The sequence below is a fragment of the Amblyraja radiata genome, chromosome 5 (assembly GCF_010909765.2).
Source record: "Amblyraja radiata isolate CabotCenter1 chromosome 5, sAmbRad1.1.pri, whole genome shotgun sequence".
Classification (NCBI taxonomy): domain Eukaryota; kingdom Metazoa; phylum Chordata; class Chondrichthyes; order Rajiformes; family Rajidae; genus Amblyraja; species Amblyraja radiata.
The window spans coordinates 64,086,873-64,208,768 of record NC_045960.1 but is presented as its reverse complement, the minus strand read 5'-3'; the positions used below and the strand labels follow the sequence as shown (position 1 = coordinate 64,208,768).

The window sequence follows — 121,896 nt, the reverse complement described above, 5'->3', positions numbered from 1 at the left end:
GGCATAGGTCTGGGGGCGGAGTACAGAGTCATGCAGCTATTCAGCCCAACTTGTCCATGCTAACCAAGATGCTCCATCTAAGCTAGTCCCATTTGACCACATTTGGCCCATATCCTTCTCAACCTTTTATATTCATCCACCAGTCCAAGTGCCTTTTAAATTATATTATAATATCTGCCTCAACTACTTCCTCTAATAGCTTGTTCCATATACCCATCACCCTCTGAGTGAAAAGGTTGCCCCTCAGGTACATATTAAATCGCATCTTATATCCTCTTGTTTTTGATTCCCCTACCCTGTGTAAAAGAGTTCAGATTATCTATTCCCCTATAAGATCGCCCCTCCGCATCCTGCCCTCCACAGAATATAGTCCTAGCCTGCCAAACCTCTCCGTATAGCTCAGTCCCTCAAGTCCTGGCAACATCCACATACATCTTCTCTGCACACTTTCCAGCTTAATAACATCCTTCCTGTAGGTGTGACAAAAACTGAACACAGAATAACAAGTGTAGCACCACCAATGTCTTCTACAACTTGCTGGAAATTTTCAGAAAATTGTCTCTCTGCCACTGGATTCTTTGATCAGCCCAACTTCAGAGCTCCTTTGGGAAATTGCTGATGAACATCACGTGGTGGGGTGGGGTGCGAGGATCTAAGACCGATCTGTGCACACAGGGTTGTAAACCGTGTTTACAGTTTATTGACACTGATGGAATAAAACAGCTGCAGTTGCACATAGAGCTCCCAGTGATTTTCAGGAAAATTCAGACCAATAATTATTGAACTCCACTTAATTCTGTATTGCCCTCCACCCAAAATATTACAACTAAACTACTTTGGTTTCTGACTGGGGAAGTATGACTACTCAATCAAGAATAATTTGGCCTATTTTTGATACATTCCCATAGAATTTTTGCTTTGCAGAAAAGCATTGAGCTCCTATACCCAAATGGTGTAAGTTCAATGGCCGTGGAAGCTGTGCTAGATTTTTGGAAATCATGTAAAATACATAGACAAATGTACAACACAACAACAAATGGCACCTCCTGGGATCTTGGTTTTGACAATCTCAGTCTTTTGGATCTTGGCACTGGCTGCAGTCTAACATGTCCTCTGTGAACTTTTCAACTTGAATTGTTGTAGTGTGGAAGGAGAACTTGCTTCGAAGGATTTCAGTGGTTTCCTTAAGCACAGTTTGAGCATCTGCATTCTCCTCTGCAATAGTATGATTAGCAGAAAAGCATTACATAGGTGATCCACAGAAATAGAAATGTATTCAATTATTCATTTATAAAGTAAACCACTGGTACTTTTGTTCGACAACGCATTTAGTGATATTGGTGGTACTGTTGATACAAAATATGGTCTAAAATTGTTTATTTCTAATTCCCCAATCAATTGGGTGTATGTTTGAGTTAGACCACTCCAAACACCCAGAGCCCTGACCTTCTGCATTATTTCCAATCTGATTTGGATTTAGAGGCATACAGTGCAGAAACAGGCCCATTGGCCCAACTCGTCCATGCCCATCAAAGATTCACTACCTAAGCTAGTCCCATTTGTCATTGTTTGGTCCATATCCTTCTAAAACTTTCCTATTCATGTACCTGTCCAAATATCTTTTAAATGTTATTATAGTACCTGCCTCAACTACCTCCTCTCCTCCTCTGACCTTCCATATATCCACCATATAAGTCTTTTTTTTTTTTGAGGACCTCAGCAGCAAATTTTTCTACTTAGAAACTTCCAGACAACATCCTCTCCCTCTATAACAATATTTCAGCTCTAAATAGAATGATATAATTAAATGATATGATAATATGATTATAGCATTACTCACCTATGGCAATATGGACAGATAGCAGTGGCTGGTTCAATGTCAAAGCCCAGAGTTGGAGATTGTGGACAGCTTTCACTCCTCTTACGGAAATAAGTACTTCTTTCACTGAATTAAATGTCAAGCCTTTAGGAGTACCTACGCATGAACAGTAGGTTATTACATGTGTTTAAAGCACAACAACAAAGTTTATTCAGATTGGAAGCAATGAAAGGAAAATGTCTACAGTTATTTTTTTCATGAGGGGAGTAAGTCACAAAAGTCCCTATTCTTCTGAACCCACTGCAGAGAAAATGCAATTACTGCTGCAGCTTGTTGCTCAATTTGGCACAATAGCAGTCTCACTGTAAGCAAGCCTCGGGTTTAAAATTAGAATTCTATTGTTCTTCACAATTTTGACAGCACCTACACTTTGAGGATATAGTGTGAGACATTCTTTTATTTCAGCTGTCAGTATTTTAGATCTCTGAATACTACCCAGCAGCACTGTGGCAGTAACTTCACCGGAACGATATTAGCAGTCCAAGAAAACAGTTCATTATCACATTGTCAAGGATGGACAGTGTGTTTGTAAGTCCAGAGTTTTTGATTTGTTTCAGTATAAGCGCTCAAACTATACTTTATCTAGTAATTAACTATTTCTAATGTAGATTCTCTTGGCCCAATTTAATTAATTTCCCAGAATATGGGCATTGCTACTAAGGCCAGCATTTATTGCCCAAACGTAATTGCCCTTTGCAAGGTGATAATGAGCTGTCTTCTTTAATCATGACTGTCGGTCTGGTAAAGTAACTACCACAGTGTTATGTCTCCTGCAGTTGCAGGGGAAAGTACCTGGTGGATGAGGGATAAGGGTGGGAAAGGATGAGTGAACCAAGGAGTTGCAGAGCGAGCAGTCTCTGTGGAAGGCAAAAAGAAGATGTGACTGGTGGTGGGGTCACGTGGCAGAACAAGGTGGAGCTTCAATTTAGTCAACTGGATGCCAGACGACTGTGGCGGTCCTGAATACCATCACGAGCTACAAGCCGAAATTGGGGGCAATCTTTGGCAATAGCACATCTCTACTTGATGAACTCAGTGCATGTTATGCCTCTTTTGAACAGGCAAGCAAAGCTCCAGCTCTGTGTGATGCCCATCCCCCAATAACTCAGTCCCATACATCTTGGTGGCAGAAGTCAAAACTAATTTCACAAGGGTAAACTCTCGAAAAACTCCACCCTGGATGGCATCCCTGGACAGGTTTTGAAGTCAGGTGCTAATTTATTGGCCACAGTCTTCACCGATGTCTTCCTTCTCTCACCTCAACAGTCTTCTGTCCCTATACTGTAGTCTCCAAAGAAACGTCATTATTCCGGTGTCATTATTCCACATGCCAGCAGTCTGAAGAAGGGTCCCGATAAGAAATGTCTTCTGTCCATCATTATCTGTAATTCCTCCCAACAACGATGGTGTCATCAGTGAATTTAATGATGGAGTTGGAACTGTGACCGGTTACAGTCATGGGTATAGAGTTAGTAGAGCAGGGAGCTGAGTACAGTTTTGATGTGCTGATGGTTATCGAGTAGTAAGTGTTGTTGCCAATTTGTACTGATCGTGTTATATTCATGAGGACATCCAGACTTAAGAACAGCTATTTTCCCACTGCTATCCAACTGCTGGACCAGTCACCTCTTGCACATCCCATTCCCAGAGAAGCTGCCTTGTCGTCTTAACCTGGAATCTTCACTTTTCTGCCAATTTCTTCCATTTTTAGGGATCACCACAAGTTGCTGCAGTGATGCTGCATAAGTTGTGCTTTAAGGGCTGAGGCCTCTTCATCATTACCGCGCATCTAAATGTTCACTGCAAGGAAAAGATCCATTGGATATTTTCATCATTGCTACATTCACGATAAGGTCGTTTTTGGGAAAAGATGCATCTGCACTGTTTTTCTAAGATCACGGTTTACCCACATTGTGTATTGCGTACAATTGCATTGCTTATAAATTGTCAGAATAATAAGCAAAGCGAAGCCTGGATCTGGAAACACAAGTTCAAATACACAAATGACAACTGGAGAATTTAAATTAAAATAATTACATAAACCTGAATAAAATGTTAATGTCAATTATGATAACCATAAAAATACTCGATTGTCACAAAAAATCATGCAGTTGACGAATCTCTTGGTTAAAGAAAAATACTTTCTTCACTCCGTTTGCCCTTGTGTGACCCAGACTTACAGAATTGTGTTTTTCATTTATCTGTCAAGTAAGCCATTTAATTCAGGGCATTGAAGTATAACCAATGAATGTTGGCCAAGCCAGAGATCCTAACACAAAATAATGTTACAATTTAATGTTACAAACTGCTAGAGTCAGTTATTAAAGATGGGATAGCAGCACATTTGGAAAGTGGTGAAATCATTGGACAAAGTCAGCATGGATTTACAAAAGGTAAATCATGTCTGACGAATCTTATAGAATTTTTCGAGGATGTAACTAGTAGCGTGGATAGGGGAGAACCAGTGGATGTGGTGTATCTGGACTTCCAGAAGGCTTTCGACAAGGTCCCACATAAGAGATTAGTTTACAAACTTAAAGCACACGGCATTGGGGGTCCAGTATTGATGTGGATAGAGAACTGGCTGGCAAACAGGAAGCAAAGAGTAGGAGTAAACGGGTCCTTTTCACAATGGCAGGCAGTGACTAGTGGGGTACCGCAAGGCTCAGTGCTGGGACCCCAGCTATTTACAATATATATTAATGATCTGGATGAGGGAATTGAAGGCAATATCTCCAAGTTTGCGGATGACACTAAGCTGGGGGCCAGTGTTAGCTGTGAGGAGGATGCTAGGAGACTGCAAGGTGACTTGGATAGGCTGGGTGAGTGGGCAAATGTTTGGCAGATGCAGTATAATGTGGATAAATGTGAGGTTATCCATTTTGGTGGCAAAAACAGGAAAGCAGACTATTATCTAAATGGTGGCCGACTAGGAAAAGGGGAGATGCAGCGAGACCTGGGTGTCATGGTACACCAGTCATTGAAAGTGGGCATGCAGGTGCAGCAGGCAGTGAAGAAAGCGAATGGTATGTTAGCTTTCATAGCAAAAGGATTTGAGTATAGGAGCAGGGAGGTTCTACTGCAGTTGTACAGGGTCTTGGTGAGACCACACCTGGAGTATTGCGTACAGTTTTGGTCTCCAAATCTGAGGAAGGACATTATTGCCATAGAGGGAGTGCAGAGAAAGTTCACCAGACTGATTCCTGGGATGTCAGGACTGTCTTATGAAGAAAGACTGGATAGACTTGGTTTATACTCTCTAGAATTTAGGAGATTGAGAGGGGATCTTATAGAAACTTACAAAATTCTTAAGGGGTTGGACAGGCTAGATGCAGGAAGATTGCTCCCGATGTTGGGGAAGTCCAGGACAAGGGGTCACAGCTTAAGGATAAGGGGGAAATCCTTTAAAACCGAGATGAGAAGAACTTTTTTCACACAGAGAGTGGTGAATCTCTGGAACTCCCTGCCACAGAGGGTAGTCGAGGCCAGTTCATTGGCTATATTTAAGAGGGAGTTAGATGTGGCCCTTGTGGCTAAGGGGATCAGAGGGTATGGAGAGAAGGCAGGTACGGGATACTGAGTTGGATGATCAGCCATGATCATATTGAATGGCGGTGCAGGCTCGAAGGGCCGAATGGCCTACTCCTGCACCTAATTTCTATGTTTCTATGTTTCTATGTAAGCAAATGAATTTATGTGCTAGTAATCTATTAGCATAATACTTTATACTCCTATTATTTAATGAAGTAAACACAAATGACTGTTATATTTCAAATGTAATTTGACGATTGATGGTATATTTAATGCCTCATTTTCATGGAAGATCTGACGTGGCTAATATCAAAATTATCAATTTTTAGGCAAATTGCATTGAAATGTCCTACCTTCCAGTAACACACGGAAGACATCTCTTAAAATAGTAATAGTAGTGCACAGGACAAAAATGGAGAAGAAAAATGTAGAGATAGGATCCGCAATTTTATATGCAGGCTGCAATTGAAAAACAAAGAATGAACAAAGTGCTTATATTTAAAAAAAATGTAAGAATCATTTTTTAAATTTAATCTGCTACATCCTTAAGTTTGTTAGATTTGCTAAACATTATTTTCTATTATATAACCGCACTGGTTTTGCCGTATCATATAATACCTATTTTAAGTGTCCAACAGCCTCTTCCTAAGTAATGGGTTCTGGCAGTCTCATTAGTTTGTTTCCCTATTAGTCCAGAGTCTTGTTTCTTCCAAAATGTTGTTATATTTGTCCATAAACATCCATAAGTACCATTGGGGGGAGGGGGGAGGGATTGACAAATTGGGAGTATAAAGATGGAGTTGAAGGGGAAGTGAGTACAGGAAAAATTACAAAAGATTCTCGAATTAATGGGAAGTAAAGCTTGAGAATGGACAACAGAGTAAGGTCAGGGCCAATTGCGAGTGGTGCGAGGGGGGACGTGAATACGGAGGACAAAGTGTTGTATATGAATACGCGAAGTATAAGAAATAAAGTGGACGAGCTTGAGACTCAGTTAGAAATTGGCAAGTATGATGTTGTGGGAATTACAGAGACATGGCTGCAAGAGGGCCAGGGCTGGGAACTGAATATCGAAGGGTATACCTCTTATCGAAAAGACAGACAGGTGGGCAGAGGGGGTGGGGTTGCTCTGTTGGTGAGGAATGAAATTCAGTCCCTTGCAAGGTGACTTTGAAACAGGAGATGTGGAGTCAGTATGGATAGAACTAAGGAATTGTGAGGGTAAAAATACCCTAATGGGACTTATCTACAGGTCCCCAAACAGTGGCCTGGACATAGGGTGCAAGTTGAATCAGGAGTTAAAATTGGCATGTAGCAAAGGTAATGCTGTGGTTGTTATGGGAGATTTCAGCATGCAGGTAGACTGGGAAAATCAGGTTGGTTCTGGACCCCAACAAAGGGAGTTTGTGGATTGCCTCCGTGATGGATAGTTAGAGCAGCTTGTATTGGAGCCTACCAGGGAGAAGGCAATTCTAGATTTAGTGTTATGTAATGAACCGGATTTGATAAAGGAACTTGAGGTTAATGAGCCATTAGGAGGCAGTGACCATAACATGGTCAGGTTTAATCTACAATTGGAGAGGGAGAAGGGTAGATCGGAGGTGTCAGTGTTGCAGTTGAATAAAGGGGACAATGGGGCCATGAGGGAGGAGCTGGCCAAAGTTAACTGGAAAGATACACTAGCAGGGATGACAGTGGAACAACAATGGCAGGTATTTCTAGGCATAATACAGAAGGTGCAGGATCAGTTCATTCCTAGGAGGAAGAAAGATTCCAAGGGGAGTAAGTGGCGACCGTGGCTGACAAGGGAAGTCAGGAACAGTATAAAAATAAAAAGAGAAGAAGTACAACGTAGCAAAGATGAGCGGGAAGCAAGAGCATTGGGTAATGTTTAAAGAGCAACAGAAGATAACCAAAAAGACAATACGAGGAGAAAAGATGAGTTACGAAGGTAAGCTAGCCAAGAATATAAAGGAGGATAGTAAAAGCTTCTTTAGGTATGTGAAGAGGAAAAATTAGTTAAGACCAAAGTTGAACTCTTGAAGACCGATATAGGTGAATTTATTAAGGGGGACAAGGAAATGGCAGATGAGTTGAACACTAAGGAGGACTGTCTTCACTAAGGAGGACACAAACAATCTTCCTGATCTACTAGTGGCTGGAGGTTCTGGGGTGATGGAGGAACTGTAGGAAATCCACATTAGGCAGGAAATGGTGTTGGGTAGACTGATGGGACTGAAGGCTGATAAATCCCCAGGGCCTGATGGTCTGCATCCCAGGGTACTTAAGGAAGTGGCTCTAGAAATCGTGGATGCATTGGCGAAAATTTTCCAATGTTCTAAAGACTCAGGATCAGTTCCTGTGGATTGGAGGGAAGCTAATGTTATCCCACTTTTTAAGAAAGGCCGGAGAGAGAAAACGGAATTATAGACCAGTTAGCCTGACATCGGTGGTGGGGAAGTTGCTGGAGTCAATTATAAAAGATGAAATAGCCGCACATTTGGATAGCAGTAACAGGATCGGTCCAAGTCAGCATGGATTTACGAAGGGGGAATCATGCTTGACTAATCTTCTGGAATTTTTTGAGGATGAAACTAGGAAAATGGACAAGGGGGAGCCTGTGGATGTAGTGTATCTGGACTTTCAGTAAGCATTTGATAAGGTCCCACATAGGAGATTAGTGGGCAAAATTAGAGCACATGGTATTGGGGGTAGAGTGCTGACATGGATAGAAAATTGGTTGGCAGACAGGAAACAGAGAGTAGGGATTAACGGGTCCCTTTCAGAATGGCAGGCAGTGACTAGTGGCTTGGTGCTGGGACCGCAGCTATTTACTATATACATCAGATTTGGATGAAGGGAATCAAAGTAACATTAGCAAATTTGCAGATGACACAAAGCTGGGTGGCAGTGTGATGTGTGAGGAGGATGCTATGAGAATGCAGGGTGACTTGGACAGGTTGGGGGAGTGCGCAGATGCATGGCAGATGAAGTTTAATGTGGATAAACGTGAGGTTATCCACTTTGATATCAAAAACAGGAAGGCAGATTACTATCTAAATGGCGTCAAGTTGGGAAAAGGGGAAGTACAAGGGTTCTGGGGGTCCGTGTTCATCAGTCTATGAAAGTAAGCATGCAGGTACAGCAGGCAGTGAAGAAAGCGAATGGCATGTTAACATATAACATATAACCATATAACAATTACAGCACGGAAACAGGCCATCTTGGCTCTTCAAGTCCGTGCCGAAAACTTATTCTCCCCTAGTCTCATCTACCTGCACTCAGACCATAGCCCTCCATTCCTTTCCTGTCCATATACCTATCCAATATATTTTTAAATGATAAAATCGAACCTGCCTCCACCACTTCCACTGGAAGCACATTCCACACAGCTACCACTCTCTGAGTAAAGAAGTTCCCCCTCATGTTACCCCTAAACTTCTGTCCCTTAATGGCCTTTATAACAAGAGGAGTCGAGTATAGGAGCAAAGAGGTCCTTCTGCAGCTGTACAGGGGCCGAGTGAGACCACACCTGGAGTATTGTGTGCAGTTTTGGTTCCCTAATTTGAGGAAGGACATTCATGCTATTGAGGGTGCAGCGTAGGTTTACATGGGTAATTCCCGGGATGGCGGGACTGTCATATGCTGAGAGAAAGGAGCGGCTGGACTTGTACACTCTGGAGTTTAAAAGGATGAGAGGATATCTTATTCAAACATATAAGATTGTTAAGGGTTTGGACACGCTAGAGACAGGAAACATGTTCCCGATGTTGGGGGAGTCCAGAACCAAGGGCCACAGTTTAAGAATAAGGGGTAAGCTATTTAGAACGGAGACGAGGAAAGACTTTTTCTCACAGATAGTTGTGAGTCTGTGGAATTCTCTGCAACAGAGAGCATGGAGGCCGGTTCTCTGATTACTTTCAAGAGAGAGCTAGATAGGGCTCTTAAAGATAGCGGAGTCAGGGGATATGGGGAGAAGGCAGGAACGGGGTACTGATTGGGGATGATCAGCCATGATCACATTGAATGGCGGTGCTGGCTCGAAGGGCTGAATGGCGTAATCCTGCGTCTATTGTCGATTGTCTAAAATCAGGGGGGGGGGGGGGGTCACACAGGAGGCTTGGTCCCCCAACGCAATATTCCACCATTCACCCATAGCCCCCAATTGCACAGGCACAGCTCATTTCCCCTCATCCCGAGCACTTTCTCCCCCTCCTCTTCACCTCCCCTCTTCTTTCCCCTCTCCTCCTCCCCTCCCCCAATCCCTCCCTCATCTCTCTCTCCCACTCCTTTCCCTAACCCTCAGTCACTCCCTCCCTCCCTCCATAACTCATCTCCCCTCCTTATTTCCCACCTCCCCCACACCTCACCTCCCCCTATACCCCCACTATCCCTGCTCACCTCCCCCACTGCTCTCCTCTCCCTCTACACCCCACTCCCTACCTCCCCCACTCCCCCCTCCTCTACTCCCCCCCCATCTCTCCCTCTATTCACCCTCCTCCCCCACTCTCCCAGCTCACCTCCTCCCTCTTCTTTTCCCTCGCCTCCTACCCTCCCCCAATCCCTCCCTCACCTCTCCTTTTCCCTACCTTCAGTCACTCCCTCCCTCCTTCCCTCCCTCCATAACTTCTCTCCCTTCCCTACTCCCCTCCTCTCCCTCTATCCCCTCTCCTCCCCCACACTCCCTCCTCACCTCCCAAGGATCTCGAGGTTGCCGCTTGGCTCCCTTCATGCGTGCCCCAGAGGAGCATCAGCCGTCGGCGCCCTTAGAGCCAGGCCTCGGATCCTCAGCTCGGCCTGGAAGCACCAGCAGCTACAGTCGCGCCGGCATGTGGGTGGGGGGAGTGGGGGTGGGGGGAGAGCTCAGAGAAAAGTCAGGGGAAGAGCCATGGGGGAAGGGGGTATCACGGGCAAGGGGGCAGGAGCCAGCGAGGGAGACTAGTGGGGATTGGGCTGGAGCTGCGGGGCGTTGCATTGGCAGTGCGTTTGGGACTCACAGTGGGCACTGGACGTTCTCCTCCGCCGGGATCAGACTTTCTATTTGGCGACATCTCCGGGCCGGGCCAGGCCGTTTCCAGTCCCTCCGAAAATTGGTGGAGACCTCCGGTAAAGACGCAATGGCGCAGGAAGGCGCGGACCGTCCCGGGGAGTGACAGGAGAAGTGACAAATTCGTGCAGCGCTGACTGGCAGGAGAGGAGATCGATCTGCACACGTGCGGTTTTTACGATTTTTAAACCTCGCTAACGTTTACAATATACTACCGATCGGAATGAAACTTGAAGCACTCACAGCACAGGAGAACGGTGAGTGAGCTGATGAAAAATCGTAGCGCTATCGCGTACCGTTTTGGGGCAAATAGAAAAACCGCGCAAACCAGAAGAGCACAAGATCAGAGTTTTAGTTATGTATAGATAGAAGATGGATAGATGGATGGATGGATGGATGGATGGATGGATGGATGGATGGATGGATGGATGGATGGATGGATGGATGGATGGATAGATGGATAGATGGTGTATAGATAGAAGATGTATAGATAGATAAAATATAGATAGATAAAATATAGATAGAAGGATAGATAGAAGGATAGATAGATAGATAGATAGATAGATGGATAGATGGATAGATAGATAGATAGATAGATAGATAGATAGATAGATAGATAGATAGATAGATAAAGTTTATTTCTGCTTGGAGGGAAAAGCACATGGTGAAGCCAAAATCAGTAACCAAGAAATCCAAATTAGAAATGACAAGTAAATTGTTGGCTAAAAAAATTGTTAAATCGTGAAATGTACCACTTGAACATTTGAGGCAAAAAGCATAGATTTACTGAAGAGAAGGCTGGATGTGCAGATGGGTGAGAGAGCAACAGAGACTACACAGATGGTTAGATGAGCAAGGAACTGATGGAGCAAAAAAGTCTGTGTGACAGGTTGGACTGAATATGGCATAATTCTTTGCAAATTCTTTTGAGTGCCAGTTTGAGAAAAGCATTAATGATTAAAATGAATCAGTTATTGACCACTAACATAATGCATCTAGCCTTGGAGTGAATACAATTACCATTACATTATCTCTGACTACTTACCATCAAAAAATATTATTTTGTGACATTTATCATAATGCACATTTGATTTGTTGCAGTGGAATAAGCTCATAGAAATAACGCACAATATTAAAATAATATTTATAAAAGCAGAAACCTTAAAGAAGATGATCGTGGCTGCCACAAACACTCCAATACTCTGGAACAAATCTCCAATGACATGTATGAAGGCTGCTCTCACACTGGTGTTTCCCAGATGGTTTGGGTGAGAAGAGTGTTCATCAACTCTGCTGTTTTCTAACTCCTCATAGCCAGCTCCATAGTGGTGGCTGTGGCTGTGGAAAGGGGTTGATTGATGGAGTATGACAGCCATTCTGAAACAGAAGTGATTGCAAGAAACCTATCAGATTCATTTTATTTTCAAGGACTGTGGTGGATTAAAGTTTGAGTTATTTCAGTTCTTGAAGTTTTTACAGCCCACAAATAATGCCAATGGTGTGACACATTCAAAGGCGTTTGTGTTGTGTATACACTAGCCTATTGAATGACATTGTTTGTGATTTTGAGCCACTTTAAGCTACTGATCATGTCAGCTCAGCATTTTTACCGTCAGAAGGTTATGGGGGTGAGTCCTATGCCAGTACATAAAAGTCGAGGTTCACATAACCTTTTATAATGGAGTGAGTCACATCTTTCTCGTGAAATGTTAAGCCAAGGCCTCATCTGTTCTCCCAGATGAACATTAAAACATTTGCAGTACCATTTTGAAGAAGAACAAGTGAATTATTGCCCATCATCACCCTAATATTTTGCGCATTCTCAATATCATCAAGACACATCATGTGGTTATGATTGGATTGATGTTCGTAGTACTCAGCTGTGTTCAAATTAGTGACCATATTTCATACATCAAAGGTCAATGTTGTAATATATCATTGCTTATAAGGTGGTAAATACCATAATACTCGAGATGAAATATGTTCAAATTGTAAGTATTCTTTTTTTTGTTAGAAATATTGAATATTAAAACAAAGACTAATTCAAATAGATCAATCTATGAAACAAAATAAAGTAATATTTTCTGGCTAACATTTTGAGACATTTATCTGCATTTAATTTGTTATTAATAGATTCCATATAATTAAATATTATAATAATTTATAACAGATAAATTAACCAATTTAAATCTAACTTTTGGAATGAAGAATCATTTTATGAACACACGTCAGCCATGCTTTCCAGATAAGGAGAAAAGTGTAGCTTTTATCTTTGAATTGATTGTATGACAGCTGCAAATTATAAAACATGAATTATTCTTAGATTCATCTGTCTGAAACTAGACTATTGGTAGCTTGAATGTCATGTTTCACTGAGGGAAGCTTTTGACAGCAAATCTACTGCATCAGGAACAATGTCAACTTACACCTGTTGATCAACTCCTCAGCTCATTTGCTACCAAAATCCACAACTTTACCTTGAAACTACTAGACAATTCTCTGGCATGGTTTAATATATGTAATATAACTTGCAACCAGGTCATGGTTATCCTTTTAAATGTTGTAATTGTCACTGCCTCGACCAATTCCTCTGGCAATTCATTCCATCTACCCACCATCCTCTGTGTAAAAAACTTGCCCCTCAGATCCCTTTTAAATCTTTCCACTATCACCTTAAACCCGCACCCTCTAGTTTTAGACTCCCCTATCCTGGGAAAGAGACTGTGACTGTCTACCTATAACATATAACATATAACATATAACAATTACAGCACGGAAACAGGCCATCTCGGCCCTACAAGTCCGTGCCGAACAATTATTTTCCCTTAGTCCCACCTGCCTGCACTCATACCATAACCCTCCATTCCCTTCTCATCCATATGCCTATCCAATTTATTTTTAAATGGTACCAACGAACCTGCCTTCACCACTTCCACTGGAAGCTCATTCCACACCGCTACCATTCTCTGAGTAAAGAAGTTCCCCCTCATGTTACCCCTAAACTTCTGTCCCTTAATTCTGAAGTCATGTCCTCTTGTTTGAATCTTCCCTATTCTCAAAGGGAAAAGCTTGTCCACATCAACTCTGTCTATCCCTCTCATCATTTTAAAGACCTCTATCAAGTCCCCCCTTGATAGAGGTCTTTAAAATGATGAGAGGGATAGACAAGGGATTCTACCTTATTCATTCCCGCTTATAATTTTGTACGGTCACCTTCTGCCTTCTTTGCTCCGGTGACAACAAGTTTCAGCCTATCCAATCACTTCCTTATCGCTTCAGTCCAGGCAATATTCCTGTTAATCTTTTCTGAACCCTCCCTAGCTTAATGGCATCCCTTTTGCAGCGTGGTGAATGCATACCCCAAGTGCAGCCTGACCAATCATGATTTCTACAATGTGCCCAAAATTGATCAATCAATTATAACTATGAATGGCTGAGCTCTCAGGATTATTGAAGAATGGAAGACCTTGGTATACGTCACGAACCATGAATATTTACTTTCATTTTTCAGGGGCAGAGCCTATAAGAACGGTGGTACAACTGTTCAAAACATTGGTTAGGAATATTGTGTACAGCTCTGGTTGCCATACTGTAGAAAGGCAGTAACTGCACTGGAGAAGGTGCAGGGAAGGTTCACCAAGATGGTGCCTGGGATAAAGCAAGACAGGGTTGGCTGGGCAAAAAGAAAACTGCTGGAGGAACTCAGTGGGTCAGGCAGCATCTGTGGAAGGAAATGGACAGAAGATGTTTCGGATCGAGACCCTTCTTCAGACTGATTGTTTTCTTTGGAGCAGTGGCAGCTGAGATGAAAGTATTGGGTTGGAACTGATAGAGGGGTATGAGTAGGATAAATAGCAAAAAACATTTCCCATAGCAGAGGTTCAAAAACCAGAGGGTATAGACGTAAGATGTGTGTAGGAAAGAACTGCAGATGCTCGTTTAAATTGAAGGTAGACACAAAATGCTGGAGTCAGCAGGACAGGCAGCATCTCTGGAGAGAAGGAATGGGTGATATTTCGGGTCGAGACCCTTCTTCAGACTGATGTCAGGGGAGTGGGCGGGACAGATGGAATGTAGTCAGAGACGGTGGGAGAACTGGGAACGGGGAGGGGGTAGAGAGAGAGGGAAAGCAAGGGCTATTTGAAGTTGGAGAGGTCAATGTTTATACCACTGGGTGTAAACTACCCAAGCAAAATATGAGGTGCTGTTCCTCCAATTTGCGCTGGGCCTCACTCTGACAATGGAGGAGGTCCAGGACAGAAAGGTCAGATTGGGAATGGGAGGGGGAGTTAAAGTGCTGAGCAACCAGGAGGTCAGGTAGGTTAAGGCGGACTGAGCGGAGGTGTTCAGCGAAACGATCGCCGAGCCTGCGCTTGGTCTCACCGATGTACAGGAGTTGACACCTGGAACTGCGGACACAGTAGATGAGGTTGGAGGAGGTGCAAGTGAACCTCTGCCTCATCTGGAAAGACTGTCAGGGTCCTCGGATGGAGGCGAGGGGGGAGGTAAAGGGGCAGGTGTTGCATCTCCTGTGGCTGCAGGGGGAAGTACCCGGGGAGGGGGTTGTTTGGGTGGGAAGGTACGAGTTACCAGGGATTTGCCGAGGGAACGGTCTCTGCGGAAAGCAGAAAGGGGTGGAGATTGGAAGATGTGGCCAGTAGTGGGATCCCGTTGGAGGTGGTGAAAATGTTGGATGATTATATGCTGTATGCGACGGCTGATGGGGTGGAAGGTGAGGACAAGGGGGACTCTGTCCTTGTTACCAATGTGGGGAGGGGGAGCAAGGGTGGAGCTGTGGGATATCGAGGAGACCTTAGTGAGAGCCTCATCAATAATGCAAGAGGGGAACCTCCGTTTCCTAAAGAATGATATACTTAAAGGGTATAGGTGTAAGATTTCATGTATAAGGTTTAGATGGGATCAGAAGAATTATCTTTACTGAGAGTGTGGTTAGAATCTGGAACTCGCAACCAGAGGAATTGGTGGAGTCTCACAATATTTAAGCCTATTTGAATTACCGAGGTTTACAAGGCTACAGATTAGTTGCTAGTAAATGAGATTAGTATCATTTGATACTTGATGTAAGGTATGGATGTGATGGGCCAAATGGCCTGTTTCTGTGCCCTATGACTATATGCTTTTTAGACTGAGCTCTGTAATTACAATCCTGAACTTTATGTTTCTACAAATGTGTACAAGTGACTAATGGGGTACTGCAATGCTCGGTGCTGGGATTGCAGCTATTTACAATATACATTCATGATTTAGATGAAGGGATTAAAAGTAACAATAGCAAATTTGAGGATGACACAAAGCTGGGTGGCAGTGTGAGCTGTGAGGAGGATGTTATGAGGATGCAGGGTGACTTGGACAGGTTGGGTGAGTGGGCAGATCATGGCAGATGCAGTTTAGTGGATAAATGTGAGGTTTAAGAAAGAACTGCAGATGCTGGAAAATCGAAGGTAGACAAAAATGCTGGAGAAACTCAACGGGTGAGATAGCAACTATGGAGCGAAGGAATAGGTGACGTTTCGGGTCAAGACACCGATAAATGTGAGGTTATCCACTTTGGTGGCAAAAACAGGAAGGCAGATTATTATCTGAATGGTGTCAAATTGGGAAAAGGGGAAGTACAACAAGATCTGGGGGGATCCTTGTTCATCAATCACTGAAAGGAAGCTTGCAGGTACAGAAGGCAGTGAAGAAAACTAATGGCATGTTGGCCTTCATAAGAAGAGTAGTTGAGTATAGGAGCAAAAAGGTCCTTCTGTAGTTGTACACGGCCCTAGTGAGACCACACCTGGAGTATTGTTTGCAGTTTTGGTCTCCAAATTTGAAGAAGGATATTCTTGCTATTGAGGGAGTGCAGCGTAGGTTCACGTGGTTAATTCCCAGATATGTTGATAGAAAGGAGCGGCTGGGCTTGTATACTCTGGATTTTAGAAGGATGAGAGGTTATCTTATTGAAACATAAAATTATTAAGAGTTTGGACACGCTAGAGGTAGGAAACATGTTCCCGATGTTGGAGGAGTCCAAAACCAGGTGCCACAGTTTAAGAATAAGGGGTAAGCCATTTAGAATGGAGATGAGGAACAACTTTTTCACACAGAGAGTTGTGAATCTGTGGAATTCCCTGCCTCAGAAGGCATTAGAGGCCAATTCTCTGGATGCTTTCAAGAGAGAGTTAGAGCTCTTAAAGATAGTGGAGTCTGGGGATCTGGGGAGAAGGCAGGAATGGGGTACTGATTGTGGATGATCAGCCATGATCACATTGAATGGCGGTGCTGGCTCGAAGGGCTGAATGGCCTACTCCTGCACCTATTGTCTATTGTCTATTTTCTTTCATAGGGCTGCGGGTCTGCGGAGCGGAGAGGGCGGCGCCGGCTTTAACATTGGGAGCCTAGGAGCTCCAACTCGGTGCGTCCTTGTCGGCTCCGGAAGCCGCGGTCTCAAGCTAGGAAGCGGCCGTTCCAGGTGGCCCAGCCGCCGAGAGGACTCTCCCGACGCCGGGGCAAGACCACCCGGTGAGAACGGCCAGGAACATCGGGCCTCCGTAGAGGCAATTGCGGTGGCCTCAATAGGCCTGACTTTGGGGTGAACTGGGGATGGGGACTGGACATTGTGCCTTCCTCCACAGTGGTATCCATTGTGGGGGGATGATTTTTTTTGTCTAATGTAATCCTGTAAGTCTGTGTCCAAGATGGCTGCCGTGAAGAGAGAGTGGACGCTGGCACGAATTGGTTGCCGCTGCTCTCTCTTCACACTGTGTTTTTGATTTTCTGTTTTTGGAATGAATTCTGTTTTTAATTTGTGTCTCTGTGATGTCTTTATTACTTATTTTATTCTGATTATATGTTTTACTATGTAAGGTGTCCTTGAGATTTTGTATGAAAGGCGCCCATTAAATATAAAATTTATTATTATTATTATAGAATCATAGAAGTTCAGAGTCGGAATTCTAGACCTCAAATTGAAGCCTTTGTCATTCTTTAATATTCTCTTTAACCTACCTCTCTGTCCAAACCTTTGGTCAGCTTCCCTAATACCTCCTTTTCGAGCAGGCAAAGGTTCTGGCTGGATTTGGTTTGCTGAACTCCGTAAACATTTTAAGATTAGTCAAAGCCCTTCAGTCTAGAGAGGAAAATAAAATAAACTAGTGTTCCATTTTCTGATTTCTACCCTGAGGCTTCTGCAGCAACATGGATGACAGCTCAGAAACGAACAAACTTGACTAAGAAAACACTATTTAAAAAATATTATTAGAGCTATTTTGTTTCATCTGAATATCATGACATATCAGAAGTCTCAAGTACCTTTGCAACAGTGTCCCAATTTGCAAGTAAACTGTTATATTTGTTACCTGAGACATATAAACAGGAAATATTCTGATGAAGGATCTTAAAGCATGAATTCTCTTTCTCTTTTCACAGATGATGCCGGACCTGCTGAATGTTTCCAGCACTTTCTGCTTCTCTTTCTGATTTCCAGCATTTCCAGCTTTTTGTTTGATTAACTGACTCATTTTGTTAGAGTTTTCATTAAGACCTATTTTCTTGATGTGTAAATTTTGAAAAGTGGAAAAAGGGACAATTGAATGTAAAGACAGGCAGCATAGCCATTAAATTTCACCGATTTAATCCGTTTTATTATTTTATATTACAGTCTACATTTCCAATTATCAACCATTTTTGGCATGTTTGTTGGAACTCAGAAATCAAATATTGTGTGATTAAAATGTTCAAATAAAACATTAAGATTACTTACATGATATTGACTCCTACAGCACACCCAGATGTAATAAGCATTACATGGCTTTCAATTTCAAAGTCTTTGCTGATCAGTCGCTGGATAGCAAGGTAGACCAACACTGCTGTCACTGCCCAGATTGACAGTACAGAGAGGAAAGCTCCCAGAATCTCTGTGACACAAAGCAGAAAAAAAAGCACAAAGATTAGAACAAGGCAGTCTGTTTGTATTTTGCTGATCCCTGATGTTTTTACTTTTGGATTTGCTGTCAAAATGCAGAATAATATTCATCGTGACAATCAAATGACCTGTCTGTTCCCCCAAATATTTATAGTGAATCATTTTACAACCATTAGGCAAATTATTTGAGCAGAGATATTATATTAAAAAATTTCAAAATAAGTGCAGAGAATTTCATACAAGCAAGATAACATGTTTACATGGTTACAATGCAACCATTTCACACACCTGAGGTTCCATTTATCAGAATAGCCCAATTTTACCAGAATCCCCAAACAAAGCTTCGGGTCCTAATGGATAGAATTGAGTATAATTTGGATTTCAGGATATCAATCTAGGGGAGGACAATGGTATTGTTTCCCCATCCTGCCTGTTCATTTGGAGGATATTTTGGAGAGACAATTGCTGGTAACTGTCCAGGGCTTTGAGTTGCCTGACAATGAGATGCCAGGGCATTTATTTCTTAATGACATATGAAAATGGTGCCTCACCTGTTTGCACTTATTTTGAGCTGACCATCTCCTACCAGTTGTGTATCACAGTGGCTTTGCCATTGTCAAAGCATCCAGTTTTCTGCTGCATATGGGAGAGTGACGTTAATGTCTGTCACAGTGGGAACTATACACAAAGGTCATGGTGTTCCGTGCACCAAACCTCAAATGGAGGAGTGCTAGTTGCTTATGTATAACCTGGTTTAAAGGTGGATGATCCTTGCACACAAGCTACCATACAGACTTGACAAAGTGAGATTTTGATCCTGTGAAAAGGGGTTCCAATTGAACTTTGATGACAAATTATTAATAGTCATGAAGAAATGTCATTGACCTGAAACATTAACTTGATTTCTCACTCCACAACTCCTGAATTACCTTCTGGGTAGTTCCAGCATTAAATATTAATATTAAAAATATTGTACTTGATTTTCACATCCAACTAATTGACATTGATTGTAAATAGCCACAGTCCCAGCATCAATTCTTGTGGCACGCCATGCCTCCCAGCCCGAAACTGACCAATTTATTTCAAGTTTCTGTTGCTTGCTAATTATGAAATCTCTAAACCACACTAATAACTTAGCCCCATGGTTGTGAGCTTGCATTTTGGACAATTAATCTTTCATGTGGTGTCCTAACAAAGGCCTTTTGATAGTCCAAAGTTAACACACAGCAGATCATTTGGTTTGTCCTTATCTATTTTATTTCTAACAGTCCTCAAAAGTTCCAATGTCTTTGTTAAACTCGATTTCCCTTCCATGAATCCATGCCAATGCCTAGACCTATTGTTATTAGAGTGACTCATTATTCCTCGATAATAGATTCCATCATATTCCCCGTCACTGACTTCAGGCTAACTCGTCTGCAGATCCCTATTTTCTCTTGCCTTTCTTTCGAAAATAGCGGGGCTAACACATTCAGATTTACAGTAATATTGTTGTTACATGTTCGCTTGATGAAAATGAGCATGCATGTACCTCCATTGCTCAGCAGGAGATATTTAGCTGCTGCCGAGTGTCTCGTTGACACATTGTTGTAGCAATTGCCTCATTAGTTAAATTCCAGCTGTGAATGAATTAAAATGAACAGAGGAATTTGTGAAGAAACTGGCAGAATTCTCTGTCCCTTCTTCAAACTGCAGCTTTACAAAATACAACCTCAGTTTAGTAGGTTGAAGAAAAGGGATTAACTTTCTCCCTATGACTTGGTCAGTCCATTGTTCCACTACCTGGACATAAAGGGACCAGGATCTCCCCATCTTGCATGTGTGCTGTCGAGAACCCTTTGTTGAATCCATCAGGAAGAATGAGATATTGGCAGGCAGAGAGCACTCAGATCAAAGCCTCCCTGTACATGGACAGTGTTGCTTCCTCATGCTCAGATCCATGGTCAGTCTGCAGATTGATCAGCATCTGTGACTAGTTTGACCATCTGTGACCACTGTGACGATAAGGTGATGGGAATTTGGTTTGGGCGGGGTGCAACAAAATTGGCTGGAGTGGATAGCGGGGTCAAACAACGATTGGGGTGGTGGGAGCAGCACTCCCTCTTGATAACCGATAAAAACGTGATCATCAGGTGTGAGGCCTTCTTAGGGCTGCTGTACTTAGCACAGGTGTGGCCCATCTCCTACTCCTCCATTCTGGCAATCACTTGGGCTGTCTTCCAGTTCATCTGGGAATCAAAGATGGAGCAAGTCTGATGGAATGATGCATAAGACAATAGTAGCAAAAGCATATCCCACATCATCCTGATGGCCAACTTTGTTGTTTTATTGCATCAGGCTGTGCGTGGAGCCAAAGCCAGTGGGCAGCATGTATCATTACTTGCTGGTGTTCTACCTATCCATGGTGGTGCATAGGATCGGCCTGGCACCACTGCTGCGCAATGCGCCAGTCAGCTAGACATTGACCCACCACCTATCCTTCATGGTAACGTTTTTTCAGACCAACATCTTTGACCACAAGACCATCGGAGCGTGGTCAGCACAGAACATCCTGCAGACATTGAGGACCAAGGAATTGATGTATCCTGTGGGGTGGTTCCCTGAGCAGACTGCCCCATTCGTCTGGCAGAATAACTCATCACCAATACCCCATCACTAACAGGCACCAAGACCTAATTGGGCTGGCAGTGAGAGGGCCTCTCCCAGACAGATCCTTCCTGTATCATCAGACTCTAACTCCAAATCTGTGCTGCCCTCCAGATGGCTGTTATGGAGTGGAGAAGGTTGCCCACCTCTTTGCAGAGTGCGCATTTGACAAGCGGGTCCGGAGAAAGATGCAAGGGTCCTAGTCACAGTTCATCTAGAGCAGCTGCGTAACAGAGGACTCTCTGATCTATTGTTTAAGAAGGAACTGCAGAAGCTGGAAAATCAAAGGTAGATAAAAATGCTGGAGAAACTCAGCGGGTGAAGCAGCATCTATGGAGCAAAGGAAATAGGTGACGTTTCGGGTCGAGTCTGAAGAAGGGTCTCGACCCGAAACGTCACCTATTTCCTTCGCTCCATAGATGCTGCCTCACTCGCTGAGCCACCCTCTGATCGACGGTCTCTTCCCAGGGAAACACTCAGAGATGGACGTCAAGATCTGCTGAAAGTGCATCAATTCATTTCTCTGTCTTAAACGAATTGGTCCTCGAATCCCACAAAATGTCCGCAAATACAGTGTAATTGAAACAAACCCAAGTTTCTCCTCTCTTGCCTCGAAATAGGAGAAAGTAATTCTTACTGATGAGATATCCATTGCAATTTCACAAGCAGTCCATTGAAAAAGCTTGGAGCAGCATTACTAAACACAGGAGGGAGAGGAATGAAAGGCCAACACACCTTACAATGCTTCTCGTGTGGAATGTAATCTAGGCAGAAACCATTACTGTCCTAAACTCTATCTCTCATAGTGAGCATCGCACCAATTTTCCATCTTCTGTCCCTCGGAATACTTTACCTCATATTTTAATTGTGTTATGCTTCATTGACAGAACCAAGAGTGATTCTGGGTTGCTCAGTGAATATATTCCCTTTTGACTAGGCAGAGATTCAGTATGACTGGAGTCTCTTGGTTCAGTTTTGATCACTTTTAATGTTTCTTTATTTTGCCTTCCAGTTTTCTTATACTAAAACATTGAAAAGGACCTATATTTCTGCAGGTGCTATAACAGTGCAAGTTATTAACATTGCAGAATACATATTCAGATCTCAATTTTGTAAATCCAATACTGTAACATTGTGAATCATAAAGCAGGGCAATAATTCAAAAATATTTAGGAGGTGGGGTATTTTTAATATTTAGGTTTTTATTAAACAATATTAAGCATTTCATATAAATGATTGATTGAAAGATACAGCATGGAAATAGGTCCTTTCGCCCACTGAATTCACGTTAACCTTTGATCACTCGTTGATACAAGTTCTATGTCATCCCACTTTCACATCCCGTATACACTCTAGAGGCAATTTACAGAGGCCAATTAACCAACAAACCCACACATCTTTAGGATATGGAAGGAAATCGTAGCACCCGGACAAAACCCACACGGTCACAGAGAGAAGGTGCAACACAGACAGCACCCAACGACAGGATCTATCCAGGGCTCTGTGAAACAGCAGCTCGTCCAGTTGCGCCAATATGCTGGCCTTTATTTATTAACACCTTCGCTATTGATATTGCACAGTGAGGCCAACATTAATGACTGTTGTCAGAAATGAAAAACATTGAAGTAGTAAAGGCTACCTTTCCAAGACAAGGCTCCAAACAGTCTGCCTGTAAACCCAGAAACAAGTCTTAAATGGGCTTAAATGGCCCAATAAGCAATACGAATAATCTACTCATTGTTTTGGATAGATCTCTCTCAGACAAAAATGTCCCGATCTAGTATGGCAGTGGACAAAGAAAATATTTTTTTGGCCTCAAAGTGATGAGAACGTCAATATTTTCAACAATACAAAAATCATAGTGTGAAAATGGTATAAGCATCTCTGACACAGGAATGTTTCCGTGCTGTGCATTTAGAATATATCTTAATATTATCTGATCTTTTAGTAGAGGTTCTTACAAAAAATATGGTGTGGGTTTTCAGGTTCCTAATCTGAAAAAAATCTAGTTCATGGCTCCATAAGAAAGGTATTCTTCATTGTTCCTGCATTTTCATTCTATACCAGTTATCCCGAAGCCTGTCTGAATGACAGAGCCAATTAGTGTACAATATCTAGTCACCGTGGGGGAGAACTTGAAACGGCATCCCTTATATAATAATTATGTAAATTGTTCTTCAAAAAGTTATATTTTTTGCAAACTTCAAATAATAATCAAACTACTTTCCATTAATCTTTTTTTTTTGATGACCTGGCAGTCATTTCAAATCAAAATGCATTAGAAACCAAATTTAAAGCTCCCGTGTTAATTAGTTTTTTGTATAACAAAATAACTGAACAAAAAAGTCCATTAATTCAGTTTTAAAGTCAATGGTTCAGGTTGAAGTCATTGTAATTTTTTGTGATCCTTTACATTTTACGAAAGATTAACAAAAAAATTGGATTGTTTTTCCTTTTGCAATAATTAATTTAAGTGTTCAAAAGTTTGCTGAATAAAATACTAATGTGTGTTGTTACACTATCAACAAACACTGCTGGCACAGTAAATGTGTGGTGATCTGCATAAATTAAAATCTCTTTAATTGTCTTTGTTTGTGGTGAATGTAGAGTTTGCTTTCAAAAGATGAGGCACAAATCAAGATTCATACAGCAACTAAAAATTGCGCTGTCTGCTCAATCAGTAATTCGGGAATATAATTTAAATGAAAATCAACAAAACTCGAGAAGAAATATTTTTTACAATTGAGTGATTGCCTCCAGGTGAACGGTAAGCAGTGGTATTAAGTTAATTGAGGCGAAGATTTACAGGTTTCAGCTGAAGCAATTTCATAACGACATGGCCTTGGGTAACCTATTAAATCTTGCACAATCGATGACCATTAGTACTTACTGGAGTCTATTTTTCTCCCAGCCACTCCAGAGGTGACTATTATTATAATTCTGCAAGAATACTGTGTGAATGTGAATTAACTGACTGACATTTATAAAAATTAAATGGTGAACAAAGAATTGGGATTTAATAGTAATAATATTGTGTAATAATAAGAATTAAACTTTTGATATCTATTGGCTGATTGAAAGGTACAGTATAGAAACAGGCCAATCGGCCAACTGAATCCATGCTAGCCATTGATCACCGGTTCACGCTAGTTCTATGTTATCCTATTTTCACATTCACTCACTGCACACTAGGGGCAGTTTATAGAGGCTAAGTAACCCACAAACCCACATGTCTTTGAGATGTGGGAGAAAACTAGCACATTCGGAGGAAACTCATGTGGTCACAGGGAGAACGTGCAAACTCCACCCAGAGAGCTCCTGTGGTCAGGATCAAACCCAAGACTCTGGCGTTATGAGGCAGCGGCTCTACCAGCTGCACCATTGTGCCATCCTTGAGTGGAAGGACAAGGACAGTAGGTGCGTGGAAATAACCAACTTCGAAGTCTCCTCATTCTGAATTGGGAATACATCACTGTTACTACATTATCATTGGATCAAAGCCCTGAAATTCCCCAACCTAACAGCACCATGTGAGACCCCTATACCACACAGGATTGTAACATCAAGATGACTGATCGCCACCCTCTAAAAGCATTTAGGAGTGAGATAGAAATAATTTTAGATACCCTAGCAGGGATGACAGTGGAACAACAATGGCAGGTATTTCTGGGAATAGTACAGAAGGTGCAGGATCAGTTCATTCCAAAGAGGAAGAAAGATTCCAAGGGGAGTAAGGGGCAACCATGGCTGACAAGGGAAGTCAGGGACAGTATAAAAATAAAAGAGAACAAGTATAACATAGCAAACATGAGCGGGAAGCCAGAGGATTGGGTAACTTTTAAAAAGCAACAGAAGATAACTACAAAAGGCAATAGGGGGAGAAAAGATGAGATACGAAGGTAAGTTAGCCAAGAATATAAAGGAGGATAGTAAACGCTTCTTTAGGTATGTGAAGAGGAAAAAATTAGTTAAGACCAAAATTGGACTGAAAAGGGCAAATTTATTATGGGGAACAAGGAAATGGCAGACGAGTTGAACAGGTACTTTGGATCTGTCTTCACTAAGGAGGACACAAACAATCTCCCTGATGTACTAGTTGCCAGAGGATCTTGGGTAACGGAGGAACTGAAGGAAATTCCCATTAGGCAGGAAATGGTGTTGGGTAGACTGATGGAACTGAAGGCTGATAAATCCCCAGGGCCTGATGGTCTGCATCCCAGGGTACTTAAGGAAGTGGTTCTAGAAATCATGGATGCATTGGTGATCATTTTCCAATGTTCTATAGATTCGTGATCAGTTCCTGTGGATTGGAGCGTAGCTTATGTTATCCCACTTTTTAAGAAAGGTGGGAGAGAGAAAACAGGGAATTATAGACCAGTTAGCCTGACATCGGTGGTGGGGAAGTTGCTGGAGTCAATAATAAAGGATGAAATAACGGCACATTTGGATAGTAGTAGCAGGATCGGTCCGAGTCAGCCTGAATTTACGAAGGGGAAATCATGCTTGACTAATCTTCTGGAATTTTTTGAGGATGTAACTAGGATATTGGACAAGGGAGAGCCAGTGGATGTAGTGTACCTGGATTTTCAGAAAACATTTGATAAGGTCTCACATAGGAGATTAGTGGGCAAAACTAGAGCACATGGTATTGGGGGTAGAGTGCTGACATGGATAGAAAATTGGATGGCAGACAGGAAACAAAGAGTAGGGATTAACAGGTCCCTTTCAAAATGGCAGGCAGTGACTAGTGGGTACCGGAAGGCTCGGTGCCGGGACCGCAGCAATTTACAATATATATGGTGTGGTGTGGTGTGGCGGCGCCTAACGACAGCGACTCGACTGCAGTCCGTCTGTCTTTTTTTTTTAATTTTGTCTCGTTAAATGTATGTGTTGATTCTAGTTTTTATTATTTTTTAGCTGTGGTTAGGTGTGGGGGAAGGGGGGGGGTGGGGTGGGGCAAACCATTTAATCTCTTTCCTGTACAGGGGACCCGACCTTTTCCCTGTCGGGTCTCCGATGTCGTTGGGCCTAACATCGTGGAGCCGGCGGCGGCCTCCGGCCGGAACTAACCTGAGGGCTCCAGTCGCGGAGCCTGCGGACCTGCCATCGCGTAGCTGGCGGATTTCTGAGCGGGGAGAGCTGTGGTGGCGCGCGACTGCGACCCGACTTCGGATCTTCGGAAGCTCCGGCCGCAGGCCCGGTGGACTGGAACATCGGGAGCTCGCAGGTCCCTGGTGGGAGACCGCTTTTCGGAGCTCCCGCAACGGCAATTTCTCCTGCTGGAATCGCGGGGTTTAAATGACTAGGAGCGGGACCTAACATCGCCCGGCTCGGCTTACCATCGCCCGCCGGGGGCTTTAACATCGTGAGCCCCAGTCGCCTCGATGTTGCAGTTGGACTGCTGGACCGCGGGAGAAGAACAAAGGGAAGAGATAAGACTTTTGCCTTCGATCACAGTGAGGAGGTGTTGGAGAATCACTGTGATGGATGTTTGTGTAAATTGTGTTCAGTGTGGGTCTTGGTTTTTTTTTGTAATGTTAAGACTGTAGAAATGCAATTTCATTCAAACCAAGCTGTTTGAATGACAATAAAAGGCATTCTATTCACTCTATTCTATTCTATATTAATGATTTAGATGAAGAGATTAAAAGTAACATTAGCAAATTTGCAGATGACACAAAGCTGGGTGGCAGTGAGCTGTGAGGAGGACGCTATGAGGATGCAGGGTGACGGGCATGTTGGGTGAGTGGGCAGATGCATGGCAGATGCAGTTTAATGTGGATAAATGTGAGGTTATCCACTTTTGTGGCAAAAACGGTAAGGCAGATTATTATCCAAATGGTGTTAAATTGGGAAAAGGGGAAGTACAATGGAATCTGGGGGTCTTTGTTCATCAATCACTGAAAGTAAACATGCAGGTACAGCAGGCAGTGAAGAAAGCGAATGGCATGTTGGCCTTCATAACAAGAAGAGTTGAGTATAGGAGCAAAGAGGTCCTTCTGCAGTTGTATAGGCCCCTAGTGAGACCACACCTGGAGTACTGTGTGCAGTTTTGGTCTCCAAATATGAGGAAGGACATTCTTGCTATTGAGGGAGTGCAGCATTGGTTCACGTGATTAATTCCCGGATTGGCGAGACTGTCATATGTTGATAGAATGGAGCGGCTGGGCTTGTATACTGTGGATTGTAGAAGGATGAGAGGATATCTTATTGAAACATATAAGATTATTAAGAGTTTGGACACACTAAAGGTAGGAAACATGTTCCCGATGTTGGGGGAGTCCAGAACCAGGTGCCACAGTTTAAGAATAAGGGATAAGCCATTTTGAACGGAGATGAGGAAATACTTTTTCACACAGAGAGTTGTGAGTATGTGGAATTTTTTGCCTCATGCCTGGTGGAGGCCAGTTCTCTGGATGCTTTCAAGAGAGAGTTAGATAGAGGTCTCAAAGAGAGCGGAGTCAAGGGATATGGGGAGAAGACAGGAACGGGGTACTGATTGTGGATGATCAGCCATGATCACATTCAATGGCGGTGTTGGCTCGAAGGGCTAAATGGCCTGCTCCTGCGCCTTTTGTCTATTGTCTATTGTCTATTTTGGGGTCCCAATAAGACCCACGTGTTTTGTACGGTTAGATTCATATTTTTAAATTATCTGAAGGTCGTTCTTGAAAATGCCCCTTCAAAGGCATATTGGTACTAATCTGGAAATGATTGATCCAACGGTTAGTTACGATACAAGGCACATTACAACATCAGCATTACTCTCACATATTTCCTCCATCAACATCTTGGAATAACCATTGATCAGATACCCATATACATTGGCTATAAAACCTCTGACAACCCAAATAGTTTCTGATGTCTACAAGGCACAACTCAGAAGTGTAATGGAATACTCTTTAGTTACCTAGATGGGTGTAGCTCCTGCAACCCTCAAGAAATGTAACACCATCCAGCTCTACCACTGCACCACAGTGCGGAGGTACAGTAATGCAACTGTAGAGCGGCTGCCTGACAGCACTGGAGTCCCAGGAACGATTTTGACCATGGGTGCTGACTGTATGGAGTTTGCATGTTCTCCCTGTGATAGCATGGGTTTGCTCGGGGTCCTCCAGTTTCCTCCCACATTCCAGAGGCATGCAGGTTTGTAGGTTAATTGTCTTCTGTAAATTGTCCCTAGTGTATAGGATAGTACTAGTGAACGAGTGATTAATAGTCGGCCTGGACTCGGCGGGCCAAAGGGCCTGCTTCTATTCTGTATCTCTAAACTCAATTATAAACCAAAGATCCTATAAATTCATAAGACAAGTTGTGCACCACATGTTTATTTAACACTTTAGCCTGACAAGGAAACACTGGGAGAGTATGGAGATGTTAATAATAAATGGTTGATACCACACCATCCAACTATCTTTACCAATCTCTGTGATGAATTGTCAACAAAAGAATTGAGGACCATCTCCTCATACAGAGAAAACAGCTTTAAGCACAACTGATCTGTTGTCTGGTCAACAACCTCCCTATGTAGTAACATGCAGCTTTGGTCTTTCAGAGCTCCCGTGGATTTTGAAGCAACAGCAACAAAGAGAAGCAGGAGAAAACACTGATTGGCTCTAGCCCGAGTGGGAGGAGAGTTAGAGGTGAGTCAGAGGGGGAAAATAGTTGAAAACTGAGGAATTTGGTTTGTAAATTGGTAAATTAGGCAATTTATCAGTCAATATAAGCAGGACGGCTCTTAGGGAGCGGCAGTGGGGGAGCGGCCTTGTGAGGGAAGTGCCCTGTGAGAAAAGTGTGAGTCTTTGGCTCAAGAGTCTTGTGAGTAAAGTGCGAGTCTTTGGCTCGAGAGTTTTCGGCGAGGAGGCTGAGGAGAGGAGGCTTCGCAAAACGCTGGAGAGGGAGAGACGAAAAAAGGAGATGTCAAGCAAGCTGATTCAGTGTGAAGCTTGCAGTATGTGGGAGGTCAAGGACACTGCTGGTGCCTCTGGCTGCTACAAATGTGTGAAGTGCATCCAGGTACAGCTCCTGAAGGACCGTGTTGGGGAACTGGAGAAGCAAGTGGATGACCTCAGGTTCGTCCAAGAAACTGAGTCGTTCCTCGACAAGTCCTACAGTAAGATTGTTACACCAAAGGTACTGGAAGAGAGAAAGTGGGGAGAAAGCAGGCATGGGTTTTTGATAGGGGACGATCAGCCATGATCACAATGAATGGTGGTGCTGGCACGAAGGGCCGAATGGCCTCCTCCTGCACCTATTTTCTATGTTTCTCTGTCTATTATATCAGAATGTTCCCAACCTGCACAAACATGCTCAATCTTCCTCTTATCAGAGCCAGGCATTTGCAAATTAACAAGTGCTGTATTTTCCTGACAGTAATAATTGTATGTTGAATTTTGAAGTGCTATTTGCCCGTTATTATTCAGCTCTGCCACACTTGTGCCTCCCACCTACGGCTGCATGAATCAGCCTTGTTGAGATGTAGCATTGAGCATACCATCATTGCCAAACTCTCCATGTATGCTTTTGTATGGTCGTACTCCAGCTTTAGAGTCAGAAGTCCCACTTCAGGCTTCTGAATGCAAAGGCATTAAACAAAGGCCCAGTCTGATGTCCCAATTTGATGGAAAAGATGGCTTTATTTTTTAAAAGCGCAGCATTCCGGTTAATTTTTGTATGTCACCGTAGAGCCATGACTGTATTAGTCATAGAGTCATACAGCATGGAAACAGGTCCTACGGCACAACAGTGTCCTTGACCTCCCACATACTGCAACTTGTCCATGCCAACCAAGATACCCTTGCTACACTAGTCCCAACTGTCCATGTTTGGGCTATATCCCTCTAAAGCTTTCATATTCACATCCTCGTATATCTTCTTTGTCCCCTTTCTAACTTAACAACATTTTCCTATAGCAGACCAAAACTGAACACAATACTCCAAATGTAGCTTTACTAATGGGTTGCACAACAGTAACAGTACATCTCAACTTCGATATTCAATACCCTGACTGATGAAGGCCTTCTTGACCACCGTATCTATCTGTGACATCACTTTCAAGGAACTATTTACCTGCACTCCTAGATCTCACTGATCTACAACCATTCCCAGGTCCCCGCCATTCACTGTGAAGGTCCTGCCCTGGTTTGCCTTCCCAAAATGCAACTCCTCACACTTATCTATATTAATCTCCATTAGTCATTCCTCAGCCCGCTTGCCAATCTGATCAATATCTTGCTGCAATTTTTGACAACCATCTTTACTATCTACAATACCACACACTTTAGTGTCATCTGAAAACTTCCTAATCATACCTTGTACATTCTCAACCAAACCACAAACTGCAATGGACAATAAAAACACTACTCTTCTGTACATATTGAGAAAGGCCAATTCTCTGCTATGAAGTATCACTTCAAAAAAAGACCTCAAGTGAACAGTACTATTATGGGTTGATATACTGATAGTCTTTAATAGAAAGTATTCTATCCAAATGGATCACAGATTGGTATGGCAACTGCTCTGCCCAAGATGATAGAAATTGCAGACATAGCCCAGTCCATCACACAAACCAGCCTCCCACCTCATCAACTCCACCTATATCTCATGCTGCCACGGGATAGCAGCCAACATAATTATAGAGTGCTTATTCCCCAATCAATCTCTCATTTCACCTCTCCCATCAGGCAGGAGATACAAAAGCTTGAAACTACCAAATTCAAGAATGCTTTTGTTTAAGAAGTGTAGATGTATTTAGACGTGGTCCTTAATCCTTCACTAAGTCTTTATTAAGACACTACATCCACACGTCCCAGCACTGACCACAACTGGTCTACACACGTACTGGAACCAAGAGAGGGAGGGTGCATGCAGATACTACAGTTATACTACCTAAGGTGGGAGTGTCAAATGGTAATGAGGCAGCTACATATTTGGTTGCATGCATAACCACCTACATCCTTTCCCGTAGAATAAACAGCAGCAGGGTAATTATACAAGCCTGCAACATAGTAACAGCATCATTTAATCAAACAGCACAATATTAAGCAAAGTCGCCATACCGATCAGGGGGCCGGACAACTCTACCTGAGCGGGTCCGTACAGCGCCCTCACCCTCACTCCCCTCCCCCAAAGAGAAAGGCAGAGGCGGAGAACAACGTGGGGACTGCGGATCAGACAGAAAAACAGGAGACTGGCCAGAAACCGGTGGACTGCTAGATGGCGACTGCCGAGGCGGATAAGAAGAAGAAGAAGAATCAGTAGGAGAAAGACGTGGAGGAGACGTGCCAGCCGGGGAGGCGAAACTCGGAGGCACCGTTAGAGGCACGGTAGGGGCACGAACAACAACAGGACTAGGCGGCACAATCCGAGGAGGAGAGTCGAGCCACGGAGAGGGAGGCTCCGGGAATGGAAGCAGGGGCGCAAGCTCCCGGACAGCTAACAGATGTTGGCGACTGCGACGGTACATAATGCCCTCGTAGTCTACTAAATAGGAACGGGGTGAGTCCGCCACTTCTACTACAGTGGCAAGCTTGGAAAACCCGGTAGGTGACTGCAAACGGACAACCTGACCCGTCGTGAGGGGGGGAAGGGGGCGGCAAGACTTGTCGTGGGACCGGCGCTGGATTTCGTGGCGTTGAGAAATACGGCGGTGGACCGTATCAGGTTGGCGTACCAGCGGCACAAGCGACTGCTGAGCGATAGGCATTGGCGGCCGGAGGACACGGGACATGAGCCGCTGAGCAGGTGAACCCAAAACACCGTCTCTAGACACATTTCGCAAATTTAACAGTCCCTGATAAAAATCGCAGTTTGACAAGCGAGACTGCTCTAGCAATGTCTTCGCGCTGCGCACAGCACGTTCAGCCAGTCCGTTACTCTGAGGGAATTCAGGGCTGCTAGTAAAGTGAGTAAAGTTCCATTTCGTAGCGAAGGCAGCAAATTCGGCGCCAGTAAATTGACGGCCGTTGTCAGTCTGGAGCTTGACCGGGGAACCAAAGACAGCAAAATGACGTCGCAGCTTGCCGATGACCATCTCTGATGTGATGGTGGGAAGAAGGTCCACTTCAAACCAGGATGAATACGAGTCCACCAACACCAGGTAGTGCTTCCCACGCCACTCAAAAATATCTGCAGCCAGTGAAGACCATGGCATGTCGGGGGCCGGCTGCTGCAACAGGGGCTGCCGCTGCTGGTGAGGGGCCATGGAGTTGCACTCGGAGCACGCCGCCACTCGAGCCTTGATATACTTGGCCATGGCAGGCCAATAGTACTGCCCTTGAGCATGAGCAACGGTAGTGTCAGCGCCCGGATGCCCCAAATGAGCAGCAGAGTAGTAAGCATCATAGAGTGAGGCAGGGATCACCACCTTGTGACCTTTCACGACGATACCCTCCCGAACCACAAGCTCATCCCGAACCAGGAAGAAGGGCTGCACGCCAGCAGGCAGAGAGGCAGGCTTGCGGGGCCACCCGCGCAGAATGACAGCAGACAGCTGTTGCAAGTCAGGGTCGGCAGCAGTGTGCTCGAGCAGGCACCGCAGCTGCTTTGAAGGAACAAAATTCACATTCAGCACATGCAGGTCGTCCTGCTCTTATGGATGCTGGGCACAGGAGGACCGAGGTGCCCTCGACAGAGCATCAGCAACATGCATCTCGGTACCCCTCCTATACACAATGTTGAAATCGAACCGCTGTAGCTGTAGCATCATCCGCTGCAGACGGGCCGGGGCAGCATGAATAGGTTTGTTTAATATCGTAACCAGCGGCTGGTGGTCTGTTTCCACCGTGAACCGAACCCCAAAGAGAAAGTCCCGGAACTTAGAGCACGCAAACACCACAGCAAGGAGCTCCTTCTCAATTTGGGCATACCTTTGCTCAGTGTCCGTCATGGTACGAGAGGCAAACGAGACAGGCTGCAGAGAATCTCCATCACATAGTTGCATGCAGGCTGCACCGAGACCAAAACGAGAGGCATCGCAGGTCACTACAATTGGTAGTCGGAGATCGAAAAACCGGAGAACCGGAGTGCAGACCAGCATTTTTTTCAAAGTGTCAAACGACTGTTGGTGCTGCGGACTCCACGACCAGGCAACATCCTTCTTTGTCAGGAGGCGCAGCGGCGCACTGAGCTCACTTAGACACGGAACAAATTTACCCAGATAATTTACCATACCGAGAAACCGCTGCAGCCCAGCGACATCAACAGGTGCAGGGAACTCGGAGATGGCAGCAGTTTTTGTTGGGTCAGGCTTCAGGCCACGAGAGGTAAAGATGTGGCCGACATACGACACTTCAGACAACCGGAACCTACACTTGGACGGGTTCAGCTTGAGGTTTATCTGGCGAGCCCGGTCGAGGACCCGTCGGAGATTTCGGTCGTGTTCCGTGACATCCCGACCATACACGAGGATATCATCGACAATGATGGAACATGGCAGCCCGGCAAACAATTGCTCCATGGAGCGCTGGAAGACTTCGCTCGCCGAGCTTATCCCAAAAGGCATTCTTAAAAACTTGTACCTCCCAAATGGCGTTGCAAAAGCTGTCAAGTCAGTTGACTCCCTGTGCAGTGGAACCTGCCAAAAGGAACTCCTAGCATCGAGAACTGAGAATACGGCGGCTTGACCAACCAGGGCGGCAACATCCTCAACAGTCCGCATAGGGTAGTGGGGCCGCTTAATGGCAGTGTTCAAGTCCTTCGGGTTGATGCAGACCCGTATTTCATTCTTCCCTTTTTTTATAGTGGCAACCATCGTAGACACCCAGCTAGTGGGCTTACTGATAGCTTCTAGCACCCCCAAGTTTACCATGTTGTCCAGCATTGCTTTAACTTTGTCTTTCATCGCGAAAGAGACCCTATGAGGCGGACGGCACACAGGAGTTATGGAGGAGTCAGTAGTAATTTTATATACAAGCGGCAGCTTACCGAGCTGATCATCGAAGAGGTCAGGGTATTCAGAGACAGGGTCCAGCACCACCCTCACCTCATGGACTGTGCTGTCGAAAGCAACCAGACCCAGGTCCTGGCATGCTTGATTGCTCAGCAGAGGCACACAATCACAATCCAACACAAAAAAAGACAGGTCACGAGATGTTTTCTGTAGCTTGCAGTGGAAAGTTACCCTCCCCACAGGTGTCAGCTCCTCCCCTCCGTACGCTCGGAGCACAGAGCGGTCTGCAGTCAAACTTTCATTAGACCTTATCTGGTGGAAGAGTGATGTTGATATTACGCTGACCTTGGCACCAGTGTCCAACTTCGCAGTGAAGGTCTTGTCATTAACAGTAACAAGCACCGATGGGTCGGGGAGTCGAGTCTGGTTGTGCAGCAGAGCGTAAACACTGGCATCCCCCATAGAGATGCTGGAGTCTGACTCGGGGGCTGACTCCTCAATGTACTGAGAATCAAGGACACTTTCAATCCTCTGGAGATTGTGTAACACCTGGCGAGGAGGCTGAGCGACGTTCCCATGGGAACGACAGACCGCTGCAAAGTGGTTCTGTTTTCTGCAATAGTTGCAGGCTTTTCCATAAGCAGGGCACAGAGACTGTGGCAAATGTCCATACCCACAATTGGGGCACTTCCTGGCACTCTGAGGGCGAGGGGCAGGAGCTGGGCGAGGCTGTGGTTTAAAACTGTTCGGTGGCCGCCGCGGCACAGACAGAGCAGCCACGCTAACGGCACGGTTCCCAGATCCTCTCTCCCCACGAAACGGAGTAACAACCTCAGCAATGCGACAAGCATGCACAGCTTTGTTCAACGTGAGGTCAGGCCTCCGTAATAAATCAGCCCGCAACTTCTGGTCTAACATGCCAGTAACTAACATGTCCCACGTGAGCTGGTCACACAACTCACCAAAACGACAGCGCTGAGCTAGATAGCGGAGGTCGACAATGAAACATTCCACAGGTTCCTCAGGCTGTTGCTTGCGAGAAAAAAACCGAGCCCGCTCCAAAATGCGGTTCGAGGGAAGGTCACAAATTTCAGTAAACTTCCTCAACAGACACACCGGGTCGTCAGGAGACTCGGCTGGCTCAGCAATCTGGTCATCTTCGCCCAGGACCGCTGGACTGTACACAAACGACTTAGCCCGCCTCATGGCATCAGGCCCAGCAAGGTTCAATAGCAGCGATGCTTTGACAGCAGCAGGGTCATTACGGTGTGCAATATTCACATAATGGGTGTAGTCCATGACGAACGTGTCCCATCGCTCCGCGATGTCGGCGTCAAAGACTAACGGGGAAGGCTTGCGACAAGACGAAGCCATCACTACACACACACTCAAAAAGCAAAATAAAACCCGATATACGAGAGGCGCAGATTAAACGCTTCTGACACCATGTAGATGTATTTAGACGTGGTCCTTAATCCTTCACTAAGTCTTTATTAAGACACTACATCCACACATCCCAGCACTGACCACAACTGGTCTACACACGTACTGGAACCAAGAGAGGGAGGGTGCATGCAGATACTACAGTTATACTACCTAAGGTGGGAGTGTCAAATGGTAATGAGGCAGCTACATATTTGGTTGCATGCATAACCACCTACAAGAAGGAACTACAGCTGCTGGAAAATCGAAGGTAGACAAAAGTGCTGGAGAAACTCAGCGGGTGCAGCAACATCTATGGAGCAAAGGAAATAGGCAACGTTCCAGCACTTTTGTCTAAATTCAAGAATGCCTCTCTCTCACTGAAATCAGTTTCTTAATGGACCTCTCAGATACTATAGATGAATACCTGATCTTCCAATCTACCATTTTGTTGCAGTTGCACTTTTAAAAATATTGGATGTCCGCTGTAGCTGTTACACTCTATTCTGCATACATATTTTCTCTTCTGCACTACCTATGTATAATATGATTTGACTGGATAGCACACAACATTTTTCAATGTATCGTAGTACGCGCCAATACTAACACCAATAAAAATCTAACCATAAATGCTTGACAAGGATCATCTTCTAAATCTATTGGACTGGAAGAGCTGCAATTTCTCCACATAAGTAAATATAAAATTCTTGAACATGACAGGTGCACACTGCACACTGGAACATCTGTCCACAAAACATAGCCCAGCTTAGATCCTCACTTGCACAGAAAGGAATGACTGTAAGGGAATAAGTTAAGCCTTGGGTAATTTAAATATTATTAAATTAATTGAGTTTACTTAACCAATTTTAATTGTTTGGAAGTATTTTTCCCAGATCTAGCAGCCAGCTTTTCTGGCGTACAGGTTTCAGTGCAAAATATAATCATAAATATTACATTGATGTTTTTCAGCATAGAATAAATGATTTCAGTAAAAACTGCCAATGTACAGTAGATAGTATAGTTTAGGGAAATCAACTCAATTATGATACCAAGTATTTAACTAAATAGAAATGAGAATTATCAAACCTTTGTTCTTTGTTCTCCTATTACATTTTTTATCTAGTTAATGACTTTGTAAATATCTACCAAATTATAAGTGTATAGTGAAGCAAAATTCTCCTACCTGACCGATGCCAACCAAAGTTCATAGATTTTGTTGCTGGTCGTGTGGAAATCCAAAGAGAGAAAAGGCTAACTAGCATACTGCCAAAATCCGTCAATAAGTGAGCTGCATCCGTCATGATGGCCAAACTGTGAGCAAAGTAGCCGCCTGAAAGAGAAATAACCAAGGCAAACCCATTATGCATTATCATTTTGGAAGCCACATACAGTATAATGTGTTTGCTGGAAAAAATATACACAAGTTTAATCCAGAAGCTAAATACTGCAGATCCTGGAAAGCTGAAATAAAATGCGGAACACTTGAGTTCTGTCTGCCGAGGACAGCTGGTGCTCCCAGTCGCTTGCCTTTTTAACGCTTCTTCTTCTTAGTCCCATATTCACCTTTCTGTCCTGGGCATCCTCCACTGCCAGAGTGAGGCCACACGCAAACTGGAAGAACAGCATCTCAAATTCCGCTTGGGTTGCCTACAAGCAATCCTAGTTTGTCTAATCCTAGTTTGATCTGCAACGGACCCCAGTTGTATTTCATCCGCCGGAAGATCCAACTCTTAAATAAAAAATTCCTGGCCTACCTTAATTCCACTAAGGACCTTAAATTATCCCGACTCCAGGCCGCTCCCGACGCCTACACTCCGCGACTCGACCGCCCGCAGACTCCGGGCCCCAACTCTGGCCCGCATCGCCTGCCCGAGTCCCGCGACGCCATCTTGGCCACTAGGAGCGACTTCCATACTCACCGGGATGCCGCCTTCACCGACCTCCACATCGATGTCACCGCCGACCCTCACCTGCCGACCGATGACGCCCAGCCTCGCAGCTTCTACGGTAACTTGGACTCCCTCCCCCTCGCCGATTCCTCCGACATCACCGCCGGACCCGACCTACCCGGCATCGCCGCCGGGCCGGGGCACCCCCAACATGGCCGCCGCAACGTACCCGATTCATCTCGCCGCCGACCCGCTGACCTTCCGCCCACCGGGTCCACCCACGCATCGCCCGCGGACCCCGACTCAACCACCACTGGACCACGACCATCAGGTCCGGTGACCCGCGCCACTGGACTACGACCATCGGGCCCGTTGACCCGCGCCACTGGACTCCGACCATCGGGTCCGTTGACCCGCGCCACTCCACCCCCCTCCAGCAACCCACAGCCGTCGCCTTACCTGGAGCCTGGACTCTGCACTGGGCCTGGAGCCTCCACGCTGCTTACTCCCACTCTCCTGAACTTAACTCCACTGGGTCCTAGCGCCCGTCTGCCCAGCCTTGCCAACCTCAGTGGCTGCTCCACTGACCAAAGATTATAGAGGAGCAAGATAGACCACTCCTCGAAAAATGCGTAGTATGACGTGTGTGATTGTGGACGCCATTTTTTGAGGCATTTTATTGGGCTTCCCCCACACTGTCATGGCGTCCTTATCTAAATCAAAGATCTTATTGCAGAGATCTTTGATCTAAATCTTCACATCACTGCTCTGCTATCAATTGTTCTAATCGTAAATTTAAACGACCCGACCTGTCATTCTTTAGGTTCCCCAATAAAAAAGAAAGGTGAGAAAATATTATTATTATTTTCAGTCGATATTCTGTGGTGAAAATGTTATTTTCTGTTCTCCCATCAACGGCCATTGGGAAACTAGGTTTGTCGGTACATTAGAAAGTTATTAGACTTATTTTTAATAGATCTTTACTTATCATAATAATAAAGACAATTTTAACACTTCTGTACGTTTTTGGTTTTGTTCGTGTAAGGGATTGGTCTCCAAAATATGGCCCGCGGGACACATTGGGCCCAGTGACCACGAGATTTTTCGAGCTCAGATTCGAGTCCGAGAACGCGGCGGCTGTTACCCGTTATGTCCCTCGAATTGTCGAGACATCACAAGCAAAGATCACAAGCCCGCCGTGAAGAAGGGTGCAATCAAATATTATACAACTCTGCTCTATCATCTTTGGGTGCAATGGTGGGCCGGGGGGTTCGGCGGCGGCGGCCGCAATCAAAGATACGAGAGGAGCTCTGCTCTATAATCTTTGGTCGGAATGGGACGGCTGCGTGTTATAATGTGCTATCGTTCCACTCCCTCTCCCCCTTCTCCCTGTCCCCCTTCTCCCTCTCCCCCCTTCTCCCTCTCCCCCCTTTTCCCCTTCTCCTTCTCCCTCTCCCCCCATCTCCCTCTCCCCCCTTATCCCTCTCTTCTATTGATCTCTCTCTCCCCTCTCTTTCGATCTCTCTCTCCCCTCTCTTCTCTCGATCTCTCTCTCCCCTCTTCTTTCGATCTCTCTCTCCCCTCTCTTCTCTCGATCTCTCTCTCCCTCTCTTCTCTCGATCTCTCTCTCTCTCCCTCTCTTCTCTCGATCTCCCTCCCTTCCCTCTCTCCCTCCCTTCCCTCTCTCCCTCCCCTCCCTCTCTCCCTCCCTTACCTCTTCGTGAGAGTTGGCAGCTCTGCTATGCCTTGGGTCCAAAAGAGGTTAGAAAGAAAATACTTAATGGTCTTTGTAAGAAGATTTTAATAAGCTCTTCTACATTTAAGGTAAATTGACATATTAGAGGCAAAAAGCATCTTCAACATACAGGTCTCTCCACACAACTGAAAACAATTGCATTTAAGTGACATATCATCCATTGTTCAGGCATGTAGTTATGATCATCTTTTTTCTTATTAGTTAATCCTAAATGATATCTCCTGTAATTTCAGATGTCAACAGTGGGTCCAGAATACTCGTCGACAAGATCTCCTGCACCGAACTGCAGAGTATTTGTCAAATAACTGCCGTCTTATGTACATTGTGTGAAATTGTGATTTGTGAACTGCACAAAACTAATGCAAATGGCGATATATTTATTATTGTATCTACGTTGGACATTTTGCTCTTTGGTGTCAGAACGCGGGGTGGGAGATTGCAACCTTCACGTGGTCCGCCCTGTTTCGACAAATGCAATCAACCCGGTGTGCACAGTCAAATAAGATCAAATAGAACAAGTTGTCCTCCAACTTTAGGCTGTGCACGCCATACACAAGAAGAAGTAGAAGAAGTGTCAGAACGCAGTCTGAAGAAGGCTTCCGACCTGCAACGTCACCTATTCCTTTTCTCCAGAGATGCTGCCTGACCCACTGAGTTACTCCAGCATTTTGTGTCTATCTCTGTTTAGATTGGACTCGTGGGTGGAGATTGCGGCTGGTCTGGTGATCTAGACCGAGGGCCAAAGTGGGTCATGATATTTAGTAATGAGACAAGGAGCAGTTTCTTCACTCAAGGGCTGGGATTCTTGGAATTCTTTATCGCATGAGATGGTGGAATCGAGCCCTTGAAAGGAGAGATATTTTTTTTCAAATACGAAAAGGATGAAGGATAATGGAGAGAATGTGGGAATAAGGTGTTGAGTTGCAGGATCAACAATAATCTTACTGATGGTGGTGTGAACTTAGATGGCTTATCCTTGCTTCTATTTCTTACAGAGATACAGCGCGGAAACAGGCCCTTTGGCCCACCGCGTCTGCTTTGACCAGCGATCCCCGCACACTAACACCATCCTACACACACTAGGGACAATTTACACTTATACCAAGCCTACAAACCTGTATGTCTTTGGAGTGTGGGAGGAAACCGAAGATCTCGGAGAACACCCATTCAGTCACGGGGAGAATGTATGAACTCTGTACAGACAGCACCCACTGTAAGGCAGCAACTTTACCGCTGCACCACCATGCCGCCCTTAATCCACTAGGGCACTAGGTTACAATAAACTTCCTACACATTCCAGGAATGCATCTCATAAAAATGGGAGAGGTTTAAATGCATTGTAAAATCTGCTCTCAGTTTCCTAGATCGGTATTGCTCTAATGGCCTCTTTGTATCATTTTCTTTGATTTAAACCATCCATTGTTCTGCATTTAGATTTTATTTTTTCCCCTGTGGATCACAAGGCATTGTTTGTTTCAGGGGTGACTCTAATCTCCAGCGTAATTTGACAAGACAGCCAAGAGGGCAAACACAGGCAGTTCAGAGCTGCTGCCTGTATCGCATTAGAGAACAAGAATGAGACCAACTTGTTTTTTGCAGATCATCAACCCCTGACTGATGTTATCAATGCCGATGGTGACTCAAGGAGACTCAACCAGGTGGTGGTTTACAAAGGTCCATGCCCATTGTTCCTCATGGCATACCACCAGCCTCAACAGATCACCTAGTCATAGAGTCTCACAGCGTAGAAGCAGGCCCTTCAGCTCAACTTGCCCACGCTGGCCAACATGTCCCATCTACACTAGTCCCACATGCCTGCATTTGGCCCATACCCCTCTAAACCTGTCCTAACCATCAAATAACCTAACAACTGTCATATGAGGAAAGATTGAAAAGACTGGGCTTGTATTCACTGGAGTTTAGAAGGATGAGGGGATTCTTATCATATTGTTTACAGTGTACTATGTTTACAGATTCTGTTGTGCTGCTGAAAGTAAGAATTTAATTGTTCTATCTGGGACAAGCTAGATGCAGGAAATTGTTCTACATGACAATAAAACACTCTTGTTAGATGCAAGGGGATCTTATAGAAACATATAAATGAATAAAAGGACTGAACAAGCTAGATACAGGAAAAATGTTCCCAATGTTGGGCGAGTCCAGAACCAGGGGCCACAGTCTTAGAATAAAGGGGAGGCCATTTAAGACTGAGGTGAGGAAAAACTTTTTCACCCAGAGAGTTGTGAATTTGTGGAATTCCCTGCCACAGAGGGCAGTGGAGGCCAAATCACTGGGTGGATTTAAGAGAGAGTTAGATAGATCTCTAGGGGCTAGTGGAATCAAGGGATATGGGGAGAAGGCAGGCACGGGTTATCGATTGGGGCTGATCAGCCATGATCACAATGAATGGCGGTGCTGGCTCGAAGGGCCAAATGGCCTCCTCCTGCGCCTATTTTCTATGTTTCTAGAACACTCATCCAGCAATCCTCGAGCCCACCAGCTCATCCCATAGTCAATTCATCAGCTTTTCCATAAGAACTTCCATCAGTTCTTCCAAAAGAATGACAATCAGACAATCTCGATTACCCTCAGCCCATCAAGCAGCCCCTTAATTCACCCAGAAGTCTGAACTATTGAATGCTCACTGCATCTCTTTCCATGTCGGCAAGTTAATATCCAGCTGCATGAACCATGGGAAAAGGGAATAAATAGATGCATGTGGTGCAGTGATTTGTGCAGCACTATAGGCCTGGAGACCAAGAGGAGTTCACCATTGAACGGAGTATGAACGGGGGGCTTGAGGCCCCCCGACCGAGGAAGAACAAAAGGAAGGGACTTGAACTTTATTTCGCCTTCCATCACAGTGAGGAATGTGTAGGAGTCACTGGTGAATGTCCGTATTAAAATGTGTTTTTGAGTGCTGTTGCTTTTAATTGTATGACTGACCTGGCCAATGAAATTCCTCGTATGTTGCAAAACATACTTGGCAAATAAAATCTGATTATGATTCTGAAAAGCCTTTCCATACTCTTTCCTCTCTTTGATCTTTTTGCAGTTGACTGCCTTTCTGTACTTGTTGCAAGAGATTGTCGCGGCATCCAGCATCCTCGGAGAATGTAGAATTAAAGGCAGAGGCAATGCCAGTTTTAAAGATGGTTATTTGCCTCAAGATTGGATTATTATATCTCCAGAACCTCCCCAGAGGCTCTGGGAGACACAAGGTTCAAGAGGGAACACAAAAAGCCTAATTAGGAAGAATATTAAGAGTAAGATTTTCAATTAAAATACTGTAATTGATGGAACCTTGCCTTTAAATTGGTTCTTGGATGAAACCCTGATGGTTCTCACATTGTCTCTTTAAATTTACTCTCCTTTTCACACTTGCATTAAAACACACAGCCACCGCCATTCACAGTGATACTGCCCGGCAGTCTCATAATTACAGTCAACACAGCCGCCTTGACAGCCACACAAAATGATGTAAATAAAAATTGTTTTCCTTGTTTAAGAAGTTCAATTTAGAATTATTTGAAATTGTGGGGGTTGGTACAATATACTGCTGACCCACAAATGTGTTGCTATGAGACATTCACATTTAAGCAATCCATGTCTCAAAAAAAGCAAGAAGGTGCCCATGTTATTTGACTAACTTATCAGATGAATTTAAATATGTAGGTATGTATGCATTAGTTTTGCTCCTAATTCCCTTTTCCAAATCATTAATATATATGGTAAACAGTTGTGGCCCCAACACCAAGCCTTGCGGCAAAAAAATCCAGAAGATTAGTCAAACATGATTTCCCTTTCATAAATCCATGTTGACTTGGACTAATTCTTTTACTGCTATCCAAATGCCCCATTATTACATCTTTAATAATTGACTCCAGCATCTTTCACACCATCAAAGTCGGGCTAACTGGCCTGTAATTCCCTGTTTTCTCTCACGCTCCTTTCTTGAAAAGTGGGATGGCATTAGCTACCCTCCAATCCACAGGAACTGATCGTAAATCTATTGATCGTTGGAAAATGATCATATGTATAAATATATATGTATGTGTATATATGCATGTATGTGTATAAATGCATGTATATGTATATGTGTGTATATATGTATGTATATATATATGTTTATATATGTGTGTATGTATGCATATAAATGTATCCATATGTATGTGTGCATTTGTATGTGTGCATATGTATGTGTATATGTATGTATGTGTATATTTTGTGTGTATATATGTATGTATGTATATGTATGTGTATAAATATATATATATGCATATATTTATTATTACTATATAATTATATATATAATTGCCTTTATGGTTTATGCACATCATCTTACAAGACAAATGAATTAATAGTGATTATTTAAATCAAAGTTGCTTCTGATCCATGAGAATAAACTTTATTATCTCTAACTTGCCTCTCACACACAGACACACATTCATATAAATATATAAAATATATATACGTTAAATTTAATTTTGTGCAGTGTGTGTTAAAGCAATACAAGGGAAACTGCACAATACAATGCAAGGGAAACTACGCAAAGGAGGGGGCTGTTCCCGCTACAAGATACTCGAGGATCTTTGCTTTGGATCAAAGATTATAGAGGAGCTCTATAATCTTTGCTTTGGATCACAGCGGGTGGCATACCGGAAGTCGCGTGTCGCATTAAGAAATGGCGGCCGTGACGTTCCGTCACGTACTACACGTCAGTCCATTGGATTTCGGAGGAGTGGTCTATCTTGCTCTGGTATAAGATCTTTGCCACTGACCCTCCCCCATCCCCCCCCCAACCATGTCACCCCCGCTCTTCCCCACCCACATTACAGCCCTCTCTCCCCCCCACCCCCTGACAACCCACCACTCCTCCAACACCCACAACCCCCCCCCCCCCACACACATCGCCCCGTCCCCAGTCCACCCACCTGCCTTCCTCTGGCCCCAACTCCCACCCCTGCCGGGTGTTCACCATCCCCCCCGACCTCCCCCTCTCCCCCACCCAACGGTCTGTCCTCAGCAGAGGTCTTACCTTTGTCCCCCTCCGTCCCCATCTCAATGAGTTCCGCGCCCACCATGACTTGGAGCGCTTCTACCGTTGTCTCCACCTCACTGCGCACTTCCATGGGAAGGAGTCCTCGCCCCCCAATGATGACCCCTTTTCCCGTCTCCAACGCACCCCCTCCTCGTGGAACCCCTCTCATAAAGTCCCGGCTCTGGAACTCTTTATCCAGAACTGCCGCCGTGACGTCAACCGCCCCAACTTCTCCACTCCCCTCTCACTCTAATCTTTCCCCCTCTGAACGCACTGCCATTGAATCACTCCGCAAAAACCCAGATTGGGTCATCAAACCAGCCAACAAGGGAGGTGCCGTGGTAGTCTGGCGCGTCGATTTCTACAAAGCTGAGGCCACGCGCCAACTCTCGGACACCTCCTCCTACTTACCCTTGGACCATGACCCCACTGACGAGCACCAGGCCACCATTTCTAGCACCATCACCGACTTCATCAATTCCCACGCCCTGCCCGACCAAGCTTCCAACCTCATCGTTCCCCAGCCCCACACGGCCCGTTTTTACCTTCTCCCCAAAATCCACAAACCCGGCTCTCCCGGCAGACCCATTGTCTCTGCGTGTTCGTGCCCCACCGAACTCATCTCCACATACCTTGACTCCATCCTATCCCCCTTGGTCAAATCCCTCCCCACCTATGTTCTAGACACCTCAGACACTCTCCGCCGCCTCCACACATTCCACTCTCTGGGCCCTCACCCCCTCATCTTCACCATGGATGTCCGGTCACTCTACACCTCCATCCCCCACCAGGATGGCCTCGGAGCCCTCCGGTTCTTCCTCGACCAGAGGAGCAACCTATACCCAGCCACTGACACTCTCCTCCGCTTAGCGGAGTTGGTCCTCACCCTCAACAACTTTACATTTGACTCCTCCCATTTCCTCCAAACACAAGGCGTAGCTATGGGCACACGCATGGGCCCCAGCTACGCCTGCCTCTTTGTCGGGTACGTTGAACAATCCTTGTTCGAGACGTACCAGGGCCCCATCCCCGACCTCTACCTCCGTTACATTGATGACTGCTTTGGGGCCACCTCCTGCACCTACACACAACTGACTGACTTCATCCACTTCACCACCAACTTCCATCCGGCACTCCAATACACCTGGACGATTTCCGACACTTCCCTACCATTCTTTGACCTCACCATCTCCATCGCAGGGAACAGACTCCTGACCGACATACATTACAAACCCACTGACTCACATGGCTATCTGGACTACACGTCTTCCCACCCTGCCCCCTGTAAAGACTCCATCCCCTACTCCCAATTCCTCTGCCTACGCCGCTTCTGTTCCCAGGATGAGACATTCCATACCAGGGCATCGGAAATGTCCTCGTTCTTCAGGGAACGGGGATTCCCCTCCGCAACCATAGATGAAGCTCACACCAGGGTCTCATCCATACCCCGTAACACTGCTCTCTCTCCCCATCCCCGCACTCGCAACAAGGGCAGAGTCCCTCTGGTCCTCACCTTTCACCCCACCAGCCGGCAAATACAACACGTAATCCTCCGCCATTTCCGCCACCTCCAACGTGACCCCACCACTCGCCACAGCTTCTCATCTCCCCCCATGTCTGCCTTCCGCAAAGACCGCTCCCTCCGCAACTCCCTCGTCAATTCTTCCCTTCCCTCCCGCACCACCCCCTCCCCGGGCACTTTCCGCTGCAACCGCAAGAAATGCAACACCTGTCCCTTCGACTCCATTGAAGGACCCAAGCAGTCGTTCCAGGTGCGACAAAGGTTCACCTGTATCTCCTCCAACCTCATCTACTGCATCCGCTGCTCTAGATGTCAGCTGATTTACATCGGCGAGACTAAGCGGAGGTTGGGCGATCGTTTCGCCGAACACCTCCGCTCAGTCCGCAATAACCAACCTGACCTCCCGGTGGCTCAGCACTTCAACTCCCCCTCCCATTCCCAATCCGACCTCTCTGTCCTGGGTCTCCTCCATTGCCAGAGTGAGCAACAGCGGAAATTGGAGGAACAGCACCTCATATTCCGTCTGGGGACCTTGCATCCGGATGGCATTAACATTGAATTCTCCCAATTTTGCTAGTCCTTGCTGTCTCCTCCCCTTCCTCAACCCTCTAGCTGTCTCCTCCCACCCTCCCATCCGCCCGCCCTCGGGCTCCTCCTCCTCCCCTTTTCCTTCCTTCTCCCCCCCCCCACCCCCCATCAGTCTGAAGAAGGGTTTCGGCCCGAAACGTCGCCTATTTCCTTCGCTCCATAGATGCTGCTGCACCCGCTGAGTTTCTCCAGCAATTTTGTGTACCTTCCTAGTTTGTCTAACCTCTTTTTAAAGCTTATCAACTCTTTGCAAAGCTTATCTTTTTAAAGCTAATGTTCTCTAATCCAGGCAACATCCTTGTAACCCACTTCTGCACCCTCTTCAAACCCTCCACATCCTTCCTGTAAAAAATATTCAAAGAGTCTGCTGCCCTTGAACAAGAGTTCCAAAGACTCATGACCATCTTTGTGTATGATGAGCAAGCTCTATATTTTAAATTGTGACCTCAGGTTCTACATTCTCCCACAAGGGAAAACATTATCTTCACACCCATTCTGTCAAGACCCCCCCCCCCCTTGATTTCATATGCTTCAATCAAGATCTATCTCAAGCTTTTAAATTTCACTGGATATAAACCCAGCTGTCTAACATTCTCTGCCCACTCAAGATATAGAGAACCTCTTTCTGAACTGCTTTGAAAAAACTTCCTTCTTTCCTTAAATAGGGAGACCAATACTGTATTCCTGTCCCGTACATAACTAATGTCATCATCATCATCATCATCGGCGGTCACTCGAAACGAGTATGACTGCCCTCTCATGGAGGACGCCTGTGCGTGACTTTGTTTAACGTGGGGAAACTGGGGCACAGACAGCCACCACACGGTCCTTGACAGATCTGGATCAGAATCCAGTGGCATGGAATCCAAGACGACCAGTGACCCTTTTCTGCTGCAGCCTTCATCCGCCTTCCCAGCCGTTGTGACGCTGCATCAGCCATCATCCTCCGCCTGTTACACCGTTGACGTCTTGGTTGGATTGCTCTTTGTCAGAGACCTCTTCCTCGACCAGGAGCATAGCTCCAGACGGCATCACTCTCAGGATCTCTGGACCACACAAGCTTCTTCACTACGACAAGGTGACAATCCACGGAGAAGATAACTAATGTACAACTACTTTTGAATTCAATTCCCTGGCAATAAACAATAATATTCCATTAGCTTTCCTAATTACTTAATGTACCTACTTACTATTATTTGTCAGCGAATAATGTACTAGGCCACCACAACCTCTGTATCTCAAAGCTCTGCAATCTCTCATTTAGATTGGTTACTTTTTTTATTTTTTCCTGCTAAAATGGACTATTTCACGCTTGCACACATTATCCCCCATTTAACAGCACACTCACTTAATCCACTCCAAATCCTGTTATTTCCTCCCTATTCCCCTTCATGACTTACTTTCCTACCTATATTTACACCACCAGCAAATTGAACAACTGTACCTATAGACCCTTCATCCAAATCTTATACATAAATTGTGAAATACTAAGAGCCCAGTATTAATTCCCTTGGCACGTCACTTGTTAAACATTGGCACGAAAAGAAGGCCCAATTATTACCAATTATTTTTCAGTTAGCCAACCAATTTTTTATCCATATCAATATGTTACCTTTCGTACAATAGGCTTTTCTTTCTGCAGTGGCCTTTGATATGGCTCCTTTGTCAAATAGTTCCTGAAAATTTAAATATGGTAAATCTGCTGGTTCCTTACAGATAGCACATGTTAGCTTCTTCAAACACGAATAAATTAGTCAGACATGATTTGCCTTTTGCAAAAACATGTTGAATATGCTTAACTATTTTTAATTTTCCTGTCCCTTGCTATAATGTACAGTATTTAATAATTATGTCTAATGAATTCTTTCTGACAGATTATAACCTTGTGTTTTACATATTATTCCATGCTGACCTATCCATCTGTGGCCTCCAGAACTGTTTTAATGAAGCCTATCATAAACTTGAGGAACACATCATCGTCTGCCTGGACAAGTTGAAGCATCTGGGGCATAATACTTTAGTTATGTTTCGAGATATAGGGCAGAAGCAGGACCTTCGTTCCACCGAGTTAGTGCAATCCAGCGATCCCTGTACACTAATGCAATCCTACACACACTGGGGACAAGTTACAATTATACCAAGCCAAATAACCTACAAACCTAAACGTCTTTGGAGTGTGGGAGGAAACCGGAGCACGGGGAGAACGTACGAACTCCATGCAGATCAGCACCCATGGACAGGATCGAACCCGGGTCTCTGGTGCTATAAGGCAGCAAATATACTGCTGCGCCACTGTGCCACCCAGAATTCAACAATTTCAGATAATCCTTTTCCTGTTTGAATACGATTAACCTATTCATCTGGTTATTGTCTACAATATTAATTTTGTTTTTCATGTCATCATTGACATTGCCTGATTGACCGGGCATTTCTAGCACACTTCCATTGATACCAGGTGTCACCTAAGGCTCTGAACATGCATTTCACAGCTTTGACATATCTTCGTTTGAACTGTCTTCATTAACAATAGACAATAAGTGCAGGAGTAGGCCATTCGGCCTTCGAGCCAGCACCGCCATTCAATGTGATCATGGCTGATCATCCACAATCAGTACCCCGTTCCTGCCTTCTCCCCATATCCCCTATCTTTAAGAGACCTATCTAGCTCTCTCTTGAAAGTATCCAGAGAACTGCCTCCACCGCCTTCTGAGGCAGAGAATTCCACAGACTCACAAATCGTTGTGAGGAAAAGTGTTTCCTCGTCTCTGTTCTAAATGGCTTACCCCTGATTCTTAAACTGTGGCCCCTGGTTCTGGACTCCCCCAACATCAGGAACATGTTTCCTGCCTCTAGCGTGTCCAAACCCTTAATAATCTAATGTTTCAATAAGATATCCTCCCATCCTTCTAAATTCCAGAGTGTACAAGCCCAGCCGCTCCATTCTCTCAGCATTTGACATTCCCGCCATCCCGGGAATTAACCTTGTGAACCTATGCTGCACTCCCTCAATAGCAAGAATGTCCTTCCTCAAATTTGGAGACCAAAACTGCACACAATACTCCAGGTGTGGTCTCACTAGGGCCCAGTACAACTGCAGAAGGACCTCTTTGCTCCTATACTCAACTTCTCTTGTTATGAAGGCCAACATGCCATTCGCTTTCTTCACTGCCTGCTGTACCTGCTTGCTTACGTTAATTGACTGATGAACAAGGACGCCCAGATCACGTTGTACTTCCCCTTTTCCCAACTTGACACAATATAGATAATAATCTGCCTTCTTTTGCTACCAAAGTGGATAACCTCACATTTATCCACGTTAAACTGCATCTGCCATGCATATGCCCACTCACCCCTGTCCAAGTCACCCTGCATTCTCAAAACATCCTCCTCACAGTTCACACTGCCAACCAGCTTTGTGTTATCTGCAAATTTGCTAATGTTGCTTGTAATCCCTGTCGTCCCAGCACCGAGCCTTGCGTTACCCCACTAGTCACTGCCTCTCATTCTGAAAGGGACCCGTTAATCCCAACTCTTTGTTTTCTGTCTCCAACCCAATTTTCTATCCGTCAGCACCCTACCCCCAATACCATGTGCCCTAATTTTGCCCACTAATCTGCTATGTAGGACCTTATCGAATGCTTCTGAAAGTCCATGTACACTATATCCACTGGCTCTCCCTTGTCCATTCCCTAGTTATATCCTTAAACATTTCCAAAGGATTAGTCAAGCATGATTTTCCCTTCATAAATCCATGCTGACTCGGACCGATCCTGTTACTGCTATCCAAATGTGTTGCTATTTCATCTTTTATGATTGACACCAGCATCTTCCCCATCACCGTTGTCAGGCGAATATGTCGCGGGTGTCGTGGGGTGTCTCCAGGGAGTTTGTCACCAGGGGGTCGCCTGTATGGTCGTGACAGGTCGCCAGGGGGTCGCCTGTATGGTCGTGAGAGGTCTCCGAGTCACACTAAGAGTCGTAGCGTCTTTCTGGTCGCCGCTGAATTTTCAACATGTTGAAATTTTTCGGCGACCTATGATGGGTGCCGGCAGTCGCCGAAAAGGTCGCGTAAGTAGGGCAGGCCCTTAAGTACCCTGGGATGCAGACCATCAGGCCCTGGGAATCAGCCTTCAGTCCCATTACTTTATTCAACACCATTTTCTGCCTAATGTGGATTTCCTTCAGTTCCTCCGTCACCCCAAATCCTCTGGCCACTACTATATCAGGAAGATTGTTTGTGTCCTCCTTAGTGAAGACGGATCCAAAGTACCTGTTCAACTCATCTTCCATTTCCGTGCCCCCCATAATATATTCACCCTTTTCAGTTTTCAAGGGTCCAACTTTGGTCTTAACTAATTTTTTCCTCTTAACATACCTAAAGAAGCTTTTACTATCCTCCTTTATATTCTTGGCTAGCTTACCTTCGTACCTCATCTTTTCTCCCCATATTGCCTTTTTAGTTATTTTCTGTAGCTCTTTAAATGTTACCCAATCCTCTTGCTTCCCGCTCATCTTTGCTATGTTGCACTTCTCCTATTTTTTTTATATACTGTCCCTGACTTCCCTTGTCAGCCACAATTGCCCCTTACTCCCGTTGGAATCTTTCTTCCTCTTTGGAATGAACTGATCCTGTACCTTCTGTATTATTCCCAGAAATACCTGCCATTGTTGTTCCACTGTCATCCCTGCTAAGGTATTTTTCCAGTCAACTTTGGCCAGCTCCTGCCTCATGGCTCCATAGTCCCCTTTGAAATCTGACACCTCTGATTTACCCTTCTCCCTCTCAAATTGTAGATAACCTATCAACTGGGTTGCTCTGTGATGCATGGGAATCACTTTGGCAACCATGGCCTCACATATCAAGGACACTCCCTTTGTCACCTCCATTATGCACACGCTGGCATCACTCCCCCCCCCACCCAACCATAATATAAAACTATTCGTACTTTCTCATTTTCTCTGTTTTAAAGAAGGGGTTTTAACCTAAAGCATTAATATTGCTTTTCTTTCCACATATGCTGCCTAACCCGTTGAGTCTCCGCTTTCCGTTTGGCGACATCGGCGACATCTCTGACTCCGGACTGGACTGGGTCTCCGACTCTGGGCTGGGCTGGGTCTCCAATGCTGGGCTAGGTCGGCTCTCCGATGCTGGGCTGGGTCGGGTCTCCGACGCTGGGCGGTTCGATGCTGGGTTGCTCGATGCTGGGTTGCTCGATGCTGGGTTGCTCGGGGCTGGGCTGCTCGGGGTTGGGCTGGGCTGCTCGGGGCTGGGCTGGCCTGCTCGGGTCTGGGGTGAGCTGCTCGGGGCTGGGCTGGCCTGCTCGGGGTTGGGCTGGGCTGCTCAGGGCTGGGGTGGGCTGCTTCGGATCCCTCCAAAAGTCCGGTTGGAAACCTCCGCCGGCCATCCTCAACTCCAGTAAAGACACGATGGTGCAGAAAGGGGCGGACCGACCCAGGGAGTGACAGGGGGAGAGACTAATCCACGCAACGCAGACTGGCAGGAGAAGAGGTCGATCTGCTAACCTCGCTAACTTTTACGACATTCAACCGGTCAGAATGAAACTTGGCGCACTCGCAGCTCAGGAGAACGGTGAGTGAACTGGCGAAAAATCGTACCGCTATTGTGAACTGTTTTTGCACAAATAGAAAGACCGTCAAACAGGAAGATAACAAGGTCAGCATTTTAGTTATGCATAGATATTCTGTTCAATCATCTTGCCTGCCACCTACCATCGCACAATTGTATGCTTTTTCTTTAAGTATTACTAGACTAAGTGGGACCCGTTGGGTTCCTGTCACACGGGAGGCCTGGCCCCCAACGCAATATTCCACCAATCACCCGTTCCCCCAACGCAACCCTTCCCCAAAGCAATATTCCACCACTCACACATAGCCCCCAACTGCGCAGGCACGGCTTATTTCCCCTCATCCCCCAGCACTCCCTCCCCCTCCTCTTCACCCTCCCTTTTCTTTCCCCTCTCCTCCTCCCCTCCCCAATCCTTCCCTCACCTCTCCCTCCCTCTCCATTCCCCTCAGTCACTCCCTCCCTCCATAACTCCTCTCCCCTTCCTACCACCATCTTATCCCTCTATCCCCCACCTCTCCCACTCCTCACCTCCCCCTATCCCCCCCATTATCCCTCCTGTCCTTCCCCACTGCCCTCCTCTCCCTCTATTCCCCAACTCCCTACCTCCCCCACATTCCCCCCTCTCCCCACTCCCTAACCCCTCCTCTCCCTCAAGCCCCCCACTCTCCCTTCTCACCTCCCCAGGATCTCGAGGGTGTCGCTCCTATCCTTCCTTGCATGCCCGGAGCAGCAGCAGCTGTCGGCCTCAAAGCCATTCTCAGCGCCCAGGCCCTAGATCGTCGGCATGGCCTCTGGCCTCTGGCCTCTCGCCGCCGCCTCGATCTCAATTCTGAAACAGACCCAACTGCGCAGGCATGGCTGAGGACCCATTGGGTGCCCTTTGTGATGCCAGTAAAGATGCACACGGGAATTCTCCCCTAACTGCACATGCGTGGTTTTTAAGGTTTTTAAACCTTAATAACTTTTAAAATATACCATCGATCTGAACAAAACTTGTTTCATTTACAGCACAGGACAATGGTGAGTAAGGTGGGGCAAAGAATCTAGCGCTATCCTGTACAATTTTTGCGCAAATAGAAAAACAACGCAAACCTGCAGATAACAAGATGAGAGTTTTAGTGAGATATTAAACCAAGTGCAGACCCGTTGGGTCTGTTTCCCCAACGGCGTTTGCGGGGGGGAATGGGGGGGCTGCGGCATCACACTCACATTAACCACCCCCCAAACACACAGGTGTGGGGAGGGGGGGTGAGAAGAGGGGAGGGAGGGGAGAGGAGGAGGAAACGGGACAGATTTGGGAGGGAAAGGAGAGCGGGGTAGGGGGTGAGAGAGGGGGATGGGGAGAAAGATGTGGGGGAGGAGAGGAGGGAGGGAGGGGGAGAGGGGTGGGGGGAGAGAGGGGAAAGAGTGGGGAGGGAGAGTGGAGGGGGAAGGGGGAGAGGTGGAAGAGTGGGGAGGGAGGAGGAGATGGGTAGGGGGAGTGATGGAAGAGGGACAGAGGGGTAGGAGGAAGGGGGCGGGTGGAGAGAGGGAAGGGGGTGGGGATAGAGAGGGAAGGGGGGTGGGGGAGATAGGATGGGTGGGAGAGGGAGAGGGGTGACGAGAGGGAAACATAGAAACATAGAAATTAAGTGCAGGAGTAGGCCATTCGGCCCTTCGAGCCTGCACCACCATTCAATATGATCATGGCTGATCATCCAACTCAGTATCCTGTACCTGCCTTCTCTCCATACCCCCTGATCCCTTTAGCCACAAGGGCCACATCTAACTCCCTCTTAAATATAGCCAATGAACTGGCCTCAACTACCTTCTGTGCCAGTGAATTCCAGAGATTCACCACTCTCTGTGTGAAAAATGTTTTTCTCATCTCTGTCCTAAAGGATTTCCCCCTTATCTTTCAACTGTGACCCCTTGTTCTGGACTTCCCCAACATCTGGAATAAACTCCCTGCATCTAGCCTGTCCAACCCCTTAAGAATATTGTACGTTTCTATAAGATCCCCCCTCAATCTTCTAAAATCTAGCGAGTTCAAACCGAGTCTATCCAGTCTTTCTTCATATGAAAGTCCTGACATCCCAGGAATCAGTCTGGTGAACCTTCTCTGTACTCCCTCTATGGCAACAATGGCTTTGAGCATTGGGCATTGTGACATCACATGATGGAACGTTCACCAGGGGCTGGGGCTCCTGCAAAGGCGTATGTAAATGGATCCATTCCCGATTGGAACCTCTGTGAGCACATCGGGCACATTGTGACATCACACGATGAACGTTCACCACAGGGGCTGGGGGCTGGGGTCTGGGGCTTGCTTCTACGGGTGAGCAAGCCAGTTTTATTTTTGAAATATGTGGGGGGGGGGGGGGGAGAAGGATTTGATTAAAATGTGTACATAAAACACGACGAAATGTAATCAGGAGTGGATACTTTGAAAGAAAATTGAAATCTCTACCGAAATGGAAAAGATCTCTGCGATTCTGCGTCTGGTTTCGGAGTTGCAAGGAATCAAAGGAAGAAAGGCGGCCGGCAGCCGGACGGATGGACGCCGGACGCCGGCAGGCACACAGTTTTATATAATAACTAGACCAAGTGCAGACCCGTTGGGTCTGTTTCCCCAACGGCGTTTGCGGGGGGGGGGGGGGGGGGGTGAGAAGAGGGGAGGGAGGGGAGAGGAGTAGGAGGAAACGGATTAGATTTGGAGGGAAAGGATGAGCCAGGGTTAGGGGGGTGAGAGATGGGGAGAGAGGTGTGGGGGAGGGGGGAGTGGGGGGAGGGGGAGGAGGGAGGTGAGGGCGGAGTGAGGGTGGTGGAGCGGGTGGCAAAGCGTCGTGGGGTGGCTGGTGGAGTCGGTGGTGAGAGAAGTGGTAGCGCTGCCGTGGACGGTTGGACAGGGGGTGGGTCGGTGAAGGGCCTGGTAGTTGGTTGCGACGGGGGGCTTGTGGGTGTGAGAGAGGGCTGGGTGTGTATAGGGAGAGGGGCAGGAGTGGGAAACAGACACATAGAAATTAAGTGCAGGAGTAGGCCATTCGGCCCTTCGAGCCTGCACCACCATTCAATATGATCATGGCTGATCATCCAACTCAGTATCCTGTACCTGCCTTCTCTCCATACCCCCTGATCCCTTTAGCCACAAGGGCCACATCTAACTCCCTCTTAAATATAGCCAATGAACTGGCCTCAACTACCTTCTGTGGCAGAGAATTCCAGAGATTCACCACTCTCTGTGTGAAAAATGTTTTTCTCATCTCGGTCCTAAAAGATTTACCCCTTATCCTTAAACTGTGACCCCTTGTTCTGGTCTTCCCCAACATCCGGAATAATCTTCCTGCATCTAGCCTGTCCAACACCTTAAGAATTTTGTACGTTTCTATAAGATCCGCCCTCAATCTTCTAAATTCTAGCATGTACAAGCCGAGTCTATCCAGTCTTTCTTCATATGAAAGTCCTGACATCCCAGGAATCAGTCTGGTGAACCTTCTCTGTACTCCCTCTATGGCAACAATGTCTTTGAACACAGTCGGGGAGGACCGAAGGCAAGTCTGGAAGGAGTTGATAGAAAACACCAACATGACCAATAACAGCAGGAAGGCATGGGCCACAATCCGCCGCCACAGCGAAGACCATACCACACCGCCCACGCTCACAACAGTCACAGCAAACGCAGTTGCAGCACAGCTGGTGGCAAACGGTCGTAGCCAAAACCGGTGCAGACCCACAGGAGAATACCGCCGGACAGCGGTAACAGACCGCCTACAACCAGCCAGCGCTCTCACCAAGCCCTTCGACCTAGAAGAACTCGAAGCTGCAATGAGCATGCTGAAACCTGGAAAGCAGCAGGAATCGACGATGTACTGACGGAAATGATACAGCACCTTGGACCTAAAGCAAAGACCTGGCTCCTAGCAATGCTGAACTTATGCATGGCACAGAAAATAACCCCACCTGTATGGAGAAAGGCCAAGACTGTCACAATTCCCAAACCTGGAAAGGACCCATCATCCCCAAAGAGCTACAGACACATTTCCCTCCTCTGCATCACCTACAAGCTCTACGAGAGGCTACTACTCCAACGCCTTATGCCACTTATAGACTCCAAGCTTACTAAAGATCAAGCTGGCTTCCGCCCTGGCCGCTCCTGTGCCGGGCAGCTACTGAACCTCACCCAACACATTGAGGACGGTTTTGAGTGCAAACTCATCACCGGAGCAGCTTTCATAGACCTCATCGCTGCCTACGACACTGTCCAGCACCGCACCATGATCAGGAAACTTTTTGACATGACTGGTGACCTCGACCTGTGCCAAGTCATCAAAAGCCTTCTCAACAACAGGCACTTCTTCGTTCAACTAAACGACAAGAAGAGCAAATGGAAAGCCCAAAAGAATGGCCTTCCACAAGGCAGCTTACTGGCCCCCCTCTTCTTCAACACCTACACCAACGACCAACCACTTCCCCCACAATGCCGCCGCTTCATCTATGCTGATGACCTCTGCATCACCACCCAACAGGAGAACTTCCAGAAGATCGAGTCTGTCCCGGAAAGCGCCCTCCAAGAGATGACAACCTACTACAATAACAACCACCTGAAACCCAACCCATCAAAAACCCAACTATGCAGCTTCCATCTTAAAAATCGAGATGCAGGAAAACAACTGAGCGTCTCATGGGATGGCCACAAACTCTCCAACCACTTCCACCCCGTGTACCTCGGAGTCACACTCGACAGGACACTCTCTGTCAAAACCCACCTTCAGAACACCAAAGCCAAGGTCAACACTCACAACAACATCCTGCACAAACTGGTAAACTCAAAGTGGGGCGTTGATCCACCAACCATCCGTGCAACTGCCCTAGCCTTGTGCTTCTCCACAGCTGAATACGCGTGCTCAAGCTGGAGCCGCTCCCAACACACCAAACTGGTTGACACAGCCCTCAATGACACCTGCCGCATTATCACTGGATGCATAAAGACCACGCCAGTCCCGTGCCTCTACGCCCTAGCTGGTACTGCCCCCCCCCCCCCCCCCATATCAGACGATTCATCGTCGCCCAAGACGAGCGGAGAGCACAGGAGATCAATGCCAGGCACCCCCTGCACGGACACACAGCACCTCCACCCCGACTGAAATCCAGAGCCAGTTTCTTGCAGACAGTCCCACCTCTCCAGACAACCAAAGAAACAGCAAGGACCAACATCTGGAAAGATGAATGGAACCAGCTCAACACACGAGCCCACGACTGGAGGGAGAGAGGAATCACTCCGACTGAATGCCTCGCCAGCGGGCACGACCTCCCATGGCCAACCTGGAAGACCCTCAACAGATTACGAGTGGAGCAGGGGAGGTGCAAAGCACTTATGAAAGCATGGAACTACCAGGCAGAAGACACATGCAGCTGTGGAGCAGTACAGACAATGTCCCACCTACTGGAGTGTGACGACGCCCCCCAGTGCAGCCCCCAGGACCTGGCTGAACCGACCCGACCAGCTGTGACCTGCGCCAGATACTGGCAGAACGACATCTGAGATTGCAACGGACTCGAAGAAGAAGAACATTGGGCATTGTGACATCACACGATGGAACGTTCACCAGGTGCTGGGGCTCCTGCAAAGGCATATGTAAATGAATCCATTCCGATTTCGACATATGTGAACATTGGGCATTGTGACATCACACGATGGAACGTTCACCAGGGGCTGGGGCTGGGGCTGCTTCTATGGGTGAGATGCCAGTTTTTTTTTTTGAAATATTGGGGTGGGGGGGAGAAGGATTTGATTAAAAATGTGTACATAAACACGACGAAATGTAATCAGGAGTTTCTATAAGATACCCCCTCAATCTTCTAAAATCTAGCGGGTACAAGCCGAGTCTATCCAGTCTTTCTTCATATGAAAGTCCTGACATCCCAGGAATCAGTCTGGTGAACCATCTCTGTACTCCCTCTGGCAAGAATGTCTTTGAGCATTGGGCATTGTGACATCACACGATGGAACGTTCACCAGGGGCTGGGGCTCCTGCAAAGGCATATGTAAATGGATCCATTCCGATTGGACATATGTGAACATTGGGCATTGTGACATCACACGATGGAACGTTCACCAGGGGCTGGGGCTGCTTCTATGGGTGAGAAGCCAGTTTTTTTTGGAAATTTTGGGGTGGGGGGGGGGGGGGGGGGGGAGAAGGATTTGATTAAAAATGTGTACCTAAACACGACGAAATGTAATCAGGAGCCGATACTTAGAAAGAAAAGTGAAATCTCTACCGAAATGGAAAAGATCTCGGCGATTCTGCGTCTGGTTTCGGCGTAGCAAGGAATCAAAGGAAGAAAGTCGGCCGGCAGCCGGACGCCGGACGCCAGACGCCGGACGCCGGCAGGCACACAGTTTTATAGATACTAGGTACTAGACTAAGTGGGAGGGAGGCATGTGGGGGTGGGGCAGGGGGTTGTGGGGAGGGAGTGGTGAGGGGGTAGAGGGTGTTGTGGGGTGAGGGGGGTGTGTGGGTGGGGGGTTGTATGGGGGAGGGGTGTGGGGGTGGTGTGGTTGTGGGGGGAGGGTGGTTTGTGGGATGGGGGAGTTGTGGTCTGAGGGGGGGATGTGGGCGGAGGGTTTTGTGGGGGAGAGGGGTGTGTGGGTGGGGGGAAGTGGGGGGATAGAGCTTGGAGGAAAGATTGGGTAGAGCCATGGGGAGAGGGGGGTATCATGAGGGTGGGGGGAAGGAGCCAGCGAGGAGGATGAGAGGGTAAGGGGCTGGAGCTGGTGTTGCGATGGGGACTAACAGCGGGCACTAGTCGCTGGTCATTCTCCTCCACCGGTATCAGAGTCTCCACTTTCCGTTTGGCGATATCGGCGACAGATCTGACTTCGCGCCGTGCGGCCTCCAGAATCTCCGAAAATAGTGTCCGGTTGGAGACCTCCGCCGGCCATCCACAGTATCCCTCAGCTCCAGTAAAGATGCGATGGCGCAGGAAGGGGAAGACCACACTGGGGTCTGACATGAGAAGAGACCAATCTGCGCCACGCTGACTGGCAGATGAGGAGATCGATCTGCACATGCCTCGCTAACTTTTACAATATACCATGGATCGGAACTAAACTGGTTACACTCGCAGCACAGGAGAATGGTGACTGAGCTTGCGAAAAATGTAGTGCTATCGCGTAAATAGAAAAAACGTGCATACCGGAAGAGAAGATCAGAGTTTTAGTTATGTATAGATACTAGAGGGACCCATTGGGCCCCGTCCCCCAACGCAATAATCCACCACTCACCCGTTCCCGCAACGCAACCCGTTTCCACCACTCACCCATTCCCCCAACGTAAACCGTTCCCCCAATGCAATATTCCACCACTCACCCATGGTCCTCATGGGAGGCCTGGACCCCAATGCAAGCCGTTCCCCAACATACGATTCCACCACTCACCCGTTGGGTCCCTGTCTCACGGGAGGCCTGGTTCCCCAAAGTTACCCGTTCCACAACGTAAGATTCCACCACTCACCCGTTCCCCAACATAAGATTCCACCACTCACCCGTTCCCCCAACACAACCCGTTCCCCCAATGCAACATTCCACCACTCACCCATAGCCCCCAACTGTGCAGGTCATTTAAAACTTTTTTTTAAATGCGATTGCAGTAAGATTTAATGTGATGTAGGTGCCACCTGCAAGGCCATCTTTTGTTATCCAAATCTAATCATTAAACTTTGCTGTGCTGGGTTAGGTTGGCAGATTCTTCCCCTTTGTTATCCAAATCTAATCATTAAACTTTGCTGTGCTGGGTTCGGCTGGCAGTTTCTTTCCCTGAAGGACATTTGCTGTGAAGGACTCAGTGTTCTGGGATAGAAACATTGTAGCCAGTAGGACATTATGATGTCATAACTGCCTAACTGCCAGTGCAGATATAAAGAAATACAACTTTTAAATGTCACTTTAAAACTTTTAATCTCCCCCTCTACGTCCCCATCCTTACAGCAATGTAAAAACACTCTCATAGCTTGTGTATTGGCAGCAGAGATCACATTGTGATGTCATTTTATATTTTTGGAATCTTCACAGCAGCGTGTGTAAATGAGATCCCATTGTGATTGGACGACTGTGAGATGCCATTGTGACATCATCACTGGAAACAGCTAGAAACCTCTCACTGCAGAGTCAGTTATTATTTTCAAAGTTAGCTTTTTTAAACCTTTAGATATCAATAATTTGTGAAATATAACATCTAATGTGAAGAAACTTGATACGATCGACCACGGGAAAAAGCTGAGTAAGATTTTGCAAACATTTTCGCGCTATTGTGTACCGTTTTGGCGTACTTCCTTGAGATTGCTGGCACGCACGCACGCACGCAGACAGACAGGCAGACGTCCAAACAAGACGAAGCTTTTAGTATAATACTCGACCAAGTGGGACCCCGTTGGGCCCCGTCCCCCAATGCGGGGGTGGGGGTCGCCGCGTCACATGGGAGGGCTGGTCCTTGAACGTGGCGTCGGCGCTCACCCAGGAGACAGGTGCCCCCCAGAGTCAATCACCCCCGTCACCCATTCCCCCAACGTAACTCATTCCCCCAACGCGATATTCCACCCTCAACCATAGCCCCCAACTGAGCAAGCGTGGCTTAATTCCCCTCATCCCCCAACACTCCCTCCCTCTCCTCATCACCCTTCCTCTTCTCTCCCCTCACTCCCTCCTCCACTCCCTCCTTCACCTCTCCCTCCTTCTCCTTTCCCCTACTCTCAGTCACTCCCTCCCACCCTCTATAACCCCTCTTCACTCCCTACCCCCCTGACTAATTGGGCCCCATTTCCCCAAAGCAATATTCCACCACTCACCTGTTTCCCAACGCAACCCGTTTCCACCACTCACCCCATCCCCCAACGCAACCCGTACCCCCAACGCAACCAATCCTTCCCATGTGGGGGGGGGGCGGCAGTGGGGGATCCCAGAGCCAATGAATGGACTCGACTTTTGGGTCGGCGTCGGCGCTTCCTTGAGCCAATCAATCCTTCCCACCTGGGGGGGGGGGGGCAAAAATCTCACTCTCTCCTTACTCCCCTTGAAGTTGCTGATTCCATTGTCTCTCTGTTACCTCTCGCTCCCACTCCGTTTCCCTACCCTCAGTCACTCCCTCCCTCGCCTCTCCCCTTTCGCACATCCCACTAAAGACAATGTTTAAATAACATTTCTTCTCGTCCCCTCCCCCACTCCGTCAACTCTCATAGCTTGTGCATTGGCAGCAGAGATCACATTGTGATGTCATTTTCAGAATCTGCACGGCAGCTTGGGTAAATTAGATCCCATTGTGATTGGAGGACTTTGAGATGCCATTGTGACATCATCACTGGAAGCTGCCAGAATCGTCCCCCACTCACAGTCAGTTATTATTCTCAAAGTTGGCTTTTTTAAACCTTTAGATATCAATAACGTGAAATATAACATCAAATGTGAAGAAACATGATACGAACGACCATGGGAAAAAGCTGAGTAAGATTCTGCAAAACATTTTGGCAGTTGTGTACCATTTTGGCATAGCTCCTGACATCACAGTCAAACAAGTCGAGACTTTTATTAGTACAGGTATAGATATAGATATTGTCTTTACCTTTTTAGTTAGCCACCTTTTTTTTCATTGGTGTGTGTACATTCTTTGTATTCTGAAAGATTCTTCAAATTATCTGGCACTGCAACTTACCTGATTGTAAATTAATTTACCTCTTCACTTTAGCTGGTGCTGCTCTCATTCCTCATAATTGCCCTTACCTGTATAAAATACTAGTAATTCTTCTGTCTTTCATAGTGCATATAAAAGTCAATCATATTATGATTGCTCCTACCTTTCATATAAGGTCATAAATTAATCCTGTCTCATTGCACCATACATGTCTGGTATTACCTGCCCTCTAGCTCCAGAATGTCATGCTCCAAGAAACTATTGCAAGAATACTCTATAAACTCCTCATCTAGGCCACCGGTGGCTGTCAGATTTTTCTGGGCTATCTGTAGATTAAATCCCCCCCCATGATAATCAGTATATATTTCCAATGAGTGCCCATTATTTTATACTTTATCCTACCATATGATTACAGTTAGAGGACTCATGCACCACTTCTGCAAATGTAACGTTGCCTTTATTTTTTCTTATCTCAATATTCAGGTCCTCTCTACATCCTGAAGTATTGACTTGGAATAGTTATCAGATCAAACTTATTTATTTTTATTTGGGCTCACAATTCATCTATTATGTTTCAAATGCTTTATGTATTCAGGTGCAGAATCTTTAGTTTTCTCCTATTATCTTTATAACATCTAGCCTTATCTAATGATTTATTCTTGGATTTGTGCTCTCTATCCCTTCCTGTCTCAGTCTGTTTACCATTTCCCTTATTTATAGCTTACTCTCTAACCTTGTCCCTACTTTTCTATTTACCACACATTCCCAACTTTGCCCCCATTATTCAGTTTATTTTTATTCCTTTAACTTCCAGACCCCTATTGATCTTTGTTTCAAACCATCAATAACAAAGCCTCCAAAGCCTTTGAGGATAAATAATTCCAAAGATTTGCCAACACATGTCAATAAATTTTGTCTCATTTCAGTCACAAATTACCTCCCTATTAGAGTCATAGAGTCTTACAGCATGGAAACAGGCCCAACAGCACAACTTGTCTATGCCAACCAAAATGCCCCATCTACATTTGTCCTATCTGCTATATTTTAAAAGTTATTAATGTTTAAAAACCGCGCATACACAATTGGGGGAGAGTTCTCATGCGCGTCTTTACTGGCGTCGCAAAGGGCACCCAACGGGTCCTCAGCCACGCCTGTGCAGTTGGGGCCTATCCAGAATTTCATTTCAGAAGATCGGCATCTTTTTTTCCCACTCTTCACAACGGCGAAGCGACGTTTCCACGGGTAAGTTTCCTTCAATTTTAAATTCTGCTGCTCCGGGACCTCGGCTGGGGTTCACTGCCTCAAGCCGTCCCACTCCCCCGGCTGCACGATGCTCGCTCACCCCCCGACAGCCCCGGCAGCCCCTGCCTCAAGCCACCCCCATCCCCCAGCTGCAGGACGCCCGCCCCCTCCCCCCGCTGACAGCCCCCACCTCTAGCCGTCCTCCTCCCCTGGCTGCAGGATACTCGCGCCCCCGGACAGCTTCCGCCTCAAGCTGTCCCCCTCCCCCGGCTGCAGGATACTCCCCCCCCCCCATCTCCTGACAGACCCCGCCTCAAGGCATCCCCCTCCCCTGGCTACAGGACTATGTAACAGTTCTCCTAGATCCCTCTGCTCTACAACACTCCCAAGTCCTGCCATTCATAGTGAAGGTCTGCCCTGGTTTGACTTCCCAAAATGCAACATCTCACACTTATTTGTATTCATCTCCATTAAACATTCCTCAGCCGCCTGCCCAATAGCAACTTTTCATAACTATCTTCGCTATCTACAATGAAACTTTTGTGTCATATGCAAACTTCCTAATCATGCCTTGTACATTCTCATCCAATCATTGACATAAACCACAAACAGCAAAGGGCCCAGCCCCAATCCCCGAGGCATACAAGTCTCAGGCCTCCAGACCGATAAACAAACTTCCGCCATCACCCTCTGCTTTCTTTCATGAAGTCAATTCCTTAAACAGTCTGCTAGCTCTCCCTTGTTTTTAGGCTTTAACACGGAGTTCAAAACGCCTTAACGAGGGGAATCATCCATCCTCTACAGCTCTATAAGAATTGTGGACATTTCATTCTTTCAAGGACTAGAGAACATAGGCCTAGCATACTCAATCTCTCCTTGACTGAATTCTGATTTTGTCAATATTAGAAGCATCTAAGATTAAGCTTTTGTCCAAAATTATAATAACTACCCAATCTTTACCATTATTAGAGACTTGAACAGGCCAACAGAGCCAATATCAGTTATTTCATAAGGTACACAAAATTGCTGGGGAAACTCAGCGGGTGCAGCAGCATCTATGGAGCGAAGGAAATAGGCGACGTTTCGGGCCGAAACCCTTCTTCAGACTGATGGGGGGTGGGGGGGGAAAGAAAGAAGGAAAAGGGGAGGAGGAGGAGGAGCCCGAGGGCGGGCGGATGGGAGGGTGGGAGGAGAAAGCTAGAGGGTTAAGGAAGGGGAGGAGACAGCAAGGGCTAGCCAAATTTGGAGAATTCAATGTTAATGCCATAAGGACGCAAGGTCCCCAGACGGAATATGAGGTGCTGTTCCTCCAATTTCCGCTGTTGCTCACTCTGGCAATGGAGGAGACCCAGGACAGAGAGGTCGGATTGGGAATGGGAGGGGGAGTTGAAGTGCTGAGCCACCGGGAGGTCAGGTAGGTTATTGCGGACTGAGCGGAGGTGTTCGGCGAAACGATCGCCCAACCTACGCTTGGTCTCACCGATGTAAATCAGCTGACATCTAGAGCAGCGGATGCAGTAGATGAGGTTGGAGGAGATACAGGTGAACCTTTGTCGCACCTGGAACGACTGCTTGGGACCTTGAATGGAGTCGAGGGGGGAGGTGAAGGGACAGGTGTTGCATTTCTTGCGGTTGCAACGGAAAGTGCCCGGGGAGGGGGTGGTGCGGGAGGGAAGGGAAGAATTGACGAGGGAGTTGCGGAGGGAGCGGTCTTTGCGGAAGGCAGACATGGGGGGAGATGGGAAGATGTGGCGAGTGGTGGGGTCACGTTGGAGGTGGCGGAAATGGCGGAGGATTATGTGTTGTATTTGCCGGCTGGTGGGGTGAAAGGTGAGGACCAGAGGGACTCTGCCCTTGTTGCGTGTGCGGGGATGGGGAGAGAGAGCAGTGTTACGGGGTATGGATGAGACCCTGGTGTGAGCCTCATCTATGGTGGCGGAGGGGAATCCCCGTTCCCTGAAGAACGAGGACATTTCCGATGCCCTGGTATGAAATGTCTCATCCTGGGAACAGATGCGGCGTAGGCGGATGAATTGGGAGTAGGGGATGGAGTCTTTACAGGGGGCAGGGTGGGAAGACGTGTAGTCCAGATAGCCATGTGAGTCAGTGGGTTTGTAATGTATGTCGGTCAGGAGTCTGTCCCCTGCGATGGAGATGGTGAGGTCAAGGAATGGTAGGGAAGTGTCGGAAATCGTCCAGGTGTATTGGAGTGCCGGATGGAAGTTGGTGGTGAAGTGGATGAAGTCAGTCAGTTGTGTGTAGGTGCAGGAGGTGGCACCAAAGCAGTCGTCAATGTAATGGAGGTAGAGGTCGGGGATGGGGCCCTGGTACGTCTCGAACAAGGATTGTTCAACGTACCCGACAAAGAGGCAGGCGTAGCTGGGGCCCATGCGTGTGCCCATAGCTACGCCTTGTGTTTGGAGGAAATGGGAGGAGTCAAATGTAAAGTTGTTGAGGGTGAGGACCAACTCCGCTAAGCGGAGGAGAGTGTCAGTGGCTGGGTATAGGTTGCTCCTCTGGTCGAGGAATAACCGGTGGGCTCCGAGGCCATCCTGGTGGGGGATGGAGGTGTAGAGTGACCGGACATCCATGGTGAAGATGAGGGGGTGAGGGCCCAGAGAGTGGAATGCGTGGAGGCGGCGGAGAGTGTCTGAGGTGTCTAGAACATAGGTGGGGAGGGATTTGACCAAGGGGGATAGGATGGAGTCAAGGTATGTGGAGATGAGTTCGGTGGCGTAGGTTGGGCGATCGTTTCGCCGAACACCTCCGCTCAGTCCGCAATAACCTACCTGACCTCCCGGTGGCTCAGCACTTCAACTCCCCCTCCCATTCCCAATCCGACCTCTCTGTCCTGGGTCTCCTCCATTGCCAGAGTGAGCAACAGCGGAAATTGGAGGAACAGCACCTCATATTCCGTCTGGGGACCTTGCGTCCTTATGGCATTAACATTGAATTCTCCCAATTTGGCTAGCCCTTGCTGTCTCCTCCCCTTCCTTAACCCTCTAGCTGTCTCCTCCCACCCTCCCATCCGCCCGCCCTCGGGCTCCTCCTCCTCCTCCCCTTTTCCTTCTTTCTTTTCCCCCCCCCCACCCCCCATCAGTCTGAAGAAGGGTTTCGGCCCGAAACGTCGCCTATTTCCTTCGCTCCATAGATGCTGCTGCACCCGCTGAGTTTCCCCAGCAATTTTGTGTACCTTCGATATTCCAGCATCTGCAGTTCCCTTTTGATCAGTTATTTCATAAATGATTGTAAAAGGGTTTAAGTGGGATGATTTTTCTTATTCCTTTCCGCACCTGTGTTCATGGTGGGCGGCGCGAATCACGTCGCAGCGGCCTCTGCAGTCCGTTTGTCTTTTTGTTATTATTTGTCCCGTTTTAATGTAGTTTTTATTTATTTTTTGATGGGGTATGTGTGTGTGTGGGGGAGGGGGAACTTTTAAAATCTTTCCCCTGCACGGAGAACCCGACCTTTTCCCTGTCGGGTCTCCGTTGTCGTTGGGGCTGCAACGTGGAGCGGCCTCCAGCAGGAACGTACTGGGGCTCCAGTCACAGAGCTGCGGAGCTACTCACCATCATGGAGCTGGCCGAGTCCGGAGCGGGTGGAGCTGTGGTGGCGCGCTGCTGTGACCGGACCCCCGGAGATTCGGAGGCTCCAACCGCAGGTCTGGCTGACAGTAATATCGGGAGCCCGCGGGTCCCTGGTGGGTGACCGCTTTTCGAGGCTTCTGCAACGGCGACTTCTCCCGCCCGAGTAGCGGGGTCGAGGATGACCTGGAGCGGGGCCTTACATCATTGCCCGGCGTGGCTTCAACGGCTGCGGGACTTTGCTAGCGCCCGCCGGGGGCTCCAACAACAAGACCCGGAGCGTGGCCTTGCATCACTCGGCGTGGCTTTAATGGCCGCGGGACAATTGCCATCGCCCGCCGGGGGCTTTGACTCTGACATCGGGAGGGGAATGGGGAGTGCAGGGAAGAGATAAGTTTTTTTGCCTTCCATCACAGCGAGGAGGAGATGCGCTGTGATGTATGTCTGTGTAAATTGTGTTGTGTCTTGGGTCTTTTTTTTCATGTGTGTATGACTGCAGAAACAACATTTCATTTGAGCCTCTATGAGGTTCAAGTGACAAATAAATTGTATTGTGTATTGTGTATAACATTGTGAGGCAAGCTCTTTACCATTGTGTATCAACGTAAAACACCAGAACAATATGTACATTGAAATAATGCCACCACACTTACCTACAACTTCTCCAACCATAAATATAAGACAAATAATGGCAGCAATGAAGAGTTTCCTTCTTGCTTGTAGTTTTTCTCTATTTTCAGTGTACGATGCAGATCTGTGGCAGTGCTGACTTACATATCTTTCCAATTCAATAGAGTTGGCATTGTTTCCATTGTCAAGTGGATGATTTGGGTAGACTTCTTTTGAACTGGAAAAAGGGCTGCAACACAAACAAAGCAACCTGATTAAATAAGATACATCTTGTATTATTTCATGCAAATTCATGTAAATTTTACACCCGATAATCAATTTTAATTTTCAAAGTTTCAAAGGCATCTCGTTTGATACATTATTTCTATAAAATACTTGATCATTCCATGCCACCAACACCCATCAACTTATATTGTGTCCAATCCACAAACTCACAAAAATGAACAATTTAAAAGGTGAGCAGTATACTGAAAGACAGCCTTCTCATGATACCTATCTTAAGAGGTATGTAATACAGCAGAATTTCTTTACTCCAGGGTTTCAATGGAGAAAATTCACCAAGATCTTTGGTCTTGATCACTTTCCAGTTAACTCCATTTGAATGCCAAATTCTGACAGGATAAGGGACAGATTCTTATGTTACGCCCTACAATCATAAAACTTATCAAGAGTTTGTGTGAACAATGAAAACTGCAATGAAGAGCTGCTAAGCTGTCAGTCTGATTCAATTAGATTTCCCTTCAAGTGGAAAATGCTAAAATTAACTTGTTAAATGTTAAAATTTTGTGCATTGGACCATAACAATTGGAAATAGGTTGAAAGCATCCGTAACTCATTTATATAGAAAAACATAATGTGTATGAAGGATGCTCGTTTCAACAGAAGATAGACACAAAAAGCTGGAGTAACTCAGCGGGACAGGCAGCATGTTGTTTAAGAAGGAACTGCAGATGCTGGAAAATCGAAGGTACACAAAAATGCTGGAGAAACTCAGCGGGTGCAGCAGCATCTATGGAGCGAAGGAAATAGACAATGTTTCGGGCCGAAACCATTCTTCAGACTGATGGGGGTGGGGGGCAGGGAGATGAAAGGAAAAAGGAGGAAGAGCCCGAGGGCTGAGGGAGAGATAGGAAGGGGAGGAGACAGCAAGGGCTAACAAAATTGGGAGAATTCAATGTTCATGCCCCCAGGACGCAGACTCCCCAAGCGGAATATGAGGTGCTGTTCCTCCAATTTCCGGTGTTGCTCGCTCTGGCCATGGAGGAGACCCAGTACAGAGAGGTCGGATACGGAATGGGAGGGGGAGTTGAAGTGCTGAGCCACCGGGAGGTCAGGTTGGTTAATGTTCGGCGAAACGATCGCCAAGCCTACGCTTGGTCTCACCGATATAGATCAGCTGACACCTAGAGCAGCGGATGCAATAGATGAGGTTGGAGGAGATGCAGGTGAACCTCTGTCGCACCTGGAACGACTGCTTGGGTCCTTGAATGGAGTCGAGGGGGGAGGTAAAGCGACAAGTGTAGCATCTCTTGCGGTTGCAAGGGAACGTGCCCGGGGAGGGGGTAGTACGGGAGGGAAGGGAAGAGTTGACAAGGGAGTTACTGAGGGAACGGTCTTTGCGGAAGGCAGACATGGGGGGAGATGGGAAGATGTGGCGAGTGGTGGGATCGCGTTGGAGGTGGCGAAACTGACGGAGGATTACTTGATGTATGTGACGGCTGGTGGGGTGAAAGGTGAGGATTAGGGGGACTCTGCCCTTGTTGCGAGTGGGGGGATGGGGAGAGAGAGCAGTGTTGCGGGGTATGGAAGAGACGCTCGTGCGAGCCTCATCTATGGTGGAGGAGGGAAACCCCCGTTCCCTGAAGAATGAGGACATTTCAGATGCCCTGGTGTGCAGATGCAGCGTAGACGGAGGAATTGGGAGTAGGGGATGGAGTCCTTACAGGAAGCACGGTGGGAAGAAGTGTAGTTCAGATAGCCATGGGAGTCAGTAGGTTTATAGTGAATGTCGGTCAGAAGTCTATCACCTGCGATGGAGATAGTGAGGTCAAGGAATGGTAGGGAAGTGTCGGAAATGGTCCAGGTGTATTTGAGTGCCGGATGGAACTTACGGACAGGCAGCATCTCTGGAGAGAAGGGATGGGTAACGTATCTGGTCGAGACCCTTATTCAGACGGACGTCAGGGGGGAGAGATATAGATAAGGAAGAGTGAAGGTGTGAGAACAGGGCAAAGGGAATGGGGATCAAGGGAAATGTAGAATAGATCATTGTTAGCTGGGAGAAGGTAACAATAAAGCAAACAGAGATAAAATGTAGTCAGAGACAGTAAGACTGGGCGGAGAACTGGGAAGCGGGAGAGTTGTCAGGGTGATTGGAGGAACATTGGAGGAACATCACCTCATATTTTGCTTGGGCAGCTTACACCCCAGCAGTATGAATATTGACTTCTCTAACTTCAAGGAACCCTTGCTTTCTCTCTCCATCCCTCCCCCTTCCCAGATCTCCGACCAATCTTTTACTCTCCTTAAGACAATTATCTCAAACTGTCATCTGGTTACTAATCTCCTGCCAGTGTAAGCAATTTCTTCTTCATCTCAAAATCAAAACACCTCACAATATGCAATATCTCTATTAAATCTCCCCTTAACCTTGTCTGAATTAAGGACAATAATCTCAGATTCTCCGGTTCTCCATGTATTGAAATCTGTCACTCTCGGTACCATTTAGCTTCAGTTTTCTATATACTTTCCAAGACTTCAACTGTGCCATATTGTGGTACCCATAACCGGACACAATAACCTCCCTACTTTTGCATAACATGCTTCTATTATAAATATATAAATTTGCATTCATTTTTAATAGCTTATCATCATGTCACACCGACTTCAATAGATGTGCCTATATGAATGGACTCTATAATTTTAGACACAGATTGAGATTATTAGTTTTTTCACATAATACATGCTGGGAATGATTACCCATTGCAAATGAATGCTTGATCTCATTAAGAAACCTGTTTTAGATTAATTTGTGCAAGTTCATATTCTCTCTGGTAATGTCATACCAACGTCATGGTTATTTCTGAAGACATGCCACATATTGTGCTTTACCAAATTATTTGTCCCTAGTGTCCGTATTGGTGTATTTAATTTTCCATTATTGATGCATCACAATAGAATGCTTATTTTTTACAATGCATCTGTCAAAATTGATAGGAATCAATGGAAACCTGCTGAATTTCCTTGGCCTACTGCGGATAATGAGGCTTCCTTGGCACTGACGTTAAATGTGGGTGGACTAGGACAAACTGTTAGTGATATTTCTGTCAAGGAACTTGAAACTCCTGTCCATCTCCATGTCAGCACCGTTGATGCAGACTGGGAACGTACTTCACCCCAACTCATGAAGTCAATTGCTTTTTGTTTTGCTGGTGGCTGTCTCCAATGCTTCTTTCAAAGTTTTACAAGTGAGCTTACTCACTTGTAAAACCAGATGACTACAGAACAAAAAGTCTCCAGGAATGCTGACTGACCCGCTGAGTTACTCTAGAATTTTGTGTCCTTCTTTGGTATAAACCAGCATCTGCAGTTCCTTGTTATTGCAAAAAAAGTCTACTGCATTTTGAATCTCATTGTAAAAAGGCATTGAATACATTAGACTCCATGCTGGATCACAAATTATTTTTTTAGCAGGAGAATAGCGATATAGTCAAATTCTCTTTATTATGCAGTGTTGTTTTGAGTTTTGGGAAGGAAGTAGAGAGAGAAAATGTGATTAGCAGCATATGATTTATTTTCCATTGAAATACATAACTAAAACTCTGCTTCTGTTATCTTCCGGTTTGGCGGTCTTTCTATTTGCGCAAAAATGGTTCGCGATAGAGCTACGACTTTTCACCAGTTCACTCACCGTTCTCCTATGCTGCGAGTGTACCAAGTTTCGTTTCGATCGATTGAATATCATAAAAGTTATCGAGGTTTAAATATCTTTAAAACTGTGTATGCGCAGATCGATCTCTTCTCCTGCCAGTCAGCGCCGCGCAGATTAGTCTCTTCCCCTGTCACTCCCCAGGACCGTCCGCCCCTCCCTGCGTCTTCACTGGAGCTGAGGATGGCCGGCGAAGGTTTCCAACTGGACTTTCGGAGGGACCGAAGCAGCCCAGACAGCCCCCAAGCAGCACAGCCCAGCCCAGCCCCAAGCATTCCAGCCCCGCCCCCAGCAGCAGCCCCGCCTCAAGCAGCAGCCCCACCCCAAACAGCAGCCCCGCCCCAAGCAGCAGCCCCGCCCCAAGCAGCAGCCCAGCCACAAGCAGCCCAGCATTGGAGACCCGACCCAGCCCAGCCCAGCGTGGGAAACCCAGCCCAGCCCAGAGTCGGAGACCCAGCCCAGCCCAGCTCAGAGTCGGAGACCCAGCCCAGCCCGGAGTAGGCGATGTCGCCGATGTCGCCAAATGGAAAGCAGTGACTGGTCCTGGCAGAGGAGAATGACCAGCGACCAGCGACCAGCAACCAGCGCCCGCTGTGAGTCCCCATCGCACCGCCAATTCCAGCCGCTACCCCTCTGGTTGCCCTTACTGGCCCCTCCCCCCATGCACACACCCCTCTCCCCCCACAACTCCCCCCCCCCATGCCCACACACCCTCCCCCCCACAAGCCCCCTGCCCACACACAACCCTGTCCACACACACCCCATACCCCCCTGGCAGAAGATTTCATCCTATATTTAACACTTTATTCGCGATTAAAGCTTTAAATATGCCAACTTTCACAAGATTTTTACATATTCTAATTCACATTTCCCCCCTCTAGGCAGAGATCACTTTCACTGACCATTTTATGCTTTATTTCTCGACATTACTGATTAAAATTTTTAAAAATCCAAATACCTTGAATTTGAAACCGACAAGCTTCAACTGATGATGTCATAATGACAGCTTCAACTGATGACGCCACAATGGATAGACTAGCAGCGGGAGGGCGAATTGCTATTGCAACACGCAGGGCAAGTGCTATTGGAAATTTTTTAAAGAGCACTGCTGAGAGAGGCAAGGGGAGTGCTGGAATCTTACGTTTGGGAACGGCTTGAGTTGGAGGATCATGCCTCCCGTGGGGGCTATGGGTATGGAACGGGTGTGTTGGTGGAGCAGACCCAACGGGTCTGCACTTGGTCTAGTATACTTATTAAAAGTCTGATCTTGTACGTGTGTATATGTGTTTGTATATGTGGTTGTCTTTACATCATTGCAAAAACACTACGCGGTAACGATTACATTTTTACATTTTCTGATTGTCATTTTCCCCCTCGAGGCCGAGATCACCTTCACTGAACATTTTATGCTTTATTTCTTGACTTATTACTGATTAAAAGTAAGTAAGAGGTTTAAAAAATCAAAAAACTTTGAATTTAAAACGACCAGCTTTCACTAACGACCAGTCTTTCATTGTGACGTCACAATGGCTCGGCTAGCAGTGATCAGCTTCACTGAAGATTTCATCCTATATTTCATGTAATTCGCGATTAAACCTTTAAAAATGCCAACTTTCACAAGATTTTTAGATTTTCTGATTAACATTTATCCCCTCAAGGCAGAGACATCTTCACTGAACATTTTATGCTTTATTTCTAGACTTATTACTTAGAATTTAACAAAATCAAAAGACTTTGAATTTAGAATGACCAGCTTCAGCTGATGACATCACAATGGGTCGGCTAGCTGATCAGCTTCAAGTTATTCGCAATTAAAGCTTTAAAAATGCCAACTTTCACAAGATTTTTACTGTTGAAATCATTCCTGCCAGCTTCCAACACACTTCGATCCAATGTTGCGACACAGGAACACTCTGACCTTTTCATCTCACAGGAGGGGGAGGGCGAATTGCTATTGCAACATGCTGGGCAAGTGCAATTGGGGGCTACGGGTAGGGAACGGGTGCGTTGGGGGAGCAGACACAATGGGTCTGCACTTGGTCTAGTAATACATTAAATCTTCACCTGGTTTTGCAGCAGAACTATTTGAATATATTGTCTAATGTTCATTTTTACTGACTCTTAGGTAGTGATGCTGTGAGACATCAGTTTGTGCTGCCAATTATAGACTCTTCACAAGACTATATGCAATGTATCACAGAAATGATCTAAAATATTTAAACAGCAACTTATGCATTAAATAATGACTTATTTTGGAATATTGATGAAATAAATATTACTGCCAGCTAACAATGCGATTGCTGAATTTCAACCTTTCTTTAGTCGCAGCTTTGTTGGCGCGATGAAATACAACCCAACTTGCATGCAGTTTAGATTAAGCTGCAGACAAATCCTATATAATGGCTATTACGACCGTACAAAGCATTGTCTGTTTCTCCTTCACTGATGCTTCCTGAGCTGCTTGGTATTTTTAACGGTTTCTGTATTTATTTGAAGAGTCCCAGCTTCTGCAGAATTTCACTTTCATTTCTGTGACTTCTGTGACTTCTGTGAAACTGCTTACTGCTGCACGGATGAAATGGTTCTCGTACATGAACAACTGCAGCTTCACAGACAATGCGTGTAACTGAGCGGCGTATGGTATAATAATGAGGAATGAAGAGCAATATGTGTGATCTGTTTGCCCAAGGCATTTGTTTTCACTTCTGGACGTTGATAGGCTCTGCTTGCTGGCATATGCTTCACTTGGAACTACTGCAGGTAATGAATGCTTTTGGCAAAAGCTATAAACCTCAATGACTTCTCATCATGGCCTCCTCACAAATCTTGTAAAAATCTGGATGAACTTTTTTCCATAGAGAAAACATCCTTTTCCCCTCGCCACTCACATAGATATTAATAAATAGGATATTTTAAAAAGAAAGCAGCTTCTGACCAAGAGAAAGTAAGAACTCAGGGATATGAGACTTGGCTGTCAAGGTCAGCGAGAATAACAGAATGTTAGTGTTTGTGTCAGATATCCAGCTGAGTAAAATATAAATGCCTGATGAACATCTTATCTTTTTTTCCCCACTGTTACACAGTCATTGGGAACAGTAATTTATCAGTGGTTCATTCATGCTTTTACATCCACAGCAGTTATTCATCAATCAATCTGACAGCTTGTTGAACAATATTTATCGATGCACACTTCCACTCAACTGCTTTTTCATAAGTAGCAAAGCACAAGTTAAACCTTAATGCTACAGATTATCGGACTTTATTGTAATGCTTACCATAACTTATTCATAAAGTTACCAGTTTATTCATAAAGTTACCAGTTTACCATTCCTTACCAGTACTGGAATTTTCATGTCATAGTGAATAAGAGTAGAATTCAGCCCATCAAGTCTACTCCACCATTCAATCATGGCTGATCTCTCTCTCTCTCCAAACCCCATTCTCCTGCCTTCTCATAACCTCTGACACCTGTACTAATCAAGAATCTATCTATCTCTGCCTTAAAAAATACCCACTGACTTGGCCTCCACAGCCATCCATGTCAAAGAATTCCACAGATTCGCCACCCTGGCCAAGATTACTAGTTCCAAACCAAAGAGTTAAGGGCCTAGCCCAGTTGGCCAGCAGTGACTGTCGTGCGAGAATCGTCTAGCAGTATGACAGTTGCACGCTTTGCTCTTGAGGGCCCTGCTTCTTTTGGGAGTCATTGCAATGTCGTTCGTACTGTACTGTTATTTTAGTCAATTTCTCCGCGGCAAGGATTTTTCCAGTGAAAATTTTTCAAAACTCAGCGCGCTTTATACCCGGGTGATCACGTGGTGCGGCGCTCAAATGACATGCAAATGGCGTGCTGATGGCATTTGCGTGACGCATGGTTACGGATGTTGACGCACGGTGACGCATAATAAATTAGCATAGGCAATGTTTGTGCGTCACCGTGCGTAACCATGCGTCACCATGCGCTACACGTACGCCATCAGTACATCAGCATACGCAAGGGATACATCACGCAGGTGGTGCACAAGGATTTTGAACATTCCAAAATCCTGGGGCGATAGGGAAGCACCACGCATTACCGCGCATAACTGCATACACCACCACGCGCGAGTCTGCGGACTTTAACATCAACCAATTTTTAGGATGTCGCGTAAATGATGCCCAAGTGGGACAGGCCCTTTAAATTCCAAAAGGTAGTGAAAGTGACCACCCTTGACTCTAAGGCCCTTTGACATTGTGTGATATCAAATGCCTTGGAAAAACCAACATCACTGAGAATCATAAAATATGTCACTGGCTGGAATCATACCTTATATAAGAAGACTGTGTGGTTACTAGTTGTGGTCATTCCAGCCCTAGGACATCACTGAATCAGTTCCTCACATCAGAGTCTTAGGTCCAAACATCTTCAATCACTTCACCAAATAAGAGTTGACGTGGATAAGCTTTTCCCATTGAGAGTAGGGATGATTCAAACAAGAGGACATGACTTGAGAATTAAGGGACAGAAGTTTAGGGGTAACATGAGGGGGAACATCTTTACTCAGAGAGTGGTAGCTGTGTGGAATGAGCTTCCAGTGGAAGTGGTGGAGGCAGGTTCAATTTTATCATTTAAAAATAAATTGGATAGGTATATGGACGGGAAAGGAATGGAGGGTTATGGTCTGAGTGCAGATAGATGGGAAAATAAGTGTTCGGCACGGACTTGAAGGGCCGAGATGGCCTTTTTCCGTGCTGTAATTGTAATATGGTTATATGGTTATAAGAGGGGATGGTCACAATGCTAAATTCAATTTTTAATTACACACCATATAATTAGGTGCCTCCATGCACCACATCCTTAACAACATTCAGGCATTAGCCGGTGAGTGGCAAACAACACCTGTGACACAAAATGCAATGACCATCTTCCACAAAAGAGTCTAGCATCCATCTATGACATTCACCATGACCATGTTCTTCACTATCAAGGTGTTCAAGGTCAGTTTATTGTCACATGTACCAATTAAGGTACAGTGAAATTCGAATTACCATACAGCCATACCAAAAAAAAGCAACAAGACACACAACTACATAAAAATTAACAAAAACATCCACCACACGAATTCCCCACTTTCTTCTGTGATGGAAGGCAATAAAGTCTAATCTTCTTCCTATTTATTCTCCTGCGGTCGGGGCAGTCGAACCATCTGCAGTCGGGGCGATCGCAGCTCCCGCAGCCGGTGATCGAAGCTCCCGCATCTGGGCGATCGAAGCTCCCGCGCCGGGGCGATCGATGCTCCTGCGGCTTGCGGTTCCCGAAGTCGGTCTCTGACCAGAGACTGCGAGCTCCATGATGTTAAAGTCCGCAGACTCCTGCGGTTGGAGCTCAGAGATCAATCCCTGGCAAAGGAATCGCGGGCTCCACAATGGTAAGTCCGCAGGCTCCTGCGGGTGGAGCTCCCGAAGTCGGTCTCCAGCAAAGGCTGCCAACTCCTCGATGCTAGGCCGCAGTGCAGACGGAGCTACGATACGGGAACAAATTACATCTCCGTCGAGGTAAGAGATTAGAAAAAGTCTCCCCCAACCCCACCCCCCAAAAAAACAAGCTAAAGAACACTAAAGCATACATTTAACACATACAAACAAACAACAAAAGAAGGAAGGGACAGACAGAGTGTTAGCAAGGTCCTTGAACCTGTTCCCTTGTAACACATACTTGCCTTTTTAATTTTGTTTTCTGGGGATATTTTGTGTTTAAAATAGGGGTGCCGCAAGGCTTGGTGCTGGGACCACAGCTATTTACAATATACAATAATGATTTAGACGAGGGAATTAAATGTGACATCTCCAAGTTTGCGGATGACACAAAGCTGGATGGCAGTGTGAGCTGCGATGAGGATGCTATGAGGCTGCAGGATGACTTGGAGAGGTTGGGTGAGTGGGCAGATGTATGGCAGTTGCAGTATAATGTGGATAAATGTGAGGTTATCCACTTTGGTGGCAAGAACAGGAAGGCAGATTATTATCTGAATGGTGTCAGATTAGGAAAAGGGGAGGTGCAACAAGACCTGGGTGTGCTTGTACATCAATCACTGAAAGTAAGCATGCAGGTACAGCAGGCAATGAAGAAAGCTAATGGCATGTTGGCCTTCATTGCAAGAGGATTTGAGTTTAGGACCAAGGAGGTCCTACTGCAGTTGTGCAGGGCCCTGGTGAGACCGAACCTGGAGTAATGTGTGCAATTTTGGTCTCCTAATTTGAGGAAGGACGTTATTGCTATTGAGGGAGTGCAGCGTAGGTTCACCAGGTTAATTTCCGGGATGGCAGGACTGACGTATGATGAAAGAATTGGTCGACTGGGCTTGTATTCACTGGAATTTAGAAGGATGAGTGGGGTTCTTATAGAAACATATAATTTTTTTAAAGGATTGGAAGGCTGGATGCAGGAAAATGTTCCCAATGTTGGGGGAGTCCAGAACCAGAGGTCACAGTTTAAGAATAAGGAGTAGGCCATTTAGGACTGAGATGAGGACAAACTTCTTCACCCAGAAAGTTGTGAATCTGCGGAATTCTTTGCCACAGAAGGCAGTGGATGCCAATTCACTGGATGTTTTCAAGAGAGAGTTAGATTTAGCTCTTAGGGCTTATGCCCCTGTCCCACTTAGGAAACCTGAACGGAAACCTCTGGAGACTTTGCGCCCCACCCAAGGTTTCTGTGCGGTTCCCAGAGATTCCCGGAGGTTTTTGTCAGTCTACCTACCTGCTTCCACTACCTGCAACCTCCGGCAACCACCTGCAACCTCCGGGAACCACCCGGAAACATTGGGTGGGGCGCAAAGTCTCCAGAGGTTTCCATTCAGGTTTCCTAAATGGGACAGGGGCATAAAGGAATCAAGGCATATGGGGAAAAAGCAGGAATGGGGTACTGATTTTAGATGATCAGCCATGATCATATCGAATGGCTCGAAGGACTGAATGGCCTTCTCCTGCACCTATTTTTCTATGTTTCTATGAATCCAATTTAATTTTGTACAACAATTGGTTATAATATTCCACAATCATGATGTAAGTGATGCATTTCTATGCAATGGGATGTTCATTTGCTTCAATTAAATGGATCAATTGTTGGTGGCCAGCTCCATGTTTAATTTGATCTGCTCAGAATTCCACCATCCAACTAAAATACATTGTTCTCCGAATGTGAATTAGAAAGCCCCAGGTTAGAGCTGCAATAGGAAATATTCAGCTCATCAAATCTCAGCCAGCAGATTCAACGATTTACAAAACAGCTCAACTACCAGCCAGCACTTGATGGATGTCATATAAAGCACTCCTCTTTTTTCTACACAAAGCTCTGCCCAATATAAGCAGAAAGTCTGTTTGCATTGAATTGTCAAACTGCATTTTCTGAATGGATAATTAAGAAGCCTTTGGAATTATAAAAAATTGCTACAGTGCAGGCGCATAAATGGTTATAAGATTCAGAATATAATAGAATACCCCTCATGGGGGAATATCGAAAGAGTATAAGAATTCAGCTAAAAATACAAAAGGGTCCATATTACAGATTTTAATTTGTATGTCAAATTTGACTTAAAACTGGTATGAGAGCAAAATTAAAATAGTGGAGATAATTAATTTTACAAAAAACAAATGGAAACACACACAATATTTGACTATTTTTCAAATAATAAAATAATTATAAGAACTGATTTTCCTCTTGGGTTACATCGAAAAATCCTACATAACCTAACATTTGCTACTTTAACAGTACACTTGCACAATGATCATGTTATTTGATGAGTAAGGCAGAGAGCTGGACAAATGATGTAGATATGCAAGTTCAAATCCCTTCATAGCAGCTGGGAAATTTAAATTCAGTTAATTAAATAAATCAGTAATGTGGCAAGCTACCAAATTGACATAAAAACCCATCTGTTCCACTAATATCCTTTAGGGAAGAAAATCTGTTGTCGTGCCTAGCCTTTTGTGCAACTTCAGACCCAGAGCAATATTGTTGACTCTTGATTTTACTTCAGAGTCACGTGTGACTACGTGAAGAACCCACCAGAACGCATGCGTGTCATATCGCTACACGCATTGCGAAACGACAGGTGGGGTGGAACGACGCAAGTTTAAAAGCCGAGACCGACAGGTAAGCGAGTTACTCTGCGGTCGTTGTTATTTCCCGTACTGTTTCACAGGTGGGAAAACGATGGATAAAACCAAAAAGTCGACTAGAGCTGCGACAAAGCTGGCTGGGGAGGAACGCGGAGTTGCGGGCAGCCAGCAGTGGCTGATGGCACTAGAATCACCAGTAGTGGGATCAGCTGTGCCCGACTTCGCCCCCGCGACGGCCAGAACAACACCGCGGCCGGGCGGGAAGGCAAAACGGAAAACTAACAGAGCCGTTGACTCTGATGAGTCCGACTTGGAGGAGATGCCGCGAGCGGCCAACGACCGTGAGCACTGGAGCCGAATGGAGCGGCTTATGGAGCAGATGCTCCAACGTGACAGACTCCGGGAGATGGAGTCTAGTCACCATGGGTTATTCAAAACACCCACAGCAGCACCTTACGTAGGGCTGCACAGTGCATCTCCCTCGTCAGAGGGGAGTACTGGGGGTCAAATCTGGGCTGACCCTGAAGGGGGGTTTGCTGAACAAACAACAAGTGTGCAGGGGGTGCAGGAAGGAGAAAACCTACTGGACATGGTGTCCAAATACATACAGCCAGATCAGACTGGAAAAAATCTAGAACAAAAACTAGCATCCAGCATTGATTTCCTATCATTCAAGCAACTACAGGAACAGGCTGTGATGGACACCACTGCCAAATATTTGGCACCAGGAAATTGTGTATCCCTGAATGTTCCAGTGGTGAACAATTGTATTTGGAAACACGTCGGAGCAGGAGTTAGAAGCCTGGATGTAAAACTCCAGAAAGTACTAAAATTACTAACAGCAGGGATCACAGCATTCGCTCGCACAGTGGATGAGAAAGAAATGTCGCAAGAACAACAGGATGCACTGGCATTCTTCTGCAATACGCAGTATGAGATCAATAGTATCAGAAAGAATGCCATCCGACCGGCCTTAAATTCAAAGTTCGCAGGCCTGTGCAAACCTGGAGACACAAAGCCACCAATATTATTATTTGGGGGCAACCTGTCCAAACAGGTTAAGGAGCTCGATGAGGCGCCAAAAACCCTGGGGCTCATGAAGGCAACAACAGGAAGGACCTCCTACACTCAAAGACAGCACCCTTACGCACCCACCAGCAGAGCAAGACAATCAGAAGCTGGTGAAAGCTCAAAGGCCGGACATACAGGACAGCGGTCTTTTTTAGGCCATGGCCCAGACCGGCCTTCGTGGAAAATGCGCAAACCCCAAACCCAAACCCAGACACCGGCGCCTCAACCTCCTCGAAGACTACACAGGAAGAAGTAAACTTTCCACTGGTAACCATGGAGGTAGGTGGGTCTGGTCCCTTACAAATTATAGGAAGTGTGGATAATACACATATCGGTGGGAGATTACACTTCTTTTGGGAGGCATGAAGTGCATTAACAACAGACACTTATATCCTAAACAGTATCCAGGGATATACCATTGAATTTGTGCACAAAAATAGCCCCCAGTTCAGCATGTACCGAACCGTACGTTCGTACTTTCACAAAAAGAAAAATTGGAAGCACATGCTGAACTGGTGAGACTCCACGCTAAGGGGGTTATTGAAAAAACCCAACACGATTCTCTGGAATTTGTGTCTAATATCTTTACCAAAAACAAAAAAGATGGTGGTTGTCGCATCATCATAGATTTGACCAAATTGAATACATTTGTGCAGTATATTCATTTCAAAATGGAAACCTTTGTTACTGCCAAACAATTGATTTCCACAGGCTACTTCATGGCTAGCATCGACCTAAAAGATGCTTACTATTCAGTGCCTATACGGACTGATCACAGACATTATTTAAAATTCAACTGGATGGGGGCAGCTCTGGCAGTATAGAGCTCTACCCAATGGATTAACATCAGCCCCCAGGCTGTTTACCAACATTTTGAAACCAGCCCTAGCGTTTCTTCGGAAACAAAAACATATGGTCATGGCCTACCTGGATGATATATTAATTGTGGGCAAAACTTTGGAATTAGCTAAACTAGCTGTATCAGCCACCAAACAATTGTTTGAGAAACTGGGGTTTATCATCCATCCAGTTAAATCTAAACTAACGCCTTCCACCATAATGGATTATTTGGGGTTCACAATTGACTCAGTTCACATGTCGGTGACTTTACCAAAGGACAAGGCTACAGTCTTAACTGAGGCCTGCAACAACCTCATTGACATCAGTGAACCATCTATTAGATTGGTAGCAAGGGTAATTGGCAAAATAGTGGCTGCTTTTCCAGCCACACATTTTGGACCTTTGTATTACCAAAATTTACAAAGGGCAAAAATACAAGCACTCAAAATTAATGCTGGTCATTTCGACAGACCAATGAAGCTACCAATCAAAGCAATTATGGAATTAAAATGGTGGAGGGATAACATTCGGCATTGTTCCAGCCCTATCATTGTCAGCAACCCCTCAGTGGTGCTACAAACTGATGCCAGTGCGCTTGGTTGGGGTGCTACCAACTCCATCTCTAGCTGTGGAGGTAGATGGAATGCACAGGAGGCATCATTACTTCAGGCACTTGGCATAAACTACCTGGAAATGTTGGGTGAGTTCTATGGCTTAAAATCATACTGTTCTGGAATGCATCACCAGCATGTTTGACTACAGATTGACAATACCACCGTGGTGGCATATATTAACCATATGAGTGGAATCAAATCGACATCATGTGACAATCTGGCTAATACAATTTGGCAATGGTGTATTCAGAAAAATATTTGGATATCAGCTACTTACCTACCAGGTAACCTCAATTCAGTGGCAGACATCAGGTCACGCAAATTCAATGAAAACATCGAATGGATGTTGGATCAAAAAGTATTTGCTGATATTGTAGCACGGTACGGAACACCAGATATCGATCTATTTGCATCTAGATTCAATCACCAGTTACCAAACTATGTTTCTTGGGAACCAGACCCTGGGGCATCAGCGATAGATGCCTTTTCGCTGCATTGGGGGAAATTGTTTTTCTATGCATTCCCTCCTTTCTGCCTCATCAGTTGGGTATTACGCAAAATACAACAAGACTCGGCATCTGGTATTTTGGTAGTGCCCGATTGGCCTACTCAACCATGGTTCCCTGTGATTCTCGACATGGTCTTAGAACCATGTATCACCGTCTTGAAACAACCAGATTTGTTGGTTCATCCCGTAACGGGGGATAGCCATCCATGTCATAATACGACAAACTTATTAATTTGTAGAGTCTAAAGAAACCTCTACTGGAACTGGGACTGACGGACCGAACATTGAACATTATCTCAGCGGCCCACAGGCAGTCCACCAAAAAACAATATCTGGTATACATCAGGAAATGGGAGATATATTGTTTCAAAAACAACATCACTTACAGCACGATGAACATAACGTCTGTTCTGGAATTCCTGGCAGGCCTCCATTATGATGAGGGGCTCAGTTATAGTGCCATTAACTGCGCCAGAGGTGCCCTTTCAGCATATCTGTGGCGAGGATCAGAGCGTCATTCTGTTGGGACTCACCCCCTGGTAATCAAACTTATGAGGGGAATTTTTAATACCAATCCCCCAAGAACCAGGTACTCTCATATATGGGATGTGAGTATTGTCCTAACGTTGCTAAGGAACTGGTCTCCAGCAACAGCTCTGTCCCTGCAAAAACTGGCGCATAAAACAGTAATGCTGATGGCTTTGGTCTCAGCAAAAAGGGTACAGTCTTTACATAAGTTAAGGCTGGACGATATGACTTCTTCAACAAGAAATATAATTTTTCATATTCACGAATTAGTCAAACAGAACAGACCGGGATCATCAGGCCTCAAAATAGAATTTAGGGCTTACCCTATAGATGATCGTCTCTGTATAATAAGACATTTATTGTTATACATAGAGAACACCAAAAATATCAGAGGCAATAAGATGGCACTACTAATCAGCCACAAACAACCCCACAAAAAGGTGTCGGTTCAAACTATTTCCAGATGGCTGAAACAGGTTTTAACAACAGCTGGGGTGGATACTAACATATTCAAATCTCATTCCAACAGGGCTGCAGCTACATCGGCAGCTATGGAATTGAACGTACCGATGGACCAAATCGTGGAGACAGCAGGATGGCCTAGGGAAAAAACGTTCCAACAATTCTACTATAAACCAGTGGTTAAACCTAGAACTTTTGCAGAAACAATTTTAAGTTCTGTATTATGATTTCACCCCATGAAATAGGGGCTATAATTTGTTGTTAATAAATTTATCATGGGTTTTCAATGTCGGATTCATGTTTAAATATGTTAACACAATTCCTCCCTTAGTCAATTAAGGTAGATGTGATGCATGGACTCGTTTCCACGGCATGAAATCACAGAGCTTTGAAATCTTCACGTAGTCACTCACTTGACTCCGAAGTAAAATAGTAAGATTAAACGAGAACTTACCAGTTCGAAGTTTGATCATCATTTTATGAGGAGTAATGTTGAGGGATTACGTGCCCTCCGCTCCCACCCTTGATCATAAAGTTCAACTGGTATCCTCTTCTCTAATCTTACTATGTTCAGTCATTACTGTTATCTGTGATTTCACACCGCTGCTTTGAAGAATGACACGCATGCGTCCTGGCGGGTTCTTCACGTAATCCCTCAACGTTACTCCTCATAAAATGACGATCAAACTTCGAACTGGTAAGTTCTCATTTAATTAGATTAGATTAGATTAGATTAGATTAGATATAATTTATTGCCACACAGCCAGGCTGGTGGAAATTTGGGTTGTCTGCAGCGATACAATAATAAAGAACACACAACCACAATAAAACTGTAACACAAACATCCACCACAGCATTCATCACTGTGGTGGAAGGCACAACATTTGGCCAGTCCTCCTCCATTTCCCCCCCGTGGTCAGGACCAGAGTCCAGAGTCAGTCCAGGATCGGCTCTTCCTCACCGGAGACCGCGGCTTTGAAATTGAATTGAATTGAATTTGAAATAATTTAATTGCCACACAACCAAGGTCGGTGGTATTTGGGTTGCCAGCAGCGGTACAATAATAAAGAACACAACCACAATAAAAAATTTACACAAACATCCACCACAGCATTCATCACTGTGGTGGAAGGCACAGAGCTTGGCCAGTCCTCCTCCATTTTCCCCCGTGGTCGGGACCACCACCCTCCACAGACGTTGCTGCGGGCGTCCAGATGGTAAGGGACAAAGTCAAAGTCAAGGTGAGTCCAGGATCGGCTCTTCCCAACCAGAGACCGCGGCTTCAGGCTGGTAAAGGCCGCAGGCCGGCGGTCAAAGTTTTAAAGTACCTGCCGTGCCGCAGCCGGAAGCACCGCAGTCTGCAGGGCCGGCGGTCGAAGCTCCCCTCCTGGGGTGATGTTAAGTCCATACCGCGCCCGCGGTAGAAGACGGCCGCGGGCCGGCGGTGGAAGCTTCTTCTTCCCCCCGGGTCCCCAACGTGAGATCCCGGGCTGTAGACGCCGCACCAGCTGCAGTTCTGCATACTGCGGCTTCAGGCTGCCGGCTGCCGCGGGCCAGCGTAACGGAGCGCTCCCCTCCAGCGAGGTCTCACCCGCTCCGCGCCGAGAGTCCACGCTGCGCCCGCCGCTGAAGCTCCGGGCGCGTCTCCGGGAAAGTCGGCGCCGATCCATGCTGTTAGGCCACGGGGGAGGCGACCTGAAAAAGTCGCCTCTCCATGGAAGAGGCGGCCGAAACGGTTTCCCCCTCACCCCCCCCACACCACCCCCCACACTTAACACACAAAGAAACATTAAAAACAGACTTTTAAACATACTAAAAAAATAAAAAAAGTTGAAAAAAGATGGACACGCTGCCGACAAGCTGCTGCCAGTGCAGCGCCCCCTACCGAATGTTTAAGTTGTTGTAGGCCGCAGACCGGCGGTCAAGATTTAAGTCCCCGCCGCAGCCAGAAGCACCGTAGACTGCAGGGCCGGCGGTCGAAGCTCACCTCCAGGGGTGATGGTAAGTCCATGCCGGACCCGCGGTAGAAGTCGGCCGCGGGCCGGCAGTGATGGCTTCTTCTTCCCCCGGGTCCCCAACGTGAGATCCCGGGCTATAGACGCCGCACCAGCTGGAGCTCTGCAGACCGCGGCTTCAGGCTGCGACTTCAGGCTGCCGGCTGCCCCGGGCCAGCGAAACGGAGCGCTCCCTTCCAGCGAGCCCCAGCGAGGGCTCACCCGCTCCACGCCGAGAGTCCACGCTGCGCCCGCCGCTGAAGCCCCGGGCGCGTCTCCGGGAAAGGCCGCGTCGATCCTTGATGTTAGGCCACGGGGGAGGCGACCTGGAAAAACTCGCCTCTCCGTGGAGGAGGCGACCGAAGTGGTTCCCCCTTACCCCCCACACCACCCCCATACAAAACACACAAAGAAACATTAAATACAGACTTTAAAACATACTAAAAAAATTAAAAAAAGTTGAAAAACTGACGAGCTGCATGACATGGCTGCTGCCAGAGCAGCGCCCCCTCCGAATGCTCTTACTATTCTACTCTGAAATGACTGTGGTAAAAAGTAAGACATTTTAAGTAATTTTAAGTAATTAAGTGAATCATGTCCTCCATAGGTCATTCAACTTTGAGGTCTGCCAATACAGTACGTTGGTTTTACAGCAATCCACTAGTATTTTGTTAATCTTGACTCCGCTATTTTTAAGAGCCCTATCTAGCTCTCTCTTGAAAGCATCCAGAGAGCCTGTCACCACCGCCCTCCGAGGCAGAGAATTCCACAGACTCACCACTCTCTATGAGAAAAAGTGTTTCCTCGTCTCCGTTCTAAATGGCTTACTCCTTATTCTTAAACTGTGGCCCCTGGTTCTGGACTCCCCCAACATCGGGAACATGTTGGATAGTTATATGGATGGGAAAGGAATGGAGGGTTATGGTCTGAGCGCAGGTATATGGGACTAGGGGAGATTATGTGTTCGGCACGGACTAGAAGGGTCGAGATGGCCTGTTTCCGTGCTGTAATTGTTATATGTTATATGTTTCCTGCCTCTAGCGTGTCCAAGCCCTTAACAATCTTATATGTTTCAATGAAATACCCTCTCATCATTCTAACCTCCACAGTGTACAAGCCCAGCTGCTCCATTCTCTCAGCATATGACAGTCCCGCCATCCCGGGAATTAACCTTGTAAACCTACGCTGCACTCCCTCATTAGCAAGAATGTCCTTCCTCAAATTAGGGGACCAATACTGCAACCCCCAACCTGTCCAAGTCACCCTGCATTCTCATAGCATCCTCCTCATAGTTCACACTGCCACCCAGCTTTGTGTCATCTGCAAATTTGCTAATGTTACTTTGAATCCCTTCATCCAAATCATTGATGTATATTGTAAATAGCTGCGGTCCCAGCACCGAGCCTTTCGGTGCCCCACTAGTCACTGCCTGCCATTCTGAAAGGGACCTGTTAATCCCTACTCTTTGTTTCCTGTCTGCCAACCACTTCTCTATCCATGTCAGCACTCTACCCCCAAAACCATGTGCCCTAATTTTGCCCACTAATCTCCTATGCGGGACCTTATCAAATGCTTTCTGAAAGTCCAGGTATACTACATCCACTGGCACTCCCTTGTCCATTTTCCTAGTTACATCTTCAAAAAATTCCAGAAGATTAGTCAAGCATAATTTCCCCTTCGTAAATCCATGCTGACTCGGACCGATCCTGTTCCTGCTATCCAAATGTGCGGCTATCTCATCTTTTATAATTGACTCCAGCATCTTCCCCACCACCGATGTCAGGCTAACTGGTCAATAATTCTCTGTTTTCTCTCTCCCGCCTTTCTTAAAAAGTGGGATAACATTAGCTACCCTCCAATCCACAGGAACTGATCCTGAGTCTATAGAACATTGGAAAATTATCACCAATGCATCCACGATTTCTAGAGTCATTTCCTTAAGTACCCTGGGATGCAGACCATCAGGCCCTGGGGATTTATCAGCCTTCAGTCCCATCAGTCTATCCAACACCATTTCCTGCCTAATGTGGATTTCCTTCAGTTCCTCTTTCACCCCAGATCCTCTGGCCACTAATACATCAGGAAGATTGTTTGTGTCCTCCTCAGTGAAGACAGATCCAAAGTACCTGTTCAACTCATCTGCGATTTCCTTATTCCCCATAATAATTTCACCTTTTTCTGTCTTCAAGGGTCCAACTTTGGTCTTAACTAATGTTTTCCTCTTCACATACTTTTTACTATCCTGCTTTATATTCTTGGCTAGCTTACCTTCGTACCTCATCTTTTCTCCCCGTATTGTCTTTTTGGTTATCTTCTGTTGTTCTTTAAACATTACCCAATCCTCTGGCTCCCGCTCATCTTTGCTACGTTGTACTTCTTCGCTTTAATTTTTATACTGTCCCTGACGTCCCTTGTCAGCCATCATCGTCCCTTTCTCCCCTTGGAATCTTTCTTCCTCCTAGGAATGAACTGATCCTGCACCTTCTGTATTATCCCTAGAAACACCTGCCATTTTTGATCCACTGTCATCCCTGCTAGTGTATCTTTCCAGTCAACTTTGGCCAGCTCCTCCCTCATGGCCCCATAGTCCCCTTTATTCAACTGCAACACTGACACCTCCAATCTACTCTTCTCCCTCTCCAATTGTAGATTAAACCTGACCATGTTATGGTCACTGCCTCCTAATGGCTCATTAACCTCGAGGTCCTTTATCAAATCCGGTTCATTACATAACACTAAATCCAGAATTGCCTTCTCCCTGGTAGGCTCCAATACAAGCTGTTCAAAGAATCCATCACAAAGACACTCTACAAAGTCCCTTTCTTGGGGTCCAAAACCAACCTGATTTTCCCAGTCCACCTGCATGTTGAAATCTCCCATAACAACCACAGCATTACTTTTACTACATGCCAATTTTAACTCCTGATTCAATTTGCACCCTATGTCTAGGCTACTGTTTGGGGGCCTATAGATTAGTAAGATTAAACGAGAACTTACCAGTTTGAAGTTTGATCTTTATTTTATGAGTTACGTCGAGGGATTACGTGAAGACCCCGCCAACACGCAAGCGCGATATTCTTCAAAGCAGCGGTGTGGAATCACAGTAATAATGTGAAATAAACATAGTAAGATAAGAAGAACTAGGATACCAGTTGACCTTTATAATAGAGGGTGGGCGTGGAGGGCGCGTAAACCCTCGACGTAACTCCTCATCAAATAAAGATCAAACTTCAAACTGGTAAGTTCTCGTTTAATCTTACAATTTTACTTCGGAGTCACGTGAGTGACTACGTGAAGATTTTAAAGATCTGTGATTTCATGCCGTGGAACAAATCCATGCTTCACTCACTGCCGAAGTCATCCAAGTATGTTATTTTAATCAAACATGAATCAAATTTTTTAAAACAATAACGATTTATTTTAACAAAGAAAATAATACCCCCTCGGGCTAAATTATATTGCAGAACTTAAAATACTTTCTGCAAACACCACAGGTTTGGCGATCGGCTTATTATAAAATATTTGGAAAGTCTTTTCCCTAGACCATCCTGCTGTCGCCAGGATATGGTCCATTGGCACCTCCATGTTTCTAGCCGCCGATGTTGCTGCTGCCCTGGTGGAATGAGATTTAAAAATGTCAGTATCCACCCCCAGCAGCCCCCAGAACCTGTCTCAGCCATCTAGAGATGGTCTGTACTGACACCCGGCCATTAGGCTGTTTGAAGCTGACCCATAGCGTCAATTCGCTTCCTCTTAAGGTTTTTGTCATTTAAAGATAAACCAGTAGGTGTGTCATGACACACAAACGGGGATCAGTTGGGTATGCCCGGAATTCCAAATTCAGTCCCGATGTTCCTGGTCTACTTTGTTTGACCAACTCCAAGATCCGGAAGGTTATCTTGTCAGTTGATGGTTTCGTATTGTCCAATCTTAATTTGTATAGGGACTGGACCCTTTGAGCTGAGACCAATGCCATCAGCATGACTGTTTTTAGTGTGAGCTGTTCCAGGGACAGGGACATTGCTGGTGACCAACCCCTTAGCAATGTCAGTACAACACTGACGTCCCAGATCTGGGTGTACATTGGTCTGAGAGGATTGGTGTTGTAGATACCCCTCATTAGTTTGGCAACTAAAGGGTGGGATCCCATGGACTGCTGTCCTGGTGCCTGCCATAAATATGCTGACAGAGCACTCCTAGCACTGTTAATAGTGCTGTAACGGTGAATAGTCCTTCATCAAAGTGAAGGCTGGATAGGAACTCCAGGACGTTAGTAACTGTAGCTGTTTTGTATGCCACACCAGTCCTTGAGCAGTACGATTCCCATTTTCGAATGCTGGAGAGGTACTGCTTCTTAGTTGATTCTCGGTAGGCCGCCGTGATCATGTTCATGGTCCTGTCCATTAATCCCAGATCCAGCAAAGGTCTTTTCAAATTCTGCAAGCCAACAGATTTATCCTGTCATGGCACGGATGACTCTCGTCCATAACAGGATGGACCAAAAGATCTGGTCTTTTAGTAATGGTCATGTGCGGTTCAGAGACCACGTCGAGGACCACAGGGAACCATGGCTGTGTAGGCAAATCGGGTACTACCAAAATACCTGAAGCTCAGTCCATTTGTATTTTGTGTAGGACCTGACTGATGAGGCAGAAGTTTGGAAAGGCATAGAAAAACAATTTTCCCCAATTCAGCGAAAAAGCGTCCATCGCTGCTGCCTCAGGGTCTGGTTCCCAAGCGACATATGTTGGTAACTGGTGATTCAGTCTGGATGCAAAGAGATCGATATCAGGTGTACCATACCACATAGTAATATCAGCAAATACTTTGTGGTTCAACATCCATTCGGTGTTGTCATTAAATTTCCGTGACCTGGTGTCTGCCACTGTATTGAGCTTACCTGGTAGGTAAGTTGCTGATAGCCAAATATGTCTGTCGACACACCATTGCCAGATTGTGTTGACCAGATTGTCACACGATATCGATTTTATTCCACCCGTATGATTAATATAAGCCACCACCGTGGTATTGTCAATTTGTAGGCGGACATGCAGATGGTGCATAGTTGAACAGTAAGCTTTTAGCCCATAAAACACACCCAACATTTCTAAGTAATTTATACCCAGTGTTTGTAGTAGTGATGATTCTTGTATGTTCCATCTACCACCAGTACTAGATATAGTGTTAGTTGCTCCCCAGCCATGAGCACTGGCATATGTTTGTAATGTGACTGATGGGTTACTGATAACGATGGGGCTGGAACTATGCCAAATATTTTCCTTCCACCATTGCTTTGGCTGGTAAATGCATAGGTCGATCAAAATGACCTGCATGTTGTTTTAGCGCTTGCACCTTTGCCCTTTGTAGATTTTGGTAATGCAAAGGTCCAAACTGAGTAGCTGGAAATGCTGCTACTAATTTCCCAATCACTCTTGCCACCTGTTGAATAGATGGTTGATTAGTAACAATCAATTTGTTGCAGGCTTCCACCAAATCTGCTGCTTTGTTTTTTGGCAATGTTACAGACATGTGGACAGAGTTAATTGTGAATCCCAGATAATCCATAGTTGTGGATGGTGTCAACTTAGATTTATCTGGATGGATGATAAACCCCAGTGTTTCAAACAACTGTTTGGTAGCTGAAACCGCTGATTTAGCTAATTCCAGGGTTTTCCCCACAATCAAAATATCATCAAGATATGCCATGACAATATGTTTTTGTTTTCTTAGTATTGTCAAGGCTGGTTTCAATATCTTGGTAAATAGCCTAGGGGCTGATGTTAATCCATTAAGCAACGCTTTATACTGCCATTGTTGCCCCATCCAGTTACATTTTAGGTATCGACGATGATCCTTATGAATAGGTACCGAATAGTATGCATCTTTTAAATCGATGCATGCCATGAAGTATCCCTTCAGAAACAAATTGTTTGGCAGTAACAAATGTTTCCATTTTGAAATGTATATACTTAACAAAAGTATTCAATCTAGTTAAGTCAATGATGATGCGACATCCACCATCTTTCTTGGTTTTTGTAAAAATGTTTGATACAAATTCCAGAGAGTCATGCACCGTCCTCTCTATAACTCCTTTGGCATGTAACCTCACCAGTTCTGCATGTCCTTCCAACTTTTCCAGTTGTGAGAGTATAAACTCCCTATCAGATACATGTTGAACTGGTGGCTAACTTTTTTGGATGAAATCAATTTTGTATCCCTGAATACTTTGTAGTATATACTTATTAATTGTAATAGTACTCCATGCTTCCCAAAACAAGTGTAACCTTCCCCCTATTAGTACAGGACCTACACCTTTTATGTTCTGGAAGGAACCAGACCCACCTACCTCCATGGTTACCGGTGGTATGTTCATTTCTTCGGCTTCTGCCTCTTCAGTGGTCGAGGCGCCGGAGTGTGGGGTTGCCGCATCTTCCATGAGGGCCGCTCTGGGCCTTGGCCTAAAAAAGACCTTTGTGGTTGCTGTGCAGCCCTCATGCTTTCACCAGCACCCTGGTGTTGATGCCTGTTGGTGGATGCATAGGGGTGCTGCCGTCTGGGGTGTGTGGTCTTGCTCGTTCCTGCAGCTGCCCTCATCTCTTCCCCCGCCCGTCGCTGTTGCATTGCGTGAGACGCTATGTCGTGCATGCGTGCTGGCGGGGTCTTCACGTAGTCACTCGCGTGACTCCGAAGTAAAATAGTCCCATTAGTGTATTTTTACCCTTACAATTCCTTAGTTCTATACATACTGACTCCACCTCCTGTTTCAATGTCACCCCTTGCAAGGGACTGAATTTAATTCCTCACCAACAGGGCAATCCCACCCCATTTGCCCACCTGTATGTCTTTTCGATAGGAGGTATACCCTTGAATATTCAGTTCACAGCCCTGGCCCTCTTGCAGCTATGTCTCAGTAATTCCCACAACGTCAGTTTCTAACTGAGCTTCAAGCTCGTCCACTTTATTCCTTATACTTCGCGTATTCATATACAGTACTTTGACCTCCGTATTCACTTCCCCCCTCGCAATTGGCCCTGACCGTACTCTGTTGTCCATTCTCAAGCTTTCCTTCCCATTAATTCGAGAATCTTTTGTAATTTTTCCTGTAGCCACTTCCCCTTCAACTCCATCTTTATACTCCCAATTTGTCAATCCCTCCCCCCCCCACTATTTAGTTTAAACCCACACGTGTAGCCCTAGCAAACCTGCCTGCCAGAATGTCGGTCCCCTCCAGTTAAGGTGTAACCCATCCCTTTTGTACAGGTCACCCCTACCCCAGAAGAGATCCCAGTGGTCTATAAATCTAGATCCTTGCTCCTAGCCCCTCAGCCACACATTCAGATCCCCTATCTCCCTGTTCCTGTCCTCACTAGCACGAGGTACTGGAAGCAATCCAGAGATAACCACCCTAGAAGTCCGGCCTTTCAGTCTTCTTCCCAACTCTCTGAACTCATGTTGGAGAACCTCCTTCCTCTTCTTCCCGATGTCGTTTGTACCTACGTGCACAACTACTGCCGGCAGTTCACCTTCTCTCTCGGGGATGTTCAGAATGTGACATCCTGAATCCTGGCACCAGGGAGACCATCCTCTCATCCCTGTCCACTGGTTCGATTGTAATCATGTAATGTTTTTCCACTGACTGGTTAACACGCAATAAAATATTTTCACTGTACCTTGGTACATGTGATAATAAACTAAACTAAGGTGTATTTTTGCATGACAGCACTGGTTCGAGGTGACTAGTGAACAATCCTTGTTGAGAGAAAGTCCCATCTTCACAACGAGAGCACTTGCCATTATTGTAATTGTATTGTATTGTAATTGTAATAAATTTATTCTCCAAGTATGTAAACATACAAGGAATTTGATTTGCAGTCAAACACATACAGTCATACCAAAAAAGCAACAAGACACACAACTACATAAAAATTAACATAAACATCCACCACTGTGGTGGAAGGCAGTAACGTATTATTTTCTTTCCTCCTTTTCTCCCGCGATCGGGGCAGTCGAGCCATCCACAGTCGGGCGATCAAAGCTCCCTCAGCCAGCGATCGAAGCTTCCGCGTCGGGGCGATCGAAGCTCCTGTGATCGGGGCGTTAGCAAAATCCTGCGGCTCGGAGCTTGCGAAGTCGGTCCCTCCACGATGTTAAGTTCGCAGGCTCCTGTGATTTGAGCTCCCGAAGTTGATCACCGACAAAGGGATCGCAAGCTCCACGATGTTGTTCGCAGGCTCCCTCAGCTGGAGCTCCCAAAGTCGATCCCCAGCAAGATGCTGCCGCGTCGGGGCGATCGAAGCTCCTGTGATCGGGGCGTTCGCAAAATCCTGCGGCTCGGAGCTTGCGAAGTCGGTCCCTCCACCTCGATGTTAGGTCGCAGTGCGGACGGAGATACGATACGGAAAAGTCGCATCTCTGTCGAGGAGATAAAAAAAGTTTCCCCCATCCTCCCCCTCCCACCTTCCACGTAATACAAAACTATAATTACACTGAAACATACATTTAACAATAGGCTAAATACAACAAAAGATGAAAAGGACGAGACAGACCGTTGGCGAGGTTGCCATCGTATGGCACAACCGTATGCTAGGAGCAGCTCCTGGCCTATCTAAAAATGAATGCCCATTTCATGAAAGTGCAGCATAGGACCATTTGTGTGTGAAACAGCAAAATTGGCATGCAGTGGACAGGAATACGTAATCCCACAATCAATGAATCTGATTAAAGTTTGATGATTGATGAGGCACAATCCAACAGCCAACAGGAGCTGGGAGTTCCAAGAATATGCCATCTTCAATCAGGCACATGCTGAAGGCAAGGCTGAAGATTTGTGACCATCATGAGTTCATGATCCGTCTTGGCTTTGTCTGTCACAGAAGCCAGTCTTCAACAAATACAATTGTCTCTTTGCGATGTTATGACTGAGAGCAGTGGATGGAGAAAAGACTATGGGGATCAGACAACATCCCAGCAATTGTTCTGAAGATTTGCACTCCAGATTTGCACCCCATAGCCGGTCATTGTGTCCCTAGATCAATGTGCCTCTGCACAATTGGAATATTGCCATCTGGCAAACAAAGTAGAAAGTTGGCCAGATGTGCCATGTTCACAAAAGATTAAAACAATTCTATTCCACTCATTTACTTTCCAAACAGTATTCTAAATCAGTGGGTAAACGACAGAAGCTTTTAACAGTTATACTATCACATGGCATCATTCCTCAATAATCTGTTCACTGATACCCAGTTCAGGTTTGGACAGCAGCACTCAGCTCTAACCCTCAGCACCGCAATGGTCCAAATATAGATCAACGATCCATTTCAGAATGACTGCTCTTGATATCATTTGACAGATTGTGATGTAAAAGAGCCCTGGCAAAACCTGTCAATGGTCATTGATTTCAGTATACCTTGCACGTGCAAGATGGCTATGGCAACTGGAGGTCAAACATGCCAACACATCACTACAACATTTCTGCAGGGCTGTACTCTGGGCCAACCATTTCCAATTGTTTGATCAATGATATTCCATTCATCTCTCTGTCAGAATAGGGATTTTCACAGAGACTCTGCATTGCTCTGTTCCAGTTGTTACTCCTCAACAACTCAAGCAGCCAGTTTCTGCATGCAGATTGACCAAGACATAATACATACTATAAAAACATAGATGATGCTGAAAACACTCAGCAGATCAAGCAGCATTGAACCGAAATGTTAATTCTGTTTCTCTTTCCACTGATGCTGCCTGATCTGCTGAGTTTTTCTGGCATTTTCTCTTTATATTTTGGATTAGACAAGTTCAATGATTTGGCCTCCTCCTGAACTAACTTCTGAATCCACTTAGCTGCCCATCTTGTAGTCATATTCCAGTCCACTGTTCAAATCCACAATGTTTAAACTCAAGGGCGTGGCTATTTGAAGATAACTTCCTCCTTAATGCTTCATTCTATGAGGCAAGAATCATCTCCTCAACTCTAAGCTGAATTTTCCTTAGTAGCAGACATTTGCTGCTGCGTGGTTGCTCTGAATCACATCTGTATCCTCCAGATCTCATAAGCTACAGTCACAATAATATTACCTGCCCTGCCATGTCTGTCATAATTTAAATTATTTAATGAGTAATTAAGTTTGTCAAAGAGTATTTAAAAGATTCAATAACATTTTAGTCTAGTTAATAATAACTTTTTAAAGGCGCTCGTACCAGTTTTGGTTTCACTGCTCTATTATTTTCCTACTGCATTATAATTTAGACTAAGCCCCTTTAAAATAGATGAAAAACAAACTGCAATACTCATTAGCCAATTATCTTCCTGTGTTATCACACTGATTATTTCTCCAATTTTTGTGTGCTTGATGCTGCCACAGATGATGCTTAATAGTTCAATTCCTGTGTTCTTTAAATATAGACATGACACCTTTTTGCCTTGTTTCAACTAATTTCTCCCACTCATCAAATTCCACATTTAATCATCTGTTGGAGCTTTAATCTGCAGAACTAGATCTTGATCACTTATTGGCAATATAGAGGAAAGGTTAACAATATAATCTATCATGTTCAAATAATTGGAATCCTAAGTATGGTGAAATGCACGTTTATCCTATGTATATTGTGAAGAAAGAACTTCAGTTTGAGAAGAAACATATTGTATTCCACAAGATTCATTAAGTACTTGAGATGCTTGCTTTTGGCTCTTATTCTTCTTTTTTCCATAATATCAAGAATTCAAAAGGTATGGAACATCTGGAACAAAATGTTACAGATTGGTATTATGATTAATGGTGGTTCAGGGCTCACCCAACATTGGGAACATTTTTCCTGCATCTAACTTGTCCAGTCCTATTATGATTGTATATGTTTCTATAAGATATACTCTCATCCTTCTAAATTCCAGTGAATACAAGCCCAGTCTTTCCAATCTTTCCTCATACGACAGTGCCGCCATCCCGGGAATTAACCTCGTGAACCCACGCTGCACTGCCTCAATGGCAAGGATGTCCTTCCTCAAATTAGGAGACCCAAACTGCACACAATACTCCAGCTGTGGTCTCACCAGGGCATTGTACAACTGCAGAAGGACCTCTTTACTCCTATACTTAAATCCTCTCGTTATGAGGGTCAACATGCCATTTGCTTTCTTCACTGCCTGCTGTACCTGCATGTTTACTTTCAGTGACTGGTGTACAAGGACACCCAGGTCTTGTTGCACTTCCCTTTTTCCTAATCTGATACCATTGATTAGGTATCTATGGTATCAAAGGCAGCTTTAAATACCTGGGGGTCCACATCACAGAGGATCTGACATGGACAACACCCACTGCCGCACTGGTGAGTAAGGCAAGGCAGCGCCTTTACCACCTCAGGCAGCTGCGGAAATTCAGAGTCTCTCTGAGGGTCCTTCAGTGCTTCTAGTCTGGGGCTGTAGAAAGCATCTTGTCCGGCAACATCTCAATATGGTTTAGGAACAGCTCTGCCCAGGACAGGAAGGCTCTGCAGAGAGTAGTACGTTCGGCTGAACGCACCATGGGAACTACACTCACCCCCCTGCAGGACCTATACACCAGGAGGTGCAGATCCAAAGCCAGCAACTTAATGAGGGACTCCTACCACCCCAGCAATGGACTGTTTCAGCTGCTACGGTCAGGAAAGCGCCTCCGCTGTCACGCTGTGAAAACAGAGAGGATGAGACGGAGTTTCTTCCCTCAGGCCATCAGGACTGTAAACTCTTATCTCACCAGAGACTAATTTACCGTTATGTTGTGTCTATTTTTAATTTTTTTTCTAAAATGTAAATAGTGGTTCTATTCTATTCTGTTCTGTTGTTTTTGCACAATCATTTCACTGCACATCTTGTACGTGTATGTGACAAATAAAGTTGACTTGACTTGATTTGAGATAATAATCTGCCTCCTTGTTCTTACTGCCAAAGTGGATAACCTCATATTTACCTGTATCTACATTATACTGCATCTACCATGCATCTGCCCACTCACTCAACTTATCCAAGTCACCCTGCAACCTCCTAGCATCCTCTTCGCAGTTCACACTGCCATCCAGCTTTGTGTCATCTGCAAATTTGCTAGTGTTACTTTTAATCCCATCATCTAAATCATTAATATATATTGTAAATAGTTGCGGCCCCAGCACCATGTCTTGCGGCACTCCACTCGCCACTACCTGCCATTCTGACAGGGACCTGTTTATTCCTACTCTTTGTTTCCTGTCTGCCAACCAATTCTCTATCCATGTCAATACCCTACTCCAAATACCATGCTCTAAATTTGCCCACAAATCTCCTGTGTGGGACCTTTAAACATATTACCAAAATAACATTTGCTGCAGTTATGTCCTTTGGCCATCTCATGTCAGTTAGTGTAATGTTTAACCTGTCAGATGGGTATAGTCGGTTTTAACAGCTATTATCATAAAATGCCTTTAGAAATTTCCTTGCAACCTGTATATTTTGTTGTGGATAAATTATGTGGGAAGCGAGAGTGTTTCTGTACCAATAGCAATAACAACCCATGCTATGGCCATGTCATGATAATTTTCAGTCCTTCACAGAAAACATGCTTGCATCAATCTGTAGTGTGCATGGTTAAGCATATATGTTACCATGGTCCAGGATTTATTGACACAAGTTGATCATACGCTGAATAATCCAACCACATTTTTGTTTGGAAGTGGAAAGAAATAATAGAAATTGCATTCATTGCAACGTGTAAAAAGAGTTGAGATACTGCATTATAAATTTGCTGCATGTCATTGTGGTATATCATGTCTTGATTGGTGAATATGTTTAGTTTTTGACTTTATTTGAAGCAGAAATAATATGTGAATGCTTCATTGAGCATAATTCCGATTGGTAACTACGCACTTCGTCCAAGCACATTATCGCATGCGTCATGCAAGCCATTTTAAATGACCATTTGGCAACCCAAAAAGCTGCCAAGGTTGCCCGGCTGACAATAGAGAAAAAAAATTACGTGAGAGCCCTGCAAGGTGTATCATATTTTTGACTGTCATAGGTCTTTCTTACATATGCTGTCACAATGCACTGTGGTCTCTAAACAACCCTTCAGTAATTTTCCTTGCCCACCATTTCAGAATAATAGTGTTTTAAACCAATAACTCGACACCAGCAGTGCAATAAATAAATAAATAAATAAATAAGCGCAGCTTTCCAGACCCTTATCTCATTGGCCACACTCGGCTGCAAATCGGTGTCAATCTGGTGGTCCATCTTCCTCTAGTCGTGCGGGTGGGGGATTGGGAGGGGCCTCACAAGTAAAACAGCTTAGGGCCTCTATTCATCTAAATCCGGCCCTGGCCAACACCATCAAAGACCCACACCATCCTGGCCACACACTCGTGTCACCAATGCCATCGGGAAGAAGTACAGGAACCTGAGAACTGTAACGTCCAGGTTCAGGAACAGCTTCTTCCTTACAACCATCAGGCTATTAAACACTAAAACCTCATGCTATGAACTACAATAGACTACAATAGAATATTATTATTATTGCTGCACTGTTATTGTTTGTTATTTTGAGTTTTGTTATATTATTTATTATGATTACATATTCTGCTGTGCTGCAGCAAGTAATAATTTTATTGTTCTATCTGGGACATATAACAATAAAACACTCTTGACTCTTGAAGATCTTTTGGAAAATAGTATTTTTTGCCATTGTATCAAGAAATATCATCTGGAAAATGATGATCTTTTAAAAATAATTTTAGATGAAGTAAACATGAGAAATTGTAATCCTGAAATCCTCTTAATAAGCCAACTTTCTAAGTTTTAGAAAATAGGTTATTTTTTGCAGAACCATAGAAAGGGATAAATCGTTATTCTCTGCAATTAACAGGCAAATGAAAGATGGCATTTGATTTTGTTCCTTTATTGGCAAATTGATCTATCTTTAAAAGGTCCCATATTTATGCTCTAATAGATCTATAACTTTGCCCCTCTGCAATAAAGTTGGTGATTTGGCCATTTTCGTTGGAACCAACAGCGACTGAAATCTGAAATAGGGTGTCATTTCTGTGCGTGTTTTTGTGTGATAAAGAGTAGATTGTAGGGAGGAGAAGGGAAACGAGACAATCAAATTACAACAGAACAGAAAGTAATTCCCGCACAATTAGACTGCATTCAAATAATTTAACTGAGGGGAGGGGGTGTTCGTGAGACACAACAAAATTGTTGTCCGTACACCTTTTGATCGTTTTCTTGATAGCAGTTAAAACGACGTGCAGTGGTTCAATTTTTGTTTGAATTCAAACCAATAAAGGTATTTTCTTAATGTCTTGCATTGTGTTTGTTTACAGCATAAATATGGTCTCAGGACAACAATGCCAGTCGTAAATAAATTGACTATTGATTTGTCCCAACCCTGACGCGGCTAGCTTCACTCAACTGCTTCGCTCTATTTCGCAGTTGTGGCACAACCTCCTCCTCTGAGTTCGTTACAAGTCTATATTAACAGGTATATATTTTCATTGGAGAATCACCCCTATTAGCCCAATCTGAATTAAGCCAATGTCCCAGTCTGATGAGACGATCAAAGAAAATGCAACAGACCCCCTTTTGCCCAGACTACCAACATCCTTACATTTTATCAGTGAACTGAAATCCAGGTGAAGGCCAATGTGTATGTGATACAATTTGTTTTAAGATCATTGGTTGATATTTAGGGCCCAGAAAGTATTGATGTCGTTTTTACACTAACAGAATGTTAATTGCGAATTATGTGAGATGGCAGGGCAATTTAGTAAGTCCAAAAATAAATCATTGACCGCTGCCCCTGGAACCACATCAACCAGTGTAGTTGATCTCAGCGGATGTTGCAATGTGACTTCGACCACCTTTTCAGTGAAGTAAATAAAATATTTTTACAATTTATATGATCAAAATGTCTCAAACTATGGCGCAAGATTTCCTGATCCTTGCCCTCCCGTCGCTAAATTATAAACCACTCTAAGTTTGGCAAATTGCAAGGCAAATTTACAATTTTAAACCAAGGGGCTAATTCTGGTTCCCGTGTAAACTGCCATTTTCATGATTTTTTTTGGAACACATCACAATGACATCTGGTGAAAATAGTTAAATCGTGTCAAAATCATTGATGAAACTGAATCTCACGGATAATGCTGTAGTAAAACACTAGTCCTTTCATCGGCACTCAGAGAGAAATAAAGACCAGCAAGTGAGTACACGGCAGAGCCGGTGTCCTGTTCTTTAATTTGTATGACTTCTGCCTGTACCATGTTCGGCGTGTCTCGCTTTTCTTCAGTCACACGCAACTGAAATTGTGATCAACGTTTTCAACCCTCCTTTTCAGTAAAAGTGGTTGATTTATTTTGAATAGATTTTAAAACGTGAACGTCTCGAAACTGACGACTTATCTGTACATTTGGAAGATTTCAATTCAACATTTCCCATCAAAGTTATCAATTAAGCCACATCGTCGGGCAGGCTTAATGCATGCAAACAATTGGCGATTAAACTACACAACATCGTGGACGTGAACGTGAAACGAATTTTTAATGCCCTTATAAAATAGCATCAATCATTAATATTGCCTTTTATATTATCTACTGAATGATCAGTTCGCGAAGCTATTAATCACAGATTGTCTGAAATGAAACCAGGCGTGAAAATGAATTTCTTCACACAAACTGCTCTCGCGGCTGTGTTCTGACGCTGGGTTTTAGCCATAAATTACAAACCCGCTGGGGAAAAAACCTCAAATTTCACATTTGCGATCATGCCTTTGATCAGTGTGCACACAAGTTAGATGAAGGAAAATGGCTAGGTATTTATTGGCAGACTAATTAGATCAAACGATAATGACTATTATTAAATGATATACACGGCTTACAATGCCTATTCTACCGTAAATAAGTACAATTTAAACACCCAACAGTGGAACTGGCCATGTCCTCCCGCTAGCGCACTATTCTAGACTGCAGGATGTGATCGCGCTGCTCGGGAGATGCATCAAATGGTTCTAAAACCTTCCCAATATGTTTCCTTTCAAACTACATTTAATCCAACAATGACAAAAGTAGGTGAAGCAAGGGAATGGAAATTGAGAACGGCATCGATTTCAGCGACCGGCGTCTTTGAAACGTGGTTATTAGTCACCTTACACTACCTGTGCAGCTTTGTGCGTTAGTAAATATTTACCCAATTTTACTGAATAATGAGGTGGTCACATTCTCACAGCCTACTGTAATAGCACCATCTCAACGTAATGCTCGTCCATTTAGAGTACATAGATTTTAAAATGTAAAACAAAATCGCGGAATGACCAGTGACATGTACAACACATTCCACATTCTTATACTTGGTTACAGTAGTTAGATAGCCCGCAGGGTGCAATTTTATTTGCATTAATTAATTTACTATTAACTGTTTAAAAATTCATAGATTGAAGGCAACCTTAGTCAATGCCAGCGCATTACTGTAACGTAGCAATTGACGACCTTTAACCTATTATTTTACCTTTTCAGGCGCAGCGTGTACATTCTTGCCTTGCTTTCAGTTATCAGATTAGCTCTTTCTGAATCCACAAACTGATCCATATTTCCAAATGATACTCTCGAACTTGGAAAGCACTAAACAGATATCCTTCCTATTAACTTAAATCACTTTGTCGAAGATGCTACTTGTTTAAAGATCATCTCAAACCGTAACGTTTTTTTCACGGAGACGATCTGAATGGGGCTCTTCCGACCACCCAAAGTTTCTGCTGCTGGGCTGAAGCTGCTTTGACTCGGGGATTCGTTCGCGCTGTGCTATTTGTTAATAGGAGAGAGTCGTGTGCAAAGGGCAATCGGAGCTGCTTTGACTGAAAGAAGCTCTGCTTCCAGCTCACTGTGCGACGTGTGTCGACACCGCTGTCACATCTTTCAAACCAAAGGGCTAGCGAAACCTAGTTTGTTTCGCCGTAGGAACGGTGGCTTGAGCTCTGCCGCCTTCTGAACACGTCGATTCTTGGAATATATGCACATTTTAAAATAACAATGCGAGCTCGGGTGTCTTTGTAATACTAGAACGGCTCCGTTCTGGGCATTTCTGCAGCTCAGGTGCAAACTTGTTCAGTGCGTCAAGGGACAACAAATGGCACACGAAGTCTTTTCGGCGACATAAAGATATGTGTTTATCATATAAATTATTTTTACCAGAGCGTGCGAGGCTTTCAACAGGTTTCAGAGGATTCATTTATGGATGGAAAATCGATTTCAAATGCACGGTTCAGTCCAACTTATATTCAGTTTTGTATTTTGAACTCTACAGGCTCTTCTTCGGATCGTGTCATAACTCATTTGCGACGGCAGGCTGACCTGCTACTCGCTGAGACGGTCTCTGCAATAACAGTTCTCTTGTTGCTCTTCAATTCACGTTTCCCAGTGATGCATCTCATCACCCCAGATTTTGGGTCGTCCCATGACCTCTTCCTGTTCTTACCTTCTGTGTGGTTCTGTTGACAGATTGTTAAGGGTTTGGACACACTAGAGACAGGAAACATGTTCCCGATGTTGGGGGAGTCCAGAACCAGGGGCCACAGTTTAAGAATAAGGAGTAAGCCATTTAGAACGGAGACGAGGAAACACTTTTTCTCACAGAGAGTGGTGAGTCTGTGGAATTCTCTGACTCAGAGGGTGGTGGAGGCCAGTTCTCTGGATGCTTTCAAGAGAGAGCTAGATAGGGCTCTTAAAAATAGCGGAGTCAGGGGATATGGGGAGAAGGCAGAAACGGGGTACTGATTGGGGATGATCAGCCATGATCACGTTGAATGGCGGTGCTGTCTCGAAGGGCCAAATGACCTACTCCTGCACCTATTGTCTATTGTCTATTGTCTATAACTCTTTAAAGGCCATGACCAGTGATGAACTCTCTCCTACTCGGCAAGAGGTACAGAAGTTTAAAAAGGCATACTCCTGATTGTGGAACATGTTCTTCCCAGCTATTATCAGACAGCTGAACTGTCCTCTCGTCAACTAAAGAGCGGTCCTGACCTCCTTCCTACCTGCCTTATTGGGGACCCTCGAACAATCTTTAATCGGACTTTAGCTTCCACAGAATGTTACACCTTTTATCCTGTTTATTTTATACACTGTGGTAATCATGTATAGTCTTTTGCTGACTAGATAACATGCAACTAAAAAAAAAGTAACTGTTCCTTGGTAAACATGACAATAATAAACTAAACATAGGAACAGAATGAGGCCATTCGGCCCATCAACTCTACTCCACCATTCGATCATGGCTGATCTAATTTTCCCTTTCCAACACATTTGCCTGCCTTCTCCCCATTACCTTTGGCACCCTTACTAATAAAGAACCAACCAATCCCCACTTTAAAATACCCAATATCATGACCCACCTTTTATACTGTGCAAAACCTGGAAATTGGCAAAATATCTTCTTCCTTGTATTCCAGTTATGTTTGCGCAATAGCATCGTGATATGAGTGAGGATGTGAATGGTTATTCTCCAGGTGTTGAATTTTTAATAAGCAGCACATAACAACAGATAAGAGAATTGAACAAACTTGTCTTGAAGGATACGATCACCAATCTGCAAGTATGGAGAGGGAAGACAAGCAAAAATAATAATGTGACCATGAGTGAAACCTATTCAAAACTGTTAAAATAATTTTCACTTTTTCCAAATTTCAAATTGGTCTTCAGGAACAAAAGCAAGGCTATCTCAAACATTCCTGCATACGTTTCTTTCCTTGGTTGTGCTCAAGTCACTTAAAGTGCTAATTTATTATCTCTTCTCTTTGTTCCAAACCCTTCCTTCCTTTTGTCAGATAAAAATTATATTTTTAATTTCTTTCACTTCCACAGTGGCTTTGTAATTCAACATCAAAACACCCCCAAAATATCTGCATAGAATCAAGGCATCTGGTGCACCAAAACATGACAAGTAAAGTCCTTGATCAATTGTATGATTCATCTTCATGCATAAGCATCTTGAAAGTACTGATGAAGCAGTAAGCGATTACTGGGCTAGGTAGCAAGAAGTGAAAATTAAATATATTGAAAGTTTTAATTCTTGGAGGAAGGCAATAACATAGAATAACACAAGGCCTTAACAGATAATATTCAGGATGTGGATGTTGCTGGTAGGGTCAGCATTTACTCATTGCAAATTACTCTCAAGTATCAGTGGGCCTTTTGAACCAATGCATAAGGAGAATCCACTATTTAGACTCAATTATAGTTGGTTTGACTCAACTGCTTTCTAGATCACTTTAGCGTCGATCAGCATTATTGTGAAGGAGCACCACATACATGAAGCAGGTTTTCTGTTGTAGAATCTTTTTTTTAAGGACCTTTTTAAAAATCAAGTGTTGGCTTTTTAATTCCCAGATTTTTTTTAAATTCCTGAGTTGGATTTAATCTCTTGTTCTTTGGAGTACTAAAATAGACCTCTGTATACCAGCTTAGTAACATAATCACTGTGGTATCATTAACATAATAGAATTATTAATTTATACCCCGGAGATATGTTATATGCCATGTTACAGAAGTTCTGAAAAGAGCCAGAGAGGGGGCTAGATTTGAAGGTTCTGAAAACTGGCATATATATTGTGGTATGTGATAAATCTACATTTCTACCTTTTTCAATAAAAGGGGCATCCAGTCAGCACTAACCATGCTAATTATTATCTGGATGCACCAGGAGGGGAACAACATTGAGAGTCATAAGTTCCAGTTAAAGCTTACACCACTTAAAAAGGAGATGTATGATGGCTGGTGCAGTATCTGGTAGTTGCACTTCTTTTGAATTTATCTTGGGAAACCTAACATAAGTGGACAACATCAGGGAGAGTATTCTCTAAGTTGCTGGAGGCAATGGAGTGATTTCCAATAAATGCTGAGAATTTAGTGACTTTTTACAATAAAAAAGTTGTGGCAACAGATAGCAATGGAGATCAATCACAGAGTGTAGCTTTAAGAATCTGGATGCATTGACAAATTTCAATAACTTCACAAGGGAAGGCAAGATCAGGGGATGCATCTTTCAATTCCACATTCCGCTAACTACTCAACTGATTTCAAACAGTATTAAATGGTTCTATTACATATATCAATAGATCAGGAGTCATATCTAATGATCATATGCTCCAATCATTAACAAAACACTTTTGAAAGCCTCAGATCTACCTCCCAGTGTTTGCACACGCCACCTACTATTTGCCCAAGATTGCCATATCACTCATATAAGTTACATTACACTGGTACACTCAGTTTCTCTTGTAGAACAAGAAGATGCATAACAGGAGACAGTGGGAATTAACCAGAAAGCCCTGCGTGTACTAAATGAATGGTTGTAGTCACTGTTAGAGGGAATGGAGTTATTGAAGCCATGATCAATGACGAGGCGCAAGTCATTAAATAAAATTGTATTCCCTCTACCAAATTCTCTATCTCACATTTTATCTGATAAGATACACTCGAGGCACTCGTGGTAAAAGTCTGGCACAAATGGCCTGCAGCCAGGGTGAGATCACACGTGTTTCGATGAGGAGGAATTGGTTGAGGAATGCATCAAACTAAACTGCAGAAGAATAATGGAAGGACAAAAAAAAAAATCATCACCATAGAAGCTTTGAAAGTCGCCAGCAATGTAATCCTCCGCCTATTCTACAGTTGCAATTGTACCTGCAGCAGGTGATAGCGTCGACAGCGGTGAGATCTCGGCGGCGGTGAAATGGCGGCAGCGGTGAAGTCTCGCAACGATGGGGCCTCGGCGGCAGTGAAGACTCACGGGTCGAGCTAAGGTCGACGATCGATGAGAGCGTGGAGGACTGCCGTGAGGGGGGAGGGGAAGAGCAATGGGGACACGGTGTGTGGGGACTGCTGTGGTGGGTGGGGGACAAAAGGGGGAGCCGGCGTGCTTTGTAACTTTGTCAGCGCCATGGGTGGCTACTGTTTGTATGCATTGTGTATGCAAGCAAAGAATTTCACTGTGCCTAGTCACATGTGACAATATCCCTTCCTATATTTCAGTGAGAAGTTACGTAGTGAAGCATCCATGTCCCAAACATTGTTCATCACCAAGGTTAAAGTTGGTTGAATTATTTCAAGAACACTCACAAGATATGCCAAAGGAGTGCCTTAAGAAAAATATACGCCAGTCATCACATCAAGAATAATATACGCCAGTCATCACATCAGCGATAGGGAAGCAATTGAAGAGCATTCTAAGAGATAAGACGTACTTGCATTTGGAAGAGAATGGGCTAATTAGGGACAGGCAGCATTGCATTGTGCAGGGTGGGTCGTGATTTAAAATCCTGATTGACTTTTTGTGGAGGTGACCAATATGATTGATGAGTTTAGGCCAGTGGATGTTGTCTACAGAGAGTTTAGTAAGGCATTTGACAGTTACCTCATGGTAGACGGATCCACAGTGAACTTGGGCGTTTGGGTTCACAACAGGCTTACCAATTGAAGACAGAAGGAAGGTTGTTATTTTGGCTGGAGGTCTGTGACCAGTAGGGTTCCACAGGAATCTTTGTAGTTTGTGATATAGATGAAGGACTTGGACAAAAATTGGACAAAAATATAGATACAGTAGTTAGTAAATATGCAGAGGTTACAAAGATTGTTGGAGTTGCGTACAGTATAGAAGGCTGTCATATAATACAGCAGGATATAGATCAGTTACATATATGGGTGGAGAAATGGCAGATGGAGTTTAATCCAGGAAAATTGGGTGTTGCACGTTTGGAGTCAAATGCAAGGGGAAATTATACAGTTCATGGCAGGAGTCTTATTAGCATTGATATACAGAGGGATCTTATGGTCCAAGACATATCTCCCTGAAAGTAGCAAAGCAAGTGGAAAGTGTGGGACAGAAGCAGATGGTATGCTTGTCTTCACTTGTCGAGATATTTGAGTATAAGTCAAGAAGTCATGTTGCAACTTTGTAAAATTTTGGTCAGACCACATTTGGTGTATTGTGTGCATTCTGATCATCCCACTACAGAAATGCTGCTGAAACATTGGAGAGTGTGCAGAAGAGGATTACCAGGATGCTGCCTGGATTAGAATGTACAATATTAGCTATAGTGAGAGACTGGACAAACCTGGATTGTTTTCTCTGGAAGGTTGACTGAGGGCTGACCTGATAGAGGTTTCTAAATTTATGGGAGATATAGATCGGGTAAACAAAATCTTTTCTCAAGGGTGGAAATGTCAAATGCGGGTAGGCATAGTTTTAATGTTAGAGAACAAACGTTTAAAGTACATGTGCGAGCAAGTTTTTTTTACACCAAGTGTGGTAGTTGCCTAGATCTTGATGGCAGGGGTGGGAGTAGTAGCATAAAGGGCCTGTCCCACTTGCTGAATTTTTCGGCGTCATATCAGTGTCGCCAAAAGATTTGGAACATTTCAAAATCCAGCAGCGACAAAAATGTTACGACACTCAAAAAATACCGCGCGTCATACGTCATCACGCCGCATCACGCTACGACGTTTCGGTGACCTGATACGTCAGTCAATGATGCCGGCAGTCGCCAAAAAAATCGCCAAGTGTGACAGGCCCTTTACAATGGTGTTTTAAGAGTCTTTAGATACACACAGGAATATGCAGGGTCTGGAGACATATGGATCATTTGCAGGCAGAAGGAATTGGATAATTTGGCATCGTGAGTCTAAGGGCATGTTCATATTTGTACTGTTCCATGTGCAATATGTAAAATGATTTAAAATGCAATTAGACTTGGAAATCATCGGTGTAATAATGGACCAGTTTAATTTTAAAATATGACCAATTTATGTAAATTTCAGGTTAAATATAGATACAGGTGCACAACCTTTTATCCGAAAGCCTTGGGACCAGACACTTTTCGTAATTCAGAATTTGTCGGTCTTCGGAATGGAATTTTTTTAGCGTAGATTTTAATGGCTGGCTCAGTGGTAGAGTGCTCGGCTCATATCCGCAAGGTCGCGAGTTTGCGCCTTGATCCTGGCAGTTACTCGATCGCGAGTTTGAGTCTTCAATGTAGTTTTTTCTTGCAGAATAAATGTTTGTATGAAATGCAGTGTAGGAGAGGTGTACTGACCGTGTGGGCAGAACTTTGGAAGTGATTGCCCACCAGTCTAAAAAGCCGCTGTGTCTCCCTGTCCCTGGGATAGCAGGGGGCGATCAAACAGCACAATACCCCCCTCCCCCTCCAACTCCGGAGGAATCCGCTCCCCGATGGGCCGCTACGGCGACAAGTGGCAGTTTGCCCACAGCCCGAGCTGCGCCCCCTCATCCGCCACCCCAAGAACAAGACGTACCTTGCACACCATCAGCTTCTGCCCCTACGTGTTCCTCTGGAGTTGGAGCGGGGCTGGGCTGGAGTTGCTGCTGGCTGTGGGTCTCTGGGATCTCCGTGCTTGCAGTGGGCCTGGGGGTCGGTGGGAGCTGTGGAGCTGTGGTCCTACGGACCTACCTCCGTGGAGCTAGCCAGCTTCGGAGCGTGGAGAGCTGCGGTGGCGCGCTGCTGCGACCCGACTCCGGTGGATGGTGACACCGGGAGCTCGCGGGTCCCCGGTGGGAGACCGCTTTGCGGGGCATCGGCAGCGGCGACTTCTCCCGCCCGAATTACGGGGTTGAAAGTGACCTGGAGCGGGGCCTTACAACGCCCGGCGCGGCTGTAAATTGCCGCGGACTTGCTAGCGCCCGCCGGGGGCTTTGACCTCGACTTTGGGAGAGGAATGGAGAGCAGGGGAGAGACAAGTCTTTGCCTTCCATCACAGTGAGGAGGAGACTCACTGTGATGGATGTTTATGTGAATTGAATTGTGTTGGTGTGTGTCTTGGTTCTTTTTTTGTATGGCTGCAGGTTATTATTGTATTGTATTGGTGTCCCATTGGTCCTGACGTCTCCGGCCACCCCCCTGGACTGGAGCTGAAGGGTGCATGTGTTTTGCTTGTATTAGTTATAAGTATTATGTGTACGTTTTCTCTGTTGCTGATTGCTTTGATCACAAAATGTCATAGTGCTTACTGAGGACTCAGTGTCTTACTCATTAACTGACTTTCTTAACTAAATGAGAAAAATAATTTATAGAATGATTGATCAGTAGTAGATGACTGGTAATAAAATACACCTATCTTATGCAAAGATCCATAAGAATGACTCTCGACCCCTGATCTAATATTTCCACTGTTTAAGCTGCAGTGCATGTGGGGTTGGTTGACCGAATAGCTCAAGCATGGTACATTTTGTATGGTATTACAATTGAAAGAGGCAAATTAGATTTACTGATAAAATCTTGCATAAGGGGAGATAAGAAGAGGGTGACTGAAAATGTTAAATCTCCTGCAGCATGCTAGCTAGTAGCACAGTTATAAAAAGGCCACCAATTATTTCCTTATTTTTGAGACTCAGATGTGGCATTTAAACAAAGATAAAATTAATATCTGTGAATACAAACTAAATACTTTTTCTTATTAGATACAGAATTATGGATACATTATTATTTCATAAAAAGTAATGATTACCATGTTTATTAATGTAAGTATTTATGGGTGTAAAATGAAAAGTCTCATGACGGTATTTGGTTAAAATTGTATTAGCTGTTGGCCATAACATCTCGCAGTCCAATATAACATTTTGCGAGTTCATCAGAAATAGTAAGATTAAACGAGAACTTACCAGTTTGAAGTTTGATCTTTATTTTATGAGGAGTCACGTGAGTGACTACGTGAAGATTTTAAAGCTCTGTGATTTCATGCCGTGGAACCAAGTCCAGGCGTCATACACTGCATCAGTAGGCCAATGATGAGTGAGCATTAAGAATGCATTCAGACATGACATAGATATAGACATGTTGATGCTATAAATGAATAATAGTGGCAATAGTAACCTCCCTCAACCTGGAGGAAGTATGAACCATACCTAACATAGAGTTGGCAAATACCCCTGTTCTGGCAATAGGTTTATTCTGAATATTTGGATAGATCAGTAGTTTGACCATCCTGCAACCGCTAGGATGTGGTCCATCCCTGCTGCTGAGATATAGCGGTCCTGGTGGAGTGAGACTCAATGTCAATGTACACTCCTGTATATGCCAGACCCATATAACCATCTGGAGAAGGTTCGTAGTGATTCCTTCTAACAAGATTTTATGTAACTTATAATATTGCTGTCAGTCTATAAAGCTCTTAGGAACCTTGACATACTGGTGTAAATGCATGATCACACGCAACCCAAGGCCCATGGGGTATGCAACTCTAGTTTGATCTTATGTCCCTGTCTAATCTGCTTGATTAATCATAAACAAACATGTTATAATAGCCCGCAGATATGATCATCCTATCCAGTGTTGCAATGACTGGACCCATAGCCCTGTACTCAGTGTCATGGCGTAATTACTAGTACGTGAGTATGACCATGGGCAGGGATGTTGCTGATGCCCATCGGTGAAGTGATGTAGTACAATGTTAACAACCCATATCTCTGCGTCCCTAAACCTGGGAGGTTTTAAGCTGACGGTACCTTCATTCTCTGGATAACAGAGGGTGAGAACCGAACAGAGTGGTTTATGTACTCATCAGCCAAATGATTAGGAGGTACTTAAGGCACAGTAATGGAATAGTAACTTAATGTTATAATCCCATAAAACTGAATTTTAATGTGTCAGTCATCCGTGCCGTGTTAAACGTAAGGAAGCATAAACAATGCTTCCCATCTCCTGTGCAGATAGCTGCTATATGGTGCTATCCCTGCAATCTGTAGTGAGCACTCTAGCGCTCATGGTTTGACAACCCAAGCCGCAGAAACGATCTCTCAGAGTCTGTGAGTCTATGATTGATTATATCATGCAGAGGATGGTTTCAACATCACAACTGAACCAGCATCTTTTTATCCGGAATTAATCATGTAAGGTTTTATGTTAATTCTTCGCCTCAGCAGGAGCCATAGGTGTATAACCCAGGCAGGCACTATGAAAACCCGGAAGCGGGAATCTTGCTGAATTTTGCAAAACCCGTCTATTGAGGCCAAATGGAGGAAGTCATAAAAGAACATTCCTTCCTAGTGTAGCGAGAATGCACCCTTCGCCACTGTATGCCTCGTTCTCTGTTGATTGAAACTGGATGCAAGCAACTCAATAGTTAGTGTTCTATCAATCCACATTGTCATTAAATACTTTGTGATCACACATTCATTCTGTGTTGTCATTGATTTTGCATAATAATACACCAGTGCTAAATGTGGTTTGGTAAAACTATCACCGGATACTTTGATTTGATTGTACCTTTGTGATTAACATATACCACCTCCAAAGTGTATCACCTTGGACTTGTGCATGCCTTATATGCATATCTACACACTCTTTAATGCCCAGAATGCACCTGGTGTCCATTGGCAGTTGATACCATGGCTGAACACTTGATAACTCATGCTAATCCCATCTGCCTCCGTAACTAGAGATGGTATTAGTAAATTACCCATCTTTGGGCAATAGCATCAGTTTGGAAATGACTGAAGATTTACGGATAAGAGGTTTTAGTGGAGCAAAGCTGTCCATCATAGTGACTTTGATTGTTTCAGCTAAAAATAGCAGAGGTCTAATTTTTATCTCAGAGCTGATCCCAGACCAATAAATGGATGATTGTATCCCAACAATCAATAGTTTCAGTTGGTATCAACTTAATTTAAATTTAACTGGACGGGTGTGAACCAATTCCTCAAATATAGCTATGTGGCTGATAAGGCTAATTTAATAAAATACAATATGTTCAATATCATCCAGATTGGCCATGCTACTTATTTGTTAGCTCTGTGCAGTCGAAGCACTGACAGTAGTGATTTGGTAAATAATCTGGAAACTGGAGTTAGCCCATTGTAACGCTACTGAGTGAATCGTTGCCTCGTCCAGTTAAATTTCCAAATATCTTCAACCCTGTGAGTGGAAATGATCACATGGAAGTTATTCAGAAAGTCTATATTGTACATGCGGTTTGAGGCTGTTGACAATGATCAGTCCACATCCTATTCTTGTGAGCCTTGTCTTGAAAGGCAACTCCAACCATACCTGTGTGCAGTATAAACTAATCTAGTGTTATCCCAAACCAGTGTAAATATTCAAACCAGTTTAATATTACCAACATGTATCCGTGACTGGGGACATCTTCAATGAGGTTCCATACCTTTATCCGAATGGGAGGACTTATGCAACCCGACCAGGAGCTGCCTCAAACATGTGTGCATGATTACAACTGCTCCCGGAGGTAGAGGAGCTCGCGTACGAGGTTGGCGCATCTTCCAACGAAGGCCGTTCTGGGCTGTGGCCTAAAAAAGACCTTTGTCCTGGTTGTACGGCCTTCAAGCTTTCACCAGCTTCAGTTCATCTTGGTTTGCTGGTGGGTGCATAGGGGTGCTGCCGTCGAAGATGTGAGGACTTGTGTGATGATGTGGCCTTCCTGAACCCGACGCCACTCGTCGAGCTCCTGCTGCTGGTAGTGTTGTTCCTGCACCCCCTGCACACTTGTGGTTTCTTCAGCCAAACCCCTGTCTTCAGAGTCAGCCCAGAAGTGACTCCTAATACACCCCTCGGTCGAGGGAGTTGCATTATGCAGCCCTCAATAAGGTGCTGCTGTGGGCGTCCAAGGATCCCCTGGTGACTAGGCTCCATATACCGGAGCATGTCACATTGGAGCTTCTGATCCATCAACCGCTCCATGCGGGATATGCGATCACAGTTGCTCCCGCCGGCGTCCATTCCTGTAACATATTCTCACAAAACAGCACACAACGACCTTCGAGTAAGGAATTTACCTGCATGTCCTTTTAAAACCATCTGCTGCGGGGCAACACTCCTCCCGAGCCTGGTCTCATGGTCGTGGTTTGTTACAGGTGGGGTTCCTCTGTGGTCCTTGTAGAAACACTCCATTGCGGGTTATTTCTCCCCCCCCCCCCCCCCCCCAGCTTATTCTCTGTGGTCCCTTATAACAGGGCTTCTCCACGGTGTTCTCCAGCTGGGGCTTTATACTCAACAGCCTCTTCCTATCGCACTTCATAATTCACCCTCTCACTCACACACTTACAGTACTCACACACCTATTCTCTCCAGTAAATGTAGTTTTCTTCCTGCTGTCATAGATTGATCCCTCACCCACATCTCCGTTAGACTTTAAAGATACAGCCCTTCAGCCCACCAAGTCCTTGCTGACCAGCGATCGCCCCGTATACTAACATTGTCGTACACACTAGGGACTATTTACAAATTTTCACCAAAGCCAAATGTACAAACCTGTACATCTTTGGAGTGTGGGAGGAAACTGGAGGACCCGGAGAAAACTCACGTGGTCACAGGGAAAACATACAAACTTCATACAGACAAACACCCGTAGTCAGGATCAAATCTTGGTCTCTGGTGCTGTAAGGCAGCAACTCAACCACTGTGCCACTGTGCCTCCCCTAAAGTTTAAAATGTAAAAGTCTCCTCTATGTCCTTAGTTCTGTTCATGCTCCCCCTTCCCCCAGACGGAACAATGATAGAGTTCCCTTGTTCTTACCTTTTACCACACCAGCCTCCGCATTTAACACAGCATGCTCTGGCATTTCCGTCACCATCAACTTGATCCCACCACCAGTCACATCTTCCATCCTCTGCAACTCCTTGGTTCACTCATCGCTTCCTACCCAAACACCAGGTACTTTCCCCTGAAACTGCAGGCTATGTAACAACTATCTCTATACCTCCTCCCTCACATTCATTCAGGGACCCCAGCAGTCCTTCCCAGTTTGACAAAGGTTCTGTACACCTTCTCTAACCTCATCTACTGCATTCGATGTTCCCGATGTGGCTTCCATTATATCGGTGGCACTCGGTGATTGTTTCACCAAACACTTGCGCTCAGTCCTCCAAGGACTGTTGGACCTTCCAGTTGCTGACCATTTTAACTCCCCTTCACATTTGCATTGCCATCCTGAACTTTTTGTCCTGGGCCTCTTTTATTGCCAGAGTGAGGCCACTGGAAACTGGAGGCCCTCCAAACTGGAGGAATAGCACCTCATATTCCGCTCAGGTAGCTCACAACCTAATGGTATGAACATTGAATTCTCCAATTTTAGGTAACTAACCTACAAACAACAATAGACAATAGACAATAGGTGCAGGAGTAGGCTGATCATTCACAATCAGTACCCCGTTCCTGCCTTCTCCCCATATCCCTTGACTCCACTATCTTTAAGAGCTATATCTAACTCTCTCTTGAAAGCATCCAGAGAATCGACCTCCACTGCCTTCAGAGGCAGAGAATTCCACAGATTTACAACTCTCTGGGTGAGAAAGTTTTTCATCAACTCCGTTCTAAATGGCCTATCCCTTAATCTTAAACTGTAGCCCCTGGTTCTGGACTCCACATACATCGGGTACATGTTTCCTCTAGCGTGTCCAATCCCTTACTAATCTTATATGTTTCAATAAGATCCCATCTCATCCTTCTAAATTTGAGTGTATACAAGCCCAATTGCTCCATTCTTTCAACATATGACAGTCCCGTCATCTCGGGATTAACCTCGTGAACCTACGCTGCACTCAATCAATAGCAAGAATGTCCTTCCTCAAATTTGGAGACCAAAACTGCACACAATACTCCAGGTGTGATCTCACTAGGGCCCTGTACAACTGCAGAAGGACCTCTTTGCTCCTATACTTAACTCCTCTTGGTATGAAGGCCAACATGCCATTCGCTTTCTTCACTGCCTGCTTTACCTGCATGCTTACTTTCAGTGACTGACAAACAGGAACACCCAGATCTTGTTGTACTTCCCCGTTTCCTAACTTGATACCATTCAGATAATAATCTGCCTTCCTGTTCTTGCTACCAAAGTGGATAACCTCACATCTATCCACATTAAACTGCATCTGCCACACATCCGCCCACTTACCCAACCTGTCCGAGTCACCCTGCATCCTCATAGCATCCTCCTCGCAGTTCACAGCGACTCAGCTTTGTGTCATCTGCAAATTTGCTAATGTTACTTTTAATCCCTTCATCTAAATCATTATTGCATATTGTAAATAGCTGTGGTCCTACCACCGAGCCTTGTGGTACCCCACTAGTCACTGCCTGCCAATCTGAAAGGGACCCGTTAATCCCTACTCTTTATTTCCTGTCTGCCAACCAATTTTCTATCCATGTCAGTACCCTACCCCCAATACCATGTGCGCTAATTTTGCCCACTAACCTCCTATGTGGGACCTTATCAAAGGCTTTCTGGAAGTCCAGGTACACTACATCCACTGGCTCTCCCTTGTCCATTTTCCTAGTTACATTCTCAAAAAATTCTGGAAGATTAGTCAAGCATGATTTCCTCTTCGTAAATCCATAAATCCTTCGTAAATTCGTAAGTTCACAGACTCGCCAGCCGCATGCGACTTTTGCAGGCTGGAAGAGTCTGTGTACCACGTGTATATGGAGTGCATGAGGCTGCAGCCACTGTTTGAATACCTAAAGGGGCTGCTCCTTGCCTTCTGGCTGCACTTCTCACCCACCATCCTCATCTTTGGACACCCTGTGCGTAGGGGAGAGGTTAGGGCTGAAGATGTCCTGGTAGGGTTGCTCCTGGGTCTGGCCAATCTGGCCATCCACAAGTCACGGTGCCAGGCGGAAGAGGGCTCTGCTCGAGCTGGCTGCCTGCCCCTTTCCCGGGGTTACGTCCGTGCCCGGGTGGTACTGGAGAGGGTCTACACGCTGTCCACGGACACCCTGGGGGATTTCCGGGACCGTTAGGCACCGAGGGGGGTTGAATGTATCCTAGACAAGGATTGTAATATAGTTGTTTAGTAGTTTACTTGGTATATTTGTTTTGTCTTGTACTATGGTGGTGGGATCTGTTTTGTTTTATTGTGTTGTAAATACTATTTTAATGTTTGAATAAATATTTCTGATTAAAAAAAAAATATTCGATATCTTCTCTAAAACACTTAAAATTAAACTGGAATCAGATACAAAACTAATAACTTTAGGAATGTCAGAGGCCTGTTCTGTTAACGATATTTCAAAGACGCTTCCTTGACTATGGCCTATTAACTACGAAAAAACTCATACTCAAATTCTGGAAAAAGATAACAGTTCCCACAGTGAAGATGTGGATTACTGACATGTCCGAGACACTACATTTAGAAAATATTAGGCTTGTTTTGGCTGATAATATTAGACCAATTCTCTAAAACATGGTCTTCTTTTACTAAATTTCTTCAACAACAGAATGGTTGAACACAAATTTAAAACCGTTGCTTGGGATGGGTGAACGGGGGGTGGGGGGGTGGGGCATATCTCCGGGGTTTTTTCCCCCTCCTTTCCCTTTTTTCTTTTCACACTTCTTTGGTAGTTCAGGGGTCTTTTCTTCTCTCTCTTTTGCATCTTTCTTCTTTTTCTTCATTCTTTCCTTTTTTCTCTTTTTTTTTGATTTATGTATCAATTTATAAAATGTTAAAAATGAAGCTGTATGAAAATTGTATAACTCTCATGCCAATTGCTTTACTCTTGTACAATTGTTTCTAATAAAATTAATTTTAAAAAAAGGAGTCACTTGCAACCTGTTTCTCTCGTGGTTCACAAACTCGCCAGCCGCCTGCCACTTTTGAGGGCTGGAAGAGTCTGTGTACCACGTGTATATGGAGTGTGTGAGGTTGCAGGCCCAGTTCCATTATCTAAAGGGACTGCTCCTTGCCTTCTGGCTGCACTTCTCACCCACAATCCTCATCTTCGGACACCCTGTGCGTAGGGGAGAGGGTAGGGCCGAGGATGTCCTGGTTGGGTTGCTCCAAGGCCTGTCCAAGCTGGCCATCCGTGAGTCACGCGCCAGGCAGGAGAGGGCTCTGCCAGAGCAGACTGCCTGCCCCTTTTCCGGGGTTACGTCTGTGCCCGGGTGGTGTTAAAGGGCTTTCTCACGGTGCGACCTGACCCAAGACCTAACAAGAGTTTGACACCTGGGAACCTCCTGCGATAACAGTACGGCATTCGTGGACCACCGAGGACCTCCGTGGCGCTATCGTGTAACTTTGTAAGGTCGGGAGAAAATTCAAACATTTTTGAATTTCTCCAAGAGTGACTTGAGCACTTTTTGGTGAGCGTTGCAACATTGTATGAAGCAGATGCCAGTGCGATACCCGTGCGATATCCGTAATGACTCTTGCGGGTACCGTGGGAACTCCTGCGAACGGTAAACCCGGAAGCTTGACAGAGGGGACATAAGGTGAGTAATAGGTATTAAAGGGGGCTTGGGGTGTGGAGGAAGGGAAGGGTGGGGGGGGGGGGGGGGGGGGGGTGCTCGGGGTGATTACAATGCTCTCTGGGGTGCGGGAAGAAGGGTCTCGAAAAGCAACTCGCCGCTTTGCTCTTAAGACAAATTGCTTGGATTTGAATCTCCCCGCAGTACAAGGAAGTAGAGGCAAGGTTGCGCCGTGTGTTGGAAGGAACTGCAGATGCTGCTTTAACCCGAAGATAGACACACAAAAAACTGGAGCACTTCATCGGGTCAAGCAGCATCTCTGGAGAGAATGAATAGGTGATGTTTCGACTCGAGAGTTTCGGGTCTGAAGAAGGGTCTCCCAACCCGAAACGTCACCTATTCATTCTCTCCAGAGATGCAGTTCCTTCCAACCTTGCCTCTACTTCCTTGTACTGCGGGGAGATTCAAATCGAAGCAATTTGTCTTAAGAGCAAATCGGCGAGTTGCTTTTCGAGACCCTTCTTCCCGCACCCCAGAGAGCATTGTAATCACCCCGAGCACCCCCCCCCCCCCCCCCCCCCACCATTCCCTTCCTCCACACCCCAAGCCCCCTTTAATACCTATTACTCACCTTATGTCCCCTCTGTCAAGCTTCCGGGTTTACCGTTCGCAGGAGTTCCCACGGTACCCGCAAGAGTCATTACGGATATCGCACGGGTATCGCACTGGCATCTGCTTCATACAATGTTGCAACGCTCACCAAAAAGTGCTCAAGTCACTCTTGGAGAAATTCAAAAATGTTTGAATTTTCTCCCGACCTTACAAAGTTACACGATAGCGCCACGGAGGTCCTCGGTGGTCCACGAATGCCGTACTGTTATCGCAGGAGGTTCCCAGATGTTAAACTCTTGTTAAGTCTTGGGTCAGGTCGCACCGTGAGAACGGGCCATCAGAGAGGGACTACACGCTGTCTACAGGCACCCTGGGGGATTTCCGGGACCGCTGGGCACCGCAGGGAGTTGAATGCATCCAGGGGCGGAAGTCCAGGGGGGTGGGGGGGGGGGGGGCAGGGGGGACACGTCCCCGCCAGTTTTGAGAGCTGGGGGACAATCCCTCCCTTTTTTTGTAATCCGGATTTAAAAACTCCGTGAAATCTCTGCTTTCAGACAGTGGACTGCTGATCGAGGGCGACGATTGGACGAGAGAGACGTCCGTCAGCAGGCAATGGGGGCGGTATTATGATAATTCAGCACGATGATTGGAGGAGGGAAGTGTCGGTCAGAGGCAGAAGTAGGGGGGTTGGACTGAGGATAGAGCGCGGTGATTGGAGGAGGGAGACGTCCGTGGGGCAAAGATCAGAGAGAAACTTGATTTGCATGCCCAGGTCAAGCGAAAAACATTCTCGGCAGCCCTGGACAAAGATTATAGAGCTCCTCTATAATCTTTGGCCCTGGACACAGACCTGCGCCTCATCCGTGGCCAGGATCAATCCCGGGTCTCCGGCACTGTAATCGCTGCCGCACTGCCACTGGACCATCCCCGTCCCCACCTGAGTGCCCCCATCCCCCCCACGCCCGGGGGTGGCCAGAGACATCGTGAGTCAGACGGGAGCTGCGCCCACAGTCAGCGCAGAGAAGCAGCGCTAAACCCAGCTCACCTCTGCCTGCCAATGACGGCCCAGGTTTACAGTCAGCGCGGAAAAGCAGCGCTAGCTCCACGGCTCCCGACTGGTGTCCCATCAGTCCAGGCAGGGCTGTAGGTTAACACGGCGAGACAGGCAGAGTTGAGCTGCATTTAGCGCTGCTTCTCCGTGTTGGCTGTGGGCCTTATGCGATTTATTCGGCGACTGCCGGCACCCGTCACTAATTACCGTCCATAGGGCACACGGCTGAAACCTTCGAAGCATTGTGTGTGTGTGGTTGAGTGTATGTGTGTGAGTGTGAGTGAGTGTGCGCATGTGTCCGGTGCCACTAACCCCCCCCCCCCCCCACTCCCACCCCCCCCCCCATGTAGTTGAGTCAGGACATCCTGGGTTTGCGCAGAGTGCAAGTGGGGGTGGGGAGGGTCAAATGAAGGGGGGCAGGATGGCAAAGAAGGTGAAACACCTGGGGAACAAAACCCCTGGAGACAAGAACGTTCCACCCATCCCATCACCTCCGCAAGGCCCATATTCCAGCCGAGGGTGGAGGGGATCGGGTGGGAGGAGGGGTAGTGCCGTGGTTTACAAGACTCAATTTAAAGATAAGATGACACAGACACGGAGAATTCTTCAAGAAGACGAGAAGCCTTTAATTTGCACAAATCTGGCCTGGAACTGTATAGTCCGTATAATCTGGGCCTTAGTCAGTATAACTTTATCTTTCTCACTTTCCCTCATGTCACATGCTTCTCTTAAAGCCTTAATTTCTGCCAACTGAGCTAAGCAACGTTACAGGCTTCTAATTTAATTACCTTATAGTCTACTTCATCCTTATACACCATTTCAAACCCTACATACTTGCTATTATGATCCCTTTAACAATAAACATTCACAAACAAAATCTTTTTGTCTCCATCATTCAAAAGCTCTGACTGTAAAACATTCTTTAGGCTTGTTTGTCCTTCTTCCTTCATTATCTTTCTTAATGACGTCACAATTTCAACATATTTTCCAATCTAGTCTGAACTATATCCTGCCTTTCCCAAGGTCATCATCCTCTGTCCTACATTCTGAAATTTTAGACTTACAATGTCTTTCTCTCTTACATTGCTTCTCACTTGTGGAACAAACCAACAAATCATCCACATCCACATCATCAAATACTTTCTAAGGGTACACCTTCCAACTCTGCCTTTTTCATCATCTTAAAACATGGGGCTAGTATTCAAAACCCTACCTCATCCTAGCCTTTCTTGACATCCTCCTTTAAATCCCTCCCTCCCTTGGGGACCCCAGTCCTGTTAGGGCTTATATCCAGATTAATTTCACTCCTGATAGGACATTTTGAGGAAACGCTCCCCCAAAGACATTTATTATTGGCATGTAATTCTCTGGCCCTGCTTGGTTTTGTCATAGGACTCACTTTGTGTCAGTTCATCACTTATTTCAGTCTTTTCAACCAGGTCCGTTGTTATTGACAACATTGTCTTTCTTTTTTCACGCTCTTTCTTTTTAAGCTCTTCCTGCTGGTTTGCAAGTCTTTTTCCTATCTTTGCGATATTTCTCGACCGCAGAGACCAACTGATCGCTGAATCAGGAGTGGGAAATAAATGACAATCCCACCACCTCCTCCAATCTAGGCTTGACTTTAAGAGGAACGACATCCACCACAGTAGTTCATAATATAATGTTCATTAACTGGTTGCCTTCTATTTCTTGTTCATTTTCAACTCTCCACCTTTTCAGCTGGTTTTCCAGATAGGCTGCAGGATTATTTGCCTCTCCTAGTGTATCTCCCCTTTATTCCTTGGGGTTCACCTTAAGTGGGTAACATTGTCTCAGGGCCTGCCATAACCTCTGCCTGACTGTGTCAAACAGCATGCCATTGCTTATTACATTGTTCGCATCATTTTATACCAGCCATCTTCAGTAGTTCTGTCAGTTTAGTGGTTCCTATCACTTTCACCAACAGTGCCTTCAAATCTCCCATAGCCAATAATCGTCCCACGTTCTCCTCCTCCAAAGCCCTAATCCATTTCCTCCCCCATCAGGGATATAGGGTGAGGTATTTTTTTAGCCCTCTCAGTTTATGGGTGCCCCAAGGGATAATCTGTGTCTGTCCTGCTCTTTTCTTTTTAAAGCACTCATCAATTTATCCCTATGCTTCCCACTTTAATCCTTTCTGGTATGCCTTCTTTCTTATTCTAAACTCAATTTCTTGCTTCTCAAATATTCTAGCCTCCTTGCAAATTCATTCACCTTTCTTTTTAAATCTTCCACTGACTCCTCCTGCTTTATTACTTTCACACCTGTCATTTCCTACTTCTGTTATCTCCTAACTGCCTCTCTCTCCTTTCTTTCTAAACTGCCTAAGTGTATCTAATTTCTTTCCTTTCTGCATTCCCCACTTTTCCAACATCTGTGGCCATATAATTCATAATTAACACTTTCATCTTGTCACACATTTACCTTAAAAGTTCCTTCCTTAGGTCACTTCCTCAAATCTCAGCAAATTCTTAAAATCTCAGAAAACAATCATTACCCTTCTCCAACCAGAATGTTTACCATAAAACAACAAACCATAAAAGCTGGTCATGTTTCATCAATTAACTTATTTCCAATTATTTCAATCCATTCTCACCACTATTTTAAATGTCCAATTCCTAGCACTAGTAACAATTTTCCAAATTAACTTTACTGAAAAGAAATCTAAAAGAAACATCAGAAAAAAACAAGCAACCTACATTTTCCAACTTCCCCTTTTAGGTTACGAGGATACAAACAGTTAATCGTTATCTTACAGCTGTTCGTAACCTTCCCCCATTGCTTCCAATTTATTTTTAAAGGAACATACACCTACCCACAGTTGAAATTTTTGATTCTGCTGTGGGGGGACGTTTGTGTTCAACTCTATAATTTGTTGTGTTCCATTTTCTTTTATTTCTTTTATTTTTTTTAACCTTTTTCACTGGTTGTTATGGAAACTTATTATCTATTTTATGTAAAACACTTTGGTGTCAATGCGAGTTGACTTAAAACGTGCTATATAAATAAAACTTACTTACTTACTTACTTACCCTTACAATGTGGTCTACAAATACAATAAACAAAATAATTATCACATATATAAACTTCCTCATTCATTCAAAACCGGTTTTTACACACAA

At 45.3% G+C, this 121,896-nt stretch overlaps 1 protein-coding gene across 1 annotated transcript; it reads right to left on the bottom strand.

Moving 5' to 3' along the window:
- Positions 1 to 204: 204 nt before the first annotated feature.
- Positions 205 to 101,660, bottom strand: slc30a3 (solute carrier family 30 member 3). The gene is made up of 8 exons (XM_033021402.1): positions 101,392 to 101,660; positions 66,866 to 67,071; positions 36,525 to 36,671; positions 18,223 to 18,376; positions 11,618 to 11,834; positions 5,764 to 5,869; positions 1,841 to 1,975; positions 205 to 1,215 (listed from the first exon to the last, which is right to left on the bottom strand). Exons 1-8 carry the CDS (start codon positions 101,469 to 101,471, stop codon positions 1,070 to 1,072), a joined length of 1,191 nt encoding a protein of 396 aa, XP_032877293.1. The 5' UTR covers positions 101,472 to 101,660; the 3' UTR covers positions 205 to 1,069.
- Between the last annotated feature and the right edge of the window lie 20,236 nt (positions 101,661 to 121,896).

What these genes read in the sequence shown, in the direction of transcription:
- slc30a3 (XM_033021402.1), bottom strand. Translation starts at nt 101,471, where the DNA reads ATGGATCAGTTTGTGGATTCAGAAAGAGCTAATCTGATAACTGAAAGC. An exon ending in CTTTGGTTGGCATCGGTCAG is followed by an intron (nt 18,377 to 36,524) that starts GTAGGAGAATTT and finishes TTTGTGTCACAG; the next exon opens with AGATTCTGGGAGCTTTCCTC. An exon ending in CTTCCGTGTGTTACTGGAAG is followed by an intron (nt 1,976 to 5,763) that starts GTAGGACATTTC and finishes GTTCATGCGTAG; the next exon opens with GTACTCCTAAAGGCTTGACA.